Source organism: Ixodes scapularis, unplaced genomic scaffold (assembly GCF_016920785.2).
Source record: "Ixodes scapularis isolate PalLabHiFi unplaced genomic scaffold, ASM1692078v2 PGA_scaffold7__128_contigs__length_106722199, whole genome shotgun sequence".
Taxonomy (NCBI): domain Eukaryota; kingdom Metazoa; phylum Arthropoda; class Arachnida; order Ixodida; family Ixodidae; genus Ixodes; species Ixodes scapularis.
The window spans coordinates 24,833,357-24,977,535 of record NW_024609882.1 but is presented as its reverse complement, the minus strand read 5'-3'; the positions used below and the strand labels follow the sequence as shown (position 1 = coordinate 24,977,535).

At 45.7% G+C, this 144,179-nt stretch overlaps 2 protein-coding genes and 1 pseudogene across 2 annotated transcripts; all 3 read right to left on the bottom strand.

Annotated features, from left to right (window-relative positions):
- Positions 1–6,749: 6,749 nt before the first annotated feature.
- Positions 6,750–8,060, bottom strand: LOC115310983 (annotated as a pseudogene).
- Positions 8,061–37,101: 29,041 nt separating this feature from the next.
- LOC121833245 (piggyBac transposable element-derived protein 4-like) lies at positions 37,102–38,648 on the bottom strand. Its single transcript, XM_042286380.1, has one exon. It carries the CDS (start codon positions 38,521–38,523, stop codon positions 37,162–37,164), a length of 1,362 nt encoding a protein of 453 aa, XP_042142314.1. The 5' UTR covers positions 38,524–38,648; the 3' UTR covers positions 37,102–37,161.
- A 3,894-nt stretch (positions 38,649–42,542) lies between these two features.
- LOC8025801 (uncharacterized protein DDB_G0271670) lies at positions 42,543–113,813 on the bottom strand. The gene is made up of 6 exons (XM_042286512.1): positions 113,801–113,813; positions 112,584–112,678; positions 67,447–67,941; positions 66,089–66,895; positions 43,058–43,480; positions 42,543–42,743 (listed from the first exon to the last, which is right to left on the bottom strand). The coding sequence occupies exons 1-6, from the start codon at positions 113,811–113,813 to the stop codon at positions 42,543–42,545; spliced, it is 2,034 nt and encodes a 677-aa protein (XP_042142446.1).
- Between the last annotated feature and the right edge of the window lie 30,366 nt (positions 113,814–144,179).

The window sequence follows — 144,179 nt, the reverse complement described above, 5'->3', positions numbered from 1 at the left end:
GACTGAGCGCGCCGATTGGCCTACCCGGACGATGACTTTGCGCTTTTTTCGCCGATGTCCAATCAGCGCGCTCCGCGAACTTTCGGTTCCAACTTCGTGTTTGACGAGTTTAGGGCCCCTGGAATAATCGAGGCCTGCGAGCGTCCTCCTCCTCTTCCGCCATGAAACGTCGTCACAGTCGTATGGCAGCAATTTAGCCTTCGGACCCGAGCCCGAATCCGAGCGTCCTCGGACACGTTGATTGGACACGAGGGCCAGCCGAACGCTGACGCAACACTCGTATCCAATCGGCGTCTTCGCCCGCTGTCACGGGGATGACGTCAAAATTCTAGCGCACGCTTTGATTATTCTTGATAGCGTTGACTGCGCGGGCTATAAATATCTTCGAGAAACGTCTACCTATCGTTCATGACGCAAGCGGGCCGATTCCTTTTTTTATATATTTGTATGTTTATTACGCGCTGCAATGATGCCGATTCGTCCAAATTACCGAACGATCCTTCCAATGGCGTGCGTAGATTCGCAATAGCCGTCAGCAGCTCTCCGTGGAAATTTGTTTTACGATTCGTGTATCTATGTCAAATGACTCAAAAATAAATTGTCAAAAAGTAGAGAAAAACTAAAAACAAAACAAGTGCACCTCGATATAGAGCTATTTGCACGCGTCGGCTTTCCTTTTTTTTTCTTGAAAAGGGGGGGGGGGGGGGGGGGGGAGGGGGGGGTTACTAGCCTACAATAGTGCCCGTACTCTGAAAGAACTTGCCCATTAAACGAGAGAAAGAAATTAAAATGTTCGCCTGGAATACTAATACTTTTTTCAGCGGACTATACATTTCCTAACCTGCTTACCGACCTCTGTAATGTTAGCCACATTGAGTTGTCAGATTTCATTTCGTACACTAAAAACCTTACAAAAAACATGCAACTTTAATGAGTCTAGATGCTGATCAAATGATTAGAAAGGAACATTAAATCCTTCGTGCTAGCCTACAAAAAGGAATGTTCTTAAGCCTTCGTAGGAATGCACGTATGATACGGTGCATTCCCAACCAGGTATCCTAACAGTTTTCCAATCGCTAGCTTCTAGCCGGACGTCTTCAAGAAAGCATTGTTTGAATAAAATATCTTTGTAGATTGAAGAGACGTACTGTGAGAATATCTGTACAGTTTTCTCGTGAAGTAATTCAAAGCAAAACTTCATTTTACTTACTTATGAAACTAACAAATTCTAGAAGGGTGCTGCAAACCCCGTTTCTCAGTTTTCGTTACACATTTTTTCCTAATGTGTTTCAAGAAAACACAAAATTCTAGATGTGTATTCTGAGAAACCATTATGACCGGACCAGTCGGCCGTTAAGCTGGCACGGTTCGCTTTAAAAGCCTGTTACTAAACATTCGGAATTCCGCTCGATGAAAACCGGACCTGGCACGGAGGAAACAGGTTCGCTGCAAGCCTTACACGACTCGCATGAACGATACGGATAGCGCCGTTCAAATATCCAGATCCATTATCCAGGATAAAAATGTCGTCCCTCATTGAAAAAAAAAAAAAAATATATATATATATGCAGGCCGGAGTAAAGTTCGGCCACACACTCGGAGACTAATTGAAGCAACACGGGGGTCCCGACATGAAACACGAGGGGTTCTCGAAGACACGGCAACTGGGGAAGCAGACGACGGCCAAGCACGGAACTGTCTTCCTGGTCCACGCTAAGCCTAACGGAGCACCAGGGCCGTTTGGGACCTGCCCGGAATCCGTGAGCCCGAGCCCAGAGCACAAAAAATACTCGAAAGAATCTTGTGTCCACTCACCATGATGCAGCGGCCACGTCAATCCAAAGCTGGGCGACACGTCACACTGGGCGAGGGAAAATAGGACGCAGTGTCGCCGAGGGGGGAGGTGGGTGGGGAGGGGTAGGGGTGGGGGGAGGTTTCTATTTCCAACTCCCCGGGCCGTCGTATGCAAATCGGTGGGTCAAAAACGTCGGAATGTGGCAGAAAAGAAGACACGCGGGTCGGCTCGGCACAAGGGCCCCCCCGTGCTTGAAAGAGTGGAGCACGCGCTAAAGGAAGGCTGCCCGAGTCGCAAGTGGTTTTTATACGACCAGTGCTCGCATGACCTAGTGGCCTGCCCGGCTGGTCACGTGGCGTCTAGGAAGACAGTTTGTGGCGGAGGGGGTGAGGGCGGACGGAGAAAGCGGCGCTGCAAGAGATGGAAAAGGTTCTTCGGAAAGTGAGCCAAGCTCCGGAGAGGGACTCGCAGAGCTCCTCACGCTCGAGGAACCGGTGTTGTTGGCTGCACCGATGCATCCTCCCCTATCGTGTCGTCCTCCGCCGGGGGTGGGATGGCCTACGACGCGCCAGCGCGATGCCAGCTTCTTGCCTCTTGGCTTCCGCCGGCCGTTCCCGGCAAGAGGTCCCGAACTCGTGCGCGAGAGGGCACGTGCAGCAGGCGCGCGACGTCCCGCTGCCTGGTCGTGCTGAGTGGATGCCTTTCCTCTGCCCGACGGGCGGAAGTTCTGGAAAGTCCAGGACTAGACGAACGGCGACGTCCTGGCGGATGAGTTGCAATTTGAGGGGTTCGGATGTTTGAGACAATTTGTCGAAAGGGGACAGGATGACTCAAGGCTCTGCGTTAAGTTTGAGAAGAATTTGTCCTGAATAATCCTAGACGTAAGCAAGTATAAATTGACTTCCCCCTGAAATGGAGCGTAATTCAAACCCCCTAGGCGACTGGTGGCCGCTGAAAGATACCGCCTGGTTCGGGGAACCTCTCCGAGACTAGTGGAGAGCTCTACCAACTTAGCTAACCAGCAACTAGCCGTCAGTAGAGCAAACGAATGTTAATGGTTGCCACCCTTCTTGGTTGTAACCACCTCAAGCGTGGGTGATCAGGGTGAGGTCAAACGCCTGATCTCACTCTTGTGGTGGTTACGATCAAACTGGTGGCAACTTGCAACCTACGTATGTTCTACAGACAGCTAGCGTTTGGTCAACTTGTTTAGTAGAGCGCTCCGCTAGGCTCGGAGAGGTCCCGGGATTGATTCCCGGAGCAGGCAGAGTTTTTCAGCGGCCACAATGTCACCTTGAGGGCGCGGGCTGGGCTTCATTTCAAGTAGAAGTAAATGTATTTTTGTGTATAACTTCTCTAGCTTTGGGACTTCGCCTGAAATCATTATATCTAATCCTAGACGGCTATTTTGAGAATGCTTGACTCTTCGGGCTCAACCCTCTTTTCGAAGAGCAGTATACACCAAACGTTCTTGTTCCCCGGCTGGAGAGAAAACCGACATTTTAGGAAAATGGCTATGGGTACTTATTGTTCTCACACTAAAATAAAAAAGTTGCAATTGCTTAACTGAAAGTTCTAGCTGCGAACTTACGTATCTGATATGTTGCATTCTACGAGTAGGCCTCTTCTCTCCTGCACTAATAAGTGTGCCCTTAACTGAGCATCAAACAGAAGGCGACAAACTATGTTCAAGCATATTAAAACCTAGCAAGATGGTGTATGTCCTAACAGTCTAGGAAACCAAAATGATTGCAAAAAACATGCAACTGGGGGCGTGAAAATGACCTTTGTCCCTTTCATTCACCATTATTCGTTCCTACTCAGGTGCTGGGATCTCGGAATAATGAAATCAACAGCTCGTCTCACTCTTCCCTCTGATTCCTATAAAATGTATGAGTGTGGGCTTGGGGATTTTAATGTGTCACTTTAAAACCTCATCAGTTTTTGAAGCCCTACCCATGTCGTTTTCATTAAACGAATCCTGAACGCGCATTACCTACCTCAAAACACAATATAACTATTTGCTATCTGGATTATGAAACTGTAAATCTCTTTGGATTCTATCTGGATTTCAGGTTTTCCGAAATTATTCCTTTGTGTGCAAACTGGATTTCAGGTTTTCAGAAACCCTTGCAGTTAGATATTCAGTTTCATAATCCAGATAGAGAAAAGTTACATTAAGTTTTGGAGTGGGACTGCATTTTCTTTTTTATCTCAAAGGGGACGTAGTTTTTACGTCTGGTATTTCTACTCTGTCATAGCGAACCACATAATGGCAACTGTGTATCTGAATTCCAATAAAACTTATCTTTACCACCGCAATAGAGATGAAGACAACCCCGAAGATAATAGTGTGACTTCCCTGCTCCACACCAAGATAAGAGCAGTTGAAAAATACAGAAAGAAGATTAAAGTATTTGTAAGAAGGGATAGGCACAATACAAACAAAAATAATGAAAACGACTGTACAATCCACAACAGAAATTTAAAGGAATGTTCAAACTGCACTAAAATGTGCACAATGTACAGCAGAAACCTAAGAAGAAGCACACATGTCAGTTCCGATCCGGGATATTCGAAAGATGTTCATATCGACATAATATAAATTGTCCAAACGATGCGCATAACCAATTAACCGTGTACTTTAGTTATATTCAGAAAAAAATTATGAGGTATTTATTTGTCCAGAAGTAGCTGTGATTGTATGTTTTGGTAAAAGTGCCATTATGGACAGTGCGTAAAGTAGCTGCATTATCTTTCGCTGGCAGAAGCTGGTTCCTGATAGTATGGTATTTATTTATTTATTGATGCCCACCAAAAGCGACATGTCTTTCCGGCGGTGCATCACAACGCACGGTCAAAAAAGAAACACACATCATTCTGCACACAAAAGTAACGAAGCTAAAAGAAAAATAACATATTATGCCATAGTTCTAACATTACTAAGATTACTTTAATTTCTTAAATTAATCAATATGTCGATTAAAAGTGACGAAAAATTATTAAAGAAAGAAGGGTGGCAAGTCAAAGCTGGGAGCGCCCACAAACATGAAACAGTTCCATTGACCACAAACAGCAAGAAGACAGATAAAAGCTTACGGTGGATATTAAATGTGAGAGTGACACTTTGCCGTTTAAAAGTTAGTTCATTAATAGCAAATCATGCCATAGCAGTTGGTCTTGCGCTTAAAGGGAAACTGAAACATTTCTTGAAAAAGACGAGTTAGAGGTGAATTCGGCGTATTTTTATTCCGTAAATCTAAATATCACGTTCACTTTCCACGAAGATATAACTAAATGCGAGAAAGCACGAAAAATCTCTGACCAGTCATGACGTCATACTAGGATATTTGGACCGCCAAGCCCGTATCGCTCGTGTGGTCAGAGCGTGCAATTGTAAGCTTGCCAGGTATATTCCCCCGCACTGACACCAGTGGTGAAGTCTCCGTCTGACCTTTCTGAAAATAGCAAGAGTGTGCGTGCATAGCTTTGATAGGTGCTGTAGATGCGCGAGGGCGGAGATTCCGAAAACTCTGGATATGACGTCACCCCCGGGAAAAAAAGGCTTCAGCGGTAGTTCGAAAATTAATCTCTGCAGCCTCCGTGCACCAAATTTAAAATTAATCTTGATATTCATAATCCTGGAGGACAAATGAAGACGATTTAAGTGTATTTCAAATACAAAAGCGCTTCAGTTCCCTTTAATATGTTGGCATTTAATGATCCTCTTAAATGCTAGCGAGTTTAAGTGTTATATATAGCATTTTCCTTTTGTAGTATTGACGTAATGAAAGATGAGACTCTGCTTATAAAAATAAAATAATCTGAGAGATTACAGATGTCTAACAAAGCCACTCATGGGTTAAAATATGGAACAGTCGCTATAATTCTTGGAGCCTCTTTTTAAAGTTTATCTTTAACTGATTAATGTTCGGCCAGTGGTGCTTCACGCTAAATGCCCGAAGCATAGTTGAAAATAAAAAAGGCAATTGTGCAGCACGGTTTTGACATAGATGGGTGAACAATATCTATGCTTATTCATTACACATATGACTTTGCAAATAGCCTTGCAGGGAGTGTACATGCTCGTTCCAAGACATGTTGCTTGAGAATGTGTTACCTGATGGTTTGCCTTTGTTGCTAGATATATACTTCTCAGCGGACTACTTAAAAGAGGAAATGAAAAGTTCATAAAAGATTTCAGTTTATTGGTCTATTGATTGTTATGATTATCCTTTCATCTAATGTATGCCAAGCCCGATACATGAGCAATAAAAACGGCATTCATGTACCGGCCACCACGTTTTTAGGAAAAACAATTGTTCGAATTTAAATCAAGCACGCTGCATATAAAGTAAACAGGAGAGCGTCAGGAATACTACCTTGAAAATGATTCGAAGGTATGTGTTCTAAGGCGAGTGTTTTACATATAGAGACGCATAGACAACGAAAGTCAAGGTAGAACTTTACGGGGAACAGCGATACTCCTGCACTATAAAAGTATCAGCTTCAGATATCTGCTTCGGCAGGTACCGTACTCGTACAAACGTCTAGTCTGTGTATTACTACGACCTCCACTCGCATGCTGGTTTTGTTTGCTTGATTTCATATCTCGTTTTATTTTTCTTCAATCAACAGGAGACAGCCCACCGTACCAGGAAGGACATTAAATACGCGCCGCGTACTACGTGTGTTTGTTTTATTAGTTCAGCAGGCATACCTATAGCAACACCCGAAAAACTCACTCCTTGGACAGTAGACCTTTACGAAAGTATGTGGCGTCCACAATGTCTACTTGACGCATTGTGACGCTTCGATGTACGGCACTTGAGATTATCCAGCAATCAAAGACGAAGTTGATGTTGCTTTGACTTTTTGTGATTTCAGAGCCCAGACAGAGCAGAAGCAAAGCAAACAAAATAAATAAATAAAAACGTTTATTGAAAAAAAAAATTTAAAAGAGCTTCGAGGACAGGAGCCATCGCACCGCGATGACCTTGTGGCCTGGCATCGTCTTCTGGGGAAATTCTGGAAGTGGATTTAAATGCAAAATGTCAGGCCGTCTGTAGAGATTTAGAGCAGCACGCGGCCCTGACGTCACGTAGCTGCGGTGGCGCTGTCGACTGCACGGCGCGTGCGCACACGCTTCACTCCTTCCGAATAGGGTTTCTGCACGTGCGCAGTGCTCCCACCTGGTGTGGGCAAACGCGAGCTTGTTTGTAAACAGCGTGTCGGTCTATACGTTAACAGCGATCTGAGCACCCGAGTATTTTCTTGGGAATCACCCGCCGGGTGCGTCCAGTCCCGGAGATTGTTCGGCCGTTCGGTTTGTTTCATCTTGTTGAAGATGGGGAGCCTGTACGTTTTTAGACCTTCGCAGGCCCAGAGTATGTAATGTAAACTGGGGCAAGAGTCCTCCTCCTTGCAAAGTTTGCACCGGGGCTCAGGCGGTAGTGCGTAGTGGTGTTCTTTCTTGAGAGCATAAAGTTCTAATTTGTGTTGGATGCTGGGAGTCACCGTTTCGCCAATGCGAATGCGCCGTAGCAGCACCATTTCTTTTCTCCTAAACGTGTCTTTCGGGATTGGGTGTTTTTTTGGAGACCATTATCTTTCTAGGAGGCGTTTCTTTGTTCGTTGGTCTAGTTGCAGTTCTTCAACGGTGTCGTACGTACCTTGGTCCTCATGAGGGAAGTCGTTGCAATCGCTTGGTTGTGGGCGTGACGGGCTGACGTCCGAAGGCCGGAGCTGCAGGGACGGGTGCGTGGGGTTTCTCATCGCCTGCTGCGCGGCTTTGCGTGTAAGCTCGTTGCCGGGAACTCCCTCGTGTCCGGGAACCCACCTGATGCTAATTTTGGCCCACCTGTTCCGGTATAGTTGGATTGCGGAGTCAAATATTGCATTTATGGTGGGACTCACAGAGTACTTGTGTTGTTTAAGTTCTCTAACCGGTTTTTGGGAGTCAGCGTAGAGAATTAGCCGCTGGTCAGTTCCTAAGTGGGATGTAGCACCCTCCGATGGCTTGCAAGACGGCCTTGCGCTCTGAATATTCTGGTATGATGGCCTTGGGGCCAGCCTTGGGTCACTTTCCAGGTTGCGTTGTTCTTGAGGTAGGCGAATGCACTAGCCCAGCCCGTGGTGCCGTGGCTATAGCGTCTGCGTACGCCGCCACGTTGTTAGAGATTGTTAGTATTTGTGCTAGATCTTTCTTGTGTTGTCTTCCGTAATGTTCCTGGTGTTTCTTGTGTTTATCTGCATGCAGGTTCATAGGTAGAGGCTTGGAGCCTCCTGTGGCATCGAGGAGTTCCTGTGGGGGTGGTCTTCTGGGGACTGAAACATCTGCCTGTATTTGTGTACCCATGAATTTTGCAATAATTCTTCCCGCGTTCCTCTCTCGTAGACGAGAAGATTGAGCGTCTTTCTGCTGCTGGATTAAATCCCTGATATCCGGGATGAAAATGCACTTGGCTAGTTCTTCACTTCAGGCGTGTTTCAACAGTCTGAGGATAGTTCTTCTTGCTTCTTTTACCAAGGTCTTGAGTTGGTTCTGGTGTCACTGAGTGAGGAAATAAAATATTGCCGCGCAGGTAATTTTTGAAATCAGCAGTTACGTGACAAGCTTTTACGTCGTCTTTTCCCCTGCGCCGCCCATTTTTGGTGAGATTCGCTTAACCAGATTAATGCCCTGTTTCCATTTTTTAAGCGTTTCAGTTACCAAGGATGTGGTGTTCTTTGGCGTGTATTCAAAGTTTACTCTTAAAATGTTTATAGATTTTTCTCGTTGGATTGGGTTTCCAGCAAGGGTGAGCCCTAGGTGTTTGTTGTTCTGATTCCTTCCAAATATAGTGTACTTGGTTTTTTTCAGGTGAAGGGTACATTCTTACTTCGTCGAGATATGATTCGATGGTGTTGAGTCGTCTCTGAAGAGCCTTTCCTTGCAGTTCGGTGTTCCCTTCGTGTGTCCATATGATCACATCGCCTGCGTACGCATTGGCTTTTAGGTGGGAAATTTCATACAGTTTCCATTAAAGCGGTTCCATTACTATATTGAATAGGGTTGGGGATAGCACTGCATGATCCGTGCGAAACGTCAACGTTGTTATTGCGCGTCTGTGCCTCCCTGCCGTCTTTGCCATAACCAAAAACTTTGTGTGTATGTGTGTATGTTTATACAGCCCAGAACTTGGTCTGCCTCAACGGGTGACGAGTCTCCCAGCTGTAGAAGAGAAATTTAGCCAGTGCAGTACAACCGCTAGTCTGGGGTCTTTAACTTGCATCACGTAGTAGTCATACACGACCGCACGCCAGTACGATGCTCATCCAGATCAAAAGAGGCAGGGGTGGGCATTGAACCTAGGATCCCTGGGTTCTGCAGCGCGAGCTTTCGCTCCACATGCTCCGAGCGGATGTGCGCTCGCCCACTCGGCCACCGATCCCACTTTGGCATAACCGCCAAGACCCTGCTGTCCATCTTGTCGATTATGGACTCGTGGGGAACAGTATCGAAGGCTTTTTGATATCTATGAATGCAATCCCCCGCATTTGTTTCTTGGCTGGGTGCATGTCGATGACATCTTTATAGATAATAGATAGGATGTCTTGAGTGCTAAGATTTGCCCTAAAACTTGTTTGCGCGAGATGGAACATGCCTAGAATTTCTGCGTTGAATTGGATTATGGCAAGCACCATGAGCTCAAGGAGTTTTCCCATGATTGATGTGAGCGAAATTGGCCGTACGCTTTTGGGGTCCGTCGCTGGTTTCCCTGGCTTGGGTATGGAAGTGACGAAAGGTAGGTTCCATTTCTCGGGTCTTCAACGACATATGGGAATCTCCCTGATTCCCATATGTCGTTGAACTATTCTAGGATAGCGAGTTTGGTTGTGTGGCGTGTATTTCTAATCATTGAGACCGTGAATCTATCCTGGCCCGGTGCACTATTTGTTCGGCATTGGTGAATCGCAGCTTCAAATTCCCACTCGGCAAAGGGGAGGTCTTGGGGTTTGTCCGACGGTCCTGCATGCTTGGGCATATATATCTCGGCTCTTGGTTTGGTTGTAAGTTGCGGGAAGAACGTTTCCCCCAGTTTGTCTTGGATGTCCTCTGTTACTTCGTTGGAGAGAAGGGCTATTAATGAGATGGGGCTGACTCTCTTTTTTTTGCCCAACATAGATGTGAAAGTTCTCCACACATTCCCAATGCTGGTGCTCTTGTCGAAGGTTTTGCAATAATTCAATCATCGTTCGGTGCTTAGTTGTCGTGCATACTTGTCCGTTTCCTCGGTTAGTCGGTTAACATTGTCGTGATGTTTGTTTTAGTTTCCTTTACGGTACTTTTTCAGGGCTCTGGTTCTCTTGTCCCAAACGGCCAACAGGTGGTATAATCTGGTTCGTGTGCGTCATCCCTGACTTGTCAAACAGCAAAGAAAAGGAGTATGTGATTAGCTCTTTGCTTCATTGTTTGTGCGTTCTGAGCTCCTAATGATAAGAGAGAAATAATCGTGCCGCTTCAGGGTATACGAAGGGTCCGAGTCAGCACGAGCGCACATAAAAACAACCCCACAATTTCTCTCGCTTCTTGGTCTCTTGGGATTTTTCCGAAAGGTCCATTGAGGTCCTGCTGTTTCTCATCCTACTTTAAGTCTGTACTTACTACAAAACTGAGTCTGCAGTTGTGATCCCGCACACTTAGTTCGTAAGTGTAGCGAAGTACATCCATTCCAAAACGATTAATGTGCAGTTATTGCGGTGGGCACAATGGTCCAGGATTTTGTCTGCTACGTTCGGTTACGCTTAAGTCATTTGTACTTAAGACTGATTCATACACTTGCGATTGATTCCGACACAACCTGTCTTTAAGCCGCTTGCGAGTGCTTACCGCAGGCAGCGCAGCGGCCGGGATCGCGGTCGTAAGCGGCTTAAGAGCTGGTTGTGTAGGTCGCAAAGCACTCAAACGCACATATATGAACCAGCCTTTAGTCTCGCTGTAATTGAGAGGGAAATCAAAGGCTACAGGACACAGAGCAGTTCACACTGAAAGAGCTTGACCAATGGGCGGCGCTTGTTGCCCGACAGAACCGGCGGATTTGGCTATAACACAAAATGGCGTTACTTATTTCTCTTTTTTCTTCCCGAGAAATCGCATAAAATTCCTATGAATGAGGGGCTTAAAACGATGGAGGGAAGTAGTCATTCCCCGGTTGTCAGCCTTCTCTGTTGTGGTTGCTAGCAATGATGCGGAATGGGCACCCCCCTCCCATTCCAATTCCGTTCCGGAGAATGGGAGCTTCCGACAATTCCATTCCTTTCAACTCCTCGAAATGGAGACACTAGGCCCATTCCCACTCATGGAATGGCAAAACTTCACCATTGTATACCTCTAATTCCTAAATGTGAACAAGGACCACCTGACAGCCCCATTCTGTTACTGAAAAATGCAGCACAAAGCTGCTGACATCAAACGAGGAGACAAGTGCAAAAGTATTCAAAAACTTCCTAAAAGCACTCAATCTAATAAGTCAAAGGGTGGTCGCACAAAGCGCTTCGTGGCAATTGGTGTGACTGCAGACATTGGTCGCGCAATGAAGCGTAAGAAGCTTGCGAGTCGCAGCAGTCGGTAACAATTAAAACCACCGATTTTCTTCGCAAACGGATCGTCCCTTGCAGATACATGGTTAGAGTGTTGTTTGTTTGTTAAGGCATTAAAAATGTCTACTTCGTGTGTGGCGCAAGAAGCTGTCTTGCTCTCTGCTTCGATGGGTTCAATCCCCACCCCTGGCTGTTTCGATCTGAATGAGCATCGTATATCGGCATGCGGTCATGTGTCACTACTGCGTAATCCAAGTTAAAGACCCCAGGCTAGCGGTTGTACTGATGTTGCTAAATTTCTCATCCAGAGTAGGAGACAAGCCGCAGGACTTGTCTCCTATTGTGTTGGGGTCGCGAAAATGCGGAATGATTTCGGAATCATTCCCATTCCGGAGTGGCAACTCCGTAACACTGGTTGCCAGACTGTCAAAATTTAAGGCCAAACTCTCAGTTTAAACGTCTCTGAGAAGACATTTAAACAGAGGCGTACAGTGTACAAGCGCAAGCCGACGGTGCATTCAATGCGCTTGGTCGGTACAGCCGGTAACAGCACACACAAATAAAGACATCAGACGCCGTGACGCGGCGTTTTTGACGTTGCATGATCGGGCTCATCTGCTAGTATACCGTTAGCTTTGCTGAGATTTACGATAAAACCAGGTACGAGGAGCGTTCGTAAAGTTCATGTAATTATACCACGACGTAAGTGGTGAGGTTATAGTCCATCTCCACATATGCATCAAACAACTCGGCACACTTCTTGCAGATAGAAGCAAGCTGACGGATACTCCGGTTGTAGAAGTCTCCATTTGACTCGGAGGAAGGGTTCCACCTTGACAATCCCCTCGTCGTCGTCCTGGAAACGTTTCTCACACAGTAGGTTCCTCGTGAGAAAAAAAAAAAAAAAGTTAAGGTCACTTTGTTCTCGGGAGGGGAAATACGGGGACAGTGGCAGAATTTCCGAGACAAAAGCTGCCGCAGGCTTCATCGGTGCATTGCGGTGGAGCGGGCGCAATCCATTGGTAAGCTTTTCCTGGCGCTTGATGGCCTCCCTTAAACTGGTAAGAAGACCCCGGTAATATTTCCTTGTGGCTCTCTTGCCCTTATAAATCTAATCTATCCGGAGCACACCATTGCAGTCCCAGAACCGCTAATCATCACCTTCCTCAATGACGACTCCGCTTTCACTTTTGTTGGGCGACGTTGAACTCTACCTGCTCCTACTGCTGGCTTTGTTTTTTTCGTCTCGGGGGTAATAAATGTACACCAAACACTCATTCATGGTGATCAGGCGATCAATGAAGTCGTCAGGGTTGGTTTGGCGAAGCTGCAACATTTCCATCAGAAATTCCATTCGACGCTGTTTTGTGCAAGGGCGCTGTTTTTGTACAAGGGCGAGGACCTTCATCATGTGTAAGTCACTGGGCATTGTGAGAGGACCATTTTAGATGTGACGAGACCAGTGTTGGCGGTAACGTGTTTCCATTAGCAGCGTTAAAAGAAACGCATTATTTTTTTTTTCTCTCTAACGTAGTACCGTACTCGTTACTTTTTTTTTTCAATACAAATACGGCTAACTTACTTACGTAACTTAGTTCGACGAACGGGTGACGTAGTTACGTTTCTTGTTACATGTTCTTTCCAATACTTAAAAATAAAAATTACACTTAATTTTTTTGTGTTTTAAGAATTTTATACATTTTTTCTTTTTTCATATGCGTTTTTCTCTGCGCTTTTCCACGTGAGCGTTCAGGTGGAACCGTAAAAAAAAGTTAATTATGCCAAGTTTCTGCAATGACTCGTTTTTTTTTTGTTTTTAATATGGCGCTTATGCATATTTGGAACGTCTAAACAGTAAAACGATTTAATTCACGAAGAAAAAAAAAAGGCTAAAAGTAACGTGCCTCACTCTCTAATGGTAACAGTAACACGTTTCGTTTATTTTGATCTACCGTGGGTCAATAACGCGTTTCTTTTATTTGCAAGTACCGAGTAGCGTATTTCGTTACATTTTATGGTAACGCTTACAACTTTGCTTGAGACTACAGGGACTTGAGTTTGTCCCGCAGCGCAAGTTCTGAAAATATTCTCTTTATTTTTTTATTATTTTTTTTTTTTTTTTGCGAATAATAGGTCAAACATTAAAAACACCCTTTGTATAGTTTTCGACCGGGGACGCGAGATGAGAAAGGTGGTTTTTCGATGGGACCTCTGGCATTCGTAAGATGTGTGACAAAATGCAAACCGCGATTTAGAGAAGAAGTATAACCTTGGGGTTCCTTCTTTTTCTTCGCTTTCACCCGACATTCTCCGGCGTCCTCGTCGCCTTATCGTTCCGAAGGCGCTGTTGTAAATCGCGGCGAGTGGTCTTATACCTGCGACCCCCTGAATCGAAGACCTTCGAAAAAAAAAAAAAAAAAAAAGATAGGCATAATATCGACATTTCGAAACCAATTCCGCGGAGTTACTTTATCGGTCCCGATTCTAAATACTTCCTTTTACGACTTTAGGACGCCGCAGAGAAGAGGAAGATGGCGTTTCGTCTTAACTACTGCCCAGAGTTCCTCCGAGACTCTGTTTTCCCCTTAGGATGGACCGCAGCGGAAGCTACGGGACATCCCGGCCAAATCCAGCGCTGCCAACGCACGCGCCCGGGCGTTGCTGTGCCCGTCCCGAAGGGCACGTGACACACAGACAGTATTGGATTGGCTCAGATGGTGGCTCGCACCGTCCATTGTGGTCCGTTTTCAGTGTGAAGCTTAGTACGTATATAGTGTCCCTCCTGACGTTATCTGTTGCCTCCCGTCGGTACTCAAACTCCCAAACCGAATCCACGCGGTTCGCATCTTCCCTTTTATTTAGAAGGGATGTTTGTTTTCGATTTTGTTCTTCTCCCGCAATTTAATCGGTCAAGAGATTGCGAGGATAGCCAGACGGCTAAACGGGGTCCTCCCGCTGCCCCCGTCTTCTTCGTTGACAAACATTCCCGACAACCTTTTTCTTACTTTTTTTTTTTTTTTTTTTTACAACGAGAGTTATCTTTTTTTTTTTTATTTAGGAAAAAGAAAAAAAGAAATGCCAAAATAAAGAAAAAAAAAACACGCAATAATTCCAGTCTTGCAAGATTCGAAACGACGGCAGTGAAGGGAAGAACCGGTTTGAAAAGATTCAGGTTTTGCATCGTCAGGCTCGTGTTGGATCGAGAGCCACACACCGAGCGAGCGAGCGAGCGAGCGCTAGCTGTTGCTGCTTGCCGCACGCGCGCGCGTGATTTCGTGGCGTTCTATGCAGCGAGTGGCCCTCACGACGCGCAGGGAGCGAACCTTCACACCGCATACCTCGGCGAGACCGCGGCGCCCCGTGCGTTCGTGTCCGAGAAGTCCTCGCCTTCCTCGCTTCAAAAAAAGGAAGTAATCGGAATAACAGATGAGCGAACTCGTGATGCCGCCGTCCTCTAGAAGCTTCCGAATTGGTCGCTGATCTCACCCAGAGCGCGCATTTGGTTTTTGCTGATTTTGCTCTTTTTTTTTGGCGGGCTTGTGCTGCGTCTGCAGAAGGACGTGCAAGCATCGCCAAGGGGACGACGGGCAACAGGTTTTGTTTCGAGTCTGCAAGTTTCTCGTTGGGGGGACGTCCGCACAGGGAAGGCTTACGTAAGGTAGGAGGGAATGTAGCCGTTATCCGACGATGGAAGTTATTCCATTTTGGCACCGTTCGTGAAAATTGTCTCAATAGGAGGTATTCGCGTGTCCAGATAAGCACGAGTTATGGTTAGAGCAAGTGGTTTCCTGCCGTGAACAACACGGGTTGGCGGCGCGAAATAAATCTGACGAACGATAGTCGTCGTCAATACGCGCTTAACCGTAGGGCCGGGTTTACACGGGTTTTTCGCATCATACAAAAGACGGCCTGCATACAGATTCGAACACAAGTCAGCGCAAGATTCGTGCTTCGAATGCCGCGTGGCAATGAGTTCGAGGAAAAAATTTGGCCCGCGGCATTCGAACCACGGGTATTGCGACGACTTGTGTTTGCAGACGGTCTTTTGTATGATGCAAGAGCAGAGGGACTCCGGCTCAAAGCACACAGCTACGGCAGGCAGTGGAGGATAACTTCCTGCATACACCTAATGGTTCTATCCACTGTTGTCGGAGGCGCGCGACGGAATGCATCCCTCCAAAAAGTGCGACCACTTCCTGAAGTGCAATTACGTCTGTACCTTTGATAACGCCCTAATAGCGCGGGAGCTGATTTGCACTTTTCAGTGCAATCCAAGCCCAAGCTACAAGCGTGAACATGCTGCCATTAATAATGCCCTGCAGCATAGCCTCCTCTATTAGCGGCGAGATGTTTCGGTGGCGCCCTCGTTTGGTTACCTTTCGTGACGTCATTACCTTGTGAACAACAAGCTCGATGGTGTTTGTAATGAGCATGGTGAAAGCCCGAAATCATAGCGCTCTCAGAGAAACATTGCACACACCGTCAAAATTGAAGTTCTTCCATTCCTCCTATTTGTGTCGCTGAGAAATCCTTTGCTGACGTCGTAGCCATCATTCGGCCAATTGTGGCGGGCCGACCACAGTGACGCTTTCGATCGCTCACGTTGCCAATACTCACAAAGCCTGGCAGCTCGACGACGGAACCATAGAATGTCCGGTCGCAGATTTAAAGCGCGAGGATCTGGCAGCACAGAGCATCAAAGAGCATTTCTCGGGGAACCTGGACGTCAGCGCACAGCCTTTGCAGTGGCGAGGACTGAAACACACTTGTTCGCTCGGGAGAAGTGTGTTTCGGCGTCTCGCCGCAGCGGGGCGCTAGTCACGTGGCCCTCCTCTCATCCGTTGTCTGCCGCTCCACTTTTTCCATTTCGGTGGCCGCTTCTGGTGGCGATCTTCCAGGCGTGTCTAGGCTCCGGCACGCGCGCATTGCCTTCCGTCGTGCTTTGGCTGTGCGCGCATGCTCGAAAATCACGAGACGCCCAAGCGTTCTCGAAACCTGGGACTGAAGGCGAGACAATGGAAAGACGCACTCCTGGCGTTCTCATTCTGTCAGGGACCTATTTGATAGAACATGGTAAATGAGCCAACCGCTTCATTAAGTAATTTCCACTCATCCCCAGTTGAAAGTGTTCTTGCTTTATTGTTTTTTTTTTTTGTTGTTGTAAATGACCAACTTTTCGGGACATTTCGTGGAATATAAAGTTGACAGGAAAGTATAAAAAAGTTATAATTTATTTGCGTTCTATAATACATAGGCAATTTTAATTCTCGGGAAAATTGCAATCTTTCATCAAAAGAAGCAGAAATGGATAATTTTGTGAACATCCCCCATAAAACTCGATGCAAAAAAATTAAAAAAAAAAATTTGGAGCCGTGAAATAAAACGTATACGAGTCCAAATTGTTTTATTACCTCTTATATATATTTAATGACTGTCAGCTAAAATATTCCCTGGGAACATTGTGATGGTTGCTGTTCAGTTGAAATTCTAATCTTAGCGCATGCGCAATACGTTGACGTCGAAGAAAGTTGGGAATGATAAATTTTATTCGACACTTTGTACGACGATATTTTGTAGACAATCGTCTTTCCTCAAAAAGATTCTGGCGGTTGCCATTTTGGCCATTGGTGCGTTTCAGGGACAAATTTCCTCGCTTGCTTCAATGAAGATGTCGCGCCACTAAATAAAGCTAATTGCAAAATAAGCCTATCTTTTTTTTTTTTTTTTTGTTTGCGAACAAGAATATTATATTGTTGCCATCCCAAGAGTTTAGTGCAGCGTAGTGGGAGACATCGATTTGAGTATGCCATCTTAAAAAGTGGTTTCCTTTCGCGAGCTTTGGAACGAGCGAAGCTACAGGCTCGCGCACATATGCCTTTGAAGGGGCTACGCGATTCTCGGGGTATGATGTATAAACGGATTTAAAAACTTGTGCAATCACTTCACTTTTTGTTTTCTTTTAAGCCGCTTTTTCACTTCGTCACTTTGGCCACATGTGAAGTTACTGCGTTCTTGAGACCACCACGTTAGTGTCACCAACGCATGCATATTTAAAAATCCTGACACGTGGGATACAAAACAGGTACGCTTAAAAGGTGCTTATCTGTTCAGTTATGAGAGACAGAGACAGTTGGAAATCAGTAATTACACATAAAATATTCAAACGACTAACACGAATTAATCGTTTTTTTTTTTTTAAGTTCGCATTCAACAAAATTTTACGACACATGGCAGTTTTCGCTACAACTCTGCTAGCATTTTAATCCGTTAGTATATTCTTTTACCGTCTAGCTCATCGGTGCACTTCTGGCATTCGAAATCGCTTTTTTTCTTTTTTTTTTCTGTAGCAGGCGCACGATATACAGCACATCTCGACCACATCGAAACCTATTCATAATCGACAGCTACATGACTCAGGTCGCATCTCGATAGTTTCAATTATAAACTTGGACGCTGTGAAGTAAACATTGCAGAGACGATAGCTGCCAGCACGCGCTCAGCAACAAACGTAGATGGCAATAGCTCGGGACGCTGTTTGTGGCATGGCGGCCGAAGGAGATTAAAAACAACAAACGCCACCGTTTACTTTTATTAAACAGCATTCAGCCAGGGTTTAATAATTGCAACCTATCCGTGGCATGCTCGCATCGAAAACATTTTTTTTTTTCTAGCACGGCCTTGAGCGGGCTGGCTTGCCTCCAATGCATGTCTTGCTCAAAGAAGCTGCATTGCATTCCTCTGGCCAAGATGCGCGCCATCGACGCATAGCGCTCGCCCCCTGTTAATCGATTTTCTGCTTTTATTGAGCGTTGCCGTGTTTCGATGTCGAAAGATGAGTGCAGAACCGGAATTAACAACCAATAACATCCGAAAATACTCCAAAAATGTGTTGCCAAATCTTTTTTTTTTTTTTTTTAGTAAGCGTGTGTCTAAGGATTGCATGTAAAATTTGCAACTTTGAGCGATTGTGGCGCCGCGGTGTGAGATGTGCACTACCTAGCTCCTAGATCATCGGCTTCGGAATGAAAGAGCTCGCGTACACCTTCCTAACGTTGAAGTATGGGGCAAAGGCCGGTTCACACATCTGTAAAGGTTGCGTTCGCATGCAACCGAAACGACCGTATACGACCAAAACACCGCAAGAACCGTGACTCATGGATTGCTGCTTCGCGAAGCTACCCCTTGCATCGGTTGCCATGCTGTGTACGGCGAAGACTTGTTCCGGTGACTTTGTCGTTACGGTCGTTTCGGCTGCACGCGAGTGCAACCAATGCAGTTCTGTGAACCATGCCTGTAGGCTCCTACATCGCTCGTATTTTACAAAATTAAAATTACGTGTCGCAGACCCAACCTCGTACTGCTGTTCTACGACGATCATCCAGATGACAAGCGTTTTCATAGGAAATAGTCCGCCCTCTATAGACCATTAAAGTCGCGAATTACAAAATATATTACAACAAATGCTTTATATCTTGCTTGCGCTTAAATTAAATTTACCTTTGTACCTTAGAGTTATACTGCGTTTCAGCTTTACTCCGATCGTAGCCAACACAACGATTCGATGGAACCATTCGAGCAGCGCAAAAAAGTGTATATCGTAAATGCGCTCCCCGGTTTTGTGCGCTGTGTGTGCTTGCTCTGACTTTATAAATATACGAAGATGGTTGCGGCGGAGAATAAATACACACGAGGTAATGACATTTTAGAAGTAGAACACCAAGGAGTGGTGTCGCGAGAGGGAAAGGTTATCGAAAGTGCATTCGTCACACATTACAAGAAATTATTTAATTGCCAGACCTTAAAAGAAAAATAAAGTGTTTCAAATCGAATTCTTATCTTTAATGCCGGCGATAGATATAGTGAAAGAAAAGATTTCATGGAGGCGCCAATAACTCTTTCGGAGATTACGAGAGGGATAGGCGACTTGAAACCTGGAAAATCGACTGGCCCCGACGGGTTGACGGTAGTTTTTTTTATAACATCCATGGTAACACTGAGACGTATAGAACAAGACCGAAAGTAAGACAGAAATGTTTACCTCTCTCGTGTTTGCGTACGCATACTGTTTGGATCCCTAAGTGTGAGGATCCGTTTAAACTTGGGAGTGTAAATTCATACCGTCCTATAAGTCGCGCCGACATTGATTATAAAATCATAATGAAGGTCCTTGGTCGACGGTTGCAGCGCGTGACAAAGAGTGTTGTAGGGCCACACCAAACGTGTGGAATTCAGGGCCGAAGCATTTTGAACAACGTCCATGTTGCGCGCAGTATTTTTGAGTCCTGATGATGGCGAGATAAGGAAGGCAACAACGATGGAAGTTGATTTAGAGAAAGCTTTTGAACAAAGTGTCCCGTGAAGTTCTTTATAGCGTTCTGGACTATATAGGTATAGGTTTCTGTTATTTTGGAGGGAGTGCGAATTGGGGGGGGGGGGGGGGGGCATACCACAATTATACGACCAGTCTTATAATTAATAAGGGTGTAAGCGACCGCATCCCAGTCACATCCTCGGTTAGGCAGGGATGCCTTCTTTCACCGCTACTTTTTGCTTTGTATATAGAAACGTTTTGCTTGCGAGTAATCCGTGATCTTGGTGTTGGGGGCTTTACGGTGAATTACTGCGAGGTCCTTTTACCGGCTTACGCGGATGACATCGCGGTTTTTTGTATTGATAGAAAAAGCGTTGAAAAAGTAGTTCAAATCCGATATGCCCTCTGCTCGCAAACTGGGTGCTCCGTGAACTGGGCACACTGTGCAGGTTTTTGGCATGGTGAGTGGCCATCCAAGCCAAAAGTGGTCGCAACACTTTGAATGGTCCTCTTACCCGCCATTTGGGTGTACGTTTAGAGCACTACCGGGACAACACTTCTTTGGGGGGGGGGGGGGGGGGGGGGGGGGGAGGAGGAGGAGGAAGAAACTTGCAAGCTCTGCGAGAAAACAACACAGAATGGTTGTCGCCATTTGTCAATTTTCGTACGAGCTACAATTTGCAATTTTTTTTTTTCCGCCAAGTATTGCACTGTTTACGTCTTTCCATCCAGAGCCTGCATCGGGTTTTCGCAGTCTTCATACGGACCTCCTCATGGGAGCTATACTTCGTTTCAGCTTCCGTCCGAGCGCAGCCAAAGCTACGTGCGGCCGGAGCCAATCACATGCCGGCAATAGGTCACGCGATCTCGCCTGCACTTTTGTATCACTCCGCTGCGCCGCCGGTCGGCCGCGCCGCCCGCGCTCGCCGAGTATTTCGTCTGCTACGGGTGTATCAACGATATCGTCTGCTACAGGTTTAAAAAGTGCCCCTTCACGTTCTGACACTTAGTCACAGGGGATGTCAGTACGTAGGCTGGCCGCTGGCATCTGTGTCCGAGCTTTCCACCTGTTCGGCATAGTTTCGAGTTGTAAGTACACGTTGCAATGTCCCCGATGACCCGGCCGTTGATGTTTCCTTGTATTGCTTGGATATACCAGGGCTCGAGGCGCAGTCCTTTCCACCAGCTTCTCGGCGTTCAATGTGATCGGCAGGTAAAGGGGTGCCTTGATTTCGCCGCGTGTCTGAATTGCAGTGGCCCGGACGTTTTGCTTGTTTACAACGCATCGGTACGACGCGGCCGGAGTCTCCTGCCGAATTTGAAAGTAGACATTCATCACGACTTCTCGCGCCTGACGCCCAAGGGTTCCTTTGCGAAAGGACGTTTTGAAGCAACTTGGAGAGGAAAGCAGCGAATCACACGATTCGGCGATTACGGGAACGAAATCACAGAGAAAAACCGAGCGCTGCAGCCGTGTTGCCAGCGGATATACATGTTTTCACCAAACCACATGCATTTCCATATATTAATAGAAATATAAACTTCAAAGATTTGATTCCTTTAGTTGCGAATCATTCCCGGCAGTACACATCTGGAACATTGTGCAGTTTTTACGCACAAAACAGTTATTTTAAAAGAAATTACTTTTGTGAAGTACTTTGTGGTGCGTAGGAATGCTCTTCTCGAAGTTGCGAACCGTCCTTCAGCCTTTGGCTGCCCTCGGACGGAAGCTGAGACGAAGTTTAGCGTACCAGTCGGGATAATTTGTTTAAACGTGTTTGTTGTTGGAGTCTTCCTTTGTGTAATGTGTTCATTCGTCAAGTTGTTAATCGCTTTATTTTTAGATGTGACCAAAGTGATCCCTTTTTGCGGACGTTTCTCAAGTTCAATTGTGTGGGGCCTTGCCCGATTTTGTGGTTTCGTCTATCGACGGCGTAACTAGCTCACTGAGTGCATACTTAAAAGAAGTGGTTGGCGCCTATAGATTTTTAGCCACGCGTGGTTCTGTAGAATGTCTGCGTAGTGTTTCTCAAAAACGGCTTTCGGAAGATTTAATTCTTTTGTTTTTTGTGACCCCAACGTATAAAATGTTATAAAGTGCATACCTAAGTCAGGACGTACTTTGTTGAGTAAAGACAATGATGATCCCAGCGAACATAAAGACTTTATTTTTTTTTAATTACATAGCGGGATAACTCCCGTCAAAACGTGGCTCCGCGAGAAGGGTGTGTTTGTTCTATGGTCCGTGAATTGTTTGTTGTGTAAGTAACCAGGAACTGTCGAGCATGTGTTGCTGGATTGCTGGGAGGCTGTGTTTTATTGGGACGTTCTTTGGCGAACCTTGAAAGAGGACCTCCCGTTAAGTGCACACGGGGTAGGCTTCTTGCCTGTAGAGAACACTAACCATGTTCTTTATGATTTAATTATGGTCATCGGGCTCCACAGTATTTGGCTGAGCCGTAGGGCTGTACGGCATGCAGGCGTAAACGCGCGGCCAGTGTGTCACTATTTTTCCCAAAGCATCCGTAAAATTAGTGAAGTTTACCAGAACCTTTGAAGAAAACTCTGATCGGCTGCCAGTCCCGGACGCCGTGGTTACTTTAAAATGTGTCTGATTTCTCCACGCCATTCGGGGCTCGGCCGGCGGTACAGATTGAGAGATGTCATTTTGTAAATTTGGCGAATGTCACCAAACTTGATAAATTTATGCTTGTGTAATGTCAGCTTGGCAATAAAAGAAAATTAAAAATTCGCGTCACTGACCGAATGGTTATCGTGCTTGGCTCCCACGCAAAGAGCCTAGGTTCGATGCCTGGCAGCAGATACACATTTTTGTTGTTTTTATAAATGTCACGTTCTGGTGAATTCGAGAGGCCGTGTTGCTTATTCGAGGTTAGAATGTTCTTCGCGCCGAACCTTCTACGCCGATTGTTCCAGAATCCTACGAGTGCATTAAGGGTCTCCGCGTGACGAGCCGGAGTCAATCTCGTTCTTGCGCTCGATCGCGCTACTTCGCCGACCTTCGACGCCTAGCTGTGACGCTACCTCTTGGCATTTTTTGTTTTCGGCACAAGTTTGCCAAATTAAACGTTTAGTTTTTTGTTCATTCATCGTCTCGTTATCTATCATTCCCCGTGACAATATTTATAAAACTACACACACTATCGAAAAAAAGTATAACTTATAATCCAGGGACACCGCGTTAGCAAAAAACAGTCGCAATCCCAAATTAAAAAAAAGAGATATTGACCGGAGTTGCCCTTTAAGCGCCGTTCACACACTTTTTGCTACCGAGTACGACCGAGAGAGACACAGACCGGTTTTTAAGCCTGTTGCCACGGCGGAGGACCGGATGCGCTGCTGGGGAGCGGGTTGTACGCCGTCGCAAGAGGTTTAAAAACCGGTCTTGTCTCTCTAGGTTGTACTCCGTTGCAAGTGTGTGAGCGGCACTTTACACGACCGTATCCCGACCGTAACAGACTCGTTCACACACTTGTAACCGAGAACGACCGAGAGAGACAAGACCGGTTTTTTAAGCCTCTTGCGACATTTTAAGGCCCGTTTACACATATGCAACCGAGTAAGACCGAGAGAGACCAGACCGGTTTTTAAGCTTCTTGCGACGTCTTAGGACAGGTTGCGCTGCAGCAGACCTGGTCCTAAGACGTCGCAAGAGGCTTAAAAACCGGTCCGGTCTCTCTCGGTCTTACTCGGTTGCATATGTGTGAACGGCGCTTTATAGGACCGGGTGCGTTGCTGCGGAGCTGGTCCTAAGACGTTGTAAGAGGCTTCAATACCGGTCTTTTTCCTCTCCGTCCTACTCGGTTGCATGTGTGTGAACGCACACACTTGCAACCGAGTAAGACCGAGAGAAACAAAGCCGGTTTTTGAGCCTCTTGCGACGGCTGAGGACGGGATGCGTTGCTGCGGAGCAGGTCCTCCGCCATCGCAAGAGGTTTAAAAACCGATCTTGTCTTTCTCGGTTGTACTCGGTTGCAAATGTGTGAACGGGCCAAATGGCCCATTTATCTTCAATATATAAGGCAGAATATGATATCTTTCTCTGAAAACATAACTAGAATAAAAAAACCACAAGTTTTGATATTTTCAAAGCTTTGCCTCTACGAAATCTAGGTTTCTAGATATGTAATGCGACCAAGTCGCGTTTTTATTTTATTAATAAATAGATAAATGATATTCAGTCTCATATTTACGTCCTTTTCCGAATTAGTGCACACACATTTTTTTTAAATTTCTTTTAAGTTAATTTTATACAAATCAAAAGCGTCATAACTCCGTGTAGTCTTGTAACTGAGCAACGAAATTTGAGGGCTTATTTCTGATGAACCTTGCAACCCTGCATAAACAATTTGAGAAGCGCAACTTCAACTGTTTAGTTGTAAACTCTGCCTTGAAAAGCTCAACTTTCAAAATTTCATCATAGGAGATCTAATTTCTCCCGGATAGGATTATAGTAGCTCGTCTGACATTTCTTTTTTTTTTTTTAATTCTGTGCTAGCAGAACTGGATTCATCTTTTATAGGGCTATATTTTTGTATTTGTGTTTAAAGTCGTTTAAAATATCACAGTGAAGCAATATTATAAAGCTTCAGTATGTTCGCCAAAAAAACGCATTTAAGAGAAAATGAGAGTTATTTTGAAAGTGAATTTGTTATGATAAGTTTCCTCAATCCATCTAAAATTGCTTGCCACAATTATAATTTTTCGAAAGCTAACTAATTGTTCTAAGTATCGAATATCATTTCAGCTGTAGGAATAACTAGCGTGCCGTGTTTTCGGGTAAATTCAAAAAAATTCAGAACACCCACCGCGAAAAATTTGGTCAATTCGGATTTGCACGATAAACTCCAAATTTTATTCTACAATTAAGTTTGATCAGTGCACAGGGTCGATGGTCCTGGGAAAATGCCACCACACTTATCTTTCAAATCTAGTACCATTGTCAAAAGGGGTCTTACTGTTTATCTCGTCAAGGTTCATTCAGGATAACAAGTTGTTGTACTTTCGGGTCCCGATAACCGCCACAGTTTTGGTTTTCAGTTTGGGCCATACTATTTGAGGTCTAGATGAAATAGAGGTTGTGTTTTTGTAACAGGGAGAGCTATGAACCATAGAGTCTGAATAATGGGAAACTGGGGCGGTTGAAACTTCACTATTCCTTTATCACTCCACCTCGCGCGAACCGCGGGGAAGGTTGATGGAATAGGACGCGATGAATACGAGCTTCCCAGCGACTACCTCCAGGAGTTTATTGGTTTTAAGATATCGATGTTTATGGACGCAACACTTGTGTAAAACGTTTGTCTTAGGACAAATTAGGATTGCCAATAGCACCACTGGCACCAAAGCCAAATCCAGATGAAGAAATATAATTGATACAAGCGCGTTTTATTTTATTTTAATTTATCTACTTGCGTTTACACTCGGATATTAGTTATTTATTTATTTTAATAGAAGACACTCCGAAATCAAACTCAGAATTTTGGAGAGTTGGAAATCAAACAAAAATAAACTTTGATAAACTCCGAAAAACGCCCTCGGAATTTACCGGCAAATGAACTCCAAAAATACGCTATCCTACAGATGACGCACCCCTACGCTCTCTCTTGCTTGTATAGATAAGCAGTTCTAGAGGATGTTCCCGAAGAGCATACGGATGGCATCGGAAGGATAAATGTTAATGGCTATACCCTTTGAAGCGGGCGGTAGCTTGCGCTAACTAGCCTGAGTCTAAAAAGACAAATATATGATTCCGTCCGCCCTTCTAAGCCAATTTTCTCCCCCTATCACCAGGCAGCGTGGGATATTCCCAGGATGACCTTTGAGGGATCGCGCAAAAAACTAAAAAAACATCACCCCCCGCCTCTACCCCGGGCAAGAGAGTCGCCAGTTTTCCTCTGGTCAAACCTTGGCGGCGTTACCCCAGCACCGGACCCATCGGGGGACAGGGTAGAGACTTTGGGCCGGAGCCACGCCGGAGGGAGTCCCAATTTCCCTCTGTCCCGCCTGCCCCCAGCTGTGCTAGTTAGTTGTGCATCATTCAATTTTGCTTACATAATTTCCACGAATCTTCTATTCGCCTCTTTTTTACTGTAATCCTTCTGTCTTCCGTCCGAATCGCAGGGCCCCGGCCAAGTCTGTTACCCCTTCAGGGAGGGAAACTGGGGCAGTTTTCCTCTGGTCAAACCTTGTCGGCGTTACCCCAGCACCGGACCCATCGGGGGACAGGGTAGAGACTTTGGGCCGGAGCCACGCCGGAGGGAGTCCCAATTTCCCTCTGTCCCGCCTGTCCTCAGCTGTGCTAGTTAGTTGTGCATCATTCAATTTCGCTTACATAATTTCCACCAATCTTCTATTCGCCTCTTTTTTACTGTAATCCTTCTGTCTTCCGTCCGAATCGCAGGGCCCCGGCCAAGTCTGTTACCCCTTCAGGGAGGGAAACTGGGGCAGTTTTCCTCTGGTCAAACCTTGTCGGCGTTACCCCAGCACCGGACCCATCGGGGGACAGGGTAGAGACTTTGGGCTGGAGCCACGCCGGAGGCAGTCCCAATTTCCCTCTGTCCCGCCTGTCCTCAGCTGTGCTAGTTAGTTGTGCATCATTCGATTTTGCTTACATAATTTCCACCAATCTTCTATTCGCCTCTTTTTTACTGTAATCCTTCTGTCTTCCGTCCGAATCGCAGGGCCCCGGCCAAGTCTGTTACCCCTTCAGGGAGGGAAACTGGGGCAGTTTTCCTCTGGTCAAACCTTGTCGGCGTTACCCCAGCACCGGACCCATCGGGGGACAGGGTAGAGACTTTGGGCTGGAGCCACGCCGGAGGGAGTCCCAATTTCCCTCTGTCCCGCCTGTCCTCAGCTGTGCTAGTTAGTTGTGCATCATTCAGTTTTGCTTACATAATTTCCACCAATCTTCTATTCGCCTCTTTTTTACTGTAATCCTTCTGTCTTCCGTCCGAATCGCAGGGCCCCGGCCAAGTCTGTTACCCCTTCAGGGAGGGAAACTGGGGCAGTTTTCCTCTGGTCAAACCTTGTCGGCGTTACCCCAGCACCGGACCCATCGGGGGACAGGGTAGAGACTTTGGGCTGGAGCCACGCCGGAGGCAGTCCCAATTTCCTTCTGTCCCGCCTGTCCTCAGCTGTGCTAGTTAGTTGTGCATCATTCAGTTTTGCTTACATAATTTCCACCAATCTTCTATTCGCCTCTTTTTTACTGTAATCCTTCTGTCTTCCGTCCGAATCGCAGGGCCCCGGCCAAGTCTGTTACCCCTTCAGGGAGGGAAACTGGGGCAGTTTTCCTCTGGTCAAACCTTGTCGGCGTTACCCCAGCACCGGACCCATCGGGGGACAGGGTAGAGACTTTGGGCTGGAGCCACGCCGGAGGGAGTCCCAATTTCCCTCTGTCCCGCCTGTCCTCAGCTGTGCTAGTTAGTTGTGCATCATTCAGTTTTGCTTACATAATTTCCACCAATCTTCTATTCGCCTCTTTTTTACTGTAATCCTTCTGTCTTCCGTCCGAATCGCAGGGCCCCGGCCAAGTCTGTTACCCCTTCAGGGAGGGAAACTGGGGCAGTTTTCCTCTGGTCAAACCTTGTCGGCGTTACCCCAGCACCGGACCCATCGGGGGACAGGGTAGAGACTTTGGGCTGGAGCCACGCCGGAGGGAGTCCCAATTTCCCTCTGTCCCGCCTGTCCCCAGCTGTGCTAGTTAGTTGTGCATCATTCAATTTTGCTTACATAATTTCCACTAATCTTCTATTCGCCTCTTTTTTACTGTAATCCTTCTGTCTTCCGTCCGAATCGCAGGGCCCCGACCAAGTCTGTTACCCCTTCAGGGAGGGCAGGGCGAAGGGCCATGCACTTCAATACCTAGTGCTCTAGTGTTTAGCTCTCATTATGGCAGGCAGCTTATAATATATCTGTCTCCGGAAATTTAGCCTTATATGTCCTTCTTCTAAAAACTGCCGTTCTCGCCTCAAACAGTAAAATACTTTCCAGTGAATCGTCAAACACGTAGGTTTTCCTTTCTTATGTCCTGTTTTTGTGTCATGTACATTGTTAGAGCTGATTTTTTCTGCATTTTTAGCTCCAAGATTCTTTTTTTTTTTGTCTCCTTCACTCCCGTTTTTACTGAAGTAGTTTGCTCAGCCCCATCACTAGTATGTATGTATTTAAATGTAAGCTTTCGGGTTCGGTTTGTTTATTTTGTGTTTATGATTTTAATGCATAAATACTTAAATGTCTTCCGTGCCCACCGTGTATCGTCTATTTCAGTCAACCTTTGTTCAAATTTCAACTTACTAATTGCCTCCCTGCTTTCAAAAGACGACCATCCCATGTCCCCCTGTACTCCCCCATTTGGTGTTTGTCATGTGCTCCCAGTGCCAACCTGCCTACGCTTCTTTGTCGAATTTCTCATACTGACTGACCCTCTAATTTCATGCACAGTACCCAACTGCAAAACACAGTCCTGGTAACATCACTCCTTCCATATACTTCTGACCGCTTTATATCTATTAAAGTTCCATGGTGCCTTGAGCTTCGTAATAGATGACTTTCTTTTAGAGCGCAGCTCTCAGGCGACCGTTTCCGGCTTGAGCGGCGTCGCCGTCGCCGTCGGCGTAACCGCGGCGACGTTTCGGCATGGTGACGTTTCGGCACCGTGCCGAAACGTCCGCGCAGGGTAACGTGACCCCGGTGACGTCACGTGACCCCCTGAGGTCACGTGACCCCCGTGAAGTCACGCGACCCCCGTGAAGTCACGTGATTCCGGTGAGATCACTTGACCCCGTGAGGTCACGTGACCCCGGTGACGTCACTTGACCCCCATGAGGTCACGAGGGTCACGTGACCTCACGGTTGCGCCAACGGCGAGGCTGCTTGGAAGGACAACTAGATGGCAGGATGAGGAGGTGAGGAGGAGGAGGAGGGTATACCCTCCCCTCGGTACCCTTCCCTCCTCCCCCCCAAAAGCAGCGCTCTAATTCGGCGTTACAAGGAGTCGTAAACGGCTTTCATTTTTTTTATTTTCTAATCATATTCTCTTCATGTTCCTCTAGATATTTCCTTCCCTCATTGAGCCAGACCCCCAGATATTTGTACTTTCCTACACGGTCTATTACAATGTATTGTATCCTCAAGGGCGCCTTCTTTTCGTCGTTAAACACAATTACTTCAGATTTGTTACTAATAAAGCTCATGCCCAAGGTGTCCCCTTCCTTTCCACATATTCCAGCTAGTTCCTGCAACGTATCCTGGTTATCTGTCATAAGTACTATGTCGTCCACATACACCAGTCCTGATATTACCTGTGCTACGTCTCTCCCTCCTTCCATATAACTCACATCAAAACCTAAGTTACTCTGCTCTAATTTTTTTCCATTTCACTGAGATAAATTATGAAGAGCAGGGGGGCAGTGGACAGCCCTGCCTGAATACTATTTTTATTGCTGCAGGTTGGGTAGTTTAGTCTTCCCCTGTTATAACTACCTTATTGTCCGTGCACACCTGGTGAAGAAACCTAAACAAATTTGCATCTTATTTATACGCCATCAGCTGAGCCCAGACTTTTTCCTGGCTCACATTATCGTACGCTCTGTTGATGTCTAAAAAAGATAAGCATAAAGGAGTTTGGTTCGTCAGTACTATTTCTATACGTTGTGTGGCGGCAAATGAGTTATCTTCCAGTCTTCCATCTCTTCGAAATCCGTTTTGGAGCTCACCCCGTATTTGCGCGTCTTCTGCTCATTACTTCATTCTCCACTTTACTATCTGCATAGCTAACCTGTATAGAACTGAAGTTACCGTTATTGGGTGATATGCCTTAATATTGTATTTGTTTCCTTTGTCTTTATACATTAGTCTCATTTTACTTAGTTTCCAATCATTGGGTGCTTCTACTCTCATAATTATTTGATTAATCACATACCATAACTTCAATTTGCTTGTCTTTCCTACTGTCTTAATATGTTTCATAGATATGTTGTCTGGGCCTGTCACCGTACGTACCTTACTTTCTGCCTTATCCCATTTTTTTGTGGTAGTCTCCGTCATTACAGAATTCTGCTCCTCCTCTACACTGCTGCTGTCAGTGCTATCCACTGTCCCCCTCTGATCGAGCTCAGAGAAAGCCTCTTCGATTGTCCGCCTAATATATTCCCGTGCCTCTTTCCCTTCTACTCTTCCCTTCTCCTGTGTGGTCAGTATGTGTTGGAGACCCTCTGTCTTTCTCCTCTCCGCTTTAATGTGCTCCCAAAATGTTTCCCCCGCACTCCTATCTTTTTTTTTTATTTATTTCCATCATCCACTGCACTCCTGCACTCCCACTTTTGGCTTGTATTAAAGCTGATGTCTTCCTTTTCCGCTCTTGGAAGTTCTCCCATTTTGATGCTACTTCAGCTGGCAGAGCTCTCCTTCCCTTTGCCCACCTATGCTCCCTAGGTGGCTTTTGGCGCAACAATATGGCTGCTTTGACCTTCTTGGCCTACCAGCTTTTTGGTTTGTGTATTTATTTTTGCTTTCCTCTTTGTGTAATTTGATGCTTTTCTGATTTTCTTTTAAAGATTCATTATAAATCCTCATACGTCCGTTCTCTTTCTGGTTGTTTCGATACTATGTTCTTAATACTTCAAGATACTTGTTGTATTTGAGCATCACTTATCTTCGGCTTATCCGCTCGTTCCTGAGCTTGTTCTCGTTCGGACGTGCCAAATTTAATCTTAATTTTTTTTGTGGTAATCCTCTAAGCTTTTTGCACGTTCCTCATCTAATTCCAAACTTCCTAGCCTGTCATACAGCATGTGGGACATGAGGCAGTAGTCTATTGTTGAACGTGAGTTGTTTCGTTCCCACGTTATTTTCCCGTGCGATTTTATTCTTGCACCTTTTCATTTGTATCTGTGAATCCGTCAAACTCTTCTAAGTGGACATTCATGTCTCCTATGATAATTATTTCCTGATTCAGGCCAATTTTTCTGATGTCCCTTGATATACATGTAAAGGGTTCTGCATTTTCCTCCCTCGAGCCGTTTCCTCTTTTCGTGTAAGCAAACCCGAGAAGAGTGTTCAGACATGTTACCCTACCTTTCAGCCATAAGTGCTCTCTGCAGCTTTCCTTCTCTCTTTTCCAGTTCTTTCTTTTAATTATTATGCCCAGACCTCCGCCTTTGCTTTCATCTCCCCTCCGGTTTCATCTCATCAAGGAGTAGCCTGGCATGTACGGTGGTTCCTCTTCATCTCTAAAGTGAGTTTCTGCTGCCCCATACACTGTGAAATGTCCAGTTTCTAATTTTTCACAAATCTCCTCTTACTTTATTTTGTTTCTACCTCCCTGCATGTTTATGAAGCCTATAATGAGCCGAATCTTTCTCTTATTTCTACGGGGCTTCCTCCTGCTCCCTCTGCTACTCTTGCGGTACTCACACTCAAGAGCTTCCCCCGACTTTGGTACTGGTACATCTACGCCGATGCCCTCCGGGCTCTGTGGGAACCCGAAAGTCTACGACATAACGCCCAATCCTATCCCCTGTCGTGCTACCTGTGGCTTCACTGTAGTGGGTACCCCATGCAAAAGGGTCGGAGCGAGCCTCATACACAACCCTGTTTACTTCCAATACGCCGTACTGAAGTCGTTGGTTCATCCCCCTAATCACCCGGTTAGCTTCCGCCACTCGCTGCTCTGTCTGAAAAGACTGCCTTTAGACCTGTGCTATACACCAACTCATGTTTACAAACAAACCGGAGCGCCCGGAACGCCTCTAGCGGACGCCACCGGCGCCGCGCATGCGCGATGGGGGTGTGGGCAAGGCGCTCGCCGTCGCCCATAAACAAACCATTGAAATGCGATGTTATCGGCGTCTGTGTGAGTCCCTCTGCCCTTTTTCGCGTTCGAATTGTTGGTTCTACGTCTTCCTGGCGATGTCTGACTATCTTGAGCGGCGTCAGCGAAATTAACAAGGCTCGTTACACCGCAAAACTTCGCGTGAATAATGTGACATGCGGCGATTCATTCCGCGTGGACGCCGCAGAATGTACGCTAAAGCCTGATTCGCATGATGAGATTTCGCTCGCTATTTTCAGTCGCAACGTCGCTCGGGCTGCAAAAGCGTGAACCGAAGCTGAGATGGTCGACGTCGATACTGAAAATCTAAAGCAGAATCGGACTATGCGAATCAGGCCTAGCAAGTCGGTGATCTTCACTGGTAACAATGATCAACATCTCCTTGTATCTACTGTTTACATCGAGCCTGCTCACCAACCTTCAAATTTAGATCTTTTGAGGCGTGCATTACTTCTTGTCGCAAGTACCGGGCCAAGATTCTGTCTACGGGCCGGCGTCGTCTGAGAGAGCAGACGACAAGCAGACACGTCTGAAAGAGCAGACGACAGTTCGAACGATCAGGTGGCCGTTTGAACTTGAAGACGCACTGAACATAGTCTGCAGGTGGTCCGCACAACTTGACGGTTTTTTGGCGTTCATGTTGGAACAAAACAAATACATCTGATGATCACAGCTATCCGTGAATTCAACCCAAAGTGCTTCCCACCCAAGCAATCGTTGTCTGACGGCGTCTGCTTTTCCCTTTTCACGGCACATATCCATATTCTCGGACGAACCGAGCACGTGAAAACTGACCTTCAAACCTTTCTCGACACTTTTGGTACGGCCCCAGTCGCGGCGTTTTGACGAGAAGGCAGGTTTTTGTCTCGTTCCTTTCAAAACAACGCAGGAATACACGTCTGGCATGGGGAGTTCTGCCCACAGCCCCAGACCGGAAATGCGACCGACGCGCCACCACCGCGCCGTGACGTAACAGAGATGAGTTCGTGTATAGCGGATATTTGCACTTGCACCCTTTCAGAAACCTCCCTCAGCTTACGTACCCTAACCTCTATGTGCCAGTCGAGGTTCTGGCTTCTTCCCTTCAAAACATCATTGAGTCCCGCATGCACTACTACTAGGTTATCTCTCCCCACGTTACCCCCGAGCAGTTCCTTAGCATTGTCCATACCGTCTACGACGAGCTTTCCTGACTGTGCTACTACGTTTACCCTCCCGTCGCCTTTCACCCTGGCCAGTAGACCCCCTTTAACCATTGTTACGTTCGAGTCTCCTACCACTAGTACCCTTATAGCCTCCGCCTGCGTGTTTTCACTTCCTTTCCCTCCGTCCCTCCCCTGTGGCCGTCTCCCTCCAGCTATCTGCGCTACCTCACTTTGTGTCTGCCAGTTTACCACCGCGTCCTTCACTGCTCCGCTGGTAGCCTGCGCCACTACGGCACTGTAGGATCAAGGAGCCACTCCTGTCCCGCTGACTTCCACCTGTTCACTAGTACGTCCTTTCTCAGAAATCGCCATTCCTTTTACGTTCGCTGTCACCTTCCTCCCCAGCTGCTCCAACCCAACCTCGCACCCCCTCTTACGCTGCCTTATCTTAGCATTCCACACTTCCCCCTTCTTGAGCTCCTCCACCTGTCTCTGAAGTTCCACCCGCTTCTCCCGCTCCTCACTAAGCTCCCTACCATGCGCTTCACATTTCTTTCCCATCCGTTGATGAGCTCCTAAAACTCTACGTTGAGTTTCTCCCTCTTAGTCGACACCTCTACCTGAGTCTCCAGGACCACCCGCTTCTCTCGCTCTACTTTAAGCTCTCGCTTGACCTTCTCACCCCTGGCTTTGCACTCCCCTTCTATCATCTTAAATCCCTCCGGCACCTTCTCGCAGATTCGGCAAACCAAGCTACCCTCCTCAGCCTCCGCTAAGCTCACAAAATCTGTCTCATCTAGAGGCACCCACAGCATGCACTCACCACACGACACTAGGACATCACACCCTTTGTAAGGTTTCCTACGCCGAGCCATTGCGTTTGAAATCTGAAACAGCCGAGCGATCGCGCTTGGCTGTTTCAGATTGCTCCCTTTGCTTCGGATGATATCAGCCGAAATGAGAGTCAGACTTTCTTGTGCGCCCAGGCTAGGCGGAAGCCGGTTTGAGCAGGCTGGTTGCGCTACAGTTTCTGCGAGCCTGGAATCTGTGGCAAACGTTTTCTGCGCAAGCGCCGAGGCAAGATAAACGGCGGTTTTTCCCCGTGCTACGGTCTTCTGGTAGCGGCAGCAGCGTCATTTCAACACTGCTAACCGAACAACGCGTCTATTGCAGGTTGGTAAACTCTGTTTCTTTCCATTTTGACTGAATCCATGCTGTCGCTGCTGCCGCTGCTACTGAGACTGCAGTAAGAGTCCTGTGTTGCATTTCCTCGCGCAGTGCGAACGATGTCCGACGCCTGTTCATCCTGTCAGGTACCGTTCTTTCAGGAGGACAGGCCGGTAGAATGTAGCGAGCGTGCATGGAGGTATCATTTCGGCCAGTGTGCCGGTGTAAAAAAGAAATCCTTTAATGGCAAAAGTTAAGCGGCAAAGTTGACATGGACGTGTTCTGCTTGCAGAAACGCCGGATCACGTACTAGTAACAGTGGATATGAGCAACCTGACCTTGATGTGAAATCCTTACTTACATCCATCAACCAAGGGCTGGACGTCCGCCCTCTGCTTAAAGAGAAGGTGGAAAGTATGGAATTGTCTGTCCAGTTTCTGTCGAAGCAATTCAACGAATTCGAAAAGTAAATCAAGTTCCAGAAAACTGGAATCAACGAAATGATACAAGGGTGACAAACTTGTAGGAGAAAGAAAAACTGAGCAAAATAGTAATTGATGAACTCAAGAAAGAAGTGAGTGACCTGAAATTCCGAAGCAGGTGTTTAAATATATAAGTTCACGGTATACAGGTGACGCAAGATGAGAAATTGATTACCGAGCTAAATAAAATTGCTGACAAAATGCAGGCTCCCCACCTAGAAGGTTCCGATGTTGTAGCTGTACACAGGTTGCCGGCAAGAAAATACCATGCACGTTCCCGGAATTATTGTTCACTTTGTAAGACAAGACACCAGGGACGCGTGGTTAAAAAAAAAAAAAAGTACTCTAAAGGATATTACCTCGGGTGTCTTTATTAAAAAAAACCTCACTCGTTTTAACAGGGAACTTCTGGCCACTAAAGACCAGGCTAGAGAAAAAGGCTACGCTTTCGCGTCGAATGAAAATGGAAAGGTTTTTGTTTGAAAGTCTGAATGCATGCGTGCCATTCTCATCAAGGGCCAAGGTGACCTTGACAGACTACATAAGATAGGTTGGAGGCGTTTTCTTTTGTTTGTTTCTGTGTACATGACTAACTCTTAGACGTCTGCTTTCCTTCCGACTTGAGAGGATTTTTTTTTATAACGAGACAATCAAACCATTTTCTGTTTTTCATTTAAACGTTCGGTCGGCACGTAAAAAATGTGAGGAGCTTGACATTCTTCTCAATGACTTCAGATTTTCTTTTGGCGTGCTAATGCTGACCGAGATGTGATTTATGCGAAAATCAGATGTTCTCGACTTTGATAATTAACATTTTATTTAAATCGCTGCAGAAGGCGCGGTGGTGGAATAGCGATGTATATAAGAAAAGATATTAGTGCAGTCTCATGAGAGATGTTACTGCTATGACAAATAATGATGAATTCCTGTTTGTGAAACTCGGAAACATTCTTCTTGCAGTAATGTATAGACATCCAAATGTTAATTCATCTGCTTTTTGGGGATTTCTTGGAAGAATCTTTCAGTTTGTCAGTGAAAATGGCTACAGCCTAACTTTAGGTGGTGATTTTAATAGAGATATGAGTTGTGCTACTGCTTGTTAAGTTGAGATTTCTTCTCTGTTCCAATCTTTTGGTTTTTCTAATGTGATCACAAATCTTACTCGAGTGACGTCACTCAGTGAAATGGTTCTTGACTGATTTATTGCAAATATACCTCGGACCCGGATTACTGCGGGTGTGGTCTGCTCTGATGGCAGTAATATATTTTCCATTTTCTTTTTTTGATTTGGTAATTCAGGGAAAAGCTCGAGATATGATAGTGCATTTTTTTTTCCGGTTGCTAACGCGGAAACGCTAGATATGTTCAGACGCCTTGTGGAATCTGAAAACTGGGACTGAATACTCTGAATGGACTCGGCCGATGAAGCGTAGGATTGGTTAATTGATAAATTTTGTCTACATAGTGTTTTAAACTTCGAAAGATAACCACCACACAAAAAGTCTAAAAAAACGTAGATTACCAGAAATATACTTAAAATGATAACAAAAAAAAAAAGCTTTATAAGCGTTTTTTTGCACACCAAAGACCTACATATGCTTGAAATGTTTAAAAAGTGTCGAAATAAAGTAACCAGATTGCTATAAAAAAAAGCAAAAAAGTGCGTATTACTATAAAATGTTTCATAATAAAAATAGTGACGTTATCTGGAAAAGAAGTCAATAATATCTCAAACCGAAACGGTCAAGACAACACTACCAAAGAACGTGTAATTAAAGGTAAAACTAACTGGGGTAGAGTTAGCAAATAAATTTAATGACTATTTTACGAATCTATTTTCCCCTCTTCAATTAGAGAGTGGTGAATTCTGTCTAACTTAACGCATAGCATAAAACTGCTTCCTCTTTCCTACTGATGAGTGTGAAGTACGTTCGCTGTTTCTAAACCTTAAAAACAACATTAAATGTGCTGGTTTTAATGTAATACAGGTGCAGCCGGTAAAATATGGGATTTATATTATTACGTTCTACCTCACGAATATTTTTAATTTGTCGCTATTGACTGCCGTTTTTCTAAAAAGTATGCAGATTGCGACGGTGCCTGTTTTATATAAGTCTGGAGATATAAATAATATGTCCAATTACAGACCAATTTCAGTCTTGCCAGTTTTTTCTAAGGGCTCAGAGAACATTATGCATGTTAGACTTAAAAACTTTTTTCTTAAAAAAAAGCGATAATTACTGATTCTCAATATGGCTTTCGGAAAGGTCACTCCACAGAACTAGCTGTTCTACAGCAAAAATAAATTATTCTAGGCAATATTAAAAACAAACTTTTGACGTTGGCAATTTTTATAAATTTCTCCAAAGCTTTCGACCGGCTGAATCATAAAATTATTTAAAAAAAAAAACTAAACCTTATGTAATTCAAGGGCCTTCTTTTGCACTAGTTGAGAGCTGCTTAACTCTTTCGTTACCGCGGAAAAATGACTGATTTTCAGTGCTTCTAGAAAATATTTTTTTTCTCTGCGACTACTAGCCGCATTAAGCTTTGCTATTTATCAAACTGTAGGTTATTAGCTGGGCATCATAGTTAAATAAACTGTAGTGTTATGAGTGCAAACAGTGAAGAGAATTTATTTGTCAAATGAACAAAAAGTTGACAAAAAAAGTACAAACAAAACAAAAATCAGTGGCTGTACTGAGCCAGAAAATTATTTTCGAAATTCTGAAATATACAAAATGTTGCAAGTGGCCCTAGCCATCATTTCAATATCTTCCAGTTCTGTGCGCCGTGTTCTGTATTTTTCGTGGCCAGCAAAGTTAGCGGTTCCGAAGGCTGTGCCACTCAGAAAAGCAGTCACGTGAAGGTAGGAAGCAAAGATAAATTTCGCATGTGGCGCAGAAGACGTTTGTTCTGGATTGGGATTTTGTCTTTCGATAGCAGAGCTTGCAGTTTCTTCTCCTCTCCATTCTTTTTGGTTGGTGGCAAGCAGGGACATGAGGTGAGAAGGGGGTACCACTTTGCGCTGCTCCATCGTACTCAAAGATCTGCTGAATTAGCTCTTCTCTAAATGCCAGCTGGTCAAAGTAGGCACTTCTGGAAAGTTCTGGGACGTCTGGGTTCTCTTTGCGGTGTTCTTGGAAGAGTATAAAACTATTTACGCATGCAATGTCCACACAATGGAAAAATAGCGTCTTCCACCAACGCACACATTTCCTCAGGACGTTGTATGTTCCAATAATTTGGTCCGACTTGTCGACTCCCAACATTCCAGCGTTGTATTCGTGGACTAGAAGCGGCTTTTTGATGGTCCTCAAAGTCCACTTGTCCCCTCTTTTTTCTCTTCGTTGGGCCGAAACATGCTCGTTTGCTGTATGCATCGTGCTCATCAGGTTTACCGCACGCCTGTCTTTCCACTGCATGTAGAGGATGTTCCCTTCACGAATCCATCTAACATCTCCCCGCTGAGCTCTTCTTTCCCATTTAGCATCTTTCAATTCAGCTGGAAAACATCGGCGATCTTTGCGAGATGTGCCGCATGCAAACGTCTTGCGCGCAAGGAGGTGGTCGAAAAGTTTCGTTGATGTATAGAAGTTGTCCATGTAAATCTTGTACCCTTGATCAAGGTACTCTGTGCAGAGCTTGGTGACTACGTCAAAAGCTAGACCGTGAGGTCCTGGTGTCTCACGCTTGCCAGTGTACACAACAAATTGAAGGGTGTAGCCTGTTCTTGAGTCTGCCACCACCCAGAGTTTGTATCCCCACTTCGTCACTTTGTCTCGAATGTATTGCCTTATTCCTGATCGGGCTTTAGATTTTACCATGCGTTCATCGACTGAGAGATCACGCCGTGGTTGGAAAAAACTTGCTGATTTTTCATTGATGTGCTTCAACAGCCAGTATACCTTCCAGGTTTTGCCGACAGAAGCTGCAGCTCCACAGTCCTCCGGGTCCGATACGTGTAAGAACGCCAGCAGCGCAGAAAAGCGCTTTCTTGGCATAATATTTGGTGGTAGAAGGCCTCTGAATATTCCTGTTGTTTTCCAGTATAAGTGCAGTCGCGGAACTTCAACCATTCCCATGTAGATGAGAATCCCAATAAATTGCAGCATCTCGAGCGGTGTGACCTTCTCCCAGGAGCCGTCACGCCGAGCGTATGTCTGCCGGTCCAAAATGTGCATCCAAGCATATTTGTTTGTGTTCTCACACAAAGTCCTTACCACCTCGGAAGTGAAAAACAAAAGAAAAAAATCTAGTGCTCTTGAGAAGCGCCGTGAGTCGCTCCGCAGTGCTGCGCCAACATGGACACCGGGCTGTCTCTTGGGCGAAAACTGGATACGGCGCGACGCATTCGGAAAAGTATCCTTGCCGTACGTTGTTGAGACTCTAAACATGCAAGAAAAAACGCTGTCGTCAAATACAAAGCGCGCGTTTGTATAAATACAGTGTGCAAGCTAAAACGAAACACACCTGCGAGCTCCTGTTGACGTTCCCGGACCTTGAGCTGGAGTGTCGCTGTCAGAACTAAAATCTGACGACCCTGCATCGTTACTGGAGTCATCACTGCTGCTTGAGTCACAAAAATCGGCAGAAAAAGCGGCCGAAGTGCTTGCAACAGCCTTCCGCTTTTGAGGTGCGCGCGGCAAACTTGACGCCATGGCTCCCGACTACGCGGTAACTTTTGGTTTAAGTTTCGTTTTTAACAGCGCCGTCTCACGTCAGAAGATGAAAACCAAAACCGAAACTGAAAAAGTAGATGTCTACGAGCAAACTAGGTGGCGCTGTCTGTCTTGACGCGCCAATTTTGATTTTTTCAGACGCTTTGAAAGTCATCGTAACTCCGTGTCCGATTTTCTATGGCGCGGTACTGAAAGAGTTAAGCTGTTGGATAAAAACAATTGAAATCAGCGGATTTTCTTCAATTCTGAAAGCAGTCCGAACAGGGGTACCTCAAGGAAGTATCTTAGGACCATTGCTTTTTAATCTGTTTATAAATGATATAGTCGCTATTGCAGGTAACACCTCATTTGTCATTTATGCCGACTATACTAGTATTTGTTTTCTCCAGGGAACTACATTGATATATTAGTTGCCGATGCAAACTTTTGTCTGAAAAACTTAGTTCATGTACTGCCTCAAATTCCTTAGAAATAAATGAAAATAAGACCAAAGCCATTACCTTTAAATCAAAAGGCACAGTGTGCAATGCTACTGAAATGTTAATGTTGAACTCTTCGGAAAGTGAGTTTGAACACACTGTTAAAACTTAAGGTGTAATTTTTCACGAACATAAGCTATGGGACTCCTATATTCAAAATCTTGCACTTAAACTCTCTGATACAGTAGGCATTCTATATAAACTTCACCATATGTCACCATATAATGTTAAACTCCTAATATATAATGCACTGTTCAATTCTCGTATATCCTACTGTCACCCAGTGTGGGCAACTACGACCAGTACAAACCTTAATGGACTTTTTTTTAATTTTATTTCACAAGAAAGCAATCCGAGTCGTAGCCAATGCGTCTTATTACACACACATTGACCCCCTTTTTTATAAGCACAAAGTAACAAAACTATAAGAATATTACAAATATAAACTTGCGAGAGTATACGCAGCATCCCTGAATGTTTTAACCACCCATTACCGCGGTTTTCTAGACTACATATGGTACACGGAGTACGTAGCGCCGGATCCCTGAGAGTACGTCGTCCAAGAACAAAATATGGGCTTCAAAAGGTACAGCATACACTGCCAAACTACTAGTAAACTTTTTAAAAGACCAACATGTTTGTTTTGATGCACTTAATAAGAAAACGATACGCAAAATGTTTACGTCTAACTTAAAAAATGTTTCTCCTGCGTGGCACTGCTTGATTCTCTCCGTCTTTAAAATGTTGTGTTGACTTTTCCTGGCTGCCGATCTGCCGTTAGGGAGCCAGGGCTTCGTCACGCTGAACCTTTTGCAGCTTTTGTCCCTGTTTCCGTCACCCATATGTATGATGGGAGTAAATAAACGAACTGAACTGAAAAAAAAAAAGGCGCTGGTAGACTCCAGAAACCATTTCATACGAGTGAGTACCATCTCTTCCATGGTTTTGCAAACGCAGGAGGTCAGCGAGATGGGTCTGTAATTGTCAATGTTTCATTTGTCCTTCTTTGGCCTGAGAATGGGAATTATGAAGGAACGTTTCCAGTGAGCTGGAAGCTTGCCTGGGCTCCAAATATGGTTCATTCATTCCAAGAGCTGAAGTTTGGCGCCTTCTGGTAGATTTTTCAACATTGTCGGGGTGATCCTGTTTGGTCCTGGCGCCGATCGGGATTTGCTCTTGTGGATGGCCCACTCGAGTTCCTCTTTCGTAAACGGTCGGTTCATACCGTTGTCCGGGACTGTGATTTATTTTAGGTACATCTCTTCCCATGGCTTGCCGTCAAGGTCCGGCTGAGGAAAAAACATTTCGCCAGCCAAATCCGACAGTTCATTATCGGACTTGTCCATTTTGAGTGCTAACGTGTGGATCCCTCCTTTGGTCGTCGCTTCCCCAAGAAGTGCCCGGGTTGTTATCCAAAGTCTCCTGACGGAGGATTTATCGGAAAGCGAGGAGCTGAAGTCCAGCCATCGGTTGTTTTGTAGTGTCCTGGCGTACACTTTAGCCTTCACCATAGCCCTCGTGACGACTTGGTAGACTGCAGGGGTCCTCCGACCTTTGCGGTACTTTTGTACCAACCGAAGCCGCTTAGCACAGAGCTTGAGAAGATGAAGGTTGAGTGTAGGGGCGTCTCCGTGGACGATGGATCATTTGATGGCTCCTTGGAACGTTCGAAAAAAAGAAAACTCAAACCAAAAGTTTAGAAACAGCAGTTCCCAACGTTTCGGGGTCGACTTGACTCCTTCTTCAGGGGTGACTAAAAATGGAATTGGACAGCGCGAGCTTCGACCTCTCCTTCTTCTTCTACCGAGGTGATGTTTTCTGAACGTGACGCAGGCCATGGATGTAAATAGATGGTAAGGCCCCGAGGGACCTGTTAATGTTCCCCGGTGTATTCTGGATGTGCCACGACTCCAAGAACAGGCGTCTTCGAATATGTGGCTCCGTGTCTATCACGTGTGCTTTTCCGAAGTCGATCCGATAGTCAAACACCTCACAATGTTCCGCGACGGCGCTACGCTCGCGATCGAAATTGCGCACATCGTTCTGGTGCTGGCGCATGCGTTCGGGAAAAGATTTAGTTTCACCGATGTAGGCGGCGGGGCACTCCGCACACGGTATCTTGTAGACCACGCCCTGTGCTTTCCCTTTTGGGAGGCGATCTTTTGGCCTTGGCATGAGCCGTCCTAATGTTGACACTGGCTCCTTGGAATGTGTTGTGCAGGAAATCTTCAAAGCCCGAGTCTGCGAAGTCGCCTCCCGTCAGGAGTTGTCTAAGTTCGTCCCACTATATGAATTTCACCTTCTCCTCTATCATGCCGTCCTTCAGTTTACGAGTTGGCGAGAACTATATTAATGTCGGGAAGTGGTCACTACCCCAGGTGTCGGGGAAGCATTTCCATTTGTGATGGTGCGTGAGTATGTTCGAAGTTGAAGTCAGGTCCGGAGAGGTGTCCTTCTGCCCTGCTCTCGCTGCCATCCTGGTCATGACGCGTTGCTCATTCATGAGATGTAGGCGGAATGTCTGCCTTTCGCCGAGCAGAGCGTCCGCTTTTTCGTCTGGTAGTCGTAGCCCCAAGCCGTGTGTGGGAGATTAAAATCTCCGCCATACAGCTTCTGCTTTCTCGGGTGCAGATGGTGTAGGTGGGCGATCCAGCCGCGGTCGACCTCCTTGATGCCAACCTGTAGTAGGTCGATACGAAGATGGTGTGGTGGTGCTTATGGACCGGGGTTCGCACCGCGATGACTTCTTGGTTTTCAGTGCAAAACTGCCTGAGTTCAACTTGATGCTGAGGCCAGTCACTGCGGACGTAAGCCGCTGCATAACCTGATTTGAATGGGGATGATGGGCCTGTCTGTCCTCTCACTGTTGTGATCGTAAGGCACGCGTAGTACGAGTACCCCCGAAGCTTGATTTGTATGGAGTGAGCTTCCTGAAGTAAAAGAACGTCCGGGCGCCCGTTGGGAAGGCCCATTAGTCCCAGTCGTAGCTCAGCCGCTCGCTGGCCGACACACCGGCAGTTTCACTGAACAACCCTTATCATGTTATTGTAGTGGCAGGCTGAATATTGATCTGGCTTTAGTCAGGATCGACTGGTGTTTCTTGTTTTCTTCTTGCTGTGTCTTGAAGGCTGCGTTTACCCTGTCCAGCTTGGCATTCAGGAAGTTGAACATGATGAGTTCTTGAATTTCGGCCGTCGTGTTGGATGGCGCTGACGGCGTTGTGCCTTGCTTCACTTTGTTGATCTACAAGGAGACATTTGAGGAGACCGGGACTCTGTTTACCCTGATCTCGGCTTCGGCTTGTTGTTGCTGCGGCTTCTGTTGGTGCTGCTGCTGTTGAAGCAGTTTCTGTTGTTTCTGGAGCTTGTGCTGCTCTCGGTAGCTATTAACTTCCTCTCTCATCTTCTTTTTGATACCTTGCCATGTCGGACATTGACAACCCGTCCCAAGTTGGCCCTTCTTCTTGCACTGTTGACAGAAAGGCGAAGAGTCTGGGCATGCAGATTCCTCCGTAGGGCTGGTCGGGCTGGGTGTTGATTTCCGCAGCGCGGGCTCACAGCACCATTAGGGCAGATGTCATCCTTGTGGCCGTTGCGATGGCAGTTGCTGTATGCAACCGTTTTGGGCTTGGACACGGATGTTGGAAGTTTCTCGCTGTCAAAGGGGAGGATTGCAGTATGATTTCCCAGCCGACGAGCCGCAACGACGTCGATCTTGTCGCACTCAATCTCTTTATTGAGTGTGTCGTCTTGAGGGTCCTCTTGGACAGGGTATATATTGTAGAGAACACCATGGCTGCAGGTAGCGCCATAAGTTCTGAAGACCTGGACGGGAATGTTTTGTTCCTCGATGGTGACCACCGTGAACTTCTCAGGAGATTCGGCCAATTCTTTCAAGTCCGTGCGAACCGAGATTGTGTTGGCCCTTTCTATGAGGTGCATGGAGAATGCAGCGGCTATTTGGGTGCCTTGGAGATGTACCTTCAGTTTTAATAGAAGCGGTTTGATTGAGACCATAGATCGCGTCAGGCGGATCTTGTACTCGTACTGCCACTTCTTCTGAGTTTCGGCTCTCGAAAGTTCTTGAGGTTGAGCGGAATATAGGCGGAGTCACTTCCCTTTCTTTTTGCGCATGAATGTCTTACACTCGCCTTCTATCTCTTCGGTAGGGTTCTCCAGAGCGTCACCTCCCGAGTCTGCGTTCTTGAAGAGTGGCGTCTTGTTCTACGCAGACGCCGCAGCAGCGCTAGAATCGCACTTCGTTCTTATGCTCTTTTCCGGGGGATCCGTCGGCATCCTGGCTCCGGTTTATTTTTGGATTGCCTTCTTCGCGCCCCGCTTTTTCTATTTTTTTTCTTTGGGCATGATTTTCCTGAAGGGGTCATGAAACGATATCGGCTTGAAATGTTCATGACTTTGCAGAGGAGTACTGGCCCCAGTATGACATAAGTATACTCGCACAGACCGCAACTGATTGATATGGACATCATTTAACACTGAGGAACGGCGTTCTGCCCGGCAGGTCTTTCGTCCGATGGCGTCAGGAACCCACGCTCGAGCACACTGCTCGTGAAGGTGCACGCTCACACCCCGCGCCCGTTGCATCATACATAATATCCCTCCAACCTCAGACGTAGTCACCATACCGGTCTGGGGGACGTCTGGTCCTTGGTGGATTTATCCTGCGTGGTTCTGTAGCTACAGATCCGAGATCCCCAGCTGCTGGGTCTTCCTGCGGAGGAGCGTCTTGTGGGCGTCGACAGACATCAGGACGGTCAGAACCGTCGATTTCCCACTCAGCGGGTGAAGTCGACGAAGATGAACGTCGTCGTATGTGGTTGAGGTGCCTCCGGATCTTTCGCCAAGCAGTTTCTATCAGCTAAGATCAGTAGCCAATCCTTTTCACAAGTGTGCCGTCGGTCAACCTGAGAGTTCCCCTGAAGTTGACGACAACCACCGGCTCCCCTTCCTTGAAGGCTTTGGATGCCGGCATCTTTTCTTGCGGTTGTCGCCCTCGTTCTGGGGATGGCATCAGCCTGCTTAAGTTTGTAGCCAGTTCGCGGCCGAACATCATGAAGGCAGGTGTTTTTTCCGGTTGAAGTAGATACCGTTATATGTTGCTTGTAAATTGGTCTCGCCACTCTCAATGACAGAAGTCCCTTCTTGTCCTTTGCCAATCCTTGTTTTAGTTCGTAGACCATCCGCTCAGCTTTGCCATTTGTAGCCGGATAGTAGGGAGCACTGGTTACGGCTTGAATTCCGTTTTTCTGATAAAAGTCGGTCATTACGCCTGACATGAAGACAGATTCATTGTCGGACACTACCTTCCTTGGTAGTCCGAATGTTGCAAATAGGGCTCGCAACTCTCGAATGACTGATGAGGATGTGGCAGATGTCATGTAGCGCACTTCAAGCCACTTGGTGTATGCGTCTATAATGACGAGAAACATCTGCCCCTCCAAAGAACCCGCGCAGTCCAGGTGTATGGTATCCCAGGGCTGAGACGGTTGATCCCACGTTGGCAAGGGTACCTTGTGAGGAAGCGGTCTGCACTCCTGACAGGCAGCACACTTGCCAACTGTTGATTCAATCTTTTTGTCGATGGCTGGCCACCATAAGTGGCTGCGAGCTGTCAACTTCATGAACACAATTCCCTTGTGTCCTGCGTGAAGCCGATTCATTGCTTCGGCGCGTGCGGTGGTTGGAATGACGACCCTGGACCCCCAGATCAGACATCCTCGCTGTGTCGACAACTCCGCAATTTTCTTTTCAAAAGACAGGAACATCGCATCGTTTATCTGATGGAGAGTTCCTCGCTGTACAACTTGAAAAACTCGGGAAAGAACGGGGTCTACTTGCGTCATTTGAGCTATCCTGTTGGCCGTTAGGGGTGAACTCATTGGCGCCTCAATCATGAGCACATCATTTGGAGGATACGGTTCATCCTCGCTGTCGGGCAAGGGTAGCCGACTTAACGCATCCGCGTTCTGGTGCTTCTTTCCTGGTCTATAGACCAAATGGTAGTCGTATGCCGATAGCTTAATGCACCAGCGTCGCATTCTTCGGGAGAGAACCTGGGGCACAGGCTTCTGGGAACTTACGATACCGAACAAGGGTTGATGATCAGTGTCAATCACATTGCGTCCAGCGATATATTGGTGGAAATGTATGACTCCAAACACCACAGACAACCCCTCTCGGTCCAATTGTGAGTAGTTCTGCTCGGCCTCGCCCAGTGTCTTGGATGCGAACGCGATGGGAGCTTCCCTGCCTTCTTGATCTACCTGAGCCAGGACTGCTCCCACGCCGTACGGTGAAGCATCACAAGACAAAATAAGCTGCTTTGTGTCATCGTAGTGAGCCAGAGTTGTCTTGTCTAGTACCAGCATCTTGAGGTTCTTGAAAGCAGCATGCAGCATGCTGTTTCTCCCATCTCCAGGGAACGTTCTTTTCCAGCAGCTTGTATAGTGCACAAGCCACCGTGGGTCTGTTTTCCAAGAATCGATCGTAAAATGCAAGCATTCCAAGGAATGACTGTAGAGTGGCTTTAGATTTCGGTTCGGGCAATTCCTTGATTGCCCTCAGCTTGTCTTCTGTGGCCTGAATCCCCGCTGAGGTGATTATGTGTCCCAGGTAGGTGACTTCGGCGACACCAAAACGGCACTTGGCTTTCTGTAGTCGCAGGCCGGCTCCTTGAAGCCGTGAAAGGACGGAGTCTAGACGCTGAGCGTGCTCCTTCGGTGTGGAGCCACAGACGATGACATCGTCCAGGTAGGTGCTGACTCCTGCTAACCCTGCCATTGTGGTATCCATGCACCACTGAACAATTGCCGGTGCTGCTGACACTCCAAAGGGCAAGCGCTCGATCCGATAGAGACCCTTGATGGTGTTTATTGTTGGTATGTCAGCAGTTCTCTCGGTGACCTTGAGTTGCTGGTAAGCTTGTGCAAGATCTAACTTGGAGAATATCTTGCCTCCACGGAGCTTTGCCAGTACCTCTGATATTGTTGGTGGAGGGTACGCAGCCTTGCGTGTGACGGTGTTGATAGTGCAGCGGTAGTCCCCGCATAGTCGAATTGTGCCGTCCGTTTTCGGGACCACCACGACAGGTTTGGCCCACTCTGAATGTTGAGTCGGCTCCAGGACGCCTTGGTCCGTGAGGCGCTGTAATTCTGCTTCAACCGCTGGCTTCAGTGCGAACGGCACTGTTCGTGCTTTTAGAAACTTGGACGTAGTAGTTTCTTGCAGCTCCAGACTCACGGCCGGACCCTTGAACTGGTTCAAGCCACCGTCAAAAATTGGAGCGCGTTTTTCGATGACATCGATCAAGCTTTTGTCACGCAAGATTTGATGAACACCGCTCAGTCCAATACCAAGAGGCTCAAACCAATTACGGCCAAGCAGATTGCATCCAGAACACATCATCACGAGGAGCGGCAACTTCACTCTGAAGCTCTTGTGCTGTACCCATACGTGTACTGTGCCCAGAGACTCCAGACCCTCGCCCGACCAGGTGCGCAGGGCGACGTTATCGCATGAGAACTCGGGCGGTTACCTGGGCCAAGCTGCGCGAAACGTTTCTTCGGTGATGAGTGTGCATGCCGCTCCCGAGTCCACCTTGAATTGAAGAGGGACACCTTCCACATGGAGGCCCACCGCGAGTTTTTCCGTTGTCGTCAGCCCACCTCTCAACGAGTTGATGTCGTGCAGTGAGCTTAACTGACCTGATCCTTGAGCAGCCGAGCCAGAAATTATCTGTGGGTCAACCAGGTGAACGGCGCTGTTGTCAGAAGCCTGACCCACCTTCTTGCAGTATCTGCACTGCGATGCGCGGACCTTGCGTGGACTCGGTCTCTGGAGCTCCTCACACCGGTAGTACGGCGTTGAAGATGTTACGGTGGCCTCATCGTGCCGTCGGTGTGTCAGGCGTGAATTTTCTGCATTGTTGACTTCCTGGAAGACTTGCTTGATCTTCGCTGATGGTCCTTGGCGTTCTCCGCTCGTACGGCTATATCAAAGGCCTTGAGAAACGTCAGGATAGAAAGCACTGTCACGTTGACCGAGGTGGTAGTCGCACCAATTGCCGCGGTTCCAGCCGACTCCACGGCGTTCGAACGGCTTGGCAGGTCAGCTGTAGAGGTGCTGGTCGCAGCCGGCTGTACCATTCCAAAATTGCAATCTGCAGCAAGTTTTTTTAGTGTGCAGTCACGGTCTCATCCGGTAGCTGGTCTCTTCGTTAAAATTTGCACCGGCTGAAGAGCTTCGACGGGCGCGGATCGAAGTGAACTTGGAGCAAGGTGACGAGTTCCTCGAAGGAAAACTCACTTGGCGTCTTTGGTGCCACCAGTGCTTTCACTGTGTCAAAAGTGGTCGGACCACACAGTGTCAGGAGCACGGCGCGCCTCTTTGGGTCGTCCCCGATGCTATTTGCTTCGAAGTAATATCGTAGCCGCTCCGCCCACGACCACCAGCCCTTTCCGGAGAACTCCTCATGGAGTTCTCCGGAAAGGGCTGCCTCGGAAAACATAGGTAGCCATGTTTTCCGAGGCAGCAGGTCCGTCGTCTTACTCGTCGCCAGTTGATATGTCCATCATTTAATACTGAGGAACGGCGTTCTGCCCGGCATGTTTTTCGTCCGATGGCGTCAGGAACCCACGCTCGAGCACACTGCTCGTGAACGTGCGCGCTCACACCCCGCTCCCGTTGCGTCATACATAACACTGATTCAGAAGCTTCTTTGTCGCGGTGAAATTACGAGGATAAAAGGTGACTATCGACGATTGCAAGCTGGGCGACTGGCCGCCGCCATGTCTCTGCTCGAGCAGGCACGCCCGTGCGATTACGAGGTTGCGAAAGCTACGTTCACCCGCGCGTTGCACGCGCTTGCACGCATGGGGCTCCACTTGTGGCGTCATGCTTGCAATTGTCTATACTCTGTTTCACCTCCTGTTGCACCGCAGGAAAGGCTACAAGCGCGAGCTTCTTGCTCTATGGCACATCTCGGCGGCACAAGCTCTCGTGCACCAAGGGCAGCTGCCAATGCTATGAGCTCGCGCTTCTAGCCTTCGCTGCGGTACAACTTAAGGTGAAATGGAGTATATTTGTTTCAGTCTTGCCTTCGCAAAGCTTGATGATGGAATTGTGGGATCGAAATCACCCGCTTGATGACAATCGAGCGTAACAGCTCATGGATTGAACACGAAAACTGCGTGAGCTCTCGACTTCGGCTCGTAACAATATATGCCTCGGCGGACACTCAAGTGGTGGTTTGCGTCCAACCACTGCAGTGACGAGAATAGCCGACATCTAACATTGTCTGGAGCTTAGCGCGCGTTTTCTACTTTGCCAACCCCAACGCGTGGCTATGATAAACGTTGGCAATAGGATAGGCACCAGGCTACGTGGCCGCTTGTTCTGGCTCCTAGTTGAGGGGATGAACGATGTTCATATTTTTCGAAGTTTTTTGGCGACTCCCATAGAGTCAAAAGAAAAACCAAGGAAGTTTATTTGGGTATTAACGTTAGGGAGGGGTTCTAAGTAGTATTTACCGAAAGCAGAAAAATCGCCTCATGGCCTCTTTATTCAGCTGCTCGCTTTTGGAATTTTTATGGCCGTTACAAGTTGAACGATGCAGTTGTTTTGTTTTTGTCTTACATGTTTATTCTTTCTTCAATACTGGCCCACCCGAACGCGCTCTTCGTCCATCAATACTGTTTCTAGTTTATCAAACGTAATAAAAAAAAAATAAAAACGAAGCACTACAAGTCTCAAAACAAATTTTCAAGTTTAATAAACCCCCAATCTTAATTGGGATGTACTCATATAGAGCAAATAATAAACTGCAGTTAACAAACATAGGGGCCACCAAGTTTCTAACACCCAAACGTTTCAACGAAACATTTGCGGTTTCATAAGGGTGATTTCGAATAGGCTTATACTATGCTTTTGCAGTTAAAGAAGCAAATAACTTTGTGTTTCTGCGTGTTCTGCAAGAGGAAATACTTGTGTTCTTAAAGAACAACAAAGCCCAAAACTAGGAATGGGTTTCAGGATCGAATCGTTTGGACGATATTTATAGTAAACAAATGGTCAAACCTTTCCATGCAAAAATAAGCCCAAATGAGTAAATTTATCAAGCTAAACTTTCAGCAGTCAACAAAAGCAACAAAACAAAAAAGAAACAATAACTAAAAAGCAACTTTGCAATGTTTGTCTTTTTTTCTTTTTTGACGAAGAGGCCTGTCTGAATCTAAAATGCATCAGAAAACTTTCCCATAACTCCGCACGACCCTCTCGACTTGTTATATCAATGTTTCTATTTTATGTTTATAGCGATTGCCTCCGCGAGTGTTTTTTGCTTTTTCATACACTTTCCCTAGGCTTGTGCAATTGCATTTTATAATGCTCGTCTTACTTATTGTGCAAAAACAACTGCACGTCTGAAGCTGTCTATGTAGTCTATATATATCCTCTGTTTTCGCGTCGCTACGGCTTACAAGATTGGACCTCAGTGTGGTATCATTCTTCCAAGCAAAGGGGCCAATATCCTCGCCTAATGCCTACTTAACTATCACATCACGTACTGTTGATTCAGTCGAAGTCCAGATGCTTTGACGGAGGTCACGCACGTGTGTGCCATCCTTCGACGTCATTCCTAAATTAACATAAGCCGTGCGATTAAAAAGCACCTCCTTGTACATTAATAACGCCTAAATTGTGTTTAATTTACTTAATATTTACTTCTGCGGTGGTTTCTAAACGCCCCGGTTTTGGGGAAGTTACACAAAGAAATGTAAACATGGTGCAACGCAGTAAAACGGACGTAGTCAAGCGTTCAAAACTCAAACGTACAGTAGCAACGCACGCGCCGCTCTCCCCCAATCGACGTGACGTCATGTGACTTTTCAGTGCACGCTTCGAGCTCTGGATTGACTCCAGAATGAAGGAAGATAGGTTGTTTTTTTTCTCGAAATGCAACATGAAGGCGTTCACGTTTCTGTTCCAACTGTTAATCCTTCTAGTGTTGCCTCGTCTATATTTTTGTTTGCTCGTTCCCGGGTGTAATGTCTCGCTTTTTTTATGTCCCCTATACCGGATGTTTAAACTATACGTGGCTGAGGACGAAGGTAAACGGAAAAGGTCTATACCGTCCCGTTGTGTTATGTCCTAAGGTGATACGAAGTATAGCGAAAAGCTAACAAAGTACCAACTTAGCTGTAAAAAAAAAAAAAAGACCAAGCAACGTTTTTTTTTTTTTTTTTTTTTTGTTTCTAATACAGTGCCCAGAACGTGTCTCCAACTGGTGTGTCTAGCGTCCTATCCTGCCCATACATTAAATGTGGTGCCGAACTTAGTGGCAACAAATGGCGTCAGAAGAGCCGGAGTGTCATGCTGGTGGATGTCGCGATCCTGGCGGTTGGTCGGAGACGTTCCGGCAAAAGGCACGAGCAAACGCGAGATGTCGCTGTCGTCACGGCGTCCCAACTCCCGTCTACCAAAAGCTTACGTGGGCTATCGAGCTGCGAGAGCGACCTGCACCAGAACAGGCGTCTGCCACTTTCGCCACCCGCTCCTGTGACGCCACCAGGATCGCTACAAGCTACAGCATGACACTTCTGCGACATAATAAAATGAAAATCGAGGAACCACTTCTATTTCTTTTTTTTTTTTTTTTTGACGCGATAAAAAGATTAGTCGGAGACGCTTTCCAAACACCGTACCTACGCGGAGAGCAAGTCGTCTGCGTCTTGCGCAGGAATTGTGGTGACGTCAGAACGACACCGAGATTCGGTTGGCTTTGATCGAAGGATAGTGGGTAGACTTCAAAGCAGGCTGCCTTGAGGTCTACCCACTGTTCTTCAACCAGAGCCAATCAGAGCTCTGCGTTTTGACGTCACCACAACCCCTGCAAAAGAAGCAGACAAACTGGCGCTCCGCATAGTATCCGATAACTTAAGAAACGCCGTGCGTGTCCGGTTCCGAGTATCTTATTGTCGCACCATAGCCAATAGTAATCACGCTGTAGCCGATAAAAGCGGCGAACCGTTCATCGCGAAACAAAAAGTGTGAACCAAATAAAAACAAACCACGTCCTGTCTCAGTGATAGTGACCGGTACCGGTATTTACGGTTAGAGACAACTTAAGAAATTTAAGGCGTCGCGAGTTTCGAGAATTTTATTATTGCTACTCGGCCAATGATATTGCGTCATTAGCTGACAAGAGCGCCAAAGATTGGATCAAGAAACAAGAAGCACGAGCGTCATATGAGCGACGCCGTGCTCGAAGCTTGTTTTACCTCAACTCGCACTATCGCCATTCGGATTTGTAGCTCGCTTTGATGAAACTGGCGGCGGGACTATGCTGAAAGTACACCCCCTGTCGTTTTCAACGGCGTTCCCTGCAAGTAAAATCGATTTTTTTTTGTTGTTGTCGTTTTGTTTTTAGTTGTGTTTTGATTGTGCTTCACCACGCTCCCCCACGTCGACATACGGTCATAAGATGAAAACAACAGTACCAAAAAAAAAAACAAAAAAAAACGCTGAGTTGATAATGCATACGCTGAAGGCGCAAGTGGCACCGCTTTTCGTTCATAATTTATTTCAATTCCTTTTCTTTTTTAGTTATTTCGTGCCCTCTACTCGTGTGCGTATGTGCGTTTGCGTGCGTGCGTGCATGTGCGTGTGCATGTGCGTGTGCGTGTGTGTGTGTGCTGATGCTGTCAGACGCCAAAGCCTCTGTTATACTCCGGCGTTGAGCGTAGCAAACACGACGCAGCGCAGAGCACGCAGATACTGATTGGTCGCAAATACCGAGTTCCTGCTCGTCGGCCGATGAAAGGCCCACGTTCTGCGCTACGGTGCGTCCGCTGCGCTCAATGTCGGAGTATAACAGAGCCTTAACAGGTTGCTAGCCGTGTAGGGCTAACAAAGTGAGAACGGGAGGGAGGGGCTTCGGTGAACTTGCCACCAACGCGAGCTTCCTACCTTCGACAACGCTCCGCTGTCTCGTGCACGTCAAGCGCGCGCGCGGCCAAAGCACGGTGCGTGCTGGAGGCCAGAAGTTCTTCAGACACGCCCTAACGTTCTCTCTCTGTCAGTGATTATAACGAGGAGCTCGTGCAGGTCACGTTGACTAGGAATGAAACACGAGCACGCAAGGCCCCAGAAGGGTCATGAAATGATATTGGGTTGGAATGTTTATGACTTTGCAGAGGCGTAGTGGTCTTCGCTTGGCCCAAGTATACTCGCACAGACCACCACTGATTCAGATGCTTCTTTGTCGCGGTGAAATTACGAGGATAAAGAGGGACTATTCTTTTGAGTCTTGCCTCCGCAAGGATTGATGACGTAATTGTGGGATCGAAACCACCCGCCTGGACGGCAGTCGAGCGCGGCTCATGGACTGGACACGAGAACTGCGTGAGCACTCGACTTTGGCTCGTACAATCAATGCCCCGGCGGACACTCGAATAGTGGCTCGTGTCCAACCACTGCGGTGATGAGAATAGCCCAGCTCTAACGATGCCTGGAGCTCAGCACGCGTTTTCTACTTCCAGCACGTGGGCGTGGCAATGATTAACGTTGGCGGTGTAAGATAAGCACCAGGCCATGTGGCCGCTTGTTCCGGCTCTGAGTTGAGGGGACAGTTGTCATTTCATCGTTGTGTTGAATACGTGTTATTAATCTGTGCATTTTGAGCGCGTGTGTTTTTTGTGTTGTGCAAATCCACTCCTATCTTGGTTCTGTAAGGACCGATAGTATTTTGAATAAATAAATAAATAAACGATGCCCATAGTTCTCGACTTTTTTTTTTTTTTTTTTGCAACTGGCATTTTTTATTGAAAACACAACTAAGGCTAGCTTATTCAGTTATTAGCCATATGGAGTGATTCTAAGTAGTATTTATCGAAAGTAGAAAAATCGTTTCATGGCTCCTTTAATTCACACGGGGGATGCTTTTCGAGGAGGGATGTTTGTGACGTCAGCGATCGGTGCTATCTGCGGGACTCCTTCGTCGACTTAAGTATTCACACGAACGTCGGGGAGCCGAGACGGATGTCAGTGTTATCAGACGCATTTAGCGGTCGCACTCTAGATAGCAAGGTTCGGTATGCGTTAACGAGAGTAGAAAAATGGAAGCGTACTACATGAACCGGCGATACGTGATTATGGCAGCAGCGCTCTTAGATGCGGAAAACAACAAACTGCTTCCTGCTAAAAGAAAGATGCCTTTTGAGTGGAGGAGATACAACAAAAAGGACGTGGAATCAAAAAGCAGTTGTATGAGGAGCGGCTTGAGGACTGCATTGATGAATGTCGAAGACTTCTTCGGTTGCCTCGGACGACATGCGCAACAACGCAAGCCACAACAAGCTAAGCAATCCCGATGCTACCGCCGGCATCTCACTGAGCAAAATCTGCAAATTTGCCAGACACGCGAACAAACTACCTCCAGTTGCAAAGAGATTTCACGCCAGGGTGGGGAGCGTTTGTGCAGCCCAAACAAAGCCCCCCCTCCCCCAGGAAGCAGCGCGGCTCCGCGCAAGAGCATGACGTTATTACCACGTGATGTGATGGACATCCCGGAAAGCAAAGGCAAGGATGTCTCCCTCGTGTGAATACCCCTTTACGATCTACGGAATGGCCTTTACTAAGTGCTCGTGCCTCGCAACGCTAGCGAAGCAACAGTGCCTCTTTTGTGGTTGCGCATTGCGGATGCAACAGCCGAGAGGCCTATTGCGGTACTGCGAGCGGAACCAAAGCACAACGGAAGGCGACGAGTGCGTGCTGAGGCGGAGCTTCTACTCGTTGCGCAGAAGCCTAAAGTACGGTTACGTCACCGCGCTACGCTACGTAGCTCGCGAGTTGCACGGAGTTACCTCGGACGCTGCAAGCTCGACGAGGCACAAAGGCCTTGGTGCTCGGTGGTTCAGAGAGCGGACCAATCGAGCGGAGACAAACGCTCTAAAGTTGCGCTGTTTTCCTCAAACATGACCTGAATAGCGCACCATTACCCGGCGGTGCGGTTAACGGACAACACACGCAATCCTTCGACGACGTCCGGGGAATCCCAGCGATGCAAAGATAGGTCCGAGGACTTGCACAGCGCCCGCTGTAAGTCCCGTGTGGACTGACTCAGGCTCTATGTTTATACCACAAGGCAAATGGTAGGGTGCGCTTAAAAGAGAGTGCAGTGTTTTGTCGTTGCGGAGCTCGTGGACCCCACCAAAAGGACACACAAAAAACAGCAACAAGCTGCTGTTTTTTTTCGTGCAAATTTACTTTGGTTTCTATTTTCACTAAAGTAGGATATATTCTAATGGCGAAAATTTTGCTTGCTTTTTACTTTGTCTTGTTTCAAATAATAAACTTTTAGTGACAACAAACGAAAAAATTCCTTTCTGTATTGCGATTGTTGAAGTTGAGCAGATTCGGACAAAATGTTCCAGGATATCAATTCTTGCGGCATGTATGCATCGACAGATGCGCGGTTGTAGCCATCCGAAACCAGTTGGAGTTGTCGTCACAGGCAGTGCTTCTAAAACCAAATATTTGGTTTCTTTCTTGACGTTTTGGTTGGCCAAGTAACACAGTCATTTCTGTTTAATTTCTGTTTGTTTTGTTATTGTTATGTTTGGCGAAAATGAAATGGCGCAAAGAGACACCTTGGTAAATATGGCACACTGAATTGCCGACATCAATTTCACAGTTTCAGCTTTATAGGTTCCTCCCTCCTTTTTGTTCCCCGTCTCCAAAAAGCCCGATTCACTGTCCTGGGGACATGCAAAACCTTCCCCATCTTTCTTAGTCTCTTCGTTCCCTCCCTCACTGATATTGCGGTTTAGGAAAAGAGAGCTCGAAAAGGGGGAAAATGGAGGACAATACAGACGACACAAGCCTTTGTCGTCTGTATTGTCTTCTACGACCCTCTTTCGTTTTCGTTATTTAGACAACACGCTCAACCATCCACATGATTATCCGCCTCGCTGACGACTAAAATTGTTCGTCCATTCTGATGCCCCTTTCACGCGACGTACTTTTTAATCGATTTAACTTTAGGTGCAAAGCCTACCAGTTACTTTGTATTACTATTGGTACGAGTATCATACTGCAGTTCAGACCTGTAATCGGTACTGCGTTATGTACGTTAAAGCTCCCATGACTTGCAGTCGTAAACAGCACCGACCAAATAGTCCCTGTACAATACTGCGCCGCTATATCTAAATCCCAATGGCATACCTGGGTCTCACGCTGCGTAAGCATTCACGACATCGAATTCGTTGTTGTTGTTTTTATGTACTTTATCATTTTTTTTTGCATCTACTTGTCTAACACTTGAAATGCCCAACCAACATTACTAAATAGTGGTTTTATGTAAAAAAAAAACATTGGTTACTCGTTTTCTTCCAGAGAGTAAGTAAAATTTTTTTTTTTTACGAAAATAGTGTTGCGACTTAGGTGAGGCATTGCTTGCAATTGACTACGTTTATATCAGACGCTAAAAGAAACAAATGTCGCTTATAGCAAGGTGTTAATCGTAGCTTCTTGAAAACTTAAGTTCTGGAGAAAAAAAAAAAAACTTTATCACGAAAATAATTAAAGACCTCTTAGGGCAGATATGTAGTTGATTCATTTGCTACTCTAAACACTCAATAGCGAAACTGAACACTCGTTTGGCTGTCCTTAAAAAAAGAATACAAGGTGATGATTGTTTATGCTTTTTTCTACGGGAGATCGGTCGACACTTGAGATTTGACTGCCCTGACTCAACGGCGTAGAGGAGCAATTTAGATACTAGTGCATTGCTGCAGCTCACCTGAGGAATTTGACGCTCATCATGTAGATGTTATCACCCGACAGCAGGCTCGTTCAATGCCCAGCTAAGTCGAGACGGACAGAAATCAGGTGTTTGGCCCCTCTACCGGTTTTGTATTGGGCGCGCTTTAGGAACGTTTTCTCACTTGTTCAAAAGATGTCGCCACCATTCGAAACCGACCTCTAATGAAATGGTGCCGTTCATGGTGCTGCGACTACGCACCAGATGGAACTAGTGATATTACTTCTTGAACTTTTCTTCCCGGGATTGTTATTTGGTGCAACAATTTATTTCGGGCTTTGCGCTGGTTGAACTCAGTTTTGTTAAAAACTCTAAAGGCTTACTTTATAGAAAAAGCAAGGCTACCAGACTGCACAAATAGAACAAGGATAAAATTAGTCAAAGTGCTCATTATATTTACTGATTTACCTCATCATTTATTAATTTATTTATTTCGGTATAGTCAAGGGCCTCTCAGGCAAACCGCCCCCCCCCCCCCCCCCTCGATCTAGGTGAAGCATTTAAAGTGGTACGGAAACGAAATGTTGTTCTTTATTTTTGTTTAGATATGCTCTATGTTGTGACCGCAGCCCAGAAACGCCAGCCTTAACTATTGTTTCTGGGCTGCCGGCAGAAAAGTCAAGAAAACTAATTTCCAAACGAACGAACATATTTCAAGATTGCCCCTGGTGGCGGTCTGTGAAGCTCCGTTTGAATGCAGCTACGTCATCGGCCTTTAAAAAGCAGCGCCAGTTCACGGCAGTATGGCTCTCTCGTGGAGTTACTTAGTCCTGAACGTGACTCGGCAGAGAACGCTAACGAGTTTACTACGTTGTATGTGTTCACTTCCAAAGCGCTTCCTCAACGTACATTCCACACAAACAAGATCGCCGTTGCAGACGTTAGGCAGGAGCTTCATCTGAGAATGCGAGAACCTCTACCAGGCCAACTCTGGTGTCATCTTGACCGTGTTATCACACTTTTGTGTCATCACTGATCTGTCATAACCGACCTGTCCGCATGACCGCGTTCGCTCGCCTCTTATCGGACGTACGGTGCGTGGCAATATACGGCGCGTGGAATAAACCATAGGGTTCGTTCTGCAGGGAACTACGTTGCTGTCTGTTCCTTCCTCGCGCCGCAAGGCACACGACATGGTGTCAGTGTGATAACACGGTCAGGATGACACCACATGAACTATGCCACTCCCTTCAATTTTAATTATCCGGATTTTCGGGGTTAGACCGATAGCCCATCAAACATCCAAAGACCACCCAGCTAACGAATCGCGTAGCGCAATAATAAATAAAAATATAAAAAAAAAACAGCATAAGAAATACATTGGAATAGAGAGTTATACGGTGCAGTCTAGTTTTCAGACATTTGCGTTCGAGTGGTGATCGACCGAGCGCGTTAACAAACGCTTATCACCGCTTACGACGAGAGAATACACTGGCGCCATCTATCGGGGAGCCCCGAAACACTACTCATTTCCTTACATTTCGTAATTTTTTACGTGTTGTTCTTTCACCGCGGGCTTAAAATAAGTATGTCAATGTTATAACCGATCGTTTCTCATAGATAGTGGGTACATTTTATCTCGCAAATACTGCAAGACCGTCAGTCTAGTTACACAAATACATGGAAGTGTTCCAGTGCCATCTCAGAGATGGCGCCAGTGTTCCCTTATGTTCTCGCGTCGTAGGCGCTGCGGTTGCAACACGCTCGGTCGCACTCAGGTTTTAGAATTAAAATCAACATGACTTAAATTGTGATTTACATCAGAATAGTTTTTCGATGATAATTTAAATCAAACTTTTTCGTAAAAATATAATTACAATATTTCATTTTTTTAAATATATTTCCCGTTGGTATGTGCCTTCGATTTGTATTTGGATCAAAGAATAATGAGGCGGGAAAGATTCATATCAAGCTAAACACGAGCAAAAAGATGTGCGCTCTCACGGAAATTTGAGTGTTGAGTTTAATTTCTACCTCCCAGTTCGTTCGTCAGCTACATGACGTCGTATATTGCAACGAAATCAAAACGCAAAAAAAAAGCGAAAACTACAAAAGCAATGTACTACTGCAATGAAGTCAGAACTCGAATGAAAAATCAAATAAAGTTTGGGATTAACTAAAAAGTTCAAACTTTTTGTTCTAGTATAGCGGCGATTTCAGGAATAAAAAAAGTTGTTAATTGAACACTTTACATTTACAGTAATTCTGTCTCCCTTATTACTTTCAGTAATAGGACATATTGATCAATCAGTCTGCCATGTTAAAAAATACATCTATAGTAACAAGAATCTCTATTTTTAGTTGCAGCTATTTAAACCAAATTAATCGGATTATATCAAATAAATCGGATTGATATCAAAGAACTCAGATTTAAATTAAATACATCTGATTTAATAATTGCTTCTTTTATAAAAATCTTTTTTTTTCGTTGTCAGATTCAAACGCAAATGAGTAAACTAGCGTAGCGAGTTTGAGAGTAGCGTAGCCAAATGGTCTGCGTTCCCAAAGAAGTAGCGTCGTCGCCATGCGCCAATCCGAAATGCGATTTGGGTTTGGCGCAAGCGCAATAACGACAACGCTATTTTTTACGTGTGCAAAGCATTTTTTTTTTTTTATGTCTAAAATTTTCTAATCGATACTTGTTCGTAGATGCTACGCTGGAACCTTGCACTGCTAGCGGGAGCTCGAGGTGCGGCCACCCTATTAGCCCCGAGAGCGAACCCAAGCGTCGCTGCGGTCGCCGCGCCCTGATTGGGTGAGATGTACCGTGATGCCAGGGGAAGGACTCCGCTTCGATATCTCGCATCAGGCTCGTTTCCCTGCCCCGGCTTTCGGGTTTGGCCGTTGCGTCCCGCAAGCCCTCATAGGAGCGGGACCTCGTTTGCCCGGTGTACAAGACGCGATTCCGTACCTTTTATAAGCGTGCTTGTCACTTTTACCTTTATAAGTAGGTTCCGAATCCCGAAAGCTATCGACGGAGGCAAATCCGCCGATGAACCTCCCTGTCGATCTACACGGCACAAGGCAATCGTGCGCAGGGTCGGTGAAGCGGTGGCGTAGGTGTTTCAGACGCTGGAATCCTGTTCCTTATGAGTTAGGAGATTATTACATCCAGCTTTGCAGACATTTCAAAAGCCATTTATATCAAAGGCCGTTGGGCGGTCGGCAAATCAGCTCACGACGCCGACTCTGCGCGTGCCACTCTGCGTGCACTGGTTCGCAGATGTTTTAAAGGTCATGGGTCTGAAGACCTTTGAAATGCTCGTGGAACAGGTTTTTTTTTTACATAAATGTAGCGTCTTCGTGAATTAATGATATAGTTCGTACACGTCTGCAGGCATGTTTTATTTTTCAGAACATGCGCAATTACATGAAATTAGTTTGTATGGTATAGCAGGAAAAACGGCCGAACTGCCCCAGTCACCAGTATGAGATGTATTGAACTGCCAAAGATATGCACAGCAAGTACCGTAATTTGGAATATTTATACTTTTTCCTGAAGATCTTTCTTTATTACAACCTTGTGTATTGGGAAAATACACCGTTTAGTTTGGATTGTCATTTCCAATAAAAGAGACACTGCTGCAGGTATCCCAAAAGGCTCAGCCTCCAAACTCCCTAGAGCTGGGCCCTCTGTCAACAGAGGAAAACAGGAGGAACAGCGAGCGTTCGAATGGCTGTCCAATGGTAGATGCTGCACTAGTAGCAGAAAACGTGGAACCTGTGAAGGGTGACAGTTTGCGTGAGAAGTTTCTTTTATTTTCGCTTCAGGACAATTTGATTTAGCTGCAATCTCAATTTTAGAGCCTAAGTGACTAATAACGGGCTGGACACCTTCGATTGCACCTGGTGTACATTACTTGAGGGATGATATAAACACGTCCACAGATACCACCAGTGGAGTCCATTGAGATACTATCCGAATCCAGCAAAGGTCAAATGCGAGCCATGTATATAAATAAATGTTCCTTGTTTTTTTACTTTGCCCCTGCGCTTGGGCTGTCTTACTTGTGATTCTCTCCCCATGGCCCAGACTGTATTTAGCATGCTGCTCGAGCAGCATGCAGCTTTTCTGCTTCGGCGTTTCTGTTTAAAAGCAGAAATACAAAGAAAAAAAATCGTATACATAACTTGCTAAGTAATTCGGACCATCAGCAGCATTGACTGTGTGAGATGTAAATTTATAGTGATGCTCCTTCAATAGTTGCGATATTTCTTTATTTTCATATACAAGCTGCGATTCATGCGCTGCCTGCCCTGTCAATCATGCCTGAAATGTTGGTTGAAGTTTCGCCTGCAAATTTAGGCCCCACCTCAATAAAGTCACATATGAAAGCGTACACTTCTTACGAAAAACACGCACAAAACTAGTTGAATATGAACGAGCGCGCCGGCAGCTAACGCCGTCACAGTCTCCACAGGGCAAGCGGGGCGAGTCGGGAAAACATTTTGTCCTCGCCGTGACGTCAACCCTGTTCGCCGTAAGGGGGCGCCACGCAAACTTCTCTAGGCTAATAGCAGTCCGCAGGAACTGCAATCCGCCGGGGACAATACGCGAAAGGTCCATATTAAACGCGTGTGGGTTTCGTAATTTATTATACACAAATCAATGCGGATCGCAAGTTCGTCCGCTTGTTTTGCAGGGGTTGAGGTGACTTCAGAACGCCGAGCTGTGATTGGCTTTCATTGATAAGGATAGTGGGTAGACCTCAGAGCAAGCTGCCTTGAGGTCTGCCCACTATCCTCCAATCAGAGCCAATCAAAGCTCAGCGTTCTGACGTCACCTTAACCCCTGCAAAAGAAGCGGACGAACTTGCGATCCGCATAAGTTTCTGCACATGTCAAATACGAGAAGCAGCAAATGCACCAAATGAAGCCACCAACAATTGCTTGTACTCAAAATAACGGGGGCCGGTTGCAAAATGAAACGAACGCTAAGACGAAAATGATGGAGGCATTACATAAACACGTAAGACCACAAAACATATTCCTATTACACAGATGACTTACATTCGTTACGCCCGAAATAAAGAGGTGTATTTAAGACCACTTTTGTTGTAACACCTATAGAGCCACCGTACCCTCCCCTCCTCCTCCTCAAGAACCGCGCTCCGATTCAAGGTTACAGAAAGTTGTAAACGTCTTTCATTTTTTGAGCATCGAGATGGCTGAAGCGTCTTTACGCTGAAGCGTTGCTCATTAATGCGGAGCGCCAGTTCGTCTGCTTCTTTGCTGGGGTTGTGGTGACGTCAGAATGCCGAGTTCTGATTGGCTCCGATCGGAAGGATAGTGGGTAGACCTCAAAGCAAGCTGCCTTGAGGTCTGCCCACTATCCTCCAATCAGAGCCAATCAAAGCTGGGCGTTCTGACGTCACCTCAACCCAAAAGAAGCAGACGAACTTGCGATCCGCATTGGCTCCATAGGACTGGGGTCTCCAGACTCCTTGACTGAGACGCCGGGTTAAAAGGGACCACAAAATGATTTTCCAACTTCTGCTTTTCGGCTTTAATCCTTAACTCAAAAACGAAATGAGAGATCACGTGGTCGTGACGTGCTTGGGCACCGGAGGCGACGATCCCGAGCTTCCACCGTGCTTTGTTAAGCACACCGTGGAACTTGCCATTCTCAAGCTATGATGAATGCAGACACGGCACTCAATCGGCCATGAACGCGGATTCAAATATCCGTCGACGGATTGGTTGTCGACGATCGCATACGTCCGAGTGACGCACTGCTCGTGTCCAGTGAGTGAGCTGGGTTCGGCTGACGTGCTGTGGCACCGCGGACGCACCACAGTGAAAAGGCGGAGAAATTTCGAAGGAAAGGAGGTACGAAATAGTCCGCTATATTTGCAATTTTTTGTCCCGAAAAGAAGGCTTTAGGCTTTCTACGCTCGTCTACTAGTTTTTATTTTGGCGCACTCAACGATATGCGATTAATAAGATCCCAATTTATCCCAGTAGAAACTTCATTTCATGGTCCCTTAAAGGGGTCATGAAACGATTTTTATTTACTTTCGCTAAATACTTTTTAGAATCACACCCTAACCTTAATAACTGAAATAGGTTCCCTTAGTTTGTTTTCTTTCTTTTTTTTTCCTAGGCAATGGCAGTCATTAAAACAAATTAGGGAAATCGAAGCCAGAACAAGCGGCTAAGTTTCCTGGTACCTATCCTATGCCGCCAACGTTTATCATAGCCACGCGCTGGGGTTGGCAAAGCAGAAAACGCGTGCTGAGCCCCAAACGTTTCAGAGTTTTGCTAGTCACTGCCCGAGTGTCCGCCGAGACATCGATTGTTACGAGCCGAAGTCGAGTGCTCACGCAGTTCTCGTGCCCAGCCCATGAGCCGCGCTCGACTGTCGTCAGGCGGGTGGTTTCAATCCCACAATTACATCATCAAGCTTTCCCAAGACAAAACTGAAAGAAATAGTTCCCTTTTATTCTCGCAATTTCACCGCGACAAAGAAGCTTAATTCTGAATCAGTGGCGGTCTGCGCGAGCATAGTTGGGCTAGGCTAAGACTAGTACGCCTCCGCAAAGTTATAAACATTCCAACCCGCTATCGATTCATGATCTGTCGCCTTCTTGAGGGCGGGGAAATGAAGAGGAATTGAAGGGGAAAAACGAAATAAATAAACTTAAATAAGCATTTAAAACTATAATGCATCTGGCAGTAAGTATTAAATAATTATATGGTGGGTGAATACATAACCTTCAAGTTAAAATGTAATATTTAGATAATCATGACATTAAGCATCAATTGCGGTCAAAAAAAAAAAAAAAAGCTCACTAGGGGCCTTAAACTCGTCAAACACAAAGCTGAAGCCAAAAGTTCGCAGAGCGCTGATCCGTCGGCGACAAAAACGCGAAGTCATCGTCGTGACTGTCCAATCGGCGTGCTCCGTCAACTTCGGCCTCAACTTTGTGTTTGACGAGTTTTGGGGCTTCAGGCATAAATAAATCAAAGGGCTCGGGAACTTCGACTCATTCGCGCAGTCAGAAAGACAAATGGAAATGATAAAAGTAATGCTAACAATATACGATTTGTGACAGAGGACAATCACAATGTGCTTGAGAATGCAAAGGAGTTTAAAGTGGTTACACACGAGTCAAGGGACTAAGAATTGTGATGCTGGTGATGGCAGTGTTCAATGAATAATGTGGCGAGGGGACCCGCCTTACGGAGCCCTTTCTCTCGTTCATTCTGGTATTGATGGACGAAGCGCGTGTCGGTGCGGGCTAAGATTGAAGAAAGAATAAACACGTAGGAGGAAGAATAACAACCACACCTTCCAAGTAGCGGCGCAAAAGCGAGCAATCGATTAAAGGCGGGACAATCGAGTCCCGTTCCCTTTCCTATTTTCCCGCCTTTAATTGGGGACTCGACTTTTAGAATTTCTATATGTCCGTTGCTAGTTGAAAGATGTGGTAGTGTTGTCTTCACCGTACATGTTTTTCTTTCTTTTTTTTCAATTTTTTCTGGTATTTTCGTTTGCGCATTTGGAGCGCGTCTCGGCGCCATTTTCTTTCCGCGCAAGTCTTCTTGTGCAAGTAACAGCAGGTCTGCTTGAAGCAAGCCGCGGGCCAGACTTTATTGGAAGGACCACCACCAACCGCGGGCCGGTCTGAAGACCTTTGCGGGCCGGATATGACCCGCGGGCCGGAATTTGGAGAGCCCTGCTGTAGCGTGACAACCAGGAACGTACAAAGCTGAATACCTTCCAGCCTCCGCTAATGCGTGGGTGATTGCTTCTTGCTCGCGTGCCAAAGGGGTCGACGGAGCCTTAACCTCTGCGCCGTTCTCCAGTCGTGTCCAGCGGAAGCACCAGTGACCGGCATAAGCTCTTTCGCGTCGTCTCTTACATCACTCTCTCTTTCGTTTTTTCTTTTTGCAAATCCGTGTCCTAAATTTTGTTCGTGGCGTTCCTCGCACACCCCGACTTGTCCGGCCCTTGTCGAAGCGGTGCCGAAGGTCACGACGACGTCTCGCCTTCTTGAGTTTATTGTTGTCGGTTTTTATTTTTTTTTTCGTTTTTTTTTTTATGTTTGAGGACACGTGTCCCTATTTGATGAAGTATTAACGAGGTTTCCACAGCGTCCACAGTTCGGTCTTCGCCTACGACGGAAAGAGGCCGACCCGTGTTGTCCAGAGGTTTTTCACGGACCTCGAGCCGCCATAAGTTGAAACCGTCGAAGGAAAAAGCTTCGATGTAAGTGCTTCGAAAGTCACTAGTTAGATATGATCATCGCTCATCCTTCAAACTGTCATCCGTGACGCAAACTAGCTGAAATTCTACTTCGTTTCACGCCTAGTCCGAAGCCAATCACGCAACGAAAAAAGGACATCGTCATGGCGCTCGTTGCCTTTGTGCGTTTGTTATCGCCAGCTGAACCATTCACGCACAAAAAAAAAAACGCATAATCATGACGCATTTGACGTGCGTGATTGGCAACGTTACTAGAACCCCTCAGTTAGGAAACTGCCATAGAGGCTGCTTTAAAAAAGTGGCTCCGATCCGTACTCGAGAACCGAGCTAATGGCGATTGCAACGCCGCCATTTTTCCCGCAGCGTCCACTCCGGGAACAGCACGGCTGCACGTCGAGTCGGCCAAGGGCCGGTGGCGCCATCTCGCAGGGCCATGTCGCAGTAGCAATTTAATACAGCTTTCATGTTTCAACTCGTCGCTAAACGGTGGCGCTGTTATCGTAATTAGCTCGGTCTCGGTGGACGCCAGCGGCCCAGGTTTCAAGTGTGAGTTTCCCAACTGAGGGTTTTAGTAACGTTGGTGATTGGTTTGGCCGGTGATAAAAAAAAGTATTTTTCTCCCACAGCATGCAAAGAAACGAAAGCGATATGCTGTAGCACGGTTGAGCAATGCGGGTGGAACGGTGCCGTCAAGTCCCTGAGGACGTTTGTGCGACGTGGTCAATTCTCATAGCCGTCACGGTTGGCGCCACCAGTTCGCGGTAATCCGTGACGTAAGTGGGTAAGAGCGGTGGAAGTTTCTAAAACCATCCAACATTACGCGTAGATACCGGATACTGCCGTAGTGGGATTGCGCATAACGCGGGCAATGTTTGAAAACAGGTATTTGAAGCTGACGACTCGGAAGGCTCTCCCTTCGTCGCGTTTTAACTGGCGGGATGTCGGGCCTCCACGCTCTTCTCTCCGCACTGCGCGGCCGATGGAAAAACCCGACTTCCCTAAACTCGCTCGAGCGGAGAAGAAAAAAAATTGCCCTTCGAGTTTCATCGAGTTTCATTAATTCAGAACAAATTTGAACAATCCAGCGTTTTGAAAGTACTCAACTGTTTTATTCTCACCTCGTGTTTCTTTCTTTTTTTATTATTAACAACCACAACAGGTATTTTGTTCGCCCACGATCAGAAGCGCTTGCACATCGTTGACTTGAGAGATTCACAAAAAGAATCAATTCCGTGGTGAAGCAAATACAAAAACACGAAAGGATAAACAGCTCCCACACAATGTGAAAGTTGACAACCGAAGGCAATCAGCAGGATAAAATAAAATTCACCAAGAAGAGTCGAGAGCAGGATCCGACCCAGAGAGTGCTCATCGACCACCAGAAGGAACACTAAATTAGCTCGAAACAAGACGAGAAAAAAAATCTGGAAAAGACAATCACTCGCTCCTCCCCCTCAACCAGTAGAAATATCTACACAGCTGCGGGGACTGCAGCCTCTGTTACCGGCGTCGCTTCAACCTTCGTCGTCGTGGCATCGCTTACAGCAGGACTCGCGCTGGACGTGTCCTCTGAAGCACTAGAAGACACTGCAGCCTGGGTCGACGTGGACACCTCTTCAGCTTTGTGGGTCGACGACAGCACTTCTTCAGCTGCCTTTTCTACGTCGAGGGCAGCCTTGGGGAGAGCCTCTGCGGATTCGGTGCCACTGGAAGCAACAGCAGACACATCCGTTGAAGCCTTGACTTCCGGCGCAGCTGTAGAGGTCACGTGGTCAACCAATGTTGCACCCCCGGAAGTGGTATGATGACTTGCAGTTTCTGTTGTGACCTTTTCGGCTTCCATGGTCTCGGCGGGCTTCTCGACGGCCTCTGTGCGTTCCGTTTCGGCGGGAGGGGCGACAGTACGCTCGCTGAGGTCGGATTCAGACTGGACCGGCTCGTCCCTGTCCTTTTCCTCAGCGGCGGCGACGACATCGACTTTAGGGGCCGAGACCTCTTCGGTGGACTGGGTTACCGTGGAGGCTTCGGAATGCTCGACAGCAGCAGCGGGTACTTCAGCGTGGGCTTCCATCGCTGCATGACCTTCGACAGGAGTGGGCTCGTGGGACGCTGGGGCATCTGGAGACACGTGGGTGGCTTGAGTGGTGGCTGGGGAAGACTCAGGTTCGCCTGTCTTGGTCTCGACGGCGGCGGGTTCCTCGTGGACAGCGTCACTGGCCTCTGGCTGCTTGGACTCTGGGGCGGGCTCGGTGGCTTTCTCCTGTCCCTCTACCGCAACAGCCTCTTCGGGCTTTTTCTCCACAGCTTCCTTGGCTGGCTCTGGAACGGCTTCAACAGCCGGCTTCTCCGTCTGAAAGTAAACAAAGCCAAGCGGTTTGAATTTTAAACAAAATATACGGAGAGTCGTTTTGCCTAGGCGAATAAGGCGGATGTTAATCCCAGATAGGTATAACAGGCGCCATTACGTAGATTGTTCCGGAATGCCCCATTGTAAAACAAGTTCCAGGAGCATACCTGGTTTTCTTTAGTAAGGACAACTGTTCTGGCTTAGTCATAGTGAAAAGAACACAAATTACAATGAAGGCAGATAATTATATTCGAATGGGAGAACATTGAGATTCATCCCCGGTGTTACGGAATCATAACGTACTAGAGGTAGGATGAGGAAGGATCGCTACCTGAGAGCTAGAGGTCGCGATATCTTCGAACGCCAAATGAACATAAGCTTATTGTGCTCTGTAACGTGGCGATCGATAGTCGGGACCTACCGCCCACTCTATTTGTAAAGGTCCTCAGTGGCTATACGAAAGGTAACCACTGTATTTACTATTAGCACAGACCTCTATTAGCAGTGTTGCTGCATTCCACTAATCAATGAACAGCCAGAGTGCAGTCACATACCTGCTCCGTACGTCCTTCCACCTTCTCTTTGACGGCGTCTGCTTCCTTGGCAGGCTCTTCGGTTTGCGGCTTCTCATCCGACTTGGCTTCTTCCGCCACGGGACTAGGCTGGTCGGCTTGAACCTGAGCAGGTGTGGAGCTCGGCAAAGAGGAAGCGGTCACTTGAACCACCTCTTTCTCGTCGGCTTGCTGTGCCTCCGCGGCGGGAACTGACGTCACTTCCGATGACGTCGTCGTCGATGAAGACGTAGTGGAGGTTTCAGTGGATTTGGAAGCCTGCTCCGACACGGCGACCACTGTGGCCGAGTCGTCGCTTCGCGGTTCAGCCTTTTCAGTGCTAGAGGCATCCGTGGTGGACGGCGCGTGGGTGGTGTCGGTCATGGCGTGTACGCTGACCTGGGTCGAGGATCCGACCAGGGTCATGACGGGAGCGGCCCGCGATGGCCAGGCAGAGCAGAGCACCAGGCATGCCAGGGAGGCCAGTTGAAGGAATCCCTGTGAAGAACGCGGCAACGTGACCATTCAAGGTTACCAAGAATAGCTCCTGCACTATGATGACATTTGATTTTTTTAATAACGCGAAACACAGACTTACTGAAACGAAAAGCTTCCATGGTTGATTAATGTCTGCTATGCTGGCGCGGTACATTTCATGTGAGACTCAGCTAGCCCGAAAATTACGTCGTTTCTTTGTCAAAATCTTTCTTAGTGTAGAACATGAAACTTTTACAACCACAGCTAGACGCCAAGTGACTAACCTAATTTTAAGCTTGTAAAAAAAAAAAGGCTAGAAAAATAAGTAGTCGCGTGTTTCGGTTAACCGTGTGACTCTACCTGCGAGTTCAAGATATTGAGCTAATTAGAAGTGTTACCAAGGTGAACAAGAAAATAAAGATTAATCTTTTAATAATGCTTGAAAGCACACGAGCTCCCAACACGCAAATTATCTCCTCACCGCTCCCGCATGGTAAGCGATGAGGTCGTGTCATTTCAAACATGTTAAAGGAATCCGTTATTAATTCTTAAAGAGAAGCTCTGGCAGTTTCTCAAACATTTTGGAATACCCATGTTTTACTATTTTCGGCCCGTGCTACTTATCATTTCTAAATTCAAAATAGCTATTGAGAAAACAGCAAAGGAATATGATGGTCAAAACCAACAACCACCAAGGTTCTTCGGTGGTCATACATCACATGTATAAACTTGAAAGTAAAACAAACAAGGTAAAAAAAAAAACATTATTAAGGTTCGCGTATCCTTTTTTTTTTTTTTTTTTAGCTGGTGTGACTGCTGAACGCCCGGCGGGCTTCCATAGTTATTTTGCAACGTGCATTCCGCACCATCAAGACTGCCTGTCCTAGCAGTCTATTTATGTATGTGAGCTCGTTTTGAGCATGCGCTCTAAACATCGCCCTCAAATATGGCGTCCAGTGAATACCCTCTATTCATTTCGTACCATCAAACTTCTTGCAACCCGTGGGGAGAAATCTGTGCTGCCCCTACATTGCCCCGTATAACATCTGACGGTACGTTTTCAGCTTGTAGAGCCTCCCAGCCTCTCAGACCAAATCTATAACTTCGGTAACTTCGCGAAAAAAAAAAAAATGTATCGTGACTAACGACGAAAATAATCCCTGGAGAAGGGGAACAAGAGGGACAACGGACAAACATAAATCTCCAAACACAGCTAGGTGACTGGTGAGCGTCTGAAAAAATCCGCCTGGTCCGGGTATCGGTTACCAAGAATAGCTCCTGCACTCGCTTGCACCTTTGCATTTAATTGCATTATAATTATAACCTTAAATTTGCAAGCTTCACCCTTGTTCGTGTTAGACTGGTGGCAGCTGATAAAACCCGTTTGCTCTACTGACGTCTAACCTCTGGTTAGCTCAGTTGGTAGAGCGCTCCACCTGTAATGGTCGATACCCGGACCAGGCGGATTTTTTCAGACGCTCACCGGTCACCTAGCTGTGCTTGGAGATTTATGTTTGTCCCTCTTGTTTCCCTTCTCCAGGGTTTATTTGCATTTAATTGCATTATAATGATCGTGACTTGATACTTCGGTTACTAGTTCAGACGTGTATTTTGATGTGTTGAACCAATTTTAAGGCTAATCAGTGACTATCAAAATTTCGCCTAATTGGCATTAATTAGATTGAAACGCAAGTCAAATGTTATATAATTTAAAATAACAATAAAATGTTTAAACAAAATATAATGTCTTAGGAATTTTTCGCAAGAATCGGCCAAGACTCCTTTGCATCCGTTCTCGCTGAACGAATGACTGCGCAGCGAGGTCATATATAGCTTTTATACTTAGTTTTTTTTTTTTTTTTTTTTTTTTACCTTTTGTATTTGTTCTAGTTGAAGACAATAGTCCGTAGAATCTCCGAACTATGTCCTTGCATTTCTGCTAAATTGTTTTGCAACAGTATTTCTTTTCTTTTTTTTTTTTTTTTTTTTTTTCAACTTGTTATGAGTGTTACGATATGTTGCTATGGGCTGAATGCACCAGTTGCTGCGGCCGTTCGTGGTTTCTCTGTTCCATCAAGTCGCAACGGAGCGTTCCTTCTTATTTAGAATTTGTGTATGCGACGATTCAAATCCACTCAGGCAAGACTGAACGACGATCAAATTATTGTTGTCCGCAGAACAATGATAGGCTAGAGTGACGTCATAAAACGGAAGTAATTCAGACATGTGAGACCCTTTTATAGAACGACGTTCCCCAAATAAAATTTAAAAAAAAAAACGCAGGAACGGTGCATTCTAGTTCGGAGGGCATTACGTGCCATGTTTTGGTATCCAAGTCTTGATATGCGAACTAAGTTTCCATATACAATGCATGGAACTGTACAATTGACAAGATTCCGTGCTTCTAGGCTGACATTCATTTCTGAGTAAAATCAGTACAGTAAATATTGATTGTTTCAAATGAAACGTGTCAGGTCCTACGTGCGTTCACTACAGAGCCGTCTAATTCTGACCCCTTCGCGTAACGAGAACTCCGTTTAGCTGTATAACATTTGTACATCCTCTCTATCCCTGTCATATTTCTTTCCAACACCAACAGCCATCTCTAACTCTACGTAATGTCATTAAATTTTGATGGTACGCGTAACAACTCCGCCCAAGAATGAAAATATTTCTCTTGCTTTTTGTGATTAAATCAACATATCACGTAATCGCTTGACAGTGACTGAAAAGCAAGACGGAACAAAACTACGTTCAAATTAGGTGCGGTTGACATCTATGACGTCGGCCGCTCCGCCGACGCTTTAAATTCTGGGCAGTGACCTCAACGACGGTGCGGCCCGGAGGGACCGTCATCCGACAGCGGTCCTCTTGTCTTCCGACACCGTTGGAGAGCCTATATGTTTAAGAGAGGGAGCAACTCAAACCATCGAGAGCGTTTGCAGTTTAATGGCGGACACTTCCTGCGCACACTGCAGGTGCTCATGCGCGTGCGTGAGTTGCCACGTGGGGATGAGGAGAGCGAGCGGAGAGGTTGAACCTGAGCCTGTGACACGTTTGACGCCAAATACTCTACTAGGGAATATATATCTTACTCCGCTAAGATCCAATCTCCTTGGCGCCAACAGCTTTGCGTATGTGGAATGGCTGGAAGCGCGCAACCTCGGGGTTTTTCTCTTCGACTTGGGAGCGGTAGCTTCCGCCATCTATCGTCGTGGAAACCGATCTACATAGCGCAGACGTCTTGGCGAATCCGGTGTCTCGGTACGTCGGCGGCCTGAACTCGTGTTCAAGCCGCTCGGGGAGAATTATTTGGTGCTGTAGTCATGCTGTCTAATGCAAATGAGCGAAGTAGGATGTATTCTCCGAGTAAAGTATTTGTTGACGCTTTCCTACACATCGTAAAATAAGGAAGCCTTAGTGCTGAATATTTCTGCGTCATCAAAGAAGACCATCGTAGGTTCATAGGTTGAACGCGAGTGCTCCGTCAGCGTCCGGCTTGAACTCGTGTTCAGTCAACGAGTCCCAGCTGAACACTGAAGCAGCTCTCGAGTCTCGTGTTTAATCTGTGCCAAGCAATGGTCTTTACTTTTTAGTGACTCTGGAAAATTCAGCCTTATAAGGCCTTCTCATCTAGGAGACGTTCCTCTTTTTACACCTCCTCACAGCTTGTGTATTGCAAAGGCGGCCCATAAAACACGCGACCCCAAAGAAGCGCAGTTGGGCACACTCTAAAATCCAGGCATATGCCACAGACACCTCACCGGCGGAACCGGTGGACCTCTGCGCTTTCTCGCGGGGGCGAAATCGAGGGCACGAGTCACGTCGTCTCGCCTCTCTCTGACCTTGGCCGGACAACTCGTCCCTCGTTTTCATCATCGTCGTGATTATCGACGCTGGCAGCGGCCATCTTGTCCGAGCACGTCCGTGCGAGGTGCGCTTTCGCATTCATCGCGGGGCTTCGCCGAAAAGCCCGGTCAATAGCGCGACGCGCCGGTTCCCGTGTCCCGACCACTTTGGATGCGGTGCACGCAACGAAGAGGTCGTGCAAAGGTTTCGACAGCCATAGCGTCACCGACATATGAGTCGGTGTACGATTGTGAGCAACTTGTTACCACTAGTCAATGCGTATGTGTGTACTCAAAACAAAAAGTGTGTGTGTGTGTGTGGGGGGGGGGGGGGGGGGGTTGCTCTACAAAGTTTCCTCCAGCATCGTCACACAAAAATAAAAAAGGAAGCTTTTTTTTTAATTTTGAATTGCAGAACATGGCCGCTGAAACTTGGGCTTCAAATTAGCGCTCGCCCGTCCAGTCTAAAGTGTGACTAGAAAAACAATATCGCGCTTTGTGCCCCGATGCGTATAACTTTGTCGTATGGCGGTTTAGACACAGCGGGAAGTTGGTTCGTCTTGAAGCTGTAGATATGCTATTTAGCTAGTGCGGTACCACAGCTAATTTGTTTATTGTTGAAAATGTCTTTCCTACATGGCAATGCTATATTCCGGTACCTGATGTCAAGCCATAAGTATTTTTTTTTTTTTTTAGACATGTTTCACGTAGTAGGGACTACACAAACCCATTCTGGTGAGGAAGTTCTTACAAGGAATCGGACAGAGACGGGGGAGCGAACTTAGGAATTACTGAGATAGAATTCAATAGGGTATATTTTCGTATTCAAACATAAATTACACCTTTAGTCATCTTTATTGAAAATCATAAACATTTTTTAGTCAAGGAACACCGAAAGAATAAGACACCGATGTGGGACATCGAGGGACTGACGTACAGTTCCTCTCATTGGAAGAAAGTGTACGCCGCCTCTCGTGCCACCTGTGTCTTACTCTTTAGGTGTTCCTCAACTCAACCAACACACTCGTCAGTCTACGTTGTTTTAAGTCAAATTTGCATGAAAAGTTGGCTAACAAGTTTTATGACGAGACAGCAGAAAGCACCGCGTCAATAACGCCACAACAACAATAAACAAAACGGTACTTTGTTGCCTTTAACTAATAGAGCTTATTTGAAGGGGCTAAATCAACAGATCCTCATATTTGACCCGGCATCGTTAATATTTAAGGATAATTGACGTATATTCACCGATAACGCCGACCAAAAGTTCATATCAAGACCAAACGTGCCGTAGCATTCTTTACGAACGTTAAGAACAGCCGGAAGCGAGACTACATCGAGATATAGCTCCTCGTATGACTGCCTCGGAGGAGTAACTTGGCGAGTGCAGTAAGACTCTGGTGGCAGTATAGGGTTACTGACACCGCAGTAATGCCTACGATAGCCCACCCATGTAACTTCTAGCACGTAAACACCGCGCGACGGTTTTCGCTGTACAGATGCCTGCAGGGTGGAAAGCATGTGAGAGCTGAACAAGGAAGAGAAAGTCATGTTGGAGCTGATCCAAGCCTCGTTTCACCCGAGACAATGCGCGCCTAAGGACCGTTGTGAACGCGAAGGCGCCATGGGAAGACGCGTTGCAGACCGACGATGCGCGACCTACATTTTTTCTCTCTCGCGCTCTCATCGTCTATTGTCATATTTTCGTTGTTTATTTCGGCTGACCTTTTTATATTAAATGCATTGTTAAGAGCGAACGTGACTCGAGTCGGGGATGAAACTTTCTCCTGGATCTCCGGGCGCGTACTGTCGTGGGTGACGGCCGCGCCACCTCAGCGTATATATTTTTCCTATGCTTCACTCGCCTCTCGAATAGTGGAGGTGTATTACTTGTGCGGCTCGTGGGCTGCATTGCATGCGCTGTTCTTTTCTTTTTTTTTCTGCCTGGTTTTCTTGGGTTTGTGTCATTGTACATGCCAAACGTTCTATGTTATTATTGGATAGAGCAGGACACATATTAAGGTATCATGATATAGCTTTGAAACATTTTTCGTACACCCTATCGTGTTTTTTTTTTTTTTTTTTTTGTTTTTCGTGGGGTTAATTTTGTCGTGTGGACATTTCGAGCGTAGAGCTTACAAGACAGCATGACACAGATACCGACTACGAGACTGGGCCACTGTGACATGGTGCTTTTTTTATCGATTTAAAGTTTAGAAATCGCTACTGAGTACTTCAGTTAATTGTTACAATGTCTCGTGTGGTAATCATTACGCGTAACCAATTTATTGCTTTGCCGGTTTGATGCTTGCCACAAAACATACACATGTAATCTAGTCTAAGCTACGCGATCCTTTTGACGTAGCTGATAAATCGGCTACCGCTCCTTTCGCGTTGCAATTGAATATCGCTTGTGAACCGACTTCTCAATTTAGGGCGGTGGTTTAAACACCACCTGTCTTAAAAACCGAACTAGCACTACACTAAGTTTCGAGATCTACAGGGTGTCACAAATGAAAATTTACACGGTCTTTTTTACCGCAAAAATAAACTAGGCATCGCCGAACGCTCATTCTCCGCCCAAAGGTAGAGCTAGAGGTCACAACCAGATGCCAAAGTTTCAGCCCGATCTGATAACTTAATCAAAAGTTATAACTGATTTTCTGAAAATTTCAATGGGAAAATGGCGGCCGACGGAGTTTTCAAACACATGGGGCTCTATGGCACCAGAAACCGAAAACGGGCGAAAATGGGCTCCATTTTCCCATTGAAATTTTCAGAAAATCATTTATAACTTTTGATTAAGTTATCAGATCGGGCTGAAACTTTGGCATCTGGTTGTGACCTCTAGCTCTACCTTTGGGCGGAAAATGAGCGTTCGGGGATGTCTAGTTTATTTTTGCGGAAAAAAAGACCGTGTAAATTTTCATTTGTGACACCCTGTATTATTGCTTTGTGCTCTACCAAAGAAGAAATAAATTGAGTCAGTCTACTCAGACATGTTCACTGGATTTTACATAACTATGTAAAACGGGTTGATGGCCAAGTCGTGTCGTGTCAACCAGTTATACTGCGAAATTTCACTTTTCCCGGGAATCTTTACGCTGTACTTTTTTTCAACAATTTACCTGTTTAATGCCACTTCCGTCATTGAAGCTTATGTTTGATTTTGTTTTGTTTTTATTTACCGTGTTGAAAAAGGAACGAACAGAAGAAATGCCCTGATTGCGACGATATCGAAAGAGATTGGAAAAGCTAAATTCCTTAAACTACTCTCGCCTTATCCTAACACGTCCCTAATCGATAAATAGTCTGTCGCTCTTCGCATTACAATTGAACGTCATTTGAAGAGACAATAACAAGCATAGAAAAGAAGTAAAAAAAAAAGAAAGATAGAGGCAAAACAAAAAAAATTAGATGTTCGGGACGCCGAACAATGATTTCAGTCTGGCCAACTTTCTATATATAGGATTCCGCACCAGATTTCACTGCGTGCAGTGCTATTCTAATTCACTCCGCGTTTCCTCGTGAGCTATCCGTTGGTACGAGTATAAATGAGAGACGTACCGTACCGCCGCTTCGTCTTCTTTGAAGCGGCTACGCTTCGTCTCACCTTACGGCGGACCGCAGAAAGACGCTACGCGCTATCCAAGCCGAGCCAAAGCCGTGGGAGTCCCACGTGACCTCGGGGAGAGGCGACGTGGCGCGCGGAGCACCAATCACGTGATAAGTTAACAGCGCTGTATTGGCTGGGGTGGCTCGAAGAGCGTCAGCTGCGGTCCCATCTTAATGTGAAACGAGGCATAACCTCCGCGGCACAACGGGGCCTGCTTTGAGGTCAGGACGATTTCGTCGCTGATGAACTCCGGGCACTGTGGACGATTGCCCGCCGCGCGACGCGTTTCGCGGGCGACGCCGAGCTCTACGTCTTTGCTGCCGAGGCGAATGAGTCACCGGCCTGAGCACGCGCGGTACAACGGACCCGTTTCGCAGCTGATTTGTTTTCTTATGTTTGCGCTGGGGGGGGGGGGGGGGGGGGGGGGGGAAGGTGACAAGCAAGTTTCTTTCTTTCTTCATTTTTTTATTTTATTTCATTTTTGTTACAATTGATATGAGACGTGGAGTCGAGTTTTATCGAAGGCTCGGAGAAGCCACCCCTTGTTGCGGTAGGGTTTACAACCGGCTGAATGCTCAGGAAACTAGTAAGCGAAGACAGAGACGAACGCGAAGAAGTCGACAGGGGGAAGCGCTTCTCTGAGTCCTCTTCTTCGCAACCGTCTTTGTTTGCGCTTGCAAGTTTCCTGAGGAAGCAACGTGCGCATAAACGTAACTTAATGCACAAACGAGATGTCGTACGAAGAGCTCTCCTCTGATTATTGTTATTTTATGTGATCATTCTTGCTCGTGTTTCTTTTTGTTTTGCGAAGGGATTTCATCGTTGTATCGCCGTTTTTAATTTGCCTTACCGGACTCTTAACAGGTGAAAAATAGCTCACCTAATTATTGTACGACATTTGGTTTGTCCAATTTTTATAGCATCTCTACAAACCGCTTTCAAAATTGTCTATGGTAGGCAGACATTCATTACTGGGAACCTGACTTCCATCCAGATATAGCATTTATAAACTCGAATCGAGAGTGTTGACGATTTTTTTTTCTCAACTTCTTTCGTAAATATTTGTTTTTAGTTCACAGCTTACAGAAATTTAACACTAAATAACAAAAGCATAGATCGACAAAGTCAGATATTTTACCGACACGTTCCTTGTTCATATAATTCTATATAATTGCATGAGATCCAAAAAAAGCAAAGTACTCAGTAAAAAATAAAATTTCTCAGCCCTGTAATAACAATCATATGATCTTATTGATCGGCCTCTGCAAGAAAGTACCAATAAACAAATAAAAGACATGCCTATATGATACAAGTTTTTTTTTTATTTGACTTTACTTTTTTTATATAAAACTAGAAACGGTAGCAATGGTGTTAGTATAATTACGTTACTCTAATTGAGTTGTTCCCTTGGTGTTACCAGATCGAAGTCTGTAGCCGGTTTCGATCTGAATGTGTGTTTGGCCGTCGTGTTTGCACGCATCCACGCGACTCTGTGATGCACCGAGAAGGAACCCTGAAATGAAATTTTCGCTTGGAACTCCCAGCAAGATATTTGTACATGGAATGTTTTTAGAGGCACTGACTGAGACGTTGCATGTAACACGCGCCTGGCTCGCCTCAAAGACTTCAGACGCAATGTAGACGAACGCCCAGGCAAGAACTTCAATCAACTTTGATAAGGGATTTGAATTAACATCCCTAGGCTAGCGTGGCTGGTACATTTGAATGCGTCATCACACTATGACCAACTAGGAATGCGAAATTTCCAGGAAACTAAAAGAGAGTAAAAAGCATAAAAGTGACAGTTTTTTTCCCGAAACTTTGGAGACATTTGAAAATTTGTTATTTCAAGAGTAATGCAGCAATGTTTTGAAAGAACTCTGACATCTATTCACAACAGAAAGTGTTTTTCGCGAGTTTTGGGGGTATTACTTTAAATTATTTTTGAGTGTTTATAAGAGCTTTGTGTATTTGGCAGATTACTGACTACACGTACGCATCTGGTAATAACAATACACTCGATCTTCATCATGCTAAATGCTGTATTGGGTTTACTGAAACATCTACATTTGGTGGTGCAGTAGCGGAGGCTTGCTTGCGTGTTATACAGTCCCGCGATTTTCATTGACTAAGGCCGTGGCAAGGTATTAAACAAACAATACGCGAGAGCTGGCATAAAAATTAAAAAAACGCTTCTTTACATACATGCACACACCACATGAATAAATCTAAGGCAGCACTAAATTATCACTACTCTCTTTTCAAAGGTCTCAAAACTTTATTTTGATATTTTAAGCATATATAGCCATACTGCTGCACAATTCATATTGAAGAACGAAACAATGTTCATTTGGCATATGCTTTTAGGCAGTGTTGTACATGTTCCTCAAAAAAGGAACAAAAGCTCGTTCCTCGTTCCTTCTAATTTTGAAACGTGTTCCCGTTGCAAGTTCCATCTGTGAAAAAGGAACTCGTTCCCGTTACAGTTAAAAAATGGGACGTGTGGTTACATATACTTTACATTTGTGTTTTGTTGATTACCATATATACAGTTAGATTAAGCAAAGATTTATTTTTTCTATCTATCCCATCAAATGGAAACATACGGTTTTGAATGACGTGATGGAAGGACACCAGGATAAGAAAACAAACGGAAGCAAGGTTTTTGTTTTTTGATCTATTCAAGTTCACAGAATTCAGCTTTTAAACATGTTCATGTTTGTGGTGGACAATTCAGACGAGCCGAATGTACTGTTACTCCGCGTTGCACGAGCGTTTAACAACAACCTCACACGTTTCAATCTAACAAAGTCCCTTGTTCGAACTTAACAACAGTTGCTTCTAGATGCTGCTGTCCGCAAGACGAGCAAGTAAAGGAGAGGGTAAAGCTTTCGGAAAGTCAGTCTTGAAAACTACAAGTGCTTCTTCGTGAAGGTTTGATTTGTTGTCCAGTTTGAAGGTGGGGGAGAAGGGTACAAGGAATAAAGGATAATTTTTCTGTATCTTTTAAGTGACCAATGCTCGGGATACCAGGTGCGATCGGTGTCTGGTAACATGTTATTTTGTTGTAACTGTAGGTCTCTTTGTGGAAGTTCAGTGATGGCAGTAGTCAGCCTTAGCTTTCTGGGTGTATGAGGACTCGTGGAAGCAAAGAAAGTAGCTGAGTTTGAAACGTCCTTCTTTTTGTGTCTTTCTCTTTGATTAAAAGTTTCGTTTTTTATACTGCAGTCTCGGGCACTGAAAAAAGAATCAATGTCCACTAGCTCTCCTGCACCCAATTGTTACCTAGCAAAGACCACACAAACCAAACCCTAAGATAAATAGGGTAACCAAAAACTTAACGAGATCTTGATCTTAGTAAAGATATTATTTTTATACTTTTAGAATTTCCCTCTTACAAATAAAATAAAAATTACCCCACAGGACGAAAAAGAGGAACGCCGTTCCTTTTTCCGTTCCAGTAAAAATGTAACGAGTTCCCGTTCCAGTTCCACCGATAAAAAATGGAACGGCGGCGATCCTTCCTTCCTCCTAAAAGAAATCCGTACCAGGAACGCCGTACCGTACAACACTGCACTGTAGACAAAGTGACGTTCCATAGGATTACTTTAATGTTAGTTTTGCCGTATGTTGGAGAAGTTTTCCTAACATGGCCGTTAACAATTAAAATAAATTAGGTATAGCCTTTTTCTCTTTTTTCTCTCGCTTTTCATCTAAAATAACGAAAAAAACAAGTTTAAAATATTTTTTAGTTCTTTTATTACTAGCTAAGACCAATGTTGGCGGTAACACGTTACTAGTAATAGCATTAGCTCTAACGTGTAACTTTTTTGGTAACAGGTAGTAACATACCCATTACGTTTTAGAAACGGTAGAGGGTAACCTTTCTTACGTTACTTATTTCGAGTAACGGGTTCTTCCGAAGTCTTAATAACAAAAAGTTACCCTTGAATTTTTTCGTGTTTGTTACTTTAAGTATATAAAGTCTTGTACCAGATTAGGCCAAGAGACACCTGGAGGAAATAAATGAGCTACCCCTGGTCATACTAAACGACATATCCAGGACTGGGCTGAGGCCAAACAGGTTGAAAGTAGAAGTCATTAGACCCGTCTATAAAAAGGGGAAGGGAACAAAAAAATACTCGCTAATTATGGGCCGATTGCGTAGCTGCCTGTTATTTCCCGGGCAATGGAAAGTTTCTCCTGAGATATGCATTCGTTCCGACAGGGGAAAAGCACTACATTATTCCTTGAAAATTTCACCAAGCTTATTCATGAAAATATTGATGCTAATAAATATTTTTTGTCACGATTTATAAATATTTAAAAAGCCTCTGGTACGAAGTTGTACTAACTATTGCTTTAAAAAACTGGAAAATATTGGTTTCAGGGGACCATTTTTGAAACTGATGGAAGATTACTTTTCCAATCGAACACAAAGAGTTAATATTGGTATTAGTCTCAGTGACGCTATACGTGCTGACTGCGGTGTCTTACAAGGGTCGGTCTTGGGATAATTTATTTATCTATTTTTTTATTTACGTGAATGACTTAGGCCTACTACCCCTCGAATCAAGAATCTCTCAATATGCCGACAACACAGCACTGATACTGCCTCATCAAAGCTAACAAACAGCAGGCGTAATATCTCAAAAAGACATTCAAAAGTTAATCGACTGGTTTTCTGAAAACCATATTTTTGTCTATAACACAAAAAACAAACAATTTGTTTGCGAGGCCCTCAAAAACGAATCAACCACCTTAGGCTATACTTCACTTGCACTCACCCCACTGCACTCAATGTAACTGTCAAGTGTTAAGTTATGCCACGGAACCTAATTATCGTGGCCTCATTTTCGACGAAACTTTGTTGTGGAATCTGCATGTAAGCCACCGGGTAAAATGATTGCGTGTAGTGTCGGCCTACCTATATTAACTAAAGGGAGGAGACATCCAAATACGACGTACGGTTTATGTGGCCCTAGACGAGTCATTACTGCGCTATGGAATTTTCGCCTAAGGATTTTCCTCTAACTACAGAAATCATAAAATGAATAATATAATTAAAAGAATCGCGAAGAACATAACTGATGGGTTCAACCTAGGATATTTTGTCTTCTAAGGAAAATGCGTGAACTTAATAATATTGTGTACTTCGAGAGACTACGCGAATTTGTAATTTTAACTAAGTATGACTACAATTCTAACTTTGGTGTTCATGCTGATAGGCAGAAACAGCTGAAACACACATATATTTCTGGTACCAAGAAGTTTTTACTAAATATGGTCGAAGGCTGGGGAAGTTCCATGACCCGCGCTGTTTCAATGAACTACCGTCAAGTTTTCTTGATCTAGGATCTCTGTTCAATGGTAAAAAGGGAACTAAGGAAGTGGTGTGTTGAGATGGACGAACATGAACGTGCATCTCGACTCGTACGGAATGTTCTAAGGTAACGTTTTTTTGTGTTTTTTTTTTGTGCTTTGTGGTCTGGTTGAGCGTGTCTGAGGAAAGTCTTTACGTTCATATTATGCATCGTGTTTAGTCAAACGAATGTTGTTGTTTTTTTTTGTTTTTTTTTTCGTTTGCAAGTTTACAGGAATGTTTATTAATATGCTATGTGTATGTCAGTATGTTTTATGTGTACGATGTGTTGCTTTGACCCATATTCATTTTCTTTTTGTTATCTTTGTTGAGCCAGGCCCTGACGTTGTGCACACCCTGTAGTTCGAGTGTTCGTACCAACTAATTCGTTTGTTTCGTTTTGTTTGTGTTACTTTAATTTTGAACTTCGTTTCGGTCTACTAGTAATAATATCCCAAAATGCCGAATTAGCGCCAGGCACCGCGGGCAATAGCACACCAGTGCTTATGCGAACTGTGCTTTTAAAATGTTTGTATTTCTTTTTTTTTTCTTCCAACACGTCAAGGCGATGGCGTTGGCCGTCTATGAGGCACATTCCCGGGTGCTTGCGTGGCTCTCGTGAAAGCGGGTTTGCGTAAGTAAACGAGGAGTGGGCGTATGGTTCAAATGAATATAGTCTGCCTTATTAAGTCTTGTTTCATAAAGGAAAAAAACACTTACAGCAAAAAACAATAATGTCTGAAGCGTCGGAATATGTTGTCAAGACACCACCCCTATAGCTGGTTGCTGCAGTTTTATGTTGTCTAAGAAAACGTTACAAAGTCCAGCTCGCTTGAACCTTTGCATTAACCAGAGGGCTAGTGGAGGCAAATGAGACGTCAAATACTAAGCAAGTCACGTGGGTTGTTTCGGCACCTCGCCCCCTCTCCCAACTAGCTATTAATATGTTTTATTAACACATTTCCGGTGTTTATTTGTTGAAGAATATGCTGCGTGGATTCTTCTGTGTTTATAATACTAATTATGTACTATATACGGCTTATAACATCTCACATATTTGGATGTCTGTATGGTCATCGCACGTGACCGAGGAAGCGGGAGTGAGGAAAATCCTGAACGATCGATTCTCGACGGCCTGTAGTCGCACGTATTCATGTCTTGGTGGTGGGACACTTATGCCGCTTCCGTGAAAATCTAGCCATGACTAAGGCCTCAATAATCTCGGCAGTCTGAAATTAAGCGCTGCCAATGTTATAGGCACACGCTGAGGTCGCACTTCGTGCGCTAGTGCTCCCCAGCCGTTGGCAATGCTTTTATTAAATGCTGTTGTCAATCAAACGGGCTGGTTTTATTTCGAGCGACGTAGTACAAGACGCCCAGAAGAAAAATAAAAACATGTTATTTTTAGTTTTTTAAGGTGTTTTCTCATCTAAAATTGCGGAAAAAAAAGTAAGCCTCTTTTTTTTTTTGCTTTCTTCTAATGAAAAATAGACATCAAAAAAGTTCCTAAAAACTGCTGTTATCGTTTTTTTTTTTTTGTTTTTTTTTATCAGGCAATGCATTTAGCGATTGCCCAAATTGCTAGTCTGAACTTTGTAAAACCAAGCTCTAAACCTCGAGATGTAGCTCATGGTAATAATAAATACTTTGTAAACCAACTACATCTTATAGCATATAATTGATTAAGATATGCTTTGTCCAGATCACTACTCAGGAACTATATTGTAATTCTATGCATGCCGACGTGCCCTCAATCTGACCAAATCTTAGTGCAATATATATATATATATATATATATATATATATATATATATCAATGTTAAAAAAAAGACAGGAGGTTTAAATTAATTTTTAGTCCTTTCCTGGGGCGTGCCAGATGCACTTCGTTGGTTTGGCACGTCAACCCCAATAATTTCCGTACCCCAATAACAATGTTGCGTGCGTGATTCTCAAAACTGTTCTAGTCAGTTTTAAAAACGTATTACTGTCAAGATCGGCTATAACGAAGCCGGTTATAACAAAATAGCGACTACAGCGAAGCGATCACTATTTCCCATTTCCTTTGGCACTTCGTTAAAGCCGAAGTCGGTTATAACGAAATAGCGGATATAGCGAAGTGATTTCCGTTGACTTCGTTATAACCGGTCTCGACAGTGTGCGATACTGTGGACATTACCGATGATAATTAATGTGACGACCAAAATATACATTACTACATAATTGCATTAAAAATAACGAGGGAAAGGAAGTAGGAATTAACACACGGAGCTCTACTGACAGCTGAAATTTATTTGGAAAACATGAACGTGTATACACACTTGATCATACCTCACTCGAAATAAATCTGACTTTTTTTTCTATATGATAAAACAAGTGACGAACCACGGATGCAGACGTCATCCCCTTTAAAGGCCGACGACCTGACTCGAGATTCTGCAAGGCAGAAGATCCTCCTTACCGTGGGAGAGGAGGAAACAGGCAACGGTGGTCAGAGTAGAAGGGGGAAAGGAGGAAGTGTGAGAAAAGAGGAAAGTGCGAACTCGTCGTCGGCCTTTAACACTGATTTTAAGCGCCTCAAAATATTTCCCTCCCTATACACTTGCCCAGAGTCTGTTCTATCTAGTGCGCAATCACACGAACAGACAGGAAACGGTTGAGTTTCCCGAAAGAAACCGCTTTAAAGAGAGTTGACGCTGTCGCGCCGTTTCATGAATGCATTTGCGCTATAAGTGATCGCCCGCGTGTCGTTGGTATTTCGTAGACTATACCAAGATGTCGCATTCTGCATAATTCTTTGCGTGCTTTCTGTGCACATGCTTTCTGTGCGCGCATTCGTGTTTACTATTGGTCATAATCTGGATAGCCTAGTGGTGTTCTACGCTGTGTTTCAAGATTTGTCTTTGTCCTTGGTTCCCTTTGTTCCCCTTCTCCAGGGATTATTATAGTCATTCCTGTCCAGCTCGCTTGCACCTTTACATTAATCGTGTTGTCATATCATAACCTTAAAATGCAGTCTCTTCACACTTGCTAATGCTAGACTGGTGGCAGCTGATAAAGCCCGTTGTTCTACTGACGGCTCATCCCTGGTTAGCTCAGTTGGTAGACTGCTAATGGAGACGTCCCTGATTCAATTACAGGAGCAGGCGGATTTTTTATTTTTTTGGTCGCGTACTAGTCATTTTTTTGTGTCTGGAGATGTTTGTTTGTCCTTTGTCCCCCCTTGTTACCCTCTTCCAAGAAATATTATCGTCATTCTTGTCCAGCTCGCTTGCACCTTTGCATTAATTGTATTATCACCATTACCTCGAGCGCGAAAGTCAAGCCCTGGGCATTGTTCCAAGACACTGTCAGCGCACGATTCATTCAATCTTCATTCGCAACCACACGCGTTGGCGCGCCAACACCAGAAAATCCTCTACGTACCTGAAGACTTTAAAGTCTCCGTTTTCACAAGTACTCTTCAGATTTCTTCGTCACACTCCGCCAAAAAAACAAACAAAACAAAAAATATCGCAACAGGACGGGGGTGACGTGGGACCCCATCAAAATTCCACTTCTTTGTCCTTGTTGATGTTGTTTGTTTGTTCCTCTTTGTATTTTTACGTAGTATTTTTGTGTCACCTAGCCCATTTGCACATTCAGTCACTGAACACACTACCTTTACATGGTGTCAGAAGTGGGATTCGTTGCTCGCAGCTAGGCTTAGCGGGGTTTGCGGAACCTCTCCCAAACGTCATCCAATGCAATCGAACCCGAGCGCCGGGGTCGGGGAACGTTTGTACCCATGTAGCCGGTGGGTGTCCCACGGTGGGCTTCGAATGCAGCGGATGACGTTTGAGGGAGGTTCCGCAAACCCCGCTAAGCCTAGCTGCGAACAACAAATCCCACTTCTGACATTATGTAAATGTGTTCATGGCTCGCTGGAGAGCGGGATCGCTGACTGTCGCCTCCTGTAGGCGAGCTAGTGTGCCTGTTCCTTCAAAGAAAGGGGGATGTACCATGTGCTAGCGTGAGCAACACTGCGTGCACGCGAAGAGACCAAAGGAGCGCGTGCTCAAAATAAAAGAAGTTGTTCTTGTTGCTGGCACTGGTCGTGAACACACTAACTTTACAGTCACAATATACGGCTAACCTGATTAAAGCATAACTTTAAAAAGAAAAAGAAAAAACTTGGCTTATTTTGAAATTTTGAGGAGTAAAGCACAACAATAAAATCATTTTAACGCAGTAATAGTCCTTCAAAAAGGGAATCAAAACCTAAACACTGTATTAGTGGTAATTACACGCAACATATATATATATAATCACTTTAAGGAAGGCAGGGTACGGCGAGTCCCGGTCATCTAAATATTGCTGTGCAGCCAATGAGATTAGCATTAGCCGATAAGGTTGCCGAAGCACCAATCACGGAACAAGAAGCGCAATCACGACCGGCCACGACCGACCATTTCTTAAACGGTCAGTGACTACAGCTTAATGTTTTTCACTCCAAGGAGCACCATTTCATCTGAACATTAAATTACGATTTTAAAATTATTAAGCTTCTTTTCTTCTTTTGGTATTGAATCCGTTATTTAACAATCTAGAATATAATTTGCACTACTCGGTTTTAAAGTCTCGTTTTTCATTATTTGCCCTAAGATATGTTAACTAGTCTTGCATCCGGACGAGCAACACACTCAAAAGCCATTCCAGGTTCGTCCGAGTCGTGCCTGACACCTGAGGCGGTCTAACACGCCTAATCCGACCACAGCCGGCCATTGCCACCGGTACGGGGACCTCTTCCACATTTTCTTGACTAAAAAGGGTGGCGCATTTCCGAGGAAAAACTGTATTCAACTGACAAGTGGAGATTGGGCTGAAGCTTTTGGCAACTGGAAGGTGTTCTGCTCTCTCTCTATTTCGCTCTCTCTCCCGTGGCTCGGCGAGTCATCGTCCCTTTGAAAGCAGACAATCGCCCGGAGAACACCACAAATGCCAGCACCTGTTTGGGGACGAAGGAAGGGGTCATTTGTCAGAGTTCTGTTGGGGACCATCCTGTCAGTCGGGTCTTGCCGTCAGTTGGGCCTTGCCGAGTGTGGCGCCGAAGATGGGAATGGAATGACCGTGCGCCGCCGTCAAAATGAGCTCTTTCTTTCGTGTGGGTTCGAGCTGAAATATTTTCTTATAATGGTGAGCGCTGATACTCGAGACGGGAACAAGGAGAGACGTCCCTGTCCTACCTTCGTCCTCATTGTTGCTCTCCGTTTATTCCTGTAGCACGCTCTATTTCATCGAAACCGTTTCACAGCAGCGTAGCCAACCAAGTGGTGCCAAAAGGTCCACCGTCACGTCGCTCGTTCGCTCGTCATCTTTGACCACTTGCTATCGCGGGCTAAGCCTATCGCGTGGTGGATGAATGACTGGACTTTCAGCGCACGCGCGGAGTCTGCTATTTTTTCGGAAGAGAGCTTACTGCGCGTGCGCAGAATGCGGTCCACAGCCTGGTATAGACAAAGATGGCAGCCCGCAGAAGGTGATTATTAAAATAGTCTTGCAGAACCTTAAGCTCAAACTCCTCAAGAAGACGTATATACAATGTACCATAACACTTAACAAAGACAACCATTACTCATTACCTCTTCAAAAAAAGAGTATGCCTACCACAGCAGCACAGTGCAAATGTGCGTAAAAGTAGATTAAAGCGTGTTTTCAATAAAAAAAAAAAAAGAGTGGGGCAGCAGGCATACGTAAAGATGGTTAGATGATTTGAAGTGTCTTCAATCGCACGGACGACTTCCAATTTGTTATTACGTCAATCAGGTTTCCAGGAGGATTCTCGGCAATACGGCGAGCAAGTGCTCCAAAATGCGTTTGTGGCGCATGGAGACGTAAAGAGGGGCACGCCAATCAAAGTCCGTTTGCACTTTGACCCTCACTTTTTTTTTCGAATTCCCGTGCTCACTGGCGTTCTCAAATGACTCATCGTGTGATTTTACTCTACAGAACGCTGAAATTCCGCAAACCTTCTTCATTCTAACAAGCAGCGTGTAACCAAAAATATATAGAGTGCTTTTTCACCGAAAAAAAAAATCTACGTGTAACCGAATGTTTAGTTTCTCCGCCCAAATTTAGCGCAAGGGGTGCGAATCAGATGCCAAAGTTTCAGAGCTATAGCCGCTATCTTATTCGAAACTAATAAGTGATTTTCGGAAACTTTCGATGGGAAAATCGGGTCAGTCCCCGGTAGTTGACGCGGTTCATCACTGTGTATTCGTGCGCTTCGTCGGTGAACATACCCTTGCCGAGAATTGGCGAAAATCGCTTATAACTATTGAATAAGATAATGGTTAGCTCTGAAACTTTGGCCTCTGGTCCGAACCACCATAGTGCTACGTTTTGTATGACACTAAAAGTAGTTTATCCTTGCAATAATTTTTTTTGTGTGTGTGCGTGTATTTTCTGTACATCTTGAAAATGAGCACCAAAAGTGAAGGAAGGCCTTCCAAATACGGGGAACCAAAGCAAGTCTCCTGGAACCGATTCCACTTGAAAACTACGCAGCCTTCAGGAACGTTGTCGAAATCGTCCCGTCTTTCGCATGACTCGCGGATGAGTTGGGTTTCACTTCGGCGCAGCTGGTAATCAGCGGAAAAGCCGGCGGTGCCGCTACCGAGCGTTTTGGGTAATGATCCCGGCGGTACGGTAGACGTGCTCGGCCGCACCCCAAAGATAAACAGGTCGGTCGCGTGACTTTGCGCATGGACAGTACTCGTGGTGGACGGTGTCCGCCGCCCAAACTCTTCTGGCTTTTTTTTTCTTTTTTTTTTAGCATGTCGTAAACATTTGTTGTTTAGGAAACCTAACCACGCGCTGCGTGACCTTGAATTCGCGGATGAATGGCGCTAACGTTTCTTCGCTTGTTTGAGGTCTCCTCACTGTTCTCAGGATGTTAAATTAGTGAAGGCTACGATTACGCAGTCGGAGCTAAAACTGCTGTGTATTTTAACGGGAACACCTTTTGAATTTATTGTACTATGCTGAACACGTATTAAACATTACCTCCAGAAGATTTTTGGTTTTTATTTTTTTTTTCGTTTGACTGTGATTTTACGTTCATTGAACGAGAGGAATTATATTAAACAGAAGCTGAAGCGGTTCTTTATTTGAGTAAAAACACGTAAGTCGTCTTCACTTGCCCTCCAGGATCCCGAACATCGAGATTATGTTTCAATTTGGTGCGCGTAGGCTGCAGAATAAAATTTTCCAAGTACCGCTGAAGCCCCTCCTTCCCGGAGCGCTACGCGATAAAAGGAGTAATCGCAATCTTCGCTCTCGCGCATGTTCAGCGCCTATCAAAGCTATGCACGCGCACTCTTGCTATTTTCAAAAAATGTCAGAAAAAGACGTCAGGGGGGGGGGGGGGGGGGGGGGATATACCTGGCAAGCTTGTAATTGCACGCGCTGCCCACACGAGCGACAACTTTTTCGTGTTTTCTCGCGTTTAGATACATCTTTTGGGAAAGCGAATGTGTGATATCCAGATTCACGGGAAAAAAATACTCTAATATCCACCTCCAACTCGTTGTTGTTGTTTTTTTCGAGAACCTTTTCAGCTATATTTAGTCAACCGGTTAGTCAGATCAAATTACTTTTTGGACGTTGTGTATGAAAGCTTCTGGCAATTTCGTCTGTCGTTAGAGAGTTTCAGAATAGGGGGCCTCAACGTATTGGTTCTCCCAAGTAGCTTGAGGTGTCGCACTGAGCATGCGCGCAACGTCGGCGCATGCCCAGTGCGATGTCCCAACCTGTTAAAGGGAGGGGGGGGGGGGGGGGGGGGAGTCAGTAAGTTTGGCTTTCCTATTTTAAGACTATTCTAAAATGCATATTTTCTCCATTCTTTCATTCACTCAAAATTGTGTCGTTCCTGCGGTGCTTCATGCGGCATTTATATTACTTCGTCAAGTTCACCTTAATAATGCGCCCATGGACTAACTACAAAGTGTGAGCTCCTGGGTTTGATTGGGTTTCGGCTGCGCGAACGCTCTGGAGCACTAGTCACGTAAACTTTTGGGCTTATTTCGAGCCAAGATGAGACGAAGTAAAGGCCTACATGTATTAAAAAAAAAAGAAAAAAAAAAACATCCATATACTATACTTCCTGGATTGTCTTGGACGCTAACGGATTACTTCTCTGGATGAGGCTGCACCAACTTTGTTCGCAAAGCAGAAGCATGACATATTGAGTTTCTCCTCTTAACGAGAAACAAAAGTGTACAATGAAAAGCAACGTTCGAGTATGATTCGCACATGGTATACCTCAAGTGAAAAGTTACATCGGCAGTTGGGATAGGGGTACCAGCGATTTTTATGGCCTCACATTGTTGAGTTACCGAAGCAGCGAGCTGTTTTCGTATGTTTGTTTTTTCATTGTGATACCGGACCTGTTGGGGCATCGTGTAAAAGCACTTTCTGTCTTCCGGCATACCTTCAAAGCAAGTCAAACAAGAAAGAAGAAAACGGGCTCGTTGAGAGCACGAGAACGTGCTTCTGTGTCAGCGTCTTATGGTCTACTTTGCGCAGGCACTGTCACTCACCGGAAAAATTGTTTTGTTTTTTTAATTAGCCTGCACCGGAAAAAATGAACTGTCTTGCTGTTCTGCTTAAAGTAGTGTGGGGTTAGAATAAATGTGCGTTAGCAATATAAGTTTATGTTCCAGAACCAAGGTTTGAACTTCTCCAGACGTTGGCAAGCAGAATTGTTCTGCAAACAAACTGTTTCTATTCATTTTTTGCATAATAATACTCAATTTTATAGTCCATGACAATTAACGAATTCAGTAGAAATCTCGCCGGGCTTTGTTTGCGCGTGCAACGAGGTGCTATAAGAGGCAGAAAGCTCTGCTGATTCCGTAACTTATCACAGACAATGATAAAGATTGACTTAGAATCGAGAAGCACGTTGTAAAGTCGGTTTGCCAGAAAAATAATTTGCCAGTTCGCACTGTTCAATCTGCCTACAATTATGATACACTCTAGAGTGCAGAGGATATATCTGTGCTGTTACCTTCACTGCATGAGAGTATATTTTGGTCAAATACCTTCAACGGGGACAAAACAAAAAGTAGGGTCATTCATGCAATGGGCTGTTTTTGTTGTTTCTAAAATTAATGTTGATGTGCTGCGCGCATCAAGGGATGAAACATTTACATCTCATATCAGCCGGCACTTTTTCTTTTGTTCACGTACAATTCGTAACACGAAACTGCTAGAGCGCGTGGTGCTTATGAAAACTAAACAAAGATCACATTCCTAGACCGCCAAATTGTGCCCAAAATCCACTTACCATGACGCTGTTGGAAAAGAAGAGCACTCGACGCGATGCTTCCGCCCGAGAACAAAAAAACAAAAAAAAAATAGCAAGTCAAGCCGGAAAGTCAAAGAAAGGTTGGGAAGAAGATCTGGATGCGAGCTGCAGTTCTCTTCACTGAGCAAAAAGTCAGTCAGGCAGGCGAGCAAAGTCCGGCGATTGTCACTGCAGAATGGCGGAGATGCGGTTAAGACTTTTTAGGCGGCGAAGAGGAACAGTTGTGTTCGGTGCTAGCGATCAGCGTACACTGACGCTTCCCAGGGATGGAAGGTCGGCTTTAGCGGCGGCGGCCGCGTGCTTTCCCCCCTCGCCCTTCGCCCCCTTTGCTCTTGGCTTGTTTCGGCCGCCACAGTCCTCCCCCCCCCCCCCCCCCCCCTTCCCTTACCTGCCCCACCTCGACCTGCCGGCCGGCGGTAGCGCCGCGGGGCCCGTTCCGTGTACGGGGTAGACCCCCAACCCATTCCAAACACCCTATGTCCCCCCCCCCCTCCCCCCAATCTGTAGGTATGAGCAACCCCATTGGTCGTGGCGACGGTGGCGCCTAGTGACCTTTGGGCTTTACAGAGTGCCAGCAGGAAGGAAGAACGGGGAGGGGGGAGACTGTGAAGAAGAGATTCCCACCACCACTCATCTGCATCAACGTAGTTGCTTTTCTTGGTGTAATAATGGTTGCCGGCGGTTTTTGTACCTCGGAGAGGTTTCGATCGCCGTCATCGATGGTTCGAATAAAAGCTTATTCTTGTTGGTGTTTTTTTTTTCCTTCTTTTTTTGTGTTTTGTTCGCGGGCTCACGCAGTACCTCGGGGACATTTAAATAATGGGGAGGGGTGGCGGGCGTCGCGAATATACTGTACCATGTTCATTCTCGCGCTCACGGAGGAGCCGTTCGGGGTGTCAGACGACGAAAGGGGGACTGGTTTATTTTGTTTGTTTGTACGTTTTTTTCTTCGTTTTCTTTTAATTTGTTTTTGGCAGCCTGTCTGACAGCTCGTGGAAGATTCGTGTTTCCGAAGATGGAATGCGTATACTGACCGTCTCTCTCGGGTGTTATGCGATACACGCGTCGCTGCGGAAATAGGCCCTTGCCAACTGCCATTCCTGCGTCGGCGCGTTTGACGCCTACCTTTTGGTCAGTTGCAGAAAGCGATGCTGGGGCATTCTGAGTCAGCGCCGAGAAGGGCTCGCTTTATATATGCAGTAGGCACCCGCTTCAACAGTGATTCATTTGCCCGTCGATTCAACTCAGTTATTGCACTCATCGATACCCCTATGTTTTAGAACTATACCATAATATTGCTTAGAACTATAAACCAATCAATCAATCAATCATGCGTTTTACTGTGCCTCCAAACAGCCGGTAGGACTTAGGAGGAGTGCAAGTATGAATGAGGCAAAATAAGAAAAAAATATAACTGGCGAAGCAATCATGAGTAGTACACTTTTCTTGAACTTTTCAAAACTTGTGAAGTTCACGTCTGAGTTACTGTAGGGGCGGTGCAACAATTTGTGTACTTTGCCTAAACACTATTTAGGACGAATCCATGAGATTTATAAGCCATGAAACACGTGTTAGTTCTCCTTGTGCAATGGTTGTAGCAAGAAAAAATGAAAGGAAAGCGAGCCGCGTTGTTCCCCTCAACTTGCAGCCAGAACAAGCGGCCAGGTGATCTGGAGCCGATTATGAGTCAGCAATAGCTTCTTTCAATACCTGCACCTCCTTCACCTACGCGGAAAGGTGTAGGGAGCTGTACTTCCGGTCTTCTTTAAGTACACATACCTGAAGTACACTGCCCTGCATTTTTCTACACCGGTGCAGCACGTGCAGGTTAATCGAACGAAGCCTGTGTTTATCATGCTGGGGTTGGCCAAGCACAGGACACGCACTGAGTTCCAGGCATTGTTAGGATTCGAGTATTGTCGTCAATAAAGCGAGTGGGCACACGAGCCACTATCCGAATGCTTGTCGGGCTATTGATTATCGCGAGCACAAGTCGAGTGCTCACGCAGTGCTCGGGTCCAATCTATGAGTTGCATTCAAATATCGCCATTGGGGGACTACATATCGCCACTGGGAAACACTGCGACCTCCAAACTATGTCATCACGTTTTGCGAAGCGGAGATTGATAGGAAACGGTCGCTTTAATTGTTGAACTTACATCGCGACAAGGGGCGTTCTTGGTCAACGGCCTTGCGGGTGAGGATACTTTGGTCCATGGTGTTAGTAAGCTCGTGTAAAGTGAAAAAACATTCCAACTGAAAATCGTTGCACCACCCCTTCAAGCGCGTCGTGCATAACCTGCATACGTGTCAATGGAGAGACACATTCTAAGTCAAACAGGTAAAACAAAAAGTCGCGGAACTATTTTGTCATGGGGAAATATGGAATGGGATTCTACAAAGTAGCAGATGAGAGTCAATAACTGGGTTGAACACATTAAAGACACACTATGATAAACAACATGGCGTCTATCGACCCCAGTACACTCGTTTCCGCAGTTTGCTTAGCTATTGAATTTAAAACGACACTTCTGAAAAGCCGAACATGTCCCTTGATTTCACTGCATTAACCATGGGGTCGTTTTCCAGGGACAAGGAGATCGAAACTCACGGACTTCGCACCTATACTCTTTTGTTCTTTTTACGCGATACTGAGTTATATGTATTCCTGGAAACTATACCATATCCGCTCGGACTATTACCACAAAGTGGTGTGACAGTCCGTTTTATGCAAAGCTTAGAACTTAAAAAAAAAAAAAAAATTACGACGAAATGAAAAGAGAATGGGTAAATATCACTTCGTGGTTGTCAAATTGTTTTTGCCTTGACTCTTTGAACTACACCCGCAAAGGTCTACGACGGAGTTGTCAGAGGAACGCGTTCTCTGCTCTCCTTTATTTTTTAATTTAATATCTACATCGCCAGAGCCAACTTTACTTTTCTGTTTTCTCTCTTACATTTTCTGCGTCCCCAAACTTATTATGAAATCTATTCGTTGCCTTACCAAACCATCTGTTAATTCGATATACTGCCGTTTTTTCTTTAAAGTCCGTAAACAGTGACCAAACTTTGTAAGTGACAAAAGCAATGCACCGAGCAAGTCGTCTGCTTCTTGCGCATGGGTTTTGGTGACGTCAGAACCACGACGAGTTATGATCGGCTTCCCTTGGAAAGACAGTGGATAATCCTGAATGCTAAACGCCTTGAGGTCTACCCACTCTTTTTTTTCTTCAATCAACCAATAAGGGTTGGGCGTTCTGACATCATCGCCACCCCTGGGCAAGAAGCAGACGAACTTGCGCTCCGTATAGTTTATTCGACGCAGTACCAACAAAGCTACCTGCCTTAGTTTCCACTGCGCTCGTCGAATGCGTTCGAATCCGAAAGCCATATACCGAACGGCAGCGTTCCGCGTTCTAACGCGCTCGACGATCGTGCAGGGGAGACAAAGGCTGCATATATCCGTGCTGCTGAGCACGCATATATTACCTTCAGCAATATAGACTGCACACCATCTATCTTCCATCTCTCTCTCCCCAAAATTAAGTAGGAATGACGGACACTATGATTCTATGACGTCGCGTGCAAGATATATATTGTAATATTGACCAAGATCCCGTCAAACTTTATGCGGAGAGAGAGTCGTCTGCTTCTAGCGCGTGATTTGCGGTGTTGTCAGAAGGACGCGGAGCTCTGATTGGCTTCGATTGAAAGAATAGCGGCTAGACCTCAATGCTAAACGCCTTTAGGTCTACCCAATATCTTTTTTTTCAACCAGCCAATAAGAGCTCGGCGTTCTGACATCGTCGCAACCCCTGCAAAGAAGCAGACGAACTTGCGCTCAGAGCGTGACCTATTATGATCACGCGCCTTGATACGTAGGTTCGTATACTTTAGAATTTTTTTAATCGACTAAAGCTGCGAATTTTATTGGCTGAAAAATGATAATAAAATGCGCAGGACTCGCCACGCCCCTTGTTTCTTAACCCGCTGTCCTACCGTTCATATGTATCATACAAGAAGAGACACGGAGTTTCTCTCCGGCGGAAACGATGACAAAATTATCTGCGGATACGCCTCAGTCCCGTCCCAAACATGCCTGCTTCATAAAAAAAAAAAAAAAAAAAAAAAAAGTCTCTGCAGACTGTTTTTTTTTAATTATTATTTCACCTTAAAGACCGACGACCAGTTCTGGCTTACCACTTTTCCCCCGCTTCCTCCTCTCCCCCTTCTACACTATCCACCGTTGCCTGTTTCCTCCTCCCTTATGGTGCGGAGGAAACAGGCAACGGTGGATAGGGTAGAAGGGGGAAAAGGAGGAGGAAACAGGCAACGGTGGATAGGGTAGAAGGGGAGAAAGGGAGGAGGAAACAGGCAACGGTGGATAGGGTAGAAGGGGGAAAAGGAGGAGAAAACAGGCAACGGTGGATAGGGTAGAAGGGGGGAAAGGGAGGAGGAAACAGGCAACGGTGGATAGGGTAGAAGGGGGAAAAGGAGGAGGAAACAGGCAACGGTGGATAGGGTAGAAGGGGGGAAAGGGAGGAGGAAACAGGCAACGGTGGATAGGGTAGAAGGGGGAAAAGGAGGAGGAAACAGGCAACGGTGGATAGGGTAGAAGGGGGGAAAGGGAGGAGGAAACAGGCAACGGTGGATAGGGTAGAAGGGGGAAAAGGAGGAGAAAACAGGCAACGGTGGATAGGGTAGAAGGGGGGAAAGGGAGGAGGAAACAGGCAACGGTGGATAGGGTAGAAGGGGGAAAAGGAGGAGGAAACAGGCAACGGTGGATAGGGTAGAAGGGGGGAAAGGGAGGAGGAAACAGGCAACGGTGGATAGGGTAGAAGGGGGAAAAGGAGGAGGAAACAGGCAACGGTGGATAGGGTAGAAGGGGGGAAAGGGAGGAGGAAACAGGCAACGGTGGATAGGGTAGAAGGGGGAAAAGGAGGAGGAAACAGGCAACGGTGGATAGGGTAGAAGGGGGGAAAGGGAGGAGGAAACAGGCAACGGTGGATAGGGTAGAAGGGGGAAAAGGAGGAGGAAACAGGCAACGGTGGATAGGGTAGAAGGGGGGAAAGGGAGGAGGAAACAGGCAACGGTGGATAGGGTAGAAGGGGGAAAAGGAGGAGAAAACAGGCAACGGTGGATAGGGTAGAAGGGGGGAAAGGGAGGAGGAAACAGGCAACGGTGGATAGGGTAGAAGGGGGAAAAGGAGGAGGAAACAGGCAACGGTGGATAGGGTAGAAGGGGGGAAAGGGAGGAGGAAACAGGCAACGGTGGATAGGGTAGAAGGGGGAAAAGGAGGAGGAAACAGGCAACGGTGGATAGGGTAGAAGGGGGGAAAGGGAGGAGGAAACAGGCAACGGTGGATAGGGTAGAAGGGGGAAAAGGAGGAGAAAACAGGCAACGGTGGATAGGGTAGAAGGGGGAAAGGGAGGAGGAAACAGGTAACGGTGGATAGGGTAGAAGGAGGAAAAGGAGGAGGAAACAGGCAACGGTGGATAGGGTAGAAGGGGGGAAAGGGAGGAGGAAACAGGCAACGGTGGATAGGGTAGAAGGGGGAAAAGGAGGAGGAAACAGGCAACGGTGGATAGGGTAGAAGGGGGGAAAGGGAGGAGGAAACAGGCAACGGTGGATAGGGTAGAAGGGGGAAAAGGAGGAGGAAACAGGCAACGGTGGATAGGGTAGAAGGGGGGAAAGGGAGGAGGAAACAGGCAACGGTGGATAGGGTAGAAGGGGGAAAAGGAGGAGGAAACAGGCAACGGTGGATAGGGTAGAAGGGGGGAAAGGGAGGAGGAAACAGGCAACGGTGGATAGGGTAGAAGGGGGAAAAGGAGGAGGAAACAGGCAACGGTGGATAGGGTAGAAGGGGGGAAAGGGAGGAGGAAACAGGCAACGGTGGATAGGGTAGAAGGGGGAAAAGGAGGAGAAAACAGGCAACGGTGGATAGGGTAGAAGGGGGGAAAGGGAGGAGGAAACAGGCAACGGTGGATAGGGTAGAAGGGGGAAAAGGAGGAGGAAACAGGCAACGGTGGATAGGGTAGAAGGGGGGAAAGGGAGGAGGAAACAGGCAACGGTGGATAGGGTAGAAGGGGGAAAAGGAGGAGGAAACAGGCAACGGTGGATAGGGTAGAAGGGGGGAAAGGGAGGAGGAAACAGGCAACGGTGGATAGGGTAGAAGGGGGAAAAGGAGGAGGAAACAGGCAACGGTGGATAGGGTAGAAGGGGGGAAAGGGAGGAGGAAACAGGCAACGGTGGATAGGGTAGAAGGGGGAAAAGGAGGAGGAAACAGGCAACGGTGGATAGGGTAGAAGGGGGGAAAGGGAGGAGGAAACAGGCAACGGTGGATAGGGTAGAAGGGGGAAAAGGAGGAGAAAACAGGCAACGGTGGATAGGGTAGAAGGGGGGAAAGGGAGGAGGAAACAGGCAACGGTGGATAGGGTAGAAGGGGGAAAAGGAGGAGGAAACAGGCAACGGTGGATAGGGTAGAAGGGGGGAAAGGGAGGAGGAAACAGGCAACGGTGGATAGGGTAGAAGGGGGAAAAGGAGGAGGAAACAGGCAACGGTGGATAGGGTAGAAGGGGGGAAAGGGAGGAGGAAACAGGCAACGGTGGATAGGGTAGAAGGGGGAAAAGGAGGAGAAAACAGGCAACGGTGGATAGGGTAGAAGGGGGGAAAGGGAGGAGGAAACAGGTAACGGTGGATAGGGTAGAAGGAGGAAAAGGAGGAGGAAACAGGCAACGGTGGATAGGGTAGAAGGGGGGAAAGGGAGGAGGAAACAGGCAACGGTGGATAGGGTAGAAGGGGGAAAAGGAGGAGGAAACAGGCAACGGTGGATAGGGTAGAAGGGGGGAAAGGGAGGAGGAAACAGGCAACGGTGGATAGGGTAGAAGGGGGAAAAGGAGGAGAAAACAGGCAACGGTGGATAGGGTAGAAGGGGGGAAAGGGAGGAGGAAACAGGCAACGGTGGATAGTGTAGAAGGGGGAAAAGGAAGAGCGGGGGAAAAGTGGAAAGCCCGAGCTGGTCGTCGGCCTCTAAGGGCACGGTTAGGGCATTGCATAAGGAGGAGGGGGGAGGGGGGGGGGGTGAGTTGGTACATGTTTATAGAAATCAAAAGAAACAGAAATGCAGGTTAATTTAATGCATTCGCGATAAACTTAGCTAAACATAAAATCCCCCCCCCTCCCAAACAAAATCGTCCATCATGCGGGTTGTTCATAATGACGAAAAAGAATGCACCTATTAATTCGATGGCATTATTAAGCTACTCACCGCAGATTTCTGGGTATCTGGCCTCTAGTATTCTCCGCTAAATTTAGCGGAAAATTTGCGTTACGTGAGCTATGCACCAATTTAGGTTCCCCGTTAAATTTCACGGCAAAACAAACGCGTTGCCTATCCACCAATCCAGGTTCTCCGCTAAATTTACCAGAAAAATCGACGTCACCTGACCTATGCACCAATTCTTCTTCCCGCTAAATTTAGCGGAAAAATTAACGTCACGACCCCAATTCAGTTTCTCAAATAAATTCGGCGAGAAAATTGATGTACGTGATCTGACTTCACGTGACCTACGCTCTAATTCAATTTCCCCGCTAACTTTGGCGGAAAAATTGATGACACGTGACCTGACGGCACGGGACCTAAAGACAAATTCAGGTTCCCCGCTAAATTTATCTGGGAGCATGCTTTAGCGTGCCTTATAACAAAAGGAGGCAAACATGACGTATGCTAACGTAATTCAAAGAAAAAAAACAATAGTGGTTTCTGAACCCATCTCCCCCACAGTTTGTCCCCCGAAAATGGTGTCCACATAGCGGGATATCCATATCAACGGCTTTCGTATTCACGAGACATGACTGTAGTAATAACAAGAAAGGTGAACCCGTAAACTTGAGAGGAAAACTCCGGGGTTTTTATACGATGGTCATGATGGACGATGCATGGTACGCTGTTCCAGTCGCAGATGGTTTGAGGGAGGAAAGACTGATTAAATGCGTTTGTATAAGCGAACATACGTTTAGTCGTTCAGCAGTTGTCAAGGCGGGAAAGATGTTCAGGTGATAACAAAGAGTTTTTGAGGTCGGTACGATTATTGTAGACTTTATGGAGAAGACACAGGCGAAAGAGTTTCCTGCAGAGCTGCAGAGAAGACAAGGTCAGTTTACTTTTTTAAGGCGGATACACTGGCCAAAAAATCGTATACACTTGGATGCTGCTTTAAGTTGTCACCGACTCACCGACCCTAGTGTTCGAGAGTCGCACCCGATAACGCACAATCGAACGTTGTACCTCATTGATTAGCCCTGGTGGGCGCACGCCCGTTGTCCGTGGTATACGTCCTTCACTCAGGACCTTCGCCGCCACGGAAATCCGCGCGCGCTCATTCCAAGAGAGTTCCGAGAACGTTTCGTGGAAGGACTTCCGAGCGGGCGTTTCTGGAATGGCCGCCAGCGTCGGAGTGAGCGCCGTTCTGACGCTGCCAGTGCACGTCTCCATAAATCTGACGTCCGCCTCTTGGCTCACCCGGCGACTCGTCATCTGATATGCGTCACGGGCGTTCTCTTTGATGCCGACAAGAGGAACCCATACCTGAAGTTCGGGCCTTGCCAAGAGGGAAAGTCGCCCTCATCAGTCTTCGGGTGCTGGGGCTGGCTGTTGTTAAGAGCCGTATGAGGACAATCAGTAGTAGGAGTTCCGAAATCTGTGGCGTCGTATAGACTCTTGGCTGACCTTGGGATCACGACTATTCGACGCGGCATGATACGCATTCGGTTTGGAGCTCTATACTATAGTCATTTATCCGCTCCTCCGTTTCCACCAGCAAAGGCCGGGTCGTGTAGAGTATAGTAACTTACGAAACCTCACTATGTTTCTTTAATCCCAAGCAAACACCTTTACTCACAAGAGGTCTAATTTCAAGAGCGAGGCATTGCCGCATGTTCCGTTTTACCATCACCACCACCGCCTAGGCATGGCGTCAGGGCCATGAAACGAGTTTGCTACTTTCGTTACATACTACTTAGAATCACTCCCTAACGTTAATACCTGAAGAAACTTGCCTTAGTTTTTTTTTTCTTTCTAGGCAATGGCAGTCGCCAAAAAAGTCGCCATCCTCTCAAACTCGTAGCCAGAACGAGCGGCCACGTGGCCTGGTGCCTATCTCATGCCGCCAACGTTGATCATAACCACGCGCTGGGGTTGGCGGTGGGTTGGCAGAGTAGAAAACGCGTGCTGAGCCCCAGGCATTGTTAGAGTTCGGCTGTTCTCATCACCGCAGTGGTTAAACACGAACCGCTACCTGAGTGTCCGACGAGACATTGATTGTTACGAGCCGAAGTCGTGTGCTCATGCAGCTCTCGAGTCCCATCCGTGAGCCGCGTTCGGCTATCGTCAAACGGGTGGATTCGATCCCACAATGAAGTCATCGAGCTTTGCTAATGCAAGGATGAAAGAGATAGTCCCTTTTTATCCTCGCAATTTCACCGCGACAAAACAGTGTCTGAATCAGTGACGGTCTGTGCGTGTTTACTTGGGCCAGACTATAGACCAGTACGCCTCCGGAAAGTCATGAATATTCCAACCCGATATCGATTTATGACACCTTTAGGTTAATCTAAAACTTGTTTTTATATTATTTTTGTATTTTTTTAAATTAAATTTTGATGTAGACGGGTTGCAGTAAAATACCGAAGTGTTTCAATTGCCGATGCTAGAACTCAGAGTCCATTCACACCACTAGTTCACATTTTGCTGACAATTTTTTTTAAATTCATGTTATGAAAACAAAAATAGAAAGATTTTTCTATTTATTATTTGAGGGTCAACTTTTCTTGTTTTATATATTCGGGTAGAAACGGAAAGATATGACAAGTGCACAGCACGTTAGAGTTACCGGAATATAAGGATTGAATCTATAACACAGACGAACCCGTATAAGTGTCGGTGTTCTCACATTCAAACAAAGTCAGACGCTCTCACGAAGCAAAAGTGGCGTCATTATCGACGGCCTTGTTTACCAAAAAAAAAAAAACGGAAGTAACCTAGCTCCTCCTTTTGTGCCTCCTTTTCCCACGCGCAATATATATGCCGGAAATAGCCACAAGAAGGTCCGAGCTCACAACAAGGTTCGTTAGTGAACAATGCGCGTAACCCCCCGTCGTGTCGTCGTATTATTCAACGTAATAACCTAAAAAAGAAAACACAAAAACTCTGAAGCAGAGGTTTCGCTGCGCTATATTTACACCCGACCACATTTTAAAATCAGGAGAGGTGCTTCAAACTGGCATCCCAATATATGTAGCTTTCTAAAGGTAGGTGTCAGGCAAGGTATTAACAACCCCACCCTTCAAGTGTCTTGTCCAACCACTGGGCTCATTTTCTAAGCTTTACGATCGTGAGGCTGTTAAGATCTAGGTATAATAAATGACTCGTCCATACGCCTCTGGTGCAAAACGTAAAGCTATCCGTCTTTCACGAGTTAAGATAGAGTCCCTGAAATGAGAAGAGGTTACATTCGATGCGGAGTTATTACCTGTTTGCCAGAATTGCAAGGCGGATGGAAAGAACGTCTCCTTGTCACGCAGAAAGTGTAAAACCTGCGGAATTCTGGTTCACCGCATGCATGCCAGGCGGTAGCCGAGTCATGACGGTTCTGGTTTTTAGCTTTGTATTAAACGGTAGGAGCCGTCATCGCCGAACACCGCTAAAGCCGATGTTGGACGGCTTACGCTGCCCTCACAGTAAAGCTCTGCCCTGTTCTTTAAGCCCACAGTAACGTGCCCTCCCGTGTCATTTGCGCCGCAGCTCCTTTGGCGGTTGTGGAGCTCTAAACTAGACATTCGGCGAGAAAGTCGGCGAGATCGCCGAATTCCTCGTCGAATGTCAAGCTTACAGCCCCTGGTTGTGCGTTCGAATCTCCACAAACTGTTACAAAAGCAAACACGCCGCACTAAGAAGAGTGACGTCATAAACTAGCATGCTCGCTCAAGGAGCGTCGTACCTACTGGGTCAGAAAACTTACATGGTGGGACGGTCATTCTCCCTTTTTAAATTGAACCGGTTCGCATTACTAGACAGTTGTTGCAATTCAAATAATGTTTGCATGGTCGAAAATAGCACGAACGACTCTTCAAGAGTATAGAGTCTATAGACCTTTCCACAAATGGGCTCCTGCATGGTCAGTTCCATTTTCAGCGTTCGTGCGTATGGTGCGTGATTTGCTCGCTTTCCGAATCGACGAACAAGCACGTGCTGGGCTGAGTACTTGCAATTATTGAAGTGGTGTATAATATCAGAGGGTGCCAAGAATCTTATTCCGCCTCTTGGCATTCGAGCGTATCCTGGAAGTTGTTCCCTTTCAACGCCACTGGGAATACCTTATTCAGCTTCGCGGGCCACGCCACGACGTCTAAAAATAGAAACAACACAAATATTTTACTAATCGCAAGTGTTATACTTTTTTTTTTTAATTTTTATGAGATAAGAATTATAGGATTACAGGACGTGCATGCCTGTGATGGCGTGGTAATATCGAAATCGGTGCTCGTCGTATACGTGTTGCTACTGTAGTTTCATTGATTATCCGATGGCGATAAGATGGTTGAAGCTGACCTCCTCCTGTGGCATCCAAGTTGTCACTGAAAATGGACTAAGAAACGGGCTCTTGACTGTTGCTATTTTCAGCGTTTGTGCGTATGGCGCGGGCTTTGCTTGCTTTACGAGGTGATGAACATGCTCGTGATGTACTTTGAATGTCACACGGGAATCTGGGATTTCGTAAACACTGAAAAGGCGCATGATTACTCTCTCGTTGTAGTCCTGCCTGTGGCTTACCCGGTCTCGCGCACCTAACGGCCACCAGGCGAGGACAGCTGATACCCTCGCCGCAGCAGGGCGCCAGTCACGTGGCTCTCCTCTCATTTGTTGTCTGCCGCTCCACCTTTTCCATTTCGGCGGCCGCTTCTCGTGGCGATCTGCCAGGCTGTGTCAGTATAGAGGAGGCTATGCCACAGCCCGGCACTCGCGTGTTCGTCGCTTCACAAAGCGAGCAAATCACGATACGCACGAACGCAAAAAATGGCACCGGCCAGAAGCCGTTTTCTAAAGCTTCAAATGCTTTTTAATGGAACCACCAATCCCAAAGTTTTATCCGTCCGTCGGTCCGTTTGCTCGTGCATTTCTTGCGAAATTTAGGGGGAAAACTGAATTGGCACTCAGTTCGAGTGATTGTAATTGATATCACGTGACTTGCCCTCACGTGATCTATACGCCTATTCACTTTTCCCGTTAAACATAGCAGGAATTTGATGGCAAGGGACCTGACGTCACGTCACAAGATTGCAGAAATATTGACGTCACGTGACCGACACACAAAGTCAGTTTCCTCGCTAAATATGGTGGGGAAATTAATGTCACGTGACCTAAACAGCTCCAGTTTCCCGCTAAGTTTAGCGGGAAAATTGACATCACGTGACCTGACGACACGGGCCATATACATCGATACAATTTCCCCACACAATCTAGCAGGAACATCGAAGTCACGTGTCATAGACCAATTTAGTTTTCCCGTTAAATTTAGCGGGGAAATTGACGTCACGTGACGGATACGCCCAGTTTTCCCGCTCAATGTAGTGGGGAATTGATAAAATTAAAGGTTCTTCGCTTGCCCAAACCGACGGTTTAATGTTTACTAAATAATTTTAAACGATCGCATCTTAGATACTGTTGAGTTCAGCTGAACTGTTGAACAGAGATGATGACGGGAGAGATTTGAGCTTTCTTTAAGGAGCGAGTTGCTAAGCGGCTTTTGAGAGGTGGTGGTGGTGAATACGTTTATTTCAGGAAAAAAATATATATATATATCTCTGCAGACTCGAAGTTTTCATGACGCGGTGGCCTCAAGGCTCGGCATCGTCTCCTCGGTTAAAGGTGTTAGATGGAGTTTCCCAGGTCTCCCTCAGAAATATACTCTAAGAGAGATCTGAGGATCCTGGTCTTGCGTGAGGTGTCGCCCGCTGGGTGCGTCCAGTCCTGCAGTTTTGAAGGTCTTTCGTCATTCGCCATCTTACTGAAGATGAGTGTTCTGAGGGTGGAGAGGGCCACACATTCCCAGAGTATGTGTTTAAGTCTGGGAATGGATTCCTCGGCTTGACACCGCTGGCATCTGGGGTCGGGAGGGACAGCGTGGAGAACCAAAGGAGGTTATTGCATAGAGAAAGGGTAAATGCAAAAATAAATTAGGTTTGCTAAAAAGAAAATAGGGGCTGGGGATCAAATGATGTTGTGCTCGTCGGTTGGTCATTGTTCACAAACGTTCTGTAAATCTTGCTTCTCTTAAAAAGGCCAGCAGGTCCTTGTAAGATTGAGCGACTTGCGCATGAGGGCACTCAGGGAAGAGCAGCTCATGCGGTGTGGAACGGGGAAGGCCGCTGGCGAAGTAGTGATTTAAGAGAACTTTTTGTGCCTCGTCATACTCGGGACACACAAAGACCATGTGTGTAAAGTTCTCTCGACCCCCAAAGTTCTCGCAATTTGAACCACTGACACGCTTCAGCTTGCGCAGAGCAGATCGGGTGTGCGCACAGTTACCTCTCAGGTGGTGCAACAGGGATGCCTCCGCTCTTGGTAGCTCTCTAGGTATCGGAGAGAAAGGTCGTCCGTCAGCAGGCATGTAGCCAGGAAGAGGGGGGGGGGGGGGGGGGGGAGGGCGGCCCCCCCTCGAAATCTTCCATTTTGCTGGGACCTCCTCTCCCTCCTCCCCCTCATAGAGCATCTTATCATGGGCGCCCCCCTCCCCCGAAACAAAATCCTGGCTACGTGCCTGTCTGTCAGCAATCCCTCAATGCGTGTGACGCCTTTGGCAGAAGGCTCGTATGAAGCGTCGTGCCTCGTTGTAGCGGCGGAGCGACTCTGTGGATGTTTCAAGTTTGTGAGCCTCGGTGGCGAGAGCATCGTCCTCTCATTTCCAGAGATGCCAGTGTGCGCTGGCAGCCACTGGAAGTCTGGTTCCCAGCCTAAGCGTATAGCTGCTGCGGCAGCAGCTGCCGTTGTTGCAACCAGTGGAGAACCTTAAACGGGTTCTTGAAGGAGATGGAGGGCTGCTTTTGGGAGTCTGTCAAGATTACTGCTCTCACCGGTGGTCTAGTTTTCACCAGAAGTTCCAAAACTCTCCAGATAGTTAAATACTGCATTCAGTGCATTATACATCTTTCGAAATATAGGTTACTGTGAATTTTTGGAAAGGTCTATATATAGCAACCCGGTCATCTAGTGCAGTGTCCTTTTTTTGCGCAAGATTGCGGGGTGTCCTTGCATTCCTCTCGCCACTGTTTCGGGCAGACTGTCGCTAGTAGGAGTCGATAAATTTGTGTAGGTCGGAGTGGGGTGGTCATTGGCATAGAGTATCAGATGGCACGATTTCTTCGCACGACGCTTTGGTTGGTGTCCACAAGACATGAGCGGGGCTTCGCTTTTGTACCATCCCGCGGTTCCCTTACGGTGGAGATCGACATACGTCCGTCCCAGATGCTATACGTCGGACACATTGCGGGCACTGTGGTCTCGCTCGTAGGCTGGAAGTGAGACTGCCTCAGTGGACGTCCGTAGTTTGATAAGGGACGAGGGTCTCATAGAAAATTCTGCAGTCCTAACTACTAAAACAGAAAATGCTTCTTAACGCTACCCCCAATCCTAAAAACGTGTCCGTCCGACCGTCCGTCCGCCAGTCGGTGCATTTCCAGCTACATTTAGCGAAAAAATTGATGTCACGGGACTTAAACACGAATTCGGTTTCGCCTCTAAATTTAGCGGGAAAGTTGATGTCACGTGACCTGACGTCAAGGAACCTACAGACCAATTCAGCTTTCCCACTAAATTTAGCGAAAACAAATTGACGTCATATGACCTATGCACCAATTCAGTTCTCCCGTCAAATTTGACGGGAAAATTGATGTCACGGGACCTGACATCACGTGACCCTAACACCAATACAGTTTCCCGCTAAATTTGGAGGGGGAATTGATGTCACTTAGCCTGATGTCACGAGAACAATACACAATTGTAGTCGCCCCGCCAAATATAGCGGGAAAATCGACGTCACGTGACCTAAGCAAAGATAAAAGGGTTACTTCTTAAACACTGCATTTTATGCTTCATAGGACCTTAAAGGCCGACGACCAGACCAACACCACCTAGACAGAAGGCCTCCACACGCGTCATCATAGTCAGATCGATCGAGGCGAGAGATTGGGCACGAGTGCTGCGTCAGTGTTCGGCTGCGGCTCGTGGCCAATCAGCGCGTCGGACTCGGGTCCAATAGCCGACCGAGCGCGATCCGACTGTGATGACGTTTCATAGAGGAAGAGGAAACCATGCGGAGGCCTTCTGTCTAGGTGGTGTTGACCAGACTCGAGATTCTGTAAGGGAGAAGATCCTCCTCACTCTGGGGGACGGGGAAGGGCAATGGCGGAAAGGGTAGAAGGGGGAGATGAGAAAGGGAATTGAAAAAGGCGCAAAGCGCGAGCTGGCCGCCGGTCTCTAAAAATAAAGGTCGCTGTCAATTTTCTCTTTTTTTTTTTCACTGCAGCCTTTGCGTGTTTGTTGCTCTGCGAATAGAAAGGGCCGCACGAATATTTGAATATGGGAGAAATGGTATGTCATAATTAGTCACGATTGGCCATCCCTGCCCCTTATCCCAGGCCACCAGTTGTCAAGGTCTTTCAGTCCTACAGGCCCTTGCCTTACTCGAGTCCTGCTAGAACCAGGTTGCATTCTCGGGTTTCGAACCAGCATGTATGTAAATACATTCCCAGGTCTCGCGCGCCTAGTTTCTTCTCACCACAAGGCCTGGTCAGCCGATACCGCACAGCTACGGGAGTATAAAAACGAATTCCTCGGCATCAGCGTTCCTGAAAAGCACGCGAGGTGCCCGTGTGCTCTACGGAAAAGCATAGGTGCAGAAATTCTTTAAAAGAACACTCCCGGCGGGATATTGACCCTTCTTTTGTTTATCCGAGTAACGCCGTTGTGGGAACGTTAGACATTATGCAACACCCGATTCGACCAAGCCACGCTCCAGTCGTTCCCAAGGAAGTCACACAACGCAGCATCAAATGGTTTACTAAGTTCTAACTCACATTCTGTCGTCCCAATTTTTGTTCTCCTCCGGTGGCGGCTGTAGCTGAACGGCTCCGGTCCTTTATGAGGACCTCAATCAAGACCCTCTAGGAAAGACTACCTATGAGTTAAGACATAGCCGGGGCTCTAGAGACGGGCGACATGGGCGGTTGCCCAGGCCGCCATCAAAAGTGGGGCGTCGCCGCGCCCAAAAAAAGGGGGGGGGGGAGGCTCCACGGCCAGAGTTCGCCCAGGGAGTTTGATGGTGTAGGGACGACCCTGAGTCGAGGCTCTTTCTACTCAAGACTTCCGATGAAGCCTTCGGAGAAAAGCACCACGGAGGCTGTCCCTCAAAGACTCCTAACTCCAGACCCTAACTGGAGAGTGAAGACCGTCAAATTAAGCCTGTAACTGACCCCCGTCCAATCAAGACTCCACACCCCCGCCTGCCCAACCCCTTTGTCTTCCCACCTTATATAGCCTGCCCAACCCCTTTGTCTTCCGTCCTCTCTCGCTTCACCGAGAAAGAAGGCCCATATAAGTAGCACAGTGATGAGTTAGGCTAGTTGGTTTTGCGTTTTAAAAGGGTAAAAACAGAGCAAAAATACTCCGACAGGGAAGATGTATACACATAGAGCGCTCACTTTCACCTGTTTAATTTGTGGAAAAAAGACGCCCACCGTTTTGCAGGGGTTGGGGGTAGGCCGGGCGAAGGCGGACCGGGAGTCCGGCGGAGGTTGTAATCGGCCACACCAACCAGAAGGCTGCTAGGGTACCCACCCTGCAACATTTTATTAGCCTGCCCAAAAAAAACTCGTGATCATATTGTGCAGACACGACCTCGTAAGTGACCCTAACAAACTACTAGTTATAATTCCCTTTTTATTATTTTAGAGTGGCTTGAATAGTACGGAAGAACAGCCTTCTTCGACCTAGGCGAGTAGCTCCAACACACATGAGACTCAGAGTTTCTCACATAGGTCGAAGAAGGCTGTTCTTCCGTGCGATTTACACCACTCTAAAATAATAAATAGGTGGATCATAACTAGTTGTTTGTTGGGGTCACTTACAAGGTCACGTCCGCAGAAGATGATCCCGAGTCTTTGTGGGCCGCCTAATAAATGTTTGGAGGGTGGGAAGCAGCCTTCTGGTAGGTGCGGCCGAGAGCATCTCGCAAAAAAGTGCGCAATGCGGAGGCTGGCACGGGTAAGAAGCCTACGCAGAGACCTGTCGTGGTACCTTATATCCACAAAGTTGCGCACAGGTTAAAGAAAGTGTATCAACGGCACGGCATTCTTGTGGTTTTTTTCGGCTCCTGGTATGCTGGGTCGTTTATAAGCGAGAGTAGACGAAGTTCGGACCCTTATCCCCGGTTGTGTTAAGCTGCATAAGAACAAGTTTGCGCCTTGTGTGGGAGGAGTGGTTTATTGTATTCCGCTAACGTGTAAGAAGGTATACATCGGTCAAACAGGCCGTTGTGTAAACGACAGATTGCGGGAACATGCGTTCTCGATGAGGTCGTCACCGTCAGGAAGCTTGGTGGTGCAATGTGATAGGTGCGGGTGCACTCCTGTTCTAATCAATGCTGAAATTCTGGCTAAGTTTCGCCAAAAGATGACTAGAGATCCCGGAAGCAATTTTTGTTTCTAAGTACAAAAATAGTTGCGTCAGCTCTCCCTCTATTTGTTTATTTGACTGTGAACTTGCGTTCATCAGCAGTTTTCGACACAATGGTCTGTTGATATGATGTGACGTACATGATGCAATTTAAATGGATGCATGTGGGCACGACGGTGGGCGTCTTTTTTCAGAAATTAAACAATTGAAAGTCACCACTCCGCGTGTATACATTTTCCCTGTCCGAGTCTTTTTGCGCTGTTTTTACCCTTTTAAAAAAGCTCATATAAGTCCACGGGCGAGCGCCACAGCGCCTCTCTAACAAAAAATCCCAGTTCGGTACTGTAATGCGAACCTCAACGGATGTTCGCCGGTAGGCAAGCGGAGCATGCCATCCTCGACGCTGCATGTTTACGTGACGGGTTTCAAAGAGCCCCAGACTGGCTGGGAATGTCGGCTTCGGCACTGGAGAAGCTGGGGGAGTCAACAAGTGATCGCACCGGCGGGGAAAGGGGACTTCGACACCGCAATGTGGAGACAAAGCCAAAGGTTCTCCACCCTTTGATTGTGGGCTTCGACACCGGGACGTTGAGGCAAAGCCAAAGGCTTTGCCTCAACGTACAATGTTTTTCTGAAAATCTAAACAGGAACGTAGTTCATATCGGTGTCGAACCGTCGTCGCGTGCAGCCTCACGAATAAACGCGCTACCTTTTCGTCATCGGATGGCAATCACTGTCTCCGCAAACGCCCATGCTTCACTCGCGTCGTCGATAATAACACAGCTTTATTTCTCGTAAGGTGCCCGTCAAATCACCATTCTCTCAACGGGCGTCGTATCCTCCTAACGGACTCCACCATTCAATACAAGACACAACGCCTTTGTGGCCGTCGCAGGTTCCTCCTGGTTTCCGAGAAGAAGATTGAAGGATGTCCTCCTACTACAACGTGTTTATGTGTATGCGTGCTTTTTTGTTCGCGCGTCCTTCGCAGTCGTCGCGGCACCGAACGTTTGATGAGAGCTCCCGATCGGCAGAAGCGGACTTTCGGTATACCAGGGCCCAGGGTTAAGTCACCCTCGCGTTTTCTGTTAAGTTGCGCTTCCCTGACGACGTCTTGGCGCCGTCAAAACGGTGGCTCGAGGCACGGGATGGCTTGGCTGTGATGTCACGCTCGATAACGCCCAGGGCGCGCGAAAGTGTGGAGCCCCGCGGGAGAGGTTGCGGCGGTGAAGCCTGTAATCGTCGGGGGTTCCGCGAAACGCCGAAGGAAGTGATGACTTGATTCTCGCGTGTCACGTGACGTGAAAAGAAAGCGCGGGATGTTTCTTACGTGACTCCCCCCGAATGATTCCATACAGAAGAAAGGTCAGTTCACTCCCAGTGGAGGGAATTCGATTGGATCCGGGTTTGGTGTGTTCAAGGGGGTGCTATTGAATTCATTACCAGCTCGCAACACGTACGCGCTTCTATCAGCATACGAGCTTATGAAACGAATGATGTAAGTACATGCAGGATCAACTTCTTGGTGCTATTAAAAATAAGTGAATTATGTAGATGTAAAGGCCGTGATCGCCGCCGCCGTTGATATAGCTGCTCAAGTGGCGCGAGCACGAGGGAACCCATAGGAAGGCGAGCGCGTGAAGCGCGTGAAGCGCGTGAACATACTTTCCCGGCATTCTTTTTGGTGCTTGGGTAATTTAGCGAAAAACCTACTATGGAGAATAGACCCTTTTCCAAAATTCAGTGCCATCTGGTGGCTAAAAGGCAGTTTGTTATCGACAATCTAGAGTGGCCATGAAACTGTATACGGGCACCGTCCGTTTCGCATGTCAATGGCAGATGAGATTTGGTTCTTATTGCCTTACAATTTCTAGATTTCCACCATTAAAGGCTTTAGAGCTAAACTTGTGCCTAGAGACTGATTGGACCAGCTTCCGAAATGAAGGGTTTTTGTACCTCATTCGTGCGTTCTGTTGTACCGACGCCTTCAAACGTATCAGCAGTTTGAAAGACCGCCGTTTGTTTGGCACAGATACCGTACTCTGAGACGATAGTAATCAAAGTTTACAGACTAAATTTTGAAACGGGTCTATTTCCTTCGTGAATTTAGAGATGCTTGGTTGCTCTCTTTTGTTAGTATCTTTTTGGGCGTGCAAGCGCGCGCTCGCATCCACCGCACAAAAAACATCTAGCAAAAACGCTATTGGACCGCTCTAAATTCGCCGAAACATTTCCACATTTGACAAACCTTCTCAGGAGATCTCGCAAATGAGCACCAATAAATTTTCTATTGCTATTGAAAGAACTGTGGCTGTCATCATTTTGTCTCCTTGTGTGTGTGCATTCTTTCGTCCTGCATCAATGTTATCAACACGCACCGCTCTTTTATCACACATTACGAACATACCTACATTCTAGAGCTCCAGTGTGTGCTTTGAATACTAATTTCTAACGTGGGCATTATACTCGAAGTTGGCTTTTCTGTGGGATAACACTGCCAAGGCCAGTGTAGTTTTCACAGTGTTTCAGTCCCGCAAGGTTGCGCAAGCATATGGCATCGTTCGAAGTCTCATTCGCACACACTGTCGTGCCATGATCGTGCAAAGGGGACGCCGAACGAAGCCACGCTCTCGCACTTTTTCAGAACCACGCTAGCATTGACAACGTCAAACAGAAAAATTTATATGCTGTGTATAGATATATTGAACAAGTTAGCCGAAGTAAGCGGTGAGAATGCACTTATAGAAAACTTTGAAGTCGTAACTCTTTTTAACTAAAAGACTGATTTCTGAGGCAATTTCGTCAAACATGTAAACACGAGCATTGCTTTCTTTCTAGAAACTGTTACAAAACTTTCAATGGATAGTATCTCCATGATCTTCTGGCGAGTAAATAAGACGGTCAAAAACTGCCCCATTACCAAAGCAACCAGGGAAACTAACCTTACAAAGTACTCAGTGAGGCAACACGTACGCCTTGAAAAGTCGCCGAGCGATTTGTGGAATACTGGATAAAAATAATAAATGTATGAACGACGCTGCTGGGTTAAAGCTTCTCATTGTGACACAATCAAATTTTGAAGAGGAAAAAAGATATTTTGCGCTGATTTCTGACTAACCGATAGGTTGAAGCTTGTTGCAGGTTCCTTGTTTGGACGTTTATTCTAACAAAGACTGATTTTCGTTCGTTCTGCCGAAGAACTTCACAACGGTCAAAACTTGTCAACACAGGCTTATGCCAACCTACATACTTGTTGTGAGGCTAGCTGGTCCATAGCGCTTATGAAGAGGGCGATTTTGTTTCATTCTTGTGGCTAGCTGAAAAATGCCAATTTCTGTGCTCCCCCCTTTTTGTTTATTCTTACGTGTGTAAAAAAAATACAGATGACATTTGCATGCGCCAAACAATCGCGAAAACAAGCAAAAAAATGGACACGGAAAAGAGCAACATTTAGAAGCATTTAGATGAAGAGGACACTTGTTTTTTACAGGACACTCGCTAAAAGGATTCTAAGGACCTACACAATTCGTTTATCGGCCACCGCTTGTAAAAAAGGCTGGACGTCTTGAAAAATAAATTTAAACTTGTCTTCACCATTCAGATAATCCCGGAGAAGCCAGAATATGCCGTGTATGCGTTATGCGTGCGTTATAATTTCTTATGCTTGATTACGGAATGCTTTTGGTGGCATCGAATATATTGCACGCACGACACGCTCGTGTACCCCCGAGCTGTCAGAAGGATCAATACAAGTTTAAATTGATTGAGGACCCGTGTAGGTCGTGAGATCACGTGGGGAGCTAGGCTTTGCCACTCGGAAGCCAGCTATACACGCGCCGACCGTCGCCTGTCACTGCAGGCTCTCTTGAGTCATACTTAGTCCAGCTGCTTGCACTACCGTCCGCCTCCACCTCGTGGCTCCAAGCAAAGGTTCCGGGGCGCTAACCGCACGTTCCAGAGTTCTATACCCCCTGCACCGCTTGGTCAATCTTACAAATTATGATTACGCGATTAATTATGACTGAACATGCTTCTCTTCGTGTTTTTTTTTTTTTCATTTTTGTGTGCATCTCAATTGCTACTATGTGCTATGTATGATTTATGTTGCCTTGGCCTAAGTGTAACGGCTTTCGTTACACACGAGCATAAAGCTTTTCGCTCAAAATCTAGATTTTGTGCCTAAATTATAATGTAACTATGGAGGCATATAGGTTCTCTATGTAGAAGCATCCTGTCCCAAGACTGCTTGTAATTTTCACGCGGCGAGTCATGAGCACTTATCGCTGCTAGGCTCTTTTCACAACGTACGCCATGAATTGAAATAATGACACGTCGTTTTTTTAATTTTATTTTAAACCCGACCGTTACTCACGATAATGCTTGGAGAAAAAGCGTTTTCCATCGTCCACTCCTGGAAAAAAAAAAGTGGCCTTTCCAGTTGTTACGGGGTAAAAAAGAAAAACAGCGGCTGGCGCGATTTGGGAGGAAGAAAAACCGTTATGGCTTGCTTATTGGCAGCTGCCATAGTGTTTTTCATTTTTTAGTTTGCGTTTTTTGTGTTTTTTTTTTTTGTTTTTTTTTTGCTTGCTACTTGGTCGCGGTGCTTGGAGGATTGTGGCGGGGGTGCGTAGTGGATCGTGATTTCCGGAGGACCGTGGAGAAAGCGCCTGGTCACAAAGGCTTACTTTCGTCATGAGTCGACAGGTAATGCAACTAACGCGTGTTGCTTGCTTGCATAACGATCTTCAGACGGTGTTGCTCACCTCCTGAACAGGCCACTTGCCTTGGAATCGAAAAGACCTGGTCACCATCCATCCGTCATGGCGACGGCCGCGGCGGGTTGCGTCTGTTATTCCTCCTGCGCGCCGAGTCTCCAGCGGCTTTATTGTGTCTGTTGTTACTGTTATTTTCTTGGTCGGGTAGTTTGTCGGGTGAAAACAGAGCGCGGTTGACCCAAACCGCTCCTTCGAAACTTTCCACGGCGAAACGCGTCGTAAAGGTCACATTCCGTTGAGTCGGGTTCAGCCGGCGAAGGAAGACAGGATGATTCAATGAATGATGATAAGGCCGTAATTCTTCTTGAGCGGAGTGCTACGATTTTGAGGAAAGGTGTTGGCTACGTGTTTAGAGAAATTGGGGGCAACTTTCTTTCAATGAATCTTGGCGCTTCCAGGCTACGAACTACAGGCGACGTTCTTAGAGTGATTTTAGAGGTATGTATAGTACGTTTTGGAGAACTGTGGAACACGCACTCTTGGTGACATTCTTAGAGGGGCTTTAGAGAAATGTGCTACTGTTTTGAAAACCGTGGGCCACACACTGTAAGCCACATTCTTAGGCTATTTTTTTTATGTATACTACGTTTTAGAAAATTGTAGGATACGGACTGTGGTGACGTTTTTAGAGTGGTTTTAGATATATGTGCTAAGTTTTAGAAAACTGTGATCGGCATTCTTAGTGGGGTTTTAGATAAATTAAATTGCTACGTTAAAAAAAAATCTGTGGGCTACACACCGTGAAAACCGTTCTTATGGTGAAAAGGAAATGTGCTACGTCCATAGATAATTGTAGGTTACGGATTATGGGCGGTATATTTTAGTGTTTTAAAGGACTGTATTACTCGAGAGCGCACGACACGAGAGCGCGCAACCACTTAACGCTAGTTACCAGAGCGCATATTTGCGCTATTATTTGACAGTCACTTCTCGATAAAGAAAGAAGCCTTCAAGGGGTCGTGCTCTACCGGTTCAACGGAATCCTTGGAACAGCTCTGTTCTTGTTTTTTCGTCGTCTTTTAAACAGGGTAGTATAATACCTTGTATATATTTAAAAAAATACTCTTGTTTTATGTTTTTATAATCTAACATTGATTTAGGTGGCACTCCCTGCCGATTACAATAAAAAAAAATTACCCTATCACGAGATTTCGACGCCGACTACAAAGAGTCCAGTTTGGTTATTAATAGCCCAATCTACTAACTCTGGTATGGCATGGTCAAGGCGAGGCACAAATGTCATGGCCAAAATGGTCCCATTCAAAATGGTCCCAGACAGAATTGCACACCGAGATTAGTTTTAGAGGCCGTAGTTTAAGTCGGATTCGGACACCTTTCCAACGCGTCGTACGATTTCGTCGTGCATGTGGCTGCTGTTGCCACTAAATACATTTATCGCAATGCTAAAACTCACCCATCAGCCCCGTTAGCACTCCCGAGTCGCTCTCCTGTTTTAGTGGTATGTGCTATCGTTTTAAAGAACTGCGAACCACGCACTGTGGTCAAGGTTCTTGGAAGGGTTTTAGAGAAATGTCCCACGTTTGTAAAGAACCGTATGCTCCGAACTGTGGGCAACGTTCTTAGAGTTGTTTTAGCGGCATGTGCTACGTTTAGAGAACTCTGCAAACGAAGTTCTTATTGGGCTTTAGAGAAATGTACGTGCTACGTATTTTTCGAGAACTGATGGCTGTGAACTGCGGACGAAGTTCTTAAATGGATTCTTGAGAAATGTGGGCTATGTTTGAGAGAGCTGTGGGAAACGGACTGTGGGTGACTTTTGTAATGTGTTTCTTTTATATAAATGTGACTTTGGTTTCATGAACCTTTGAGTGATGTATAAAGAAACTCTGGGCAACGTTTTAGACGACATTTTGGAAGAACAACGAGCGCTACAATTTTAAAAAACTTTTGGTTTTTTTTTTTTGTTTTTTACTGAGGGCAATTTTTTTAGAGTGGTTTTCAGACAAATTTGGGCTACGTTTTTAGAAAACTGTGGGCCACAAACTGTGGGCCACCTTTTTTAGAAAACTGTAAATCTCGCACTGTTGGCGACTTTCTTAAATACATTTTAGAGAAAAGTGCCACGTTTTAAAAAACTGTGGGTTACGGACTGTTGGCGACGTTCTCAGAGGGGTTTCAGAAATGTGTGCTACGTTTTATAGAACTACGGACCACGAAATGTGGGCGACGTTTTTGGAAAGGTTTCAGAGATGTGGGTAGCACACATCTCTGAAACCACGCACTGTGGGCGACTTTTTTAAAGGGGTTTTAGTGAAATGTGCCACGTTTGTAGATAACTGTTGGCTACCAACTGTAAGCGACATTCTTATAGGGGCTTTAAAGATAAATGTTTTACGTTTTAGAAAACTGCAGGACACGCACTGCGGGCGAAGTTCTTAGCGGTTTTAGAGAAATGTGCTACGTTGTTAGCGAACTGTTGGCTATGGATTGTGGGCGAAGTTCTCAGAGCGGTTCTTGAGATATGTGGGATATGTTTTAGAGAACTGTGGGAAACGGACTCTAAACAAATTTGGCATGTTTCTTTTTTCTTTTAATGTGTCCTTTGTTTTAAGAAGCTTTGAGCGATGTACGCATAAATGATACTCTGGGCAAAGTTTTGGGGCAACACTTTTAAAGAACACCGAGCTACATTTTGGAAAACTTGTCGGTCGTTTTTAGAGAACTGAGGACGATTTGTCAGTGGGTAGACGAGATATATGGGCACGGTTATAGAGAACTGTGGCCTATGTTTAAAAAGAAGCAGTGGATTACCCTTTCAAAGTTGATAAATGAGGTTCAATTGAGTTTTTAACGTATTCCTTTAGGGTCAATTGAAACTCAATATAAACTCAACGTTTAATGAGTTCGAAATAAGAAACTCATTATCGATTTTGTTGAATTTACTCAGTAGGAATGCAATTAAGTTTAGTGATAGGGAACTCAATGTCGATTTTATTGAATTTAATCACTAAGAATTCAATTGAGTATGGTTATTAAGAACTCAATATATACTCTTCTGACCTTACTCCATAGGAATGCAATTGAGTTCGGTCATAAGAAACTCAATATCGATTTTATCAAATGTGCTCATCACGAATGCAATTGAGTTTGGTCATAAGAATGCAATATATATTCTTTTAAATTAACCCACCAAGAATGCGATTGAGTTTGCCCATTATGAACTCAATCTATATTTTTAGAATGAAATCATTAAGAATGCAATTGAGTTTGCTCTTTTAGAACTCAGTATTCATTCATTTTAATTTACTCATTAGATGTGCAAACGACTGTAAATTTACCAACTGCACCAAACGATTATTTCTTTTACCCAAGTAGTTTTGTTTTGTTTTTACTAAGGGATAGGGTCGGATGACGTCGAAACACTGTTTATCATTTATAAGACTTCCGAGGAGGGGATAGCATATTGGGAACCTTAATAAATGCTGAGGTGGCCACCGGCCGAATCCGAATGAATACCTTTCATATGTAGGGTACATAAGGCAGGGGAGTAGTCAAGGGGAGTGTGATTAGTGTGTTTTGAGTGCTTTATAATGTTTGTGTTCGTTTCCCTAATGTGCTTCGTTTCCTCTATGCTCCACGCTTTAAGAAATTCTCCACACGTTGCAGGATGTTTTTTAAACGCTGTTGCAACAATTTCCATTGAAACTCGATTGCAAAAATTTAATTAAAACACTATTGCCAAAACTTTATTCAAATGCAATTGCTAAAAATTCAATCAAACACAGTGGCCAATACCCTGTGAAGATTCAATAAGACTCAAAAGAAAAACAATCTATTGAGTTTCAATTGAGACTCAAGAGAATCCTTAATCTTTTCACTTAAAACTCCTTTCATTTTTTTTTGTATGGGTACAGTTATAAAGAACTCTTGGCTACGTTTTTAATTGTGGGCGACGTTCTTCGAGTGACTTTAAAGAAATGTGAGCTACAGAATATGATCGATGTCCTTAGAAAAGTTTTAGATATGTTTGGGCTAAGGTATTAGAGAACGTGGACGACGTATCTAGAAAACACTGGGCAACGCTAAAAAAAGAAAAAAAAAAAAGCTGACAACGCTGCCCAGAGCTTAGTGACTCGGCATTTTGCAATCAGGAGGTAAGCGCTGGAGCGCTGTACAGAGCCGCCGCGCATGTTTGTAAACACAAGCCCCCCACATACAGACACGATGAGCCATTAGCTACAGAAAAAAAGCGCAAAAGAAAACTTCATTAACGATCAGCTCTCCTCTGCCGCCTCGTAGCTTACGCGAAAGCCTGAGAGTTTCTTTATCTTGTCGTGCGGACCATGGGGTGTATGAGCGAACGGCGTTCAAGGCGACGGTTCAGGGCGAACGCGCTTGTACAGTTCCGTGCCGCTAATGGACTGGACTTCCCTTTTCGTGGCAGGACGCTATTTTCTCTCGCGCCGAAAGCGACCGACTCTCAAGGAGCGGGCACCGCACGAGCCATAAGGTTACACGTCTAATCGAGTTGTTGCTCACGGCATATGGCGAAGCCCTTTTTGCCAAGTGATAGAAGGGGACCCTGAACGAGCCCTTTTCGGCGTCACTCAGATCCACGGATTAACAACATCATCTGCCTTCCTCGTCCCCCTCCCCCCCGCCTCTTGTTGGGGGGGCTTCCGCTTGTCGTTAGAGCCGCACGTTTCAAGACGAGCAAGAGTGAACGACGCGGGCGCCGTTTAGGGCTCCTTTTATAAAGTCGACGTTTGTGGTCTTTGAATGCTTCGCGAGAGGCAATCATGCGATTCGCCGGACAGAATTGCCAACGGAACTCGTGAGTTGAGCACAATGGGAGCCAGCTGAGAGTGTCACAACTTCTCGCGTCTAAGTAATTGCGGTCGTTGGGGCACCCACGTGCTCTCCCGCAAATAAAAATATATTTAAAAAAAATTATATTTAACCGACTGATCCGCGCCAAGACTCCGATTGCGACATCCGACGTATGATAACCAATAAAGGCCCGAGGCTTGCAGTGACGTTACATCGGCTGCCATCGGGGTGTCCTTGCTGCATGAGCGCGTGGTTTTTGCAAAACATATTTCGCACCACCGATTTTTTTGTTTGTTTTTTAGAGAAACAGGCAGGATTGGGGACTGTTATGATGCTATGTCTTCAAGGGAAAGCTATGCGGCTTTTAGGTCGTCATGGTACCCACGTGCTCTCCTGGCTAGAAAGACACATAACCAACTTAGCGGCGTTAAGATTTTGGCCATGTATAAACGCACACCCGTGTCGACAAAGTATGTGCCATTAGCATTTTTTTTTCTTTCAGTTTCTGGGTGTTGCAGGGAAAGGCAGGCTCATACGAGACGCGCCCAGAAAGTCAGTTTTGTTTTAAGTTTTAAGATAAGGAACCAGAGACAGCATTATTTCTGGAATTAATTAATTTCAATAATTTCCGCGTATCTTAATAAGATGCAATTCCATTCGATGTTATGGCCTTTGTCGTATTGTGAAATAACTTACTGGATATGCTACGCCCATAAGAAACTGCCGCCTGAGTCTCGAGCGAACATCTATGGCATCTATGAACATCTACCTAAAAAATTATTTCTGATACTAAAAGTGTTTTTAGTTTTTTTTTTTATGATTTTGTGAAAGAGGGATTCCTAAACTGGGATTTATGTTGAGGGATCAGAAGTTGCAAAAATGCCGGTTCTTTAGAAATATTTTATTGACTTCCCGCTTTCGCGACAAAAGAAAATCCATACTGATCTGCGTTGCGTCGTGAACCCTTCATAAAATAATATTCCAGTTCGATTCCGTATACCATTCCGTATACTATTCGCAAATCTACGGAAGAATCGCTCATGATCCGTGTTGTAACATGTGTGAATATTAGATAACGTATTACAACACACAAAAACAACGAGCGCAGTGACGATGCACTTTTTGGTGCTGCTGAATTGGCTCTATCCGATCCTATAGCGTCGACTGAGGGAGGACTTAATGTAAAACGGAGCGGCCTTAAACAAAAATATTGTAAAACTAAAAAAAAAAAAAAAATTGAAGAGACACGATTTTTTTAGCGTGTTACCAATGGAACGCCGCACAGCGCGTGAACGGAGCAAAGTCAAAATACTTTGTAAAACGCTCGCGCAAACAGTTTTCTTTTTTTTTTATGCTTGTTGTTAATATATCCCCGTTCTCTCAACGACTCAATAATTAAGCGGACGCATCGAAGCGCAAAAAAAGGGGGGGGGGGGGGGGACATTTTCTTTTAACAAGAACGGGGAACGTGTGAATATGTCGCGAGGGGGCGCGACACAACAAGGTACAAGCCGGTTCACAAAACAGCCTTCCACGGTCGCGATAGGCTCTCCTCTGTATACGACGGAAGGGCACCTGATGAATGAAGCGAAAATCGTGTATGCGCGGGCGGTTCCGATTTCGTTGCGGGTCCGGGCACTTTCACTTTTGTGTCAGGAAGAGGGGGAGGGCCGCAAGGACGCTTGCGTTCTCATTAGCCCCATGCGACCCTGAAAATACGACATCCCGCGGCGCTCGCACCGAAAAAAAGAAAAAAAAAAGAACGCGCGATAATGTCTTTTAATTAACCTTGTTGCTCTTCGCGCCTCTCCTTTGGGCCGACTACCTTGGGTTTGATGTGACCAGCGCGCCCGATTCCGGCGGATGTGCACCTCTGTCCGCTGCGTGTGTACTCGCGGGTTTGACTCTAACTAACGCCGCCATCTGTTTTTTTTTTTACTGATTTTTATGTTTTTATGTTTGTGGTAATGAGTGGGGTTTAATCAACACCGAATTAAGTGGACAGCTGAATGGGCAGAGCCGCCCGCGTCCTTACGGGGCTTATATGGCTCGCAGCCGAGGGTGATTCATAGTCCCTATATCGCACACGCGCACATAGGCTCTCATGGAGAGACGCGCAGGTCGAGACTCGTTTGTGTGTCGAGCTAGCGGCTTTGTGCGCTTGTATGTCACAACACATATGACCATTGTTTGTTTATTTGGATCAACGATGCGCCATGGCAAGCTTTTTCCGCTTTTTCCTCCAACAGCGCTACACAAAAACGCTCGAGATGTATAAGGTAGCTTCACCACGCCCGAATATGGGAGAACTGTATATTGCCGATGAAAATCCACCGTAAAGCTTGAAATCAGCAGTCCCCGGTGTACGTTACTGCTTTCTCTGCGTGCAATCTAACTTGCGCGCTTCGAGGTAGTGTTATATTCTTGCTTAATTTTTTTTTAATGTATCACTCCTGAAGTCGTGCTCGGCGTATAAAAAAAAAAATGAAAGGTTTGTTTGTACCTTAATTATTTTAATCACGCGAACTCCAGAATACGGAAAACGAAATCAACGTTTCAGTATCCGCCGTTCGCTCCCAATATAGTCTCTTCGGACGACAAGTTTGAACGGAAATGACTCGGAAAACTCTCAAGGAGTAACACAAATTCTGCGGAAAAAAATGCCCAACTCATTCGCGTGATTACCTATACGCACTTGCCGAATGTGAAATAGCGGCCCCATCGTACGAGTCACGTGGGTATACATTCAAAGAAAAGAGTAGCTTTTCTTTGTTGTTGCTGATTTTTTTTTCTTTTGCCACGCAATATTTCTTGGCTCATTCGACGTTTCGGCCTTTTTGGACTCTGTACCTAATGCGGAGGCACTTATACAGTATATACGAAAATCACGAAAGCGTACCCTAAAATATCCTGGTACTCAGTTCTCGCTGCAATCATCGCGCCATTCCATGCATCCCAAAGTGGCGCTTGAACGACGACGAACACCCGATTCGATTTCCTTCGAATTCAACGCAGGACGTGGCGTCACTACAGACAATTTTACCAAATAAGCGCCTTTCTTCTTCAATCGTCATCGCCACTGTATTGACGCAACGCATGCCGCCAGTGGGTCTTGCAGCGTCGAAGAACGAGCGCGACGCAGACACGCGGCAACGACAGACAACCGCGTCTGCCGTTTTGCAGCGAATACTCTTCTCGTCAAGCTTCGGCGTGTTTGACGCTTGGGGCGCCTCGGAGATCCGCCAACGATGACGTCATAAGCAAGCCTTGTCTTCTAGGGGGTATTTCCAGGCCGTAGTCTGTCGACCGGGTAAACAACGCACGAGTTCGCAAAAACGCAGTTTAAAGTAAAAGAGAAAGAAAAAGAAAGAAGAATGATGTAGTGTGAGTTATGAAATAAACGAAAGCTCCAATCCCCAAGGACTGTTGTGCGCGGTTGGGGATGGATCACTAATGGTCTCATTCGCGAGCATCCAAAGATGGTAGGCTTGTACGGTTATCTTGGTAGGGGAAAAAAAAACTGGTGAAGGTCATTGGTGCCCACTGGCGATTCCTTTGTGTGTTTCTTTTAGCTATCTCTTTTTTCTTAAATTTTGCAAAGGGCATGCAAGAGGAAAGTGTGTAGGGGTAAACCAGAGTGGCCGCGACTCGATTCGGATCTTTGTACTACACAGTGTCGCCCTAGGATCGTTAAGGTTCACTATACTGTTCGGACACAGGAGGAAATAACTTCTGCGGGAGGATAATCGAAAGCCTGTACGTCGTCGGCTAATCACCGGATGTTGACGTAACATCATCAGGGCGGATACGATTTGACTGGCGTACTTTCTGTTCGGTGTCACCGTCCTATAATAGCTGTCGAAACGCCTTTCTGCACGTTTTTTTTTTTTGTTTTGTTTTTACATCTCCTTGTCATCTTTAAAGGAACCGCAAGAGGGCGCTTGCATTACCGGTGGCTCGGAGCAATAGATAGGGGAAAAGTTATGTAACGTTCAGAAGACAAGTCAAAACGCATCCATCGCCATCTTACTTTTTATTCTCTTCGTTTTTTTTTCCCCTAGATTTCATGCTGCTTTGTTTTCTTTGTCTTTTAGGCTTTCTTCACTCTCCCTCACTTGCAAATGCATTCCTTCTGAAATTATATTTATAGACGTTGGTGATGGGTGCCACTTGTACTGTGTGTTGGGTCCAGTGTACCACATCGTTTTGAGAAGCCCTTGTTTTACAGCCGTTTCGATGACTTGGTACGGCCCCTTAAATTGTGAATCAGATCTTGGCAGTCCTTTTCGTACCAAGAGGAAATCACCCGCTCGTAGCCTTGGAAGTTCAATATTGTGTCGCATATCAAAATGTGTTTTCATCTCACATCAGCATTTCTCTTGTTGAGCTTCAGTCTTTTTGCATTCTTTGAGAGCTGCTTGTCCCGCTATCCCGAGCATGCTGTCAACCATCAGAAGCGTAGCTTTTCCTGAGATCACGAAGAGAGAACTGTATCCTAACCCTGCTGTGTAGGACCGATTATGATGGGCTATAGCAGCCTCAAGTGAACATTTTCAGCCACCTGGGGAGTTGGGGTACATATTCCTCCTATATTGTTTGACGTTTCAAATGGCACACTCTGCTAGGCCATTTGAAAAAAGGATGGTATGATGCTGTGAATCGGAGGGTTATCTGGCGGTTTTCTGCCCAACTTTTTAGTTTGCGGTTACGAAAAGCTGGTCCATTGTCTGAAACGACAACCTTGACGTTTTTATACATATCTCTGCTGAGCAAAGAGATCATACTGTTATACCCCTGTTACACGGGCACACTTAATCGTGGTTAACTCAGCTTCACTGCTGTTGCGCGGCACCACAGATACCGCACTATACTCTCGGACAGATATTCCATAAGAAGTGAAGAGCGCGCGTGCACTGCTTCGATAGATGCTCAAGATGCTCAAGCGCACGTTCTCCCATAGCTTTGACTGCATAGCCGCAGAATGTTGTCTGCAAGTATTGTGCGCTAACTGTGGCTTAGCGTAACTGCAGTTAAGTGTGCCCGCGTGACAAGGGTATTAACGTCTCCAGGGTTTGCTGCCACCATTCCGGTGCACTGATCAATGCACTGTAGAAATTCCTGAGTTTTCTGCATTTCTTTGCTCTTTTTCTTGGTCTACACGAAGTCAAGATTTTCATCTTGACTTCGCGGAGATCAAGCTTCGGAGTGCCTCAGAGCACTCTAACAGTGTCTTGCAGTGTTCAGGTAGCGTAATTGTGTCCGTGTGCTGTTTGTACTTCACTTTGTAGATCTGGCACTCATGACTGGACCTGATGTATTGTCTTATGTCGTCTTTTATGTGTGGCCACATGAAACGCTTGGTCAGCTTCATATAAGCCCGCCAGCACCTGTCATGACCACCTTACGCTGGGCTTATGTGGTACAATTCAAGAATCTGAGGAGCCATGGATTATGGAAGGGACTTGAATCTTTCCATGTGTTTCAAGTTCTGGGTGTTCTGTCCCTTCAAAGAGTTTAGATGAATTCACCGCTTCAGATGACTCTGCAGAGGTTGGAACCAAAAATCGTGGTATTGCGTCGGAGTCTTTTAAGGAAGCTCCAGGACGATGGGTTACTTTGAAATCAAGCTGCTGCAGCTCATTAATCCAGTGATCAATCTTCCCCTTTAGCTCAGTCATTTTTAGTAGGAAGGTGAGTGCTTGATATTCAGTAAAAGGTTTGAATTTCAAACCTTTTAGGTAGGAAGGAGAGTACCTCACCGCCTTCAGCATCGCCAGCGCTTTCTTCTCAGTGGTAGTGTAGTTCACTTCTGTCTTCATGAAAGTTGAACTGTGGTATTTCACGACGGGAAGGTGTTGAGGAGACGGCTTTTTGGGGCGTCCGTGTTGAGCTGGAATTGTAGCTTGAAATCAGGCAAGCGAAAAGCAGGGTCAGATGAGATGATCTTTACAAGCTTCGGTGTTAACAATCTTTACCACGTTATGATATGCGTCTTCGCACTCCCTGCTCCAGTCAAACTTTGCATCCTTCTGAGTCAATTTGGTGAGGCAGCGATATTTTGAACCATTGTCTCGTATAAATCCTCTGAAATGTCTTACAAGGCCCAGAAACACACGGAGCAAGTGAACATTGTAGGGCTTCGTAAGTTGGGAAATACGGGCAACAGACTCTTTCTTCGTATTTTTGGTTGCTCCGTCCAGAACTCCAGAACTACGTCCAGAAAGTACAACTTTGCTCTTGAAAAATTTGCCTATCTTAAAGTTGACATTGAACTTGGCATCACAAAGGGCGAACAAAACGTGTGCCAGATGTTTTTCGTGGTCCCTTTCTGTCTTGGAAGATATGAAAATGTCATCAACACAGACCTTGCAGAAACTTCCACTGTAAAGGTGCAAGACTGCGTTCCTCATCTTTTGGAGCCAGCTTGATGATTTTTTTCATCCAAATGGTAGGCGGTTGTATTCATAGATGTTGTATGGTGTTATAAACGCCGTGAAATTCTTGGTGTCCTCTCGAAGAGGAGCCTGCCAGACCCCTTGCACAAACCCATACTAAAATGGTATATGGTCGTCTATGGAAAATTCTATGGCAGGCTATCACCCCCTATGGCCTTCTACGGTTGGCCATAGAAATCTATGAAATTGTGTCTAAAGACTGGGAATCAATAAATCGACTTTACACGCTTATAGAAAATTCTATGGCCGCGAGTCTAAAGGCTGGGGAATAATAAATTGTCTTTACCCGCCCATAGAAAACTTTATGGTCCTGAGCTTAAAGACAGGGAAGCAAGAAATCTTCTTTACCCGCCTATAAAAAATTTTATGGCCCCGCGTCTAAAGACTGGGAACCAATAAATTTTCTTTACCCGTCATTGAAAATGTCATGGCAACGAGTCTAAACATTCCTCCTTCATGCTCGCGGCGGCAGCGGCGGTCTGCTAAACGGGCTACTAAAACTCTCAACACGGGCTTTTGAACTTTCTGACTTGGGCAACTTGATGTTTTCAATCGGTCGCATTATATCACCGAAGACAGCCTCATTTTAGTCGTCTGCTGTGATACCCAAGTCATGGTTCGTGGGTCTTTACCACTCCCGGCACCTTATTTCTATAGAGAAAATGCTCCAGGTTAAAAAATTAAAGCAATACTACATTTCTGTAATACTGGTGACAAAGCATGACCCAAGTTATGTTCTCTGCTGGTGCAACGAATTTTGAAAACCAGTAATATTGTTTGCTTGAAAAATTCATTGAAATACTTGTGCAACAATTAAAATTAATTATTACCCCACCAAAACTGAAAATAGATTACACTGCAATCAAGCAATAGCTTGATTGCAATGTTTAACACCAGTGTACTGCATTTCAACACTTCATTGTCAACACGATTCATCAAACTTATTAAAAAGAATATTAATAAATTTTAGTTAATTAGCCTAATGATCTAAATTTTCTTTGCTCAGGTGTTGAATTAAGAGATGGGGGCTATTCCAAGATACAATTCAAATAATGTATTCAGTACGGGTAATATTTGCTCTGCCTCTCCGTGTTTTTGCGACAAATGATGGGTCACCGGCAAAGTCGGATTCAAAAATTAGACTGCCATATATACAGCTAGTGCGAATATATATAGCATACATAGAGAGGGTTGGGGGCCGGTGTCGCTGCGTTGTTGCTGTTGTATGGGGTAATGTTCTGCTTGTGTTCTGTGCATTCTGTGTATTCAGAGATCTATGTATCTCTACCATGTAGCGTTCACAAGTCGGGGGAACTTGAAGTAAACTGTTTTTTAGAGTCTGCTGGCTAAGGAGAGCCATAGGGTAAGCCATAGAGAACTTTTTAGCCAACCATTAGAAAAGCTAAAGAGCGCTATGGCTGGACAGTGATAGAGCTATAGACAAAGCTAAGAGGCCCATAAGGCGACCATAAAAAATACTAAAGACAGCCATAGAAAATTCTTTAGCTAATTGGGACAAATAGCTAAAGCCAACCGTACAGAGAATTTTCTATAGCCGACCACAGGACATTTTTGAATGGGAATGTCTTCTTGAGAATTGCTTACAGCCTCTTGTGTCATCGATTTTACTGTTAATGCGGGAAATTGGAAAAGGAGTGAGTGATGTCTGATCGTTTACTGCTCAGTAATTCGTGCAAAGGCGGAATGTGCCATCGTACTTCGGAGCGATAGTGATGAGAGATGCAAAAAAAGGAACAGAAGGCCTGATGATGTTCAAAATGCAGCATGTCCTTCAACTCTGTCTTTTGTCGCATCTTATTTTCTTGCGTCATGTTGTAAAGTTTTTTTCTTTCTTACTACAAACTTGTCTTCAAGCTCTAAAAGTACTTGAAACCTGGGAGTACAAGGTTAATATCCCACTACGCACACCAGTTCTAGGTAATCTTTAGAAACATCGTCAGTTGACTTGATGGTGCGAAGTATAGAGCCGTCGGAGTCTGTCAAGCATTCAGGTGGTGAACCACCCGAAACCGCATTATTCCAGCATAGCTTCAGTTGTTTCATGTCTGGGCGTGACAAAAAAAAATCGTACTCCTCCACTCCGTCAGTCACGAGTGCTTGGCTATATACTGTGTTAGACAGGAACTTGACTGTCACGTCCACTTACTCCGAGTGTTGTCTTCCGTGTCCATCGTAGCTTCGAACACTGACTGGCCTTACTTTGAATATCTACCTTGGGCCAATCTGGACTTTCTTGATGATGGAAATGGAAGATCCAGTATCTACAAGAGCTTGCATTGGCTGTCCATTGCCTGAAATCTGAATATGTAACAAACTTAAAGAAGTTAGGCATACAGTCTCGGTTGGGGTCTTCGGGTCAGACTGCCGACCCTCCTTTATTCCTTTTCTTTTTGTATTTTTGTTATTAACGACGGATGTGGATTGCGACACTTGGCCATTCTCAAAGTGCACTGCAGACGAATGGAATGGAGACTACAGAGCATGCCCTGCGGGTTGTCTGCGCAACTGGTCACCTTTCCCCAAAACAGAGCTTGTTGGAAAGCTTGTGGCGGGTTGTCTGCGCCATTTCTTTCAGGAAAAGAGGCTGTTGGAGCTGAAGCGTGAGAGTTTGCTGCCGTACTGTCATCCAGGTGGGCAGAAAAATCTTGCGAGGCCTGCAGCAAGTTCTCGTTGGTCTTGGGTGCTCTAAAACGCATTTGTTTGTACAGTTCTCGTGGTAACCCATGGGTGATGTGTGTGGTAGCAGATGGTGGTAATTTAGGCTCAGCAAGCTGCAATAATCTTCTCTTAAAAATAAAAAAAAATACTCCAGAGCTGTACCGAACACAACGAGGAAGGGCACGTGTCTTGATCCCGCCTTTCTACGTCATTTCCTTGGAACGTTGTCAAAAAGCTGGATTTCCATTCGGTCCAAGACTGTGTCTGCGTTGTCAGCTAAGCGTAACTCATACAATTGCTTGGCTACTCCGCCAAGAAAAAGGCGTATGTTTTGTACGCGATCTCAAATTGAGGTCCAAACGTTTTTGTTTTGTTTTTTTGTTTTTTTGCAGCCGTGTTTTAGAAGGAAATCCAACCTTCCTGATTAGTTGATTGCCCGTCAAAGATGTCTGGCTTTATTATTTCGAATCTGGGTCTCTTGTTTTCCACGGTAAGCGTTGACATGAAAGCTGGAACCTTGATGTTTTGTTCAGAAACTTGTTGCTGTTTTACATAAATCGCTTGGAGCACGGTTACAACATCAGAAGCCGGAGAACACTGTGAAATCGTCGGGTCTGGAGCCGCAACTTCCAGGTCATAGCCAGGAACTTGCTGCAACATAAGCTTGAGAAGTACAGCCATCTGTATATTAATCTTGACAAACCCATCTTCCATCAGCTCCTCCGATGAAATGTTACCTTTCTCGAGGACAACTTCGATGAACTCCGGAGATGTGTCATTATATTTTTGGATATTTTCTGAAGCCTGTCTGGTGTTCTAATAAAGTGTATACTCTGACAGTTTTTGAACTCCGTAATATCAATGAATACGTCAAGAATAACATGCAATAAACCAACCACCACAATTCGACGAAAACCGACGGCAAGAAAAGCCTCGTCGCAAACCGACAAACCCTCAAGTCCACGATATCATACTGGCGGACAACTTTGTTTTAACAATGCAGTCAAAGGCACGGGAGTGTGTGCCTGAGCGCCAATTAAATATTTTCATACGCATTGCTCCATTCCTCGTAAATAGTCAACAACGTCCGCCATCGGGCAGGCAGCATATGTCACCACCAAGATATCGCACCCCATCACCACCGGAAGTACACAGTGTTTAAGCCGCGGCCGACGAAACACATCGCTCCCTAAGACGACCCTTCCAGGAAGCGATCACGATAAACCTAATACACGAGCACACTCTACAGAACCCATTAACCGGATCACCGCATTAATTACGTCTCGGTGTGTCGCCCTGTGTGTGTAGACAGAGCTCTCTAGAGAAAGGAACCTCGGGATCCTTTAACCGAACGACCACGGTAATGCAACACTCTGCTTGTTCGAGTAGGATCATCTTTAGCCCCCCCCCCCCCCCCCTTTTCCATTAGGGGTTGCATAAGAGCTCCTAAACGAGATTAACGTAAGCCGCTATCGTCGAAGCCGGCCGCTCCTGCGGTGAACGGAAGAAGAAACGACCAACACTCGTGCGGCAGGAATGCAATTTATTAAACCAACCGCGAAGAAACGGATGTTTCTTCGTGCTTGCTAGCGCCCGAGGGGTCCCCGCCAGCTTCGTGTAATCGAGTTTTCATTTCTCGCGCACACTGTTGGAGTCTAGGACCGGGGGCAACTCGCGGTGGTTCGTCTGGATGGGCTGGCGCCGATTCCGCCCGCGATTCGTGTCTGAGTGTCTTGTCTTGAGTTGGAGAAGCCTCCAATGGCGCGGTTGGTTGAATTCGTCTGAGGGCGCTTTGGTGGCGGTGTTGTGAGGACCGGCGAGCTGGGGGCCGAAGAACTAAAAGACCTGTAACTAGTTTTGTTTCTTTGCTGCAGACGGATCTGGAGAAAGCGCAATGTCCTCTTTTGGAAGGAACGTTGTATAGGGCTTTTTGTCATCTCTTGTGTTTTCGGTAGAGCAGGATTTAATGGAGATAATTGATGACAACCGTTTTGTACGTGGCACGAGCAGGCGGACGTTTCGGTTTGTGCGTACAACGAGGCATGAGCACGCGATAAGTTCTGGTTTCACGGTACCGTAAGCAAGCCGAAACTGGGAGGAGATTAGTTAGGGTGGTTAGGCAGGTTATTTCTTTTAATACATAGCTCATGTTTAAAAGACTACGCGTGCGTGTTGCGGCGTTTTACGCTGCATTCGTGCTTACTCAAGCATGGTGAAGATATCAACACTACACTCCATCTCAAAAGCTCCACACAGATTCGTGCAAATGCACGAGCGTGCTCGATCACGTCGGTTTAGAAAGTACTTGCTGGTGCAAAGATATCTTTCTGCAATATGTTTAACGATCTCTTTACTCAGCTTTATGTTCTTGCAACTAAGTGCTGTGAGGTAGATTGAATATACGGCAGTTCTTTCCAGATATCTTTACTTTACCATGATGGTAACGAAACTCAATACGTAGAACTGTCAGAAAGAGCTGCAGCCGTTTATTTGTGACCACGCCAAGGGTTTGAAGCCCCTGTAATTACCAAAATAAGAATCTGTGCAAAGATTCGCTGGGATTGCTATTATAATGACAGCGCTGCCTACGAGCAGTGGGATGTGGTATTAGGTATTTTAGGGCCCATGCATGAATGCTCCAAATTTCACTCTACCTTACTATATGCCATATGATATACGGCATACAAGGTAAAGCTAGAGTTCACAAATGGGTTACTGATGAGTACCCAAATTCGGCTGTGAATTGCTTCAGATGAATATCACTACAGCAAAGTTACTTTGTTTTGCTTTATTAGTTGCAATAAAAGGTCAGGATATATTTTTCCCTATTTTTATGAACTACCTAAGACTCAATGAAAAGACCAGGCTCTTGGTTACTCCCGAGCGTGACTTTTCTGTTCTTCAATTAAAGGTTATTTAAATTATATTACCGCATAACTTCTTCCAAATGTATTGCCATCTAAAGAGAAGGTGGGAATGAAGGAGGAGGAGTCTGCACAAGTCATGAACCTACTTGTTAAAATAATTGCAAGTCTTTATTCAAATCTCTTTTCTTTCTCACAAGTTGTACTCTCGAAAGAAAATATTCGCTTTTTCGTCACTCTTTTAATTTAACTTACTAAAGCACATTATACTCGCTTCCAAAAGTCATCCAGACGCGTCTTTGCCGCGCGGTAATAAAAAACTTAGAATCACTTTTGTATTCTTCAGTACATCGCTCTTGAACCGCCCTAAAGCGTGGTCTGTAGTGGCATAAGATCTCAGCACTTATTAAAGGGAAACTGAAGCGTTTCTGTAGTTGGGGGAAAACTCTTAAATCTTCTTTATTTGGCCTCCAAAATCACAAACATCAAGAATGTTTTTCTTTTCTTAGTTTGCTGCACGGAGGCTGCAGAGAAAATACTTTTCGAAGTACCGCTGAAACTCCCTTTTCCCGGAGCGTTACGTCATAGGCAGAGTTTTTGGAATCTGCGCTCTCGCGCTTTTTCAGCGCATATCAAAGCTAGCTATGCACGCGCACTCTTGATATTTTCAATAAGGCAAGAAAAAGACGTCACGACTGGTGTCAGAACCGGTGAATATACCTGGCCGAAATATATTTTTATGACGTAACAACAGGTCGGAGGGTTTTCGTCTTTTCTCGCGTTTAGTTATACATGTTCTTGGAAAACAAACGTGATATTCAGATTCACGGGATACAAATAATCTAAAGTTTACCTCGAACTTGTTTGTTTTTTTTTCGTTTTTTTAAAAATCTTTGGTAAAGTTTGGCAAAATTCGGCAAAAATGTGGCAAACGTCTGCGCGCGAAAGAGAACGCGTCGGGGCCATGTATTGCAAATGAACGCCGCGCAATCATGCGGTTACCATCGCACAGTGTAGTACTACCGGCAATTACGGCGAGGTGCGGAGTAGGCGACATGGTAAGTGTGTGTGTCGGCCTTTGTTAGTGTGATTCTCTTTATATTTTCTGCCTCGAGAACAGAATATCAACCAGGAATTGACGCAGTCCACTGCGCAAGTGACAAGTGATGCGGTACATTCTGGATAACGTGACTTTCATTTGATCTTTCCGGTGATGCAACGGGGTAGTTGCAACGTTAACTGGTAAGTACTTTAAAGTACTCTTCGCAATTATAACTATCCTGTTTTAAGCTCGCAAGTAGTTTGTACGAAAACAAAATAATATTGATTTTTAATTTGCCTTATTTAGTGGTTTTCATCTATCCGCATAAAAATACCACAGAACTATTACGCTCGACATTGCGTATCCGATATTCATATTTTTTTTCAATCTTCCTAAACATTCGCATGTGTTCTAACATCAGACTTCGGCATATTAAAAGTTGAAAACTAGACGTTGCGAATATGGGACGAACTCTTTCATACAAAGCTGGCGTCAAGTTGCCCAAATCGAAAAACATGCATATTTACAATAACAATGTTACCTCTTCTGGTAAAGGCTCAGCAGCCGTTGCATTCATTTTCGCGTCCGAAACGGTGACTCGCAGACAAAGTAAGAACACAGTGTTAAGTACCGCCTTTATTTTAACAATGTGCACACTTACAGGCTGGCGCGGACGAGGCTTCAAAACCGAAACTGGCGCATAGCTGCGCCTGCTACTATACCCAACCTCGTTGTCACATGACTTCTGCGAAAGGTCACTGTAAAATTGCCAGTAAACACATAAAAATGATACCGATACAATTATCTTGTAGTATATCTCATAATTTCGTAATAATTATGACAAAATGCATTAAAAAAGCATAAAAACTTTTTTCCACAAAAAAACGAAATATCAGCTCTTAAGTCTGCCAACCCTGTATTTTTGCTGAATCTTTGCCGAATCTTAAGAAAAGTTTGGCAAAACTTCGACTTCGCCGAATCCCAAGATTCGGTGCCGAATTTTCGATTCAGTAAAAGTTCAGCCCCCATCACTACTTTTCAGTAAAACTTCTGAAGCCAAGTGTTTCCGTACGTCTTAGACCACCTAATAAATCGGTGGTCATTGATCATCAAAGTGCGTGATATGCCGAGGGAGGCACCAGATCCTCAACTTGAACAATTCCATGGCCCAAAAGGACACCGTAAATCTTCTATCGCAACTGCAGTTTAAGGAACGCCGGGTGAGGCCTATTCATGCTCCATTTTTTGTGATTGGTTCTTTGGATGTCTTAACGGCTGGTGCCCCAGTCTCATTGGCCGCGGAGCCATAATGAGATGCTGGTGACTTGCCACGTCTTGTCTTTCTTAAAGGGGCCATGAAACGATATCGTGTTAGAATGTTCATAACTTTGCAGAGGCGTACTGGTCTTAGCATGGCCCAAGTATACTCGCACAGACCGCCACTGATTCACAAGCTTCTTTGTCGCGGTGAAATTGCGAGAATAAAAGGAGACTAATTCTTTCAGTCTTCCCTTCACAAAACTTGATGACGTAATTGTGGGATCGAAATTACCCGCCTGACTACACGATAATTCCTTGAGCACTCGACTTCGGGTCGTAACAATCAATGCCTCGGCGACACACGGGTAGTGGGTTGTTGCTCGTGTCCAACCACTGTGGCTATGAAAATAGCCAAACTCTAACAATGCTTGGAGCTCAGTACGCGTTTTCTCCTTCGCCGAACCTAGCGCGTGGATATGTGATTAATGTTGGTGGCATGGGATAGGCACCAGTCCACGTGGCCGCTTGTTTTGGCTCCAAGTTGAGCGGATGGACGATGCTCAAATTTCTCGAATTAATTTGGCGATTGCCATTGCCTAGAAATAAAAATTAAGGCAAGTTTATTCAGTTATAAACGTCAGGGAGCGATTCTAAGTAGTATTTAGGAAAAGTACAAAGAAATCCTTTCATGGCTCCTTTAAGCTGTCCTTGACCACAGATGAGAATGCCTTCCTGCACTTACGCGCACGGCTGTTATCAAACTTTTTAAGTTTCGTAAGTTCTGGAGAATTATGAGGGCAGTGGCATGTGTTGTCGTATACGTGGTTCCCCCCTGAGATCACCATTATACTATGTTGGTTTCCGAGACGGTTCGCAGAAACTGGCCCGGATTTCAGAGCCTTCCAATCGATCGTTCATCCTTCCCGCTCACATCGAGATAATAACAACAAAGCGCGCGCTTACAAACGTCGAACTACGCTTCCGCGTTTGCATACCTCTTATACACTGGGTTAGGAGGGAGATGATAGCCCGTGCTGAGGGCACCGTCCAGAGCAGGAGTGGCCAGCATGCAGGCTCTACTGATTTGCCTTTTTCTTGGGCTCGGCATCGAGACCCTTTTGTTTCTTTGCCACGGAACCCCGGCCGTTACGAGCGTTGTCGTGTTCGGAAAGGGTCGAACTTCTCCGAAACTGGCCTGCCTTGACGAGGTCGGTCAGACCACTTAAAGCGAGAACACATTCGCAGAGACGTCCGAAACGTACGCGCCGGATCCTCCCGCAGTGATTTCCCACACGTATAACGAGTGCTGGAGGGACGCACGGCCAATAACCGAATCTTCCGGTGGTACCGAAAGGCCGTGTCCTGGTAGACCTGTACCTTCTGGAGATGTGTCTGCGGATATAATACGCACCGGAATGCGTTCCTGCATAATTGCGCCATTGCCCCCTCTTGTTGTCCTGGACAGGGGCTCCCGTGAGGACCCCCCTCCCCCGGAGGTAGCCATCTTCAGAAGTCATGTACTCTAACTCCGTTTCGAGACTGATCGCTAGTGGCGCCATCCCATTGTGACTTCCTGGCGGCAGTCGGAGTGCCTTGGGCCTTCGTGCGAGAGTCGCCTCCATTTCGCTGTGGCCCCTGGGGGCTCCCAAGTTGTCTTGCGGAAGAGCCTTCCGTCATGACTGGTTTCTTTTTTTGTTTTTGTATCGTTTCGCGAGGACCCCAATGGCGCGCCTTGCTCGCGTTCGCGGGCTTCCCCGATCGATTAATAATTGACGCTCGGCGTCTCAAGGTCGTCTCAGAAATTTCGAGCGTGTCTATTATTGCGCCTCCATCATTTCTATTCACCTAGCGGCATGAACGACGACTGCTGTGAATGTCTTCTCTTTTGTTTATTGAATCTGGTAGTATACTGTCATGCTCACCACGCCATGAGTTTGTGTGCGCCGGTCCGTAGCACTTCGATAGTTAAAATTTAGTAGAAAATTGTTCCCGCTAAACGAAGCGGGAAATGTTTAACTGCTAAATTTAGCAGAAAAAACTGAGGCATAAATCACGTGACGTAGATTTTCCGCTAAATTTAGCAAAAAATCTACGTCATGTGACCTATACACAAGTACAGCTTCCTCCTAACCTGCCCGTGTGTGCAACAATAAATGCTATCGCATTCATAGACATACACCTTCTACATTTTTTTTAAGTATACACCGGTAAATTTTTATTATAATAAATGCACTACCTAAAGACGCCTCCATGAAAAGTTTAATTCAATTTGAATAAGTGCCTGATCTATACGGCTTTTCTTTTACGACTGAACGGAGCTCGACAAAAAAAGAGGACCTTGTAGGGCTGGCTACCTTGCAATTTATATCACTTTACGGTGCACAACTCTATACATGACTTGCACCGACGTCGCACAAGTGTCCATTGCGGCGGCTATGCTGCTTTTGCAGCATACATTTCGCGCCACCGAATCTGTTTTCCTCGGCAAGGACAGGTAGAAATGACCGCCAGCATAGTGCGATGACATGACGTGCAAGCCATGCATTACCAACAAACCTTTATATTCGAGACATCGTTCAACGTACGCCAAGAGTTGCTCCTCCCGCAACACGACACAAGCAGATTGCGTGAACTATTGGTTTTGACCCACTGTTTTTTAGCATAACTGGCTCGTACGCGAAGGAGAACGGCATTCTGGACTTGAAGCATTACGACGATTCAAAATTGCGCTTGCTATATGAGCGAACATTTGACACCACTAAATCTTTCGTAGAAACGTCAAGGCGAACGTCTATTTCTTGTTTTCATAATGTAAAAAAATGATTTCAGGAAGAGGAAAGTTTTAGCAGCGGGCGCGCTTCAACGGATCTAACGACGTTTCTGTTTGGTCTTGAGCGCTCGAAGCAAGTGTCGCTCGCCAATAATAATGAATTTGTTTTGGAATCCTTGAACTAGTTCTTCATTTTTCTACTTGCCCGTCGGCATCCTTTGCATTTTTTTTTTCTGTGCTTTTGCGGAAGGCGTCGGAGAGCTCATCTGGCGCCCGACCTTTTGATGGACCTGAAGAAATACTCGAATAAACTTTAAGTTCGGACAAAAAAAAATATTTTTCGTTGACTTTTTTTATGAAGACTTCGGCGATGTTTCGTATTTGAATGGAAAATCATGCCTTCGTCATGTGGCCTCTCAGATCACGAATGTGATATTTTGCCACTGTACACATAGTTATGCAAACCAAAACGATATTAAAGTTAGCACAAGATCCTACCTCGCCCAAGAAGCTGGCTCTAATCAAACCGTGAAGTGACGTCATTCTTTTGCACCAAAACCGTGCGTTGAACGTGAGTTTTTCTTTTCCTACTGGGATAGGAAAAGGAAAACGCAAAGAAGCACAGAAAACGACTAGTCCACGTCTCAAACTCACACCGTCACTACAATCAGCAAAAGCAACAAAATCCAACGACAAGAGGACACACTAAAACAAGAATGTAAAAACGACCATCCACACACACAGTTTTTGACAAAAACGGGGGTAAACCTTCTCTTATTTCTCCTAACTTCGGCTGTGGAACATTTATACAAAAGGTCACAGTTAAGCACAACCACCTCCTTGCCCTCCGCGAACGTAAGGGGTAAACAACTGAACACAAAGAAATAACAAAAGAACGAACCAAAATATACTAAAACTGTGCGTTCTCTAACAAACCACAGAGTGCAAAGATATACGCATAGACACAGCTAACACTTCAAAACTGCCTACTCAAATCCGCGACCTTGTCACAGAAATTGTTTACACTTATTCCCAAACTGCAACGACGCCTGACATATACAGTTGCCAGACCTCTTTATACGAATCGAATACACTCTAAAAAAAATTCTGTGCGCCTACTTTCCCGCACAACACTTGGAGAGCTAATCACCGCAACTTACGGAGGCAGTTCAGCGAATGACGATGCCGAAACATATGTTTAGACCCAAAAACGCAGTCTGAGTTGTGACATTAAGCAATGCAAGCGTGACGTTTTGCATTGCTTGATGTCACAACTCGGACTGCGTTTTTTGGTCTAAACATATGTTTCACCATTATCATTCGCTGAGCTGCTTCTGTAAGTTGCAGTGATTGGCTCTCCGAGTGTTATGCGGGAAAGTAGGCGCACAGACGTTTTTTAGAGTGTAGTTTCTTGAACTACACGTTTCATACCATTAAGTTCTTTGTGAATTACTTCCGTTCCGGGCCAATTCGCTTTACATGCATGACATTCCTGAAGGTGCTTGGCTAACTCGGAGTTGGAAGCGTTGTTTCTCACATTCTCTTTGTGTTCAGTCAAGCTATCATTTATACACTTCGACGTCTCACCTACGTATTTAAACCCGCACTCCAAAGGGATCTCGTAAACCACAGATTTCTCACGCGGAACCGACCTTTCACGATGTTCTTTTTGACTTTCTTTCTGTCCCGATTCAAAGGGCGTAAGTTTACACACCTTAAAATCGGACGTGAACACATCCTTCACTCCAAACTTCTTCACATATGCTTTTATGTGTGAGAAATATTGTGTGTGTATGCGTGTGTTTTATTATCTTGTAAGTATGTGCAATCGATGCACTAGTGCTTGAGGTGCGTTCTCCTTGTCCCGTACAGCCCCTAAAATGTTGAACGCACAGGCAGCGACTCCTTGAAGAACTTAGCTAGACATAAGTTAAACTATCAAGACGTCATGTTTCTCCAGACTTGATGTAGAGGTTAGCTGCTACAGCTGTGCCCTTTGCTGTTAAGCGCTTCTTAACAACGAAGTTTCACAAAATTTTATTTTGATGTTAATTTAACTTTAATTATTAAAAAAATCAATATCATCAGTTTCTTTCGCACTGTCATAGTTTGTATGTTTGTTCTTGGCAGAAAATAAATATCATCTTCCACAGCTAGCACAAGCGACCACACAGAAATACAGTGTGCCCCGTCTTCAGGGACACAGAGGAGCATGCTCATCTATGTTAGTACGATGCCTTCACATATGTTTTTGCAACTAAAACAGCCTGTGAAGCACACAGTTTTATTCAATGCAATTAATTTATTTCAACACGCACTGGTGTGATTCTTCAGGCGAAAAAGTTGTCACTGGCAAAGTGCTTGGGATCCGCACAGCATATACTTGCACATGAGCGATTGGCCTGCTGTCTTTGACATAATTCACTATCATGATTGTATCATATTGCATCATGTCCCGTTAATATGGACACTCCGCTATATGGACACCATTTTCGGGGACAAACTTAAGCAATACATGCATTTTTGTCTCGTTATTATGGACAACTGACATAATGGACATTTTTTTTAGGAGAACGGAGGTGTCCATATGAACGAGGCATCACTGTACTACACGCTTGGCGATGCACGAATTATTTTTTTTTTTCACACTGGGAATGCTTTTAACTTTTTTTCCGTCATGTTGACGCGCATGCGAAATAATCGATTAAAACAGAGACCCGAGAATGGTGCTTGGGATCAAATTTATTATAGCTTGACACTGATGCGCGAAATACATATGACCTGAGGAATAACTCGTGCCGTGGAATAGGAGAAACAAAACGGACAACGCAATATTTAACGACACACAGTGCGAAAAGGACGTTCAATCATTCTAAACGCGTCGCATTGTGGAGCTGTAACCATATACACGCTTCCGAGATCACTGAGTTCCGAACAACACGACATTAAAATACAAAACAGCATCATAATTCACGACAATCGTTGGTTATCATCAATATGTGTCACTTATAAATAAAGAAAAGAAAACTCTATGCTAATACAGTCACTGACAGCCTAAAAAACGCGGGGCGTAGCGAGTCCTAATTAGCATCTCATTATGGCTCCGCAGCCAATCAGATTACGGCGTTAGGCAATAAGAAGCCCCAAGAGCCAATTAAAAAACAAGGATCAGAAGACACGCCTAGCTAGCGTCTCTTAAACTGTCAATCACCATTTAGTAAACTATACAATCGTTGCATGTCCCTTCCTCCGGGGCATGCAATGATTGTAATAAACGCTTCAATGCACACAATTCTAATCATCGAAGCTCATCTTAAGTACCGTATTTACTCGAGTAATAGCCACACTGTTTATGAAGAAAACCCTAGGGTTCGCTTTTCCGCGGAGCACGCGGCTTGCCAATCCCCGCGATGGACAGCATGATTCCAGCAGTTTACAGGATAGAGATAACGTCTTCGCGCGAAGATACCATCTGTAAAGATTGCATTTGTATGGAGAACTGTGTAATCGATCTAATTATTCCCTATGTTATTATTGCGCAACGCGATGATTGGCAGTATATATGATTTGCGAGAAAGTACACGCAAGGACCTTATTCATAAATAGTGCGGCTATTACTGGAGTACAAACGGTACGTTTATCTGTACATGACTAGGCAACGGGAAGCGGTGGTATCTTGTTGAGTTAATGGTGGCGTCGTCTGGTTTCTCGGGTCTTGAATTCCGTCAGCAAACAGCAGATCATGACTTGTTAAAAAAAGGCCACCGTGGCCTCTGTCTTGGTCTATAAATGCGTCAGGCATAAAAAGGACAAGAACTTGATTATGTCTTATATCGGGTTAATTAGCTCAAGTTTTCTATTGTACAAATATTAGAACAAAACCATACTGCACCCTTGTGTTCACAGAAAAAACTGTTTAAATGAAATTTAACTTTCACAAACTCTGTGAAGTAACATTGAACAATAAGGCGGATTGTGACTTCAACCGAATGACTTTAAAGATTCTAGAGGATACTCAAATCTTCCCTGAAAAACAGTTAATATCTTCGAGGAGTATACGAGTGTGGTGTCACGTGTGTGTTTATGTGTGCGGGGGAATGGGGAGGTGGGGTCGCAGCAAATAAATAAACGAGAAGTGTATGAGTACGATCGTTTCAAACCTTCGTCTGGCAACCCTAGCGATTTTATAAGTAGTCCAAAAATGGCGGTATAGCGAAGGTTGCCACAATTGTGCCTTCGCCCCGAAAATAAGACCTCAGAGAGACGTACCAGCAAATGAGAGACTGTGACGATAAAGTGTGAAACTCACACGCGTCATTACGTGCTTACTGGCATAAAAGTTTGTGTTTGTCTACTGTTAAGGCGATAAACCATTTTTTCCCCTCTAATTTTATGTTGAGTTCTGCATAAATAGGACTCCAATCAGTTGCATCAATTTAGTTTTACATACTCCCGATTTGTTAAATTTCATCCCATGCTGGACTGTAAGTACTCACGTACAAGCACGCAAGCGCTTTTGTGAGACCGAGTTCAATTGTATCTATGCTTTCTTTGTGAATGAACTCATTATTATTATTATTCCATAACTGGGATTATAAACTAGTTTCACCAGGATATATTCTCTGATGTAGCATATGGCTCTCGTTCTTTTCGTCCGGGAAGCTACTACACCGCCATTTTTTAAGCCAGAAAAGTACTTCTTGTTGCTTTTAGTTTGAGGCAGTAACAAAACTAACACAAAACTGCATTTTATATTTTTTTGGGGGAATACGTTGGGATGGGAGGCAGAGGCAAAAGGCCTCAAAGCCTGACGAGACCTCTGCCATATACTCATGACTTATCAACCCAGCGTTCCGAATATTACTGCTCACTGGATTTGAATCTTATTGTGGTGTTTTTGTACTGCATTACTGATACTGTTATTGAGGGTTGCGGGGATATCTCTACAGCATGTAGTTGGTCAGCCATTTCAAAGTTGCGACGAGTCACTCGCTGTATATGAGCAATATAGCCAGTGCAGTACAACCGCTAGCCTGGGGCCTTTAACGTGCACCACGCAGTAGTGATACACGACCGCACGCCGGTACAATGCTCATCTATATAGATCGAAACGGGCAGGGGTGGGGACTGAACCCAGGACGGGTTCTGCAGCGCGAGCTTTCGCTCCACGTGCTCCGAGCTGGTGTGCGCTAGCCCACTCGGCCACCGATCCCCCTACTGATACTGTTACTAGAGAGTTTTAGTAGATCGTTCCGATACCTCCGATAGCCCCGATAACGATACTATGCATGCGCAAGGGAGGCGGTGGCGGAGTATCGGGTATCGTTATCGGAGTCATGGGAACGATCTACTAAAACTCTCTACTGACCCAGACCACAGCTCATCGGAGCGCGTGAAGCGAAAGCTACCGCTATAGAGCCCAGGGTTCCTGGGTTCAATCCCCACTCCTGCCCGTTTCTATCTGAATGAGCTTTGTGCCGGCGTGCTGTTGTGTATCACTACTGTGTGCTGCACGTTAAAGACCTCAGGCTAGCGGTTGTACTGCACTGGTTGAATTTCTCGTCTCTATAGCTGAGACACCAGACGCCCGTTGAGGGTGACTAACATCCGGCTGTCTAAATATACACGCAACTTAATTGCAATTGGCTGACATAACCGCCGTAGTTTTATGTTCTGTACCAGGAGGCGTCTGCTACGCCGTACCTGCTGAGGCTGATGCTGTGACGAACAGGAAGCCCAATAGCTCACTAGGGGTGAATACTAGACACTCGGAAAAAAAAAAAAAAGAAAGAATGCAAAGTCTCTGTTAGCGACGGGTTTTTCTTGCAGATGCCATGCTAAAAGACGGCGCTAGCTAACGCAGCGATAACCTGAAGATTTCACAGCATTTCTACTCGGGAAAAGTATTTAGTATTTATCATGTTCTATGTACTTTCGGGCCAAATACTACAGCCACATCGTCCGAGCAAAATGTTTTTGTACGCGGCCTGTTTTCACTGCGGAAGTTAACGCCATCTTTCGTCGTGGCGTCCATCTGGTAGTTCCGTCCACCGGAAACATGGTTAATGTGCAGTACGTCCCCTTCAGTTACTGAGTGGAGAAACTTCCGCTCGAACGGCCGGACTTTTAGCAGATGTTTGCTGCCTTGCCTTCCTCAGTGCAGTGCTCTGGCAGCGAGTGAACGCCTGAAGCTCACGAAAAGACGAAGTGTATACGGAGAGCAAGTCGTCTGCTTCTTGCGCAAGATTTGTTGTGACGTCAGTAAGACGCCGATCTCTGATTGGCTGTGATTGAAGGATTGTGGGTAGACCTCAAAGCAAGCTGCCTTGAGGTCTACCCACTATATTTCATTCAGAACCAATCAGAGATCGGCGTTCTGACGTCACCACAACCCCTGCAAAAAAAGCAGACGAGCTGGCGCTCCGCATTCGAACGTAGGCAGCTCGGGCTAGAGGCGGGACAACTTAAAGACATCCCGGCTGTTCTGAATTTATCAATGACGATACTGATGGACTTAATGAAGCAGCCTCGTGAAGTTGGTCTATTTATCTGGATGGGGATCGTGGGTCTCTTGTACGTGAATGCTCGAGTGTGGTTTCGAGGTTACCGAACGAAACACTGTCGACTCTTCTCATTAACGCCATTGACGAGACAGCGACGGGGTTCCCGCGAGACTCACGAGATGTCGCCGCTGACTCTCGAAAAAGGGACACGCGCGGGACGGACACAAAACCCGATCGGGCAATACAGCAAAGCCGAACTCAAACGCTAACCAATTTTAGGTTGTTTCTTTTTTAAAGCGCTTCAAGCCGCCTTTTTCCGGTAAACGGTGTTGAACCAGTTGCGTATTTTCCGATCGGGCTTTCGGAAACGTCATGGTTTCCTCCGGAGGTACTTGACGATGCTGTCCGCCTCGTCGCAGTCGGGCTGGATGAACCCCGCAGTGCTCAAACACTCCTCGGCGCACTGGCGACCGTTGAAGTACTCGCCGTAGATCATCTTGCACTGGCCGCAGTTGCTGAAGGAAAAGAGTAAGCGTAGAGCGGGTCCTGGTTATGCACTTTCACTAATGGAGGCATCACGCCTAAACAAAAATGTCAATGCGTCAACTGCCTCGCAGAGCACATGGAGAGTCAATGGCTGCAATCCTCGGAAAGAAATTTGGCGAATGACGATGACGAACAAAACGCAAAACCTTTCGATATAAAGATTTAGTCTGCGCCTTGGCACTGAGGATGATGTTTTACGTGCTTGTGTCATAATCTTAGTGTCACGGCTCACACTGTATTTTTAAAGACTGCTCCCTCTGATGCTGCAGGAGACATTGACACTTTGTTTCGAAACGAGCCCGCGGTTGACTTTGCCCACACCAGGTACGAGCGCTGCACGTGCACAGAAACCAGATTCGTATGAGACGAAACATCTACACATGCGCAGTAGCGACAGCACCGCAGTGACGTCACGCAAGAGAGTCGAGTCGGTGTATAGACCTTTCCAATGTTTACAAAATCACAGTCCAGCGTGCGATCTTCACAGCCCAGCACGTGCGTGCTCGTCGCGTCGGAAAGCGAGGAAAGCACGCGCGATACCCACGAACACTCAATATGGCACCGGCCACACGCTCTTTTTTGGAAATGTCTATATTCACTGGGAGGATGAGAACGACGAGGCCCTCGGACGCCAGGCCTGCAGCACGTACTCGTAGCCTTTCGTGGTGCTATGGGCATGCGTGGACGCTCGAGTCCCACGAAACGCAGAATATTTATTGAAGGCCGGAATATCGTTCGCGCTGGAGGCAGGACAACCTCGAAGGACCTCGCTGTCTCTCTATTCTGTTAGTGACTTTAGACACACGGCCCCTTACGGCAGTATGGGCTGACTCAATCGAGCGTTAGCGGATGAGGTAAAATGCTGCACGGAGTGCCTCCGGCGTGGTAAGCCATCGACCTGACTGCCACCGTTCGACAATCGGTGGTTGGTCGTTCCAACCAATCCACAGTTTCCGGGGCGTTTGTTTTCCCCCGCTCGACCTAAACTCTGTTAAGTCAACTCATGCTTCTGTCCCCTGTGCCCATGAGCTCACAAATTGAGTGCGGTGTAAAATAACAAGCGCGGATGTATTGTAAAGGGTATTCACTAGACGGCCATATTTGAGGGCGTTGTTTAGAGCGCATGCTCACAACGAGCTCACATCAATAGGCTGCTGAGACTGGCAATCTCGATGGTGCGGAATGCACGTTGCAAAAGAACTGTGGAAGCTCGCACACAGCTATGGTTGCCAGGGGATACTCCCTGGCAACCATAGAATAGTGAACTATTCAAATCAGTTCCTTTTCAAAGGGCAGACTTATGATCGGACGCAAGATAACTAGGAATCCGTGTTTTCGGACTTTATTTCTCGTGAAATTCGGAGGGCCTTTTGCGGAGTTTAGTTTTTGCTGAAAAATCGGGGTTTTTCAGGGTTGCCTTTTTTGTGAAATTCCCAATTGTTTGGAATGCAAAGTTTATCTTACTGTGTTTCCAATATAAAATGAGTCGAGAAGAATTTTATTAATCAAGTCTGGGTACCATGACCCGTTCTCCTGAAGGAACCTTGACAAGCTAAAAGGCGAACTTTTTTTTTTTTTCAGTAGTTTGAGATTTTAAAGGAGACTGAAGAGGCGTCTCCTCAGGACCAGTGGCCCCGTGCTCTCAAAATTTATTTGTAAAACATCAATTTTTTTCATTGTTGTGCCTTTGAAATATTCAGCTTTTCGTATAAATTCGAATTGGCGGAAAGTTTACCGGTAAGTGTTTTTCTACTTTTTTTAATTTATCCGGAAACACAAAACCTTAATTATACTAAGTAGACCTCTGAGTGTCACTTACTTGATACACACTAGCACAGGATCTGAAGGGTACGTGTGAGTCGCTGATGACAGTGAGAGCAGCACCGCAAAAGCAGCGGCGCTTACCACGAGGAAAATCGGGAAGTCGATGATTCGAGCCATGGTTGTCTGGGCATAGCAAAAGGCACACGAAGGTTTCGCTACGCGGATTGGTATACTGCCGCGCGTGAAAGTAACAAAAAGAGTCGCATAATCAAAAGACAATTTCTATTGATTGAGTTCGATTTCTGTAGAGGAGCGAAAATTTTTACAAAACTTTTTGCGATAAATATGTATGATTCTCATTTTTTATTAGGGCGTGCTCTGTTACAAAGATTAACATTTTTCTATGTTGTAATTTGAACGACATACGAAAATTATGCGAACTTCCTTATTGTGGCGGAACCGCGTCATTTCATTGCTTTTCCGGGGTGGAAGGAGGGTAGCTGTCGTATTTTTTAAATGATTAATTACAGTATTTCGGAATTTCGTCAGCCTTGCGGAACTTCCTTCTGTCTAGCCAGTTTTTATTTGTGGTTCCCGTATAAAATGCATATGCTGCAACGGCCCGTTTAATAAACAACACACAGCAGGCGTGGTCGTATCCAAATGGTGTTACCACTACTACAGGACGTCGTCATTAAAAATATAGGATTTGAGCATCGTAGCTCCTGCTCATTTTATATAACGTGGTATTTTAGTCGCTGCGTTATTTCTTTTATACCTGATAAACTTGTCCTATAGTTCCTCGTTGTTGTCCAAACAAAGCACGGAAGTATCAAACATTTGTAGCCCGAGGACTCAACGTTTAACTATATAAGTATGGTAAGAAACATCCGCTATCATTCCTTATATC

What these genes read in the sequence shown, in the direction of transcription:
- LOC121833245 (XM_042286380.1), bottom strand. Translation starts at nt 38,523, where the DNA reads ATGCACATTTTGGACCGGCAGACATACGCTCGGCGTGACGGCTCCTGG.
- LOC8025801 (XM_042286512.1), bottom strand. An exon ending in TGGAAGGACGTACGGAGCAG is followed by an intron (nt 66,896 to 67,446) that starts GTATGTGACTGC and finishes GTTTACTTTCAG; the next exon opens with ACGGAGAAGCCGGCTGTTGA. An exon ending in CGTCCAGCGCGAGTCCTGCT is followed by an intron (nt 43,481 to 66,088) that starts GTAAGCGATGCC and finishes TTAAAACTGAAG; the next exon opens with GTACATCTCCAAGGCACCCA.